General features: G+C 42.7%; 4 protein-coding genes and 1 long non-coding RNA gene across 8 annotated transcripts; 1 reads left to right on the forward strand and 4 right to left on the reverse strand.

The window, feature by feature from the left end:
• Positions 1-18391: 18391 nt before the first annotated feature.
• Positions 18392-33960, reverse strand: LOC117049984 (transmembrane protein 68-like). Of its 3 annotated transcripts, none has more exons than XM_033155222.1 (8): positions 33847-33960; positions 30990-31362; positions 27257-27418; positions 22234-22424; positions 20485-20545; positions 20036-20175; positions 19292-19369; positions 18392-18581 (listed from the first exon to the last, which is right to left on the reverse strand). In XM_033155222.1, the coding sequence occupies exons 2-8, from the start codon at positions 31264-31266 to the stop codon at positions 18477-18479; spliced, it is 1014 nt and encodes a 337-aa protein (XP_033011113.1). In that variant the 5' UTR covers positions 31267-31362; positions 33847-33960; the 3' UTR covers positions 18392-18476. The 3 variants fall into 3 exon arrangements, with proteins under 3 accessions (XP_033011113.1, XP_033011112.1, XP_033011114.1); XM_033155221.1 differs by having other exon boundaries at positions 19283-19369; XM_033155223.1 differs by lacking the exon at positions 19292-19369.
• A 23992-nt stretch (positions 33961-57952) lies between these two features.
• LOC117049990 (transmembrane protein 68-like) lies at positions 57953-81919 on the reverse strand. 2 transcript variants are annotated; one of them, XM_033155229.1, is made up of 7 exons: positions 81765-81919; positions 79001-79373; positions 71832-71996; positions 61372-61562; positions 59616-59676; positions 59167-59306; positions 57953-58142 (listed from the first exon to the last, which is right to left on the reverse strand). In XM_033155229.1, exons 2-7 carry the CDS (start codon positions 79275-79277, stop codon positions 58038-58040), a joined length of 939 nt encoding a protein of 312 aa, XP_033011120.1. In that variant the 5' UTR covers positions 79278-79373; positions 81765-81919; the 3' UTR covers positions 57953-58037. The 2 variants fall into 2 exon arrangements, with proteins under 2 accessions (XP_033011120.1, XP_033011121.1); XM_033155230.1 differs by lacking the exon at positions 79001-79373.
• A 10472-nt stretch (positions 81920-92391) lies between these two features.
• On the forward strand, positions 92392-100497 carry LOC117049991 (transmembrane protein 68-like). Its single transcript, XM_033155231.1, has 7 exons — positions 92392-92513; positions 93988-94364; positions 96203-96367; positions 97984-98174; positions 98579-98639; positions 99121-99260; positions 100307-100497. The coding sequence occupies exons 2-7, from the start codon at positions 94085-94087 to the stop codon at positions 100409-100411; spliced, it is 942 nt and encodes a 313-aa protein (XP_033011122.1). The 5' UTR covers positions 92392-92513; positions 93988-94084; the 3' UTR covers positions 100412-100497.
• A 14541-nt stretch (positions 100498-115038) lies between these two features.
• Positions 115039-125786, reverse strand: LOC117049383. The gene is made up of 3 exons (XR_004426981.1): positions 125355-125786; positions 124636-124755; positions 115039-115195 (listed from the first exon to the last, which is right to left on the reverse strand). It is a non-coding gene; the product is annotated as an uncharacterized LOC117049383 (long non-coding RNA).
• A 4565-nt stretch (positions 125787-130351) lies between these two features.
• Positions 130352-142125, reverse strand: LOC117049384 (transmembrane protein 68-like). The gene is made up of 7 exons (XM_033154049.1): positions 141880-142125; positions 140927-141304; positions 139351-139515; positions 135613-135803; positions 135106-135166; positions 134502-134641; positions 130352-130547 (listed from the first exon to the last, which is right to left on the reverse strand). Exons 2-7 carry the CDS (start codon positions 141204-141206, stop codon positions 130434-130436), a joined length of 951 nt encoding a protein of 316 aa, XP_033009940.1. The 5' UTR covers positions 141207-141304; positions 141880-142125; the 3' UTR covers positions 130352-130433.
• Between the last annotated feature and the right edge of the window lie 2054 nt (positions 142126-144179).

Here is a 144179-nt window from a genome sequence, read left to right on the forward strand (position 1 = left end):
CCAGAATTTGAGAAAACCAGCTCATGGTTTCCTGATCTGAAGCACCACGTGTATGCCAATGAAAGAAATATATGAAGTGAAAATTTCCTCAGTTGTGATGGTATTTTTTTCAACTGTTTACCTGGAAAACAGAAAATGCAGTACATTAGTCTGAACTGTATTATTTTTCCATCATCCACCATGGGGATGTACAACATTACAAATGTATGACTCCATCATTTATTTGATGTAAAGCAAGCTGGTTTCATTCCACTGCTGAAGTGGAAAGTGGAGGACTTTGTGAAGATCTTGTCTGAAGGAGTTTGGACACATTTCAAGACTTTTGACTGAGAGAACTCTGGCAAATGCAGGTCTTCATGAACAACTGGACTTTGCTCTTACTGTGTCGACTTTGCCTCAGCAAGGACTTTGTAAGTCAAAACACTCTCTGGGCTCAGAGAGTGGTGACATCTTGCAGCAACTGTAGAGTGTGTTTTTTCTGTGTCTTTCTGCCCCCAAAGTAGAAATTTTATTTGCTACACAGTTGTTCCCTATCCTGTGCCAAACTGCTTGATTTAAATTGTGTGGTGCAAACACAACACTGAACAAGAGGGAGGGTGGGGAGAAAAGTGAGCTGAAGGGTAGCAGCATTTGGGGATACACTACAAAGTGCCTCTTTCTGGGGATGTGAGGTGGAATAGCAGCTCTGCTGCCAGATAAGAACAGATGCCAATAGCCAAACCCTATTATCACTACCTCTAGAACTTCTTTCCAGTTGGGTTATTGGAGATCTGGCCACAATACACAGCCATTGCATTTTTGACTACAAATTACTAAGTCATCTTAAAATCCATTAGCTTTACATAGTTGAATTGTATATTTTTGATTCTACTCTATCTTCACTACATCTTTCAACTAAATAGTATGAGAAAATAGACAAGATTGATGGGGGGGGGGGTTGTGCCTATAATAGCTGTGTGATAGGGATAAATTAATATATGAAAAAGCCATAAGTGCTGCAGTTCCTCCCTTTTTCGTGTTAGTGGGAAACATCTTTTGGCTGATTCTACAACGATCTGAGACAATAATTTGGGAAATATCCCAAAATAAATCTGTTTGCAGGTCTTTCTTCTTTATGGGAGAGAGAGAAGGTGAAACAGGTGTCTAGCAACTACCCTCTCCGGAGGGGAGACTTGCATGGTCCCCAGAAAAGCTGATCAATCACCAAATGATTTATATCGGTGGAATATATTTCATTTTAATTGCAACATATATTTCCAAGCAGTATGCTTAACAACTCAACAACTTGGGAATTTACTGCATCATAAAACTTAAATGGCAGGCTTGGACAACAGCCTGGACTGGAAGATAAGAGTGAGCCAAGGAAAGCTGCACTGGCTAACCAACAAATAAAATTACACACACACACACACACACACACACACACACTAAACTGTACCCGACAGATGAAAGGATATATGATTGTTTAACATGATTGAGAATTGATTAGCCAGTGACTGAAGACTTTGAGAGTTTAAGATCAGAATGTGGAAAATATGAGAACAAGAAGAGGGCAGAAATATAATTATGTGAGATGAGTTCTTCAGAGGTCCAGAATATGGGAAGTCCATGTGAAATTTAATAATTAATAATTCAGATTGTAATTTGGTGGGTGTTTTTTTAAAAATTGGATTATGATTTTATTTGATTTGAATTGGATGTTCTTAATGGAATTAATAAATTATGATTATTATTATTATTATTATTATTATTATTATTCTTAAAACAAAATAGAAAATTCTTTCCAGTAGCACCTTAGAGACCAACTGAGTTTGGTCTTGGTATGAGCTTTCGTGTACAGTGGGGAAAACGAGGAAAACATTAAATCGCATGAGATTTCATGTAATCATTAATGCTTCTGGAATGACAGTTCAGACTAATGTACTGCATTTTCTGTTTTCCAGGTAAACAGTTGAAAAAAATACCATCACAACCGAGGAAATTTTCACTTCATATATTTCTTTCATTGGCATACACGCGGTGCTTCAGATCAGGAAACCATGAGCTGGTTTTCTCAAATTCTGGAAAACTGGATCAGTTTCCCTTATTTGGAAGAATATCTGACCTCAGTGGTTCACCCTTGGTGGTTACTGAAACAGTTTATCTGAAGTGTATCTGAAGAAGTGTGTATGCACACGAAAGCTCATACCAAGAACAAACTCAGTTGGTCTCTAAGGTGCTACTGGAAAGAATTTTCTATTTTGTTTCGACTATGGCAGACCAACATGGCTACCCACCTGTAACTATTATTATTAAAAAATATCTTTTCCACCCACCCTTGCTAGGAATGGGGAACCCCCTCATCACTGGTATTTGAGGAAGTATGAATTCCAGAAGGGAACTGTTTCAACTAAAACAAAATGTTTTTATCTCACATATATTTGAGTCTGCATGCAATTCTTTCCCACTGTTGGTTTGGACAGTTGTGTACACTTGAAATTAGCTACCATCCATATCTATCCCAGCTTCAACTCAACCCTGACTGAAAGAAATGAACATCCTAGCTGTGTTTTAAATTGACAGTGTGGAAATAGACTAAGATGTTCATACAACTAGTTTTTACACACACACAAACACAGAGAGAGAGACAGACAGCATTTCCTCTCTCTCTGTTGACTCCTGCACAGGAAGCGACAAATAACAGAACTACTGAACTAGGACATTTGCAAATTAAGCAGGTCTAGTATGGTTTCAAATTTCTGAGAGACTTTGATGAGATTCCTGCATTGAAGAGGGTTCACTAGATCACCCTTGGAATCCCTTCCAGTTCTACACTTTATGATTCTATGAACAATTTTTCTTTACTTACATTCCTGGTAAGTCTAAATTGCCTTTGCTTCAGTCACCTTTCTGTGGATGCAGCAGAAGTCCTGTCTGGTGCACTTTTTCGTAGGCTAATTTCCACCCCTATGGAGACACGTCCCTTTCTGTGGTGCTTTAAATAGACTGCGATGAGTGTGCCATTCGTATGAAGAAACCAGGTATTGTGAAAAGACAGCCTATGGATCCTGTGCCCATTTGTATTTAAAGATTATGAAGTCATAACTAAAATAGAAGCCAAACAAAATAACAATATATTGGGTCACAGAAAACCAGTTATTGACCAAGGGCTAAAAGTAGGTATTGTGACAAGTGTACTTCCTCCATTTTCTGGTGACTTCTCCCACTATAAGATGTGTATGAGATAGGAACATGATGTAATACACAAACCTTAATAACATCAGTCAGTTTCAGTCAGTTTTATTACAGCAAAAGCCAGCAGTACAAAAAATCATAAATCCAAACAGAGGAAAATCGGCAACAACATCACCAGAGATAAAACAATTACACAAAGGAACTTTACAGTGTGTTATTCAATACAAGAGATTTACGCTTCTCAATAGCTAAAGTGCAGAATTTAGCCACATCATATGATACTAGAGTTGAAGAATCCTCCAGAAGATATTTTCGTAAAATTTCGGGGAAGGATTCCAAATAGTGTTGTAAGGGCGTAAACTTTGTTAAAAGGGGTAAAATAAATCGAGCACGTTCTTCACTATAGAATTCGCAAAATAAAAGGATGTGAGTAACGGATTCTACCTTGTTAGACATGCAGGGGCAGAGACGCGCATGCATTGGAACCTTCATAAATTTGCCATACAGCACTGCTGAAGGCATTGTCTCGAAAGGGCTCTAGAGAAGGCCCATCTATAGGCTTCATTAGTGATATTAGTTAAATAAGGAGCCGCTGCAAAATTAGGCCAAGATTTTAAACATCTATACTTCTCCGGGAGTAAGGCAACTTCTTGTTGTAATTCGACATCTTGAAGTCTGTGAGTAATAGTATTTTTTGCCTTATTTATAGTTCCGTTAAGGAGATATTCTGGGTTTAGGCCAATTTGTTTGATCTTATTAGTTATTTGCATAAGCCGGGGGGGGGGGTAGGGGACTGAGGCCAGGAAGTGAGGTAACAATCCCTTTGGGTTGTAATGGATTTTCAATCAGAGGGATATTGCTTGTTCCCATACCTTTAATTCCACTCTGGAAAGTCCTGCCTCGTGCCTTAATACTGAATTAGCTGTACTCTTTGGGGTACCAACTAAATATCTTAAGAATTTTGATTCTATGATTTCGAGGATTTTGAAATTAGCAGAAAGGTTAATTTGAGAGCCATACAAGAGTTGGGCTTGGGATTTTGCCTGGAAGACTTTTAGGGCCATCGGGAGGAAGCCAGCGCCTTTCCTTCTGAAAAGCCTAAGGATGGCATTTGCGCTTCTCTCTGCTGAGATAGCTGATGTAGTCAGGATGATGTAAATGCAAAAGACCAAATCAGTTCGATGAGCAAGGGTGTCAGCATATCTCTGTCAAGTGTGGAGAGCAATTTCTGTGAGAGGCAAAGGCGTGGAGAGCAATTTCTGTGAGAGGGTAAGGAGTGCCGCTTTTATGGGCATAATGTGTATGTCATGAGGCAAAACTTGTGCAACAATTGCATTAATCTTGTAAACCTTTTCATATGAAACATTATACAAACATAAACTTTATATAAAACCCTATGTAAACATTGCATCAAACATTGAAACAATTTCAACAATAGCAGCAATAAGAATATTTTTTAGTCTCTCAGAAAGCGAGGGCTCAATAGCTTAATGTCTGTGTCAAATGTTCAACAAAATAAACTTGTTCCTCAACGGAGGGGTGGTGTCTTCTATAAACGTGTTGACACATTAATGATGTACATAGTTATGTTCATGTGTCTGCAACGAGTTAGTGGTAAGACAAGTAAAAGCTGCCATCAACAAATTCTCTGGTGTTGGTGCAATGTTCTGCCTTCTCAGTAATTCAACAGCTTGTGATGAGAGAGCCTTGATTTGTCCCCAAGTGATATGATGATGCTGTAGTGGCTCTCTGTGGGTCTTGAATCTGGAATGCTGTACCGGCACGCGATTCTGTTCCCTCTGGGGGTCATGGATTTGTAGTGCGGCCAGGTTGAGCATCGGGTCTGAGTGCGAGTCCTGGATCTGCAGTGATGCTAGGTCGGGCATCAGGTGGAACATTGGATCCTGATGCCAATCCATCTTTCTAAGGTTTCACGCAGCGAGCTGTTCACACACAGTGAGCTGGAACCAAACTGAATCTGAAAAAGTAAGCACAAAAACGTAGCCCCACCCATTCCCCTGTGGTTTGGGATTGGCCAAAATGATTTCCAATTGGAGCTAATAAATTTGAATTAATGTTTAAATAAATTTGGACTTTAGGAACTTCCAACTACCATTCCTGATTTGCAGGGAAACCATTTCCACTTTTTTCCTTTTAGTTTTGAGAAAAGCAGCCTTTAAGGTGCCGTGAAATCTCTCAATAAGTATTCCAATAAATTTCCAATTGTTGACAAAACTCTGCAAAATTATGACTACAGTAAGCAGGTTTTGAGAACTTGCCTTGTGGCTTCTCCTTTCTTGAGGAGTTATCCAAATATAATGAGAATGTGTCCAAAAAAAAACAAAGGAAAAATATTGTGTTGCCAAATTACATTTGCTTTTAAACCCTCTGGGATTTAAACCAGTAGAAGATGGTGGTGCATTCTGAGAACATTGAAGACACTGCTGTAAGATAGCTGTTGCATGTTCTAAAGGAAACTTTTTCCAGCTCTTTTGCATGTTGGTGAAACATAGCATGACTGTCCCATGGTGTGATAGCACAAATCTGTTCTTTTGTGGCCACATCAGCCTTAGCATTGCCTTGTGATAAAAGTCCAGGAAAGGACTGATGCGATCTAATATGAGCAATTATAAGAACATCTTGCAAAGGATTATAAAGAACATTATAAGAACATCTTGCAAAGGATTATAAATAACATTATAAGAACATCTTGCAAAGGACGCTGTGCAATTATAGAATAAACTTAATTAGATCAAAAGCAAACAGATGAGGATCTGATGGAATATGATAATAAATCTTTCCCCCACATAATCTGTTAAAGCTGTTTGCAACTGCATAAACCATTCTCTCCTATTCCCTCAGTGGCAGAGGGATCACTATATCAACTAAATCTAAATATCAAAACTTTACTTCTCTCTCTAATTTTAAATATACTACAATATTAGCAATAAAACTTAGCATATGTGCTAGAGAAATCTGTTCTAAATTAGAAAAAACTTTCTCTTTAGCTGCCTGTGCTTCTGAATTTCCTGTTGTTGGCCAGCTATGGAGATGAGGTTAAAGACAAAGAGATTCCTTCCTGGCATTAACCCTTTAAAATATTGTCTGTGTTACTGATGTTAACCAGTTCTGCTAAAAACCAGTTCTTCTGGATTCCTTTTAAATCTCAGAGCTTCAAACAAAAGAATAGAATAACTGAAATTAAGAAAAGAGAATCTGCCACCTTAATTTGTAGTATCTGTGAATGAGAATATGTTTATAGTCCAAATATAAGAATGACTTCTGCAGCTGAACTTTTTCAGGAGTAATTTGCAAACTAAAATTAAGCCAAATTGTTCAAAATTTATTCCAGCCATCCAGGTGCAAAACACTTGTAATGTGCCAGATAAACCTCTAGATGGCGTTTCCTAAATAGCTTCAAAGCCTGTGCCATATCATGCCTCGTGGTAAAACTTTTTTTACACAATGCAATGGTGAAAAACAATACTCAAATTACCTGGAAGCTTGCTTGTAATCAAATCAGGATTAGGAAAAATCACATTGTAACAATCTTTACTTGCCTGATATTTACAAAAAATTGGTGAAAGGCTAAATGATTAATTGCTAATGCTTTAAGAATTAATTACTTCTCCTGAGTAAATGCTGTAATTTTTTTCCCCTCAAATAGGGTCTGTGAAACATCACACTAAAGGTAGGCAGTGAGCTTAGAAAGACTTATGATTGTTCTCTAATCTATATATATATAAAATGCAAGTGTCTCTGCATCCAGTCCCTGTGTCTCTGGGTTTGCGCTACTGAGCATGTGCCCCACGGACACAGGGATTGGAGCAGAGAGATTGGGCCGGGAGCAGCGGCGGCAGTTGAAGTGGCGGTTGAAATGGAACGCTGGCGCGCTAGAGGCTGAAGGGAGGCCGAGAAGGGAGGACACGCTGCCACTTTCACCGCTGGGCAGAAGGAGGAGGAGAACCAGGTGGAGGGGGCGAAGCCTCCCGGGAGATGATGCCGCCGCCTCCACCGCCGCCGCCTCACCCCCTCACTTCCCCACCTACCGCCCCACACTCCGAAAGGGGCTGGGAGCCCCACACATCCGGAAGGAAACCTGTTCTACTGTCCCCCAGCCCCACACCACTCCAGGGAAAAATGCCCCCTCCTGTCGCCGCTCTCCCTCGCCCGCCCCTTCCCCCGGCCAGAAGACCTCACCACAACGGTGGTGGGAGCTCCGCAGGAACCTACCATCATGGCTGCTCCCAGCCCTTAACTCCGTTCCCTCAGCATCAAGCGCAGGCCTAGCCCGCCAGGCAGCCCAGACCGGAGGGGCGGGATTAAGGCGGGGTTCTGCTGAGCTCGAGCTCGGCGTCGGCCGTGGGTGTCTGCGGCAGCGTGTTATTTCTGGGCGAGTGACAGGCATGTGGAGAGCATTGCGCGCGCGGAAAGTGAGGGGAGGAGGAGGCAGCAAGCCATGCTTCGTGCAGTAAGTATGTTTAGGACAGGAACAATAAAAGGAAACACGCCGTCATTTCTCCCTCAGGAATCTTAACGCCGTGTAGGGAGCGCATGATTTGCCCTGCTCCCTGCACTTCAGGACCTTGGGTTTTGTGTCAGAAATGTTCTAGCGCCCGTTATTTTAACGGGTTTAAACCACTAGTTATCTATAAAGCATTCTCGAAGCGACTGGCATGAGTTTGGCCAACTGCGGGAGGCAGTGGAGGATAGAGGTGCCTGGCGTGCTCTGGTCCATGGGGTCATGAACAGTCGGACACGACTGAACGACAACAATTATCTATAAATAACAAGAAGATCAAACCTATCCATTCTCAAGGAAATCGGCCCAGACTGCTCACTAGAAGGACAGATCCTCAAGTTGAGGCTCCAGTACTTTGGCCACCTCATGAGAAGAGAAGACTCCCTGGAAAAGACCCTGAGGTTGGGAAAGATGGAGGGCACAAGTAGAAGGGGACGACAAAGGATGAGATGGTTGGACAGTGTTCTCGAAGCTACTAACATGAGTTTGGCCAAACTGCGGGAGGCAGTGAAGGACAGGCGTGCCTGGCGTGCTCTGGTCCATGGGGTCACGAAGAGTCGGACACGACTGAACGACTGAACAACAACAAAACTTTTTACTAAACTCTAGTCACCTATAACTAACTTTTTGTGAGGATGGACCCACACGTCTGATAGACATTTGCAATACCATCTTTATCATTATATTGAACATTATATGGCACTTTGAATATTGCACTTTGAATATTGCACTTTGTAGATTGCACTTTGTACCTGCACTTTGATGATTTAAAGCATATATAGGCTTTGCCTCTGATGAAATATCTATGAATGCCTTTTGTATTATGATATTGTCAGTTTAGTTTCATATTTATACAATTCTTCCAGTGATTTACATGGTTTTGTATTTTATCTGAGGTACAGATACCGTGACTGTCTGTTGTTGTTTCTACTGAGAATCTTTCTGAGGCTTTGGCAACGTTACAGCCTGCAAACCTGAACATAAAAAGTTAAAATCCTTCCGTTCTGAAAACAGAGGATCGGATAGGGAAGGAGGTGCCTTGACTTCTAAAAATCCCATTTCTACAGCTTCCAGAGCCCCCTTTAAGGGGGGCAATGAAGCGATGGCTTCCTTGGACTCTGGTAAAGCAGAAACCCTTGGAGCTGGTAACTGGGGGGCGAAAGCCTCCTGATCTGGGAGTGAGAAATCTGATGGGGGTGCCTTGAAATCTACTGAATGAATGACCCAGATTCTCAGTAACATCCCTGCATGAAAACATCCCATAACAAAAGATTTAGCTATGAGAACCGTTTCCTGAATTCCTGCCTGACTAAAAATCTTAATGACTAAACTTTCTGCATGCTTCTATACCTGATTTCCTAATGATGTCTGCATACTCACCGGGAGCTCTTGAGCTGTGGATCCAAAAGGCTTTACCCTGCCTTTGAGCAAGTGTTCAGCATATCGCGTCAGGGTCACCAGATGTTACGGTGAAATATTAGATATTAAAACTAATATTAGATGTTGTTGATTGTGGGAAATTAACTGACACGATGAACAGGATGATGTGAAGGGAAGGCCACCACGAGGCATTCTCGGGGGGGGGGCTCTTTTTATTGACAACTCACAGCTAGGTTAAACATTAACATACAGAGAGAACTCCAAAGACCAAATAAGGAATGGTGTGCCTTCTAATACCAAATATGGAAGTTGCTCCTTTGGCTACACCCATATGACATCTTCATTGTGTACGTGCTCTCCTCTGACACTTACTCACCCCCTCCCGCTGAACACCTCATGATCCCTCAGTACTTTCCCAGCTATTCCTTTGTTCTCCTGCTCTGCCTAAACATGTGTTTCCCAACTTGGTGCCCACAAAGCCATATGGCGTGCCAATTGAGGGCTCTGTAGCTTGGTTAATTAAGTGTGGTATCTTGGTTAATTAGTGTGGCATGCCAACACTGTATATATTAATTATCCTATCTTGATAAAAGGGCGTGGCATGCCAGAGCCTCGCTAAAGTATAATTCCCACAAGCGATAGAAATGTACAATTTTGGTTTTTGGCAAAGTTAATTGTTAACAATTCAGTGTTACATTGGTCACTAAACTTCCCTAAGGCGCGTTTCAAGCCCACTTTAGTTTGTGCGAGAAGGACAGCATCATCCGCATACATTAAAACTGGTACTTTTCTACCACTGGAAAACACAGGGGGATGGGTGTCAATTTCATGGCAACATGTGACTAGGGAATTAACATAGATGTTGAACAAAAATGGGGCTAATAAGCATCCTTGTCTAACTCCTCTTTGCACTGGGATTTCTCTGGAGAGTCTGCCATCCTGTGCGAGTCTTACCTGGAGGGTATTGTTTTCATGGAGTTTAATCATCAGAAGTTAATACCCATATTGGCCAATTTGGCTCAGAGCCTACCCCTAGATACAGAATCAAATGCTGCCTTTAAGTCCACAAAGGCCGCATACAATGATTTTTTTCTAATATTTCACATATTTGTAAACAAAATAATCTAACACTAGGCAGTGATCAATGGTGGAACGTCCGGGTGTAAATCCTGCTTGTTCAATTTCTAGTAAGTCATTGAGGTCTAACCATTCACACAGTTTTAGACATAGATGTTTTGTGTAAAGTTTTCAGATCACATTCAGCAGGCTAATTGGTCTATAGTTAGATGGATCAGAGGGATTGCCCTTTTTAAATATAGGAACGATTATGGCCAGGCCCCAATCTTTAGGGATTTGCATTGTTGTATCTATATATGAAAATAGATTTGCAAGAATCGGGGCCCACCAATTTATTTGCGCTTTCAAAAGTTCAACCACAATGAAAGCACTTCCTGGGGCTTTACCAGATTTCATTTGTAGAATTAGCGAAGTGATTTTAGCTTTAGATATAGGGGACCATGGTGCATCATTATCTAAAGAAATGTCAAGGGGTGCGGGATACCATTGGTCCCTGAACAACCCATTATAATGCTCTTCCCATATATCTGCAGGGATTGTTGTGCCCTTGTTAGGTGCTTTGGTTTGACTGGAAATAATTTTCCAGAAGTTGGTATTATCTTTTCAATCGAGGCTTTAATGAGGGCTTGCCAGATAAGAGAATCTTCATGTCTTTTTTTGGTTTTTAGTAGCTCTTTATAATTCTTTTTTTAAAGTTGCAAATCTAATTTGGTAATTGGATTAGGATTTTGTTGGAAGATCTTAAAGCATTCCCTGAGTATGAGTTTACCCTGAACGCATTCGCAATCAAACCATTTTTTGTTGGTAGGGTACTCATTATGGTTAACGCTCCTAAGCCTTGACAATAACGGTTGGAGTTTCCGTGTTAGTGAGTTATATTGATCAACTGGGGAGATCACTTTGGTGTTGTTAGAAGTCAGATTGGCCCAGAGAAGCTGACCTTCTACTGATTGTGTCCAGAGGTTAAAACTGTTATTGACATGTGGGGACCATTTAATTCTGGATCTACCTCTTTGTTGTAGATCATTGGAGTCAAGTGCCTGTGGGGCAAGCCTACACCCAGTGGGTTCCCAGAATTCAATCCTTTTAAGGGATAGGGGTAAATGGTCACTTTCGGTTCTTATATCTATGATAAATTCAATATGTTCATTAAAGAGCTCTTGAGAGACAAGTATATAGTCAATAATAGAATGCCTTAAGCCTGACCATTAGGTGAATTGACCAGGACGATCACCCGGTGAGAGGCCATTTAAGATAACAAGGTTTAATCTAAATGCCATTTGGAAGAGGCATGCGCCAGCGAAATTCGTAACTGGGTCAAGTGAGTGACGCCTAAATAGGGGCCAAGATTCGTCATTTGCATTTAAAGGCCCTATTTTGCTTTCATTCAGCTGTTCATCTGAATGTCCTAGCCTTGCATTGAAGTCCCCACCAATAATTAGAGAGGCTGGGGGGAATTTATCTGTGACAAGGAGGATGCAATCTTCTAGCTCGTTCCAAGCATTTTTGAGATTGAGATAAATTTGAGATAAATTAAAGGTTGTTTAATTTATGTGTTCCGGCAACCCCAGTAATTTGCACCAACTCTTTTAAGTATAGATAAAAGATTATTGTTCTTGATTAAATGTCTATATAAAAACACTGTGCTGAAGCTGTGTTGCTCTACAAATGGGCAGCTCACAGGATCCGTACCAGCCACAAAGGGAGTTAAGCAAGGTTGCATCCTAGCTCAGGCATTGCTTAATTTATATACAAATGATATTGTCCAGAGTTTAACATCTCCAGAGTATCATGCCCCTAAATTGGCCACAAAAGCCATCTCCATATTATTATGCACAGATGATGCGGTGCTTCTATCTCAAACAAAAGTGGGCCTAAAAAGATTGATGAGGGTATTCTCAGGTTCCTACCAAAGAGAACACCTGGCTGTGAATTACAAGAAAACAAAAGTCATTGTGTTTTCAGGAAAGTATAGGACCCATAGATGGCATATGAATAATCAGTTGATCGAACAAGTTAACGTCTTTAAATACCTTTGCCCTATTTTTCAGTCAGTAGGGTCACGAGGAGCACATCAGAAATAGGCAAAGGAAAAAGCATCTCAAAGCGCCAAAATTCTAACATGCTTTTGACATACAAAAGGTGGCAATCACATACCCTCAGCACTTAAACTGTTTAAAGCTAAACTGCTACCACAGTTATTATATGGGTTCAGATTTGGACATGTACTCACCTTCAATCTGCAGAAACTGTTCAACCTACGTTCCTAAGGCATTTTTTTTTCTGTTCCAAATGCTTCATTGCTCTTAGACGCTAGTCTCCCCTCAGCTGAATTAGAGATTTGGTGTATGACATTTAATTATTGGCTTTGCCTAAATTTAAACCCCACTTAGTATTGCAAAATTGTCATGAGAGTGCTTGGACTAAAATTGTCAACCAAAAGCTTTACTTTTCTGGTTTATCATCACAACAGTTATTAGCACTGGGCTTCAGTAAAGTAAATAATTAAATTAGACAGCACCTAATTGAGCAACAGAATAATTTGGCCACAATAAGGAAATTTGTCCATGGTATGATTATTTTCCACATAGTCATTTTGACACTTGGGCACCCTATTTGTGAAATTTAACAATTCCAAAATACAGATGTGCTTTCACTTTCACAAGTTTGAATAAACTTCCTTCAGCTGTACTTGAGCATCAATTTCAGGAAATCCCACTGGGAAAAAAATGATGTGGGATTTCTGCCTTCCCACTCCCTTGCAGGAACCTGAACCAGGGTATGCCCTGCCTAATGGGCCTTTAATTTACTGAGACAGTCTCATGATTGCCACAGAAGCCATGATTCATGAGCTGCCCCAGACCTATAGGTTTTATGATCAAGAGCCATGAATTACTTCCCTCCCTTGGGACAGTGAATTCTCAAACTTATTGTGGAAGTGAGCAGAGAGGGAGAGATTTCTTGGCAGTGATGGGAGACTGAGAATTGGAGTTATTGTTCTGTGGTATTATGGCAGCGGATAAAGGTGTAGTGTAACTTTTGATTTTGTTTGAAATGTATTGTTATGAATAGATTGTTTTTTACCGCCATGGTGAACTAAGGGCATGCAGCCAATTAAGGATAATTTGAAAGTAATTAACATTGCAATCCCCCCCCCCCCGGGTCGCAGATCGCCCGGTACCTGCCTTCCGCTCCTACCGAATGCACTGCATGCATCAGAAACTCTCCACCGTGGTCACCACGCGCAGATATCCTTTTGTTTTTTAAGATATATCAGAATTCGGACTTAAGAAACAGGCATAATCTGGAAGAAGGAGACAATTTAACCTGCTGCTGAATGAACCAGGTACTGAGTGCCAAGGTCTCGATCTGGAGATGATTAACATAATTGGATTGGAATGTGGTAGAGAGAAGCCTTTGTTTTCTCTTTCTCTTTATATATTCACTATGCTGTTTTGTAATGTGGCATATATTCACCAAAGAAAAATTTTAGTTGTTAGTGGTGTCTGAGAACGCTCTCCAGGAGTCTCCAAAGATCCAAAGGGGGCCGCAGAAGCTCCAATATTGAACGCAGAGACACTGTGTTATCGAGATCTCCCAGCAAAACGCCTCAAGTGCCACCATTGAAGCAGCAACTTCTCTAAAAGTAAAAGGAAATCGGACCAAGAATAACTGGCATACCCCTTCCACCCCATTGTAAATTGACAATTATAATGCTACCTCTAGATGTTCGATCAGCTTTAACCCAGTAACCTTAAACATACTTTGCCCCCCCAAAAATGCACATTTTTACAGCCCCACTGCATGTGAACAGAATTCCGTTTCCTGGCATCCCTTCCAACATAACACCCAATATTCCTTGTTTATTTAATTTAATCTGACTGGTGTTAAATACCATCTCCAAACTAATTTATAATAATTTTCTTTTATTTTTATGGACAGCATTTTCAATGTACGTTTCTCCCTGGCTGTGACTTTCTATCTGCCCTGTTGTCTCCTTTCCCCACATCACTTTTAATTGATCTTCTTTGTCAGAGAACTGGACTTTCTGACAGGCAGAGAAGAGACAGATGCAGCAGGGGAAGAAGCAATTAGCCACAGGAATTTGACCTTTGTACACAGAGAGAGAGAGGAGAGACACAGAGAGCAGGAATTCAGCTGCAAAGCTCAGATAGTGACACAGACACAGAAATGGTGTGTGTGTTTGTGTGTGCATGCGCAACCCCCCCCCATCTCGTAGACTCACAAGATTAGCCGAGAAGCGTGAAACTGACAGGAAAAGAAGGTGGTGGTTTTCCTGTTAGGGGGAAAGGGGGCGGAGCTCATTTCCAGCAACTGTGTCATCGGAGGAAGACTGAAATTAACGGAGCTCCAACCGGGCTTTTGTTGAACCAATAAAACTTAAATACTGTTATTAACTGCTGGAATCATCTAGTGTGGGGTAGAGACCCAAGCCTTACACTCCTGATCCTCCATTTCTACTACTTTCCCCCTTTATAGCTGTATTTTCTTCTTTATCTCCTCTTTTTATAATCATTTTTTTCAAATTTTGTATATTCTTTGCAGTTCTTGTTTTCCCTTAACCACTTCTTTGTCCATTGCTCCAGCTGTATACAGTTAAACCAAGTTATTTTTGTTAGAGCTTCTCTTATTGGTTCTTTGCTTCTCATTTTCTCTACCCCAGTGTTTTTCAACCTTTTTTGGGCAAAGGCACACTTGTTTCATGAAAAAAATCACGAGGCACACCACCATTAGAAAATGTTTAAAAAAATTAACTCTGTGCCTATATTGATTATATATAAAGTATTTTTTCAATTTTTCCCACGGCACACCAGGCAACATCTCGCGGCACACTAGTGTGCCGCGGAACAGTGGTTGAAAAACACTGCTCTACCCAATCCTTTATTTTAAGTATTTTCTTCTCTTTTGCTTCTTTTACAATTTCCCTTCTAAAATTTACTGGGAAGTCTTCTATCATCACCACTGGGGTTAGTGGGGAATTTGCTCGTATCAATTTTCCTTTATATTTCACCCATATCTCAATGATATTTCTTAATAAGGGATTTTCAATATTCTGCCACCATTGTCTACTTGGTTTGATAAAAAAATATATTCACTAACTTCTCTCTCATTTCCTGTGTAACACTCTCTAACCATTCTCCTTGTTCTGTTATCTCCTTGTTCTGTTATCCCATCTATGATAAATCTCAACTGATTTGCTATATAATATAACTTTATGTTGGGGAGACCCATTCCACTGGTTTTCTGGGGTTTATAGCATATTCTTTTATTTATTCCAGTTTTCTTAGCCCCATTACAAAATTTATTGGTCATACTTTGCCAACCCTTTATTTCTGTCTTCGATATATAATTTGTAACATTCTAAATAAAAGAGTTAATCTAGACAAAATTTTCATTTTAATTATCGCTATTCTTCCAAACCATGAAAGCTTAATTGCTTATATTCATCCAGCTTTTTCTTAATTTCCTTCTTTAATTTGTTAAAATTCTCTTGTTCAAATTTGTTAGAAAATTCTATTTTCTAAATTTCTTGTTATATTTATTTGCAAGTGGTTTATTACATTTCTTAATTTTATATCTATTTTTATTTCCTTCAAAAAATCATTTTTCATCTTCATCATAGTTAAATATCATCATCTCTGATTGGACCAATTATTTTGCAACCCTGTTATTTCTCCAAATTTTTTCAAATGTGCCTCTATTACCTGCATATTTTTGCAGGCAATGAAGGAATTGCTCACAAATTTATTGACAGCTGCACAATTTATTATAGCAAGGAAGTGGAAGGGGCAAGCAGAATATAAAATGGAAGCTATAAAGAGGTGTGGGGTATCGCTATTAATGATACATTAACATGTGCCATTGAGGTAATTTTGGAAATATGCAGGAGAAATGATTTTGAGGAGATATGGAGGGTGTATGTAGAATTTGTACTGTTAGCCAGTTAGCCACTTGTTTCTCCAATATGGAAGTAAGATAGTAGTGAAGGGAACAGAAAGAACATGGGAAATAACTGCTTTAAGATTTTACAACAGGAATAAGTAATTCCTGGTATTTGACTTGGTTGCTTTAAGTCAGGATCAAAGTACTCATCATGTTGCAACAGATATCTGATTGGGGCAGAGGTGGTTAATTTCTGTAATCCAATAACTCAGGGTTTCGCGGGGAGCACCGCCCACCTGATCTCCATTGCATCACGGCTATTTATGTGGAGGTAGAGGGAGAACTGGGAAGATGGTGGCAAGGTGGGTGTGATAAACGATTGAAAAATTAAGAAACATACTGTGACTAAACTTGCACCAAATTATTATTATTTCCATGGCACAATCTATGTCCATGGCACATTGCAAATAACTCTAATACTGGCAGATGTCATAAAGAATATTGACCACACAGCTCTGTAATAGCACCCCCCCCCAATGATTTCTAGATCAAAAACTTGGGTCTTTGTATACAGTGCATACATCATTTTCAGAAACAAATGCCCAACCAATTCTTACCTACTCTGCCTACTCTGGTTTATATTTGAGGATATGGCAAAAAGAAACCAGCTAAGATGGTAACTTCAGTCTTTCAGGAGCTATAGGTTAAAAAAGATAGCAAGTACAGTGAGTACCTGGACAACCTGAATATCATCAGGTGGCTTACAATATGATGGTGATCATATCTATATCTATATCCAAAACTTATACTCAGACCAGCCACTCTGAGCGGCTTTCAGCATAATAAAAACAGAACAAAACATCACATATTAAAAACTAGCTGGTACATGACTTCAGATATTTTCAGAATGTTGTTTAGTTGTTTATATGTTTGACATCTGATGAGAAGACATTCCACATGGTGGGCACAACTACTGAGAAGGCAACCTGCCTGGTTCCCTGTAACAGCACTTCTTGCAGTGAGGGAACTGCCAGAAGGCCCTCAGAACTGGACCTTAGTTCCCGGGCTGAATGATGAGGGTGGAGACGCTCCTCAGGTATACAGTGGCAGGGCCATTTAGGGCTTTAAAGGTCAACACCAACATTTTGAATTGTGCTCAGAAATGTACAGGGGGACAGGCTGGGTGTTAGATGTTGCCAGCGGCCACTCCTTATCACCAGTCTAGCTACCAGAATTAACAAAGAATTAACCTGTGCATCCATGGACAGCTGTGAGTTCAAAACGACCCCAAGGTTGTGCACCTGATCCTGATTATTCAATACCTTCTGAATAATCCTATTATCCAATACAGTACATGGCAGCATGACTTAGGTTTGCAAAGTTGCATCTGAACAAACCACAAGACTTCTGGAACAATGTCCTTTGGAGAGATGAGACCTATGTGCAGATGTCTGGCTCTAATGCACAGCACCACCTTTGGCGAAAACTAAACAGCATATCAGCACAAGCACTTGGGGTGATGATTTGGGCTTGTTTTGCAGGCACAGGAGCTGGGAACCTTGTAGTCATTGAGTCAACCATGAACTCCTCTGTATACCAAAGTATTCTAAAGTCAAATGTGAGGCAATTTGCTCGACAGCTGAAGCTTGGCCAAAATTGAGTTGTGCTGTTAACAGGACAAGGATCTCAAGCATACCAGCAAATCTATCACAGAATTGCTGGAAAAGAACAGAATCAATGACCTAGTCAAAGTCCAGACCTCAGCCTAATTGAAATGCTCCGCAAGACCTTAAGATAGCTGTGCATAACAAATGCCAGCAAACTTCAGTGAACTGATGTGAGAGACTGATAAAGTCCTACAGAAAATGAAAGCTTCTTATTGTTGCGAAATGTGGTTCTACAAGCTGTTTAACTGCACTTGGATTGCCCAGATCTGGATTCATTGCTGAGTTGGCTGTTTTCATTAGGTCAGACACTTTCCCCAGCAATTCTGGCTACTTTTTTCTCTCTCTACTTTTTGCAATATGTTTGCAATATGGTTGAGCCATTATAGGGCTCAAATCTTGGAGCGAACTGTTATAAACATAAAAGAGGTGTCAGTGTTTTAATACAAGTGAATTATAGACATTACTCTTTTACTTGTAATATTATTTCATGTTTGAGTTAAGAACTCGCCTTTCCATTATAAAAGGGGCATTCTGGGAGTATTGCAGGATAGGGCAAGACTTGTATGTCTTCGAAAACCTAGGACCTTCTGTATGCCCAGCAGGTGCTGAGTTATTGAGCTAGGGTCCCTTTCAGATAATTAATAAACAATCCAGCACAATTCTGTGCATATCAATTTAGCTTTAATAACATAATTATTAATGCTTCCTATTACAGACATCTCGTCAGAAACACTGCAACGGTTTTATATGGACTAATTAGTTTTGTAATGCTTATCAAATCGTTCTGAAAGAGCTCTTAATATACTTCCTGGCCTTTTTTGATATTTATCCCGAAGATTTTCAATTGCAGTCTTTGTCTGTTGAAAGAAGAACAAAGGAATACATTGTGTTATATCAATATATTGCAAAATGGATATTCACAGTTATTCATATATGTGAGGAAAAAGCTGAAGGGATCAGAACCAGTAAAATAAAGAATCCCATTTTTTCCAGTTACAGATGCACAATATGACAGTCCTTGTCCCGCAATCCTCAAGAGTGACTTTTTCAGCATGGGGGGTTGGGCAAGAGCAGCCAGGGCCAGGAAACTCCACTAGGAAACTGTTCATCTCTCAGTGAATCCAGCCAACTGCCTTTATGGGGTTTTTTTGTTTTTTGTTTTTTACCAAGAGCACTCTATGAGAATGGCAGAGATAAGTGCCTTGGGCTGCTTGGTACGTATTAGTCTTCCTGCATGGTTTTTACCTCCAGTTATGTGAGGTAAACTGCAGAAATGCTGTTGAGTTATATTTCACTATGCTCAGTGCTATTTTTCCAGAACAAGAGGTGACTGAACTCACTATGAACACCTCCCTCATTCTCTTAGAATGGCAATGGCTGACAGGGCTAGTGACAAAAAAAACACTCACCCCCTAGTTCCATGCCTGAAAACAGCGCTGCAGGGCATGGGTAAAAATAGCAGAGTAGCATGGAGTCACATTCACTTGCGGAGTTGCAATAAATCACACAAACATCAGAAGTTCTTCAGTAATAGTGTTACTGAGGCTTAAGAGCGTACAGTGCTTACTGAGTCCCCCACTGGGGGAGTGGCCTTGGAGGGACCCTCTGGGGCAAATTCTGGGGCACATGGTGGGGAGAAGAAGTCCTATTGGATGAGCAGATCTTTGTGAAACACAACATAAAATGCATACGTTTTTCGTGGTCTCAACAAGTTACGGAGAGGGAAAGCTGAGTGATGAACATAATCAGGCCCGTCTTAGAGGGATCGGCCGCCCTGGCGCGACGATCCCTCGGCGCCCCCAGCCTGCCGCCTCTCCGCCCGCCTCCCTCCCGCGCTGGCCGCCCCTCGGGAGGGGGGGTGGGCGAGCGGGGGATGAGAGGCGTGGCGTTGGAGCGGGCGCCCGCGCTCCGGCGGGCGGAGGATGAGGGGGGGCGGGCGGGCACTCACGCACCGGCGGGAGGGCGGGATGCAAGCCGGCCGCCCTCGCTTCCCAGAGCCCCAGCTGGAGTGCTGGAAGGTCGCGCAAAGCCCCATGGGGGCGGGGGCTGGTTGGGGAGGGGGAGCCCGGTATGCCGGCGGGCTCACGGGGGCGCCCCTGGGGTGCCCTGCGCCCTGGCGCGCCGCGCCACCGGCCTCTATGGATGAGACGGCTCTGAACATAATGCACAAAAGTCTATATAATGAACCCTCACTCTGGTTGTATAGAATGAGGAAGTCAGTAGGCAGAGTGCAATTTATAGAACTGAAAGAGAGAAACCAACAGGAAAGAAATATTCTGCTTTTATACTTCCAAGTGTAGAGTTAACTTACCTTTTCGGCCAGCTCTGTAGCTGTTATATTTGGATCGTATGGGATGGGTTCTCCAATATATGTTCTTAGTTTCACTGGAAATCCTCCATATATGGGAAGGTAGAGAAGTCGTGTTTTCTCATATAACCATCTTGTCAACCCTATGTACGAAAGGGAAAAGAGTCTAAAAGAGAGCGACCCCATATCAAATTTGAAATTAGTTGGCATTCTGAGTTTTTAGCAATTCCGATCAATCCATCCCAGAGATGATGTTAAATAATTTGAATGCATTTTTTTAAAGAGACAGCGCAACTTTTGCAGATAAGTGTACATAAGTTTGCATTAAATAAACTGCTAGTAGATACGAAATAGATTTTTTTATTTAAAAAAATCATTGCATATTATTATAATGTTTATTTCCTGATATCAGATCTCTGGATCAACGCAGAAATATAAGATATTTAGCTCACTTGTCTTTCCAATGTTCCTGAATATTTCACAACAGTTTTGTGTAAAAATAGGGATGATGGGCTGAAAGAATAAAAGAAGAAATAAAAAATCAAAAGAAAGGTGAGAACTGGAGATTTACTTTACCCCAACCACCCCACCTTTATTTTGGTTAAGGATTAGGAAGAATGCTTTGCATCTGGCAATATAATGATCAGCCAGGCATTCCAGACATATCTATTCAAATATCGCAAATGAAAAGACTGCTCTTCAGGTTTTCAGGAATATAAAAGGAAAAGGAAAAAAAAGACATTTTTCTTTTAGAATGCCATTGATTTCAGCACTTAATTTTAAAGTAGGGGTGGGAAACCTGTGGCACTCCAGATATCATTTGACCCCAAAACAGGATATTTGCCATCCTCTGCTTTTTAGGCTACTTATGTGTTGCGGATCATTCCATATCAAGCACCCAACATTACACATGAAACAAGTCTGAAAACATTTATTCTTCCATTATTTATACTTCACACCTAACGCTTTTCAAGAGCATTTGTTGCACAAGTTTCATTTTTTGTCAAAGTATATGTGCATCCAGTTGAAATCCTGTGTTTGAGCCTTATTAGAACTTGTGCTCGCCCCACCTTAAGTACATGCCAACTAGATGGGCAAAAAAATGATGATGCTGGGCCTGGCAGGTGTATGCAGGTCATAGTTGCTTCTTCACTTTCATAGTCCATTGGCAGCTCGTAGGTCAGCCACCATGTTTTATTGTATTCACAGGTCACATACCCAATTATCTCAGCCATATCCAGAGATCTTGTACCTCCTTCAGTGTAGAACTTCTCACTCTCATTGCTAATGGTGTACACTTTGGTCAATGAAATGCTTGTGTTCCCTTGATCACTTTCACTCTTTCAAAGAGTCGTTTTAGGAACATTTCTTCTTTTCTGTACTCCTCATTTGTTGAAAATAAGATCTGGATAGAAGGGATGCTATCTTGGCACCAGTTAAACAGTTCCAGCAGTGCCATAATTTTGTTTGATATGTATTTTGCTTCAATGTTCATGAAATGAAGTACTAACAATAATTCTTTTAAAGTGTTTTTGTGTAGTACGGCAACACCAAAATGGTCATTAAAAAAAAAATTCAAAGCCTCATAACTCACGAATGGGATGAGAAATTTTAGATTTAAACCTAGTTTTGATAATTCAACAAATGTACAAAATATTGGGAAATTGGATGGCATTAGGTAAAAACGTTGGATCACTTGGTATAGAATGACCGTTATCTAGGAAAACCGTGAGGACAATGCAATGTTCCTGTATGCTTCACAAATGTTTTCTGTAAATATAGGGATGGTGGGCTAAAAGAATAAAATCAAAAATCAAAAGGAAGCTGATAACTGTAGAATTACTTCACCCCAACCGCCCCACCTTTATTTTGGTTAAGGACTCAGAATAATGCTCCACATGTGGCATTACAATGACAAGCCAGACATAACTGACTTCAAATTGCACATGCTATTCCCCAGATTGTTAATAATTGAAGAGGGGGAAAGCTATTTTTCTTTTTAAATGTAATTGAGATCAATAGGTTTTAAAAAAACAAAACAGGAGGGAAATACTTGGAACTCCAGATATCATTTGACCCCCCCCCCCATGCAGAATATTTGCCATCATCAACTATTTAGGATGCTAAATCAGGGGTGTCAACACAGATGTCATATCCAGGATAATTGTGAGGGCAATGCAAATTGCCCAAAGATCACTCACCACTTTTGCCTCCAAAGCTATCCGAGCGAAACCTGTGCGTTTACCCCACATTATGTTGTAGTCATTACTAAAGTTTGCTTCTCTACCTCCACCAGGTGCAAGGCCCAGAAAATGGCCTTTCTTCAAAATTTCCACACATTCATCTTTACTGAAATCTTTCAGCCCGATCACATCACAAAACGTTCTCAACCCTGAAAAAATAAGCCCCAAATAGAAAAAAATGCATTATTTATAACTCTTATTTAGGAAATATTGTGGACGCTATACAGGTGTCATTATTCCCGGATCACAATCATAGTTCTTTGCCAATCCTTTTCATGTAGGATTTCGTGGAAGTGCTGAGGTGGCCACCTTTTCAGACATGTGTTCCACAAGTCAAGTCAGAATGGCATTTAAGTTTGCATTATGATAAAAACACAGACCACAGTGTCTTGCTGCATGCACAGAGAGACAGATACAAACATGGCACAGATGAGCCCATGCTGGTTGAGACCTGCCGACACCCACAGAAGTCTATATTTTCATGCACAGATAAGTGGGTGGAGATTATATGCTGCATTAATTCTCCCTATGGAATGCCCCCCAGACAGTGCTACTGGACATTTTTGGGCTCTGTACTTCCTTCCTTCTTTATTTAAATGACCCTTTGTTGGGTCATAGTTCCTTGCTGTGGCTGCTGTGTGCATGCAGAGGAAGATGATGTGGGGACAGTGGCAGTGGAGGGCCATGAACACTACAGCCATGGGGCCACATGTGTTTGATTGCAGTGTCACATGGGGGCTTGATTGTGTGTGGAAGTGCTTGATTGGCCATGTGTTTGGGTGGGGCCATGTTTTCTGGTATCCTTGTAGCTGAAGAAGTCATTGAGTTGGAGACCCAATTTCCTACAGCTTGTCCTATTCTGGCATTAAAGTCAGCAGCAATTATATTCAGTTACAGCACAGAAATCAGATGTCACATTATCCAGATGGCCCCATTTTTAGATACCCTGTGGAAGAATATAGACAGTTGTACAATTAAACACCAAATTTCTGCATCGTAGCACAGGAATTGCCTTGTAATTCTGGAAACATAGCCTGATTCAAATAAGATGCCTGAAACATTATTGGAAGAAGAGGTTGAGGCTGTAAATCGCCAAAAGCAAGTCTGCAGTTTCCAACTTCCTTTTTTGTGTGAACACTCCATTTCATTCTGGGCTCATCCATTCATGTAACTCAGATGGGAATCAGTCAGGACAGCTTGTCACTGGGAAATGAAGTGAGGCATGCTTTGAGAGGATTGCCCCAACAGCATAGGTAGGGTACAACGAAATATTAACACTTGGTTAAGAGTTTTATTTTGGCTTATATTCCCCATAGTCACATCCATCATGATTTTCCTCATTTTTATCGCTATAAAATTGTTGGGCTTTGGGGTTTAACTGGAATAATAATAATAATAATAATAATAATAATAATAATAATAATAATTTATTTGTACCCCACCCATCTGGCTGGGTCTCCCCAGCCACTCTGGGCGGCTTCCACCAAACATTAAAATATATTTAAAAACTTCCCTAAACAGGGCTGCCTTCAGGTATTTTCTGAATGTCAGGTGGTTGTTTATTCCCTTGACTTCTGATGGGAGGGCGTTCCACAGGGCGGGCACCACTACCGAGAAGGCCCTCTGCCTGGTTCCCTGTAGTTTTGCTTCTTGCAGTGAGGGAACCGACAGAAGGCCCTTGGTGCTGGATCTCAGTGTCCGGGCTGAATGATGGGGGTGGAGACGCTCCTTCAGGTATACAGGACTGAGGCTGTTTGGGGCTTTAAAGGTCAGCACCAACACTTTGAATTGTGCTCAGAAACGTACTGGGAGCCAATGTAGATCTCTCAGGACCGGTGTTATGTGGTACCGGCGGCCACTCCCAGTCACCAGTCTAGCTGCCTCAGTCACACAGGATTCTGCCTGTACACCCTCGACGCCAGGCATCTGTCCTACTGACGTGCTGCGCCTTTGCACCCTAGCTGAACTACCTAAGGATGATGTTGGCACACCTTTGGGTTATTGATTCACTACAGAAGAACCCCCCTCTTGCTCCGGGACGAGTCCTGAGTCAGGCTCCCCTGGAGAAGATTTGCCACGCATGGCCTGCCTCCCAGTCCTAGACACTGGAGTTGTGGGTGCACTCCTAGGCTCCTGCCTTGGAGTTGCCCCTAGCTGTGCTGCACCCTGGTCATGGCCGGGAACTCGGCCCGAGCCACCAGCAGGTTCTAAAACCACAGCAATACCCCCACCCGGGGTTGGTCCACCTGGACCACCGCCACCAGCAGGTGGCGCATCTGCCTGTCCAGCATTGACAGGACCATCCAGAACATCTGGAAGAACATCAGGAATTCTAGAGATGCATTCCCATCCATTCTGCTCACAGAATTCAGCACTCCTGCTGACTAGATCCCGTGTTTGATCACCATCTAGGTACGCAAACCTCCAGCTATGCAAGCTGGGCTCGTACCCACAGAAAATCATCTTCTGCACCTTGGGACCACCTTCTTTGCCTTCAGCACGTGGTACAGAGACCATCGCCTGAGAACCAAAAATGCGAAAGAAGTGTACCTTTGGCTTCTTGCCATGCAACAGAAAATAGGGTGTGTCCCCTACTTCAGGACAAAGAACCTTGTTAAAAACAAAACAGGCATTCCGGAGTGACTCCTCCCAGAACTCAGCCGTTTGCTGCAACGTTCTGTTTTGACGTTCAGCCAAACCACATACCTGTGAAGAAAGTGGGTTAATCATTCTGTGCTTAATCCCCCTCTCATGGAGGAAAGCCTCCAGCGAGGATCCAGGGAACTCCTCACATCTGTCAAACTGAACACAGCCTACCCTTTCGGACCTGGGGTAGCTGGACGTCTTCCCTTTGACTTTGCACACCTTGCAGTCAAGAAAGTTGTCACATGCCCTTAACTTGCATGCAGATACAAGGCTGCTTCAGCACACTGTCCCTTTTGTGCCACAGATGTGCGCACATGTGGCATGTGGGCACAGTGGTGCACTGAACCTGTACTGCATCAGTGATACTTCCACCTGTACCTACTAGAGGCGTCTCAACAGCAAACACCCCGTCTTCGCTGCATTCCACTCGAACCAGCAACTTTCCACTCCAGGAAATAAAACAGCTGTTAGATTCAAAACAAACATCAAAACCATCGGACAGAAGTGTTGGTACAGACAACAAACATATTCCCATGCCAGGAAACACAAAATCTTCTAGATATGTCACTAGGAAGCTTGGATAAACAGTCCACTTTAAGTCAAGCCTTTTCTTGCTTCCACTAGTCAGTTCCACAAACTGTTCTGTAGATAAGGACCTGCAGTTCCTCACATGTCCACCAGGAGGAATGATGTGGTGGGATGCTGTACTGTTGATCACGAATCTCAGCTGACCAGTGTTGGCCTTCATCGTTGCCACGGCAACTGAACGACAATAGCAGGTGTTATCTTCCTTCCGGCCTCTGGTAGAACTGTTTGGAGTCCCACGGTCCCAGGCCCTGCCTTATCTTCAGCCATGCACATCAGCAGCACATTGTCAGGAGATCCTCCAAAACAATGCTTTGCAGCATTTGCCTTCACAGGGACTGCAGACTTGAAAACATAGCCCACGGCTATCTGGCCCCCCTGCTTTGACGTGGCTCTTCAACACCAGCCATACGACCTGACAGGAAATTAAGCTGAGCTGGGGGCAGGCTTTCCAAAGCCTCTTCTTCAGTCAGTCCCTCTGCCCCAGGAAACTGGGCTAGGGTCTTCCAGGTCTCACAAGCGCTGGCAAAACCTTCCATGTGGTGGCATTGGGCTGCATCTCTGCGTTGAGCAGCAGCTGCGACCTCCTGTGCTCCTGAAACTGAGCCAGGAAACAGTGATGGTGGTGGTGCAGCTTCCTCCTGAAGTATTAGTCCCATCCTAATGGCCCACTCTCGGTGGATGGTGGCCTTCCTCTGGTGAATGGAGCTGCTATAACTCCCTCCATTATGCCCTGGGGATGTGTACTCACGATTCTGTAGCTCTTCACCCAGGCAATGAAGATGGGGTTCACCAGCAAGGTAAAACTGCCTTCTGCAGACCTCAATCTGGGATTTGCTGCCTTTCAAACTCTGGCAGCAAGTTGCAGGCAGCTTAGCCATTCAGCAGACTGCTGAATGCTCCTGCCGGCACAGAAAGCATTCCCTGGACACTGCAACAGTCCCAGTCCAGGGAGGCACTTCTCAGCTTGGCACACATGTTCTGGACCTTCAGAACTGCTTCAGAACCAGTCCAGAACTGTAAGACTCGATCCATAACCTGTTGGGCTTTTGGATTTAACTGGAAAAAGCCTCAAAACCAGTTTAGCACTTGGAGTGGTGTCCAGCTACACTTCCTCTGCGTTTTCCTGCTTCTCCAGTGCTTTTGCAGAGTTTTTTCAAACTTCTTACTTCTTCCTTCTTCTTGCGCAACGGTATGTGTGCCTTGTGCCAGCAATAAATTCCACAACGTCTGGGTTGTTTCACAGTAAGCACGCTTTATTTACAAGCATATAAATCACAGAGCTTTCCAGGAGATTTGGACGACATCTCCGCTCCGGTCAGAACCGAAAGTAAGACTGACCAGGAAATAAACAGCGCGTCACATAAATCACATAGGCATTCACATAGAGCAGATATCCCGGATGTTTGTGACATATCCTCCCTGTGGGAGGGGCGTACTGTTGAGCTTCTTTAACCCTGAAAGCTCCAAACCTCACAAAAATGAAGCCTGCAATCTTTTCCTGCTTGATCTGCAAAGAGTTCTTTTTGAGCTCATGATTGTTCTTGGGAGGAGGTGAACTAGCTGGTATCTCCTCCAGTGGCTGTTAACTTAACTCCATCTTACTTTTTTCACCTCTTGCTGATATTTTATTTGTCTGTTATTTTTCACCTGTTACATGATACATGGTTTTATATATTATAGCATTGTTTTATGTCATATTTTACATATTTTTTTGTAAAAAAAGCAGGATTTAAATTTAATAATTTACCTGGTATCCGATATAGGGCATGATCAATTACTGAATAGCACTGTCTCTGTTGCTTAAAAAGTTTCGCCACAAGAAAGTTATATTCAGTAGTAGTGACTGAGTGATAAAAAATAATAACCCCTGGTCCTTTAGGGAGATGTTCCATGCCAATAACTTCATAACCTGGAAATAATACAGAATGCAACAAATAAATATTACTTTGTTGAAAAATAAATGCAATGTTGCTATCTTTTATTGGAAGAAAACTGAAATTTAAGATCAGGTAAAAAACTCTCCTATATGTTGTAGCGTTCTGGATGCTAGATTGTCATCCACATGGATTAAGACTTTCTCTGTTGTGATACCAGAATAAATGGTATTTCTCCTCTGCTGGAATATTCCTTCCTTGCCTACTTTTGGGTGCAGGTGGAAACATTTTTGCCTAGTCTTTGAGTAAGCCAAAACTGTGACACGATTTCAATCTCCTTTAAGCATTTATGTCAGGGTTTCTGGTCATCACAGAGTTAACTGTTCACCAGGAAGCGTTCTGATCCTTAGTGCCTCACCTACAGCTATATGGGCATTTCCCTTTGTCTGGAAAAAGGGGATTTTTGGTTTCGCTTTCCCCTCGATGCTATGTTCTATGCTGTTGTTTTTGATGTATGAGTGAGAACGCTGCAGACATGCAGCTCGAGTCTTTAGGACCTTTGTGTGTGCTACTTAAAATAAAGTTCTATTAGTCAAGTAGCACTGGTGTCCAGCTGATTTATTTTAAGACACCGCTGAAGAAGCAGACCTAAAGAAGCCATCGTTGCCCTATGCTAACTCTGCTACTGAAGACAGTTTTTAAATGTGCAGCCTGAGAGAGAAGCATGACTGGACGGCAATTAGATGTCGGGGTGGATCGTAGAGCTGATTGATTACAGCTCCGGGCAGCAGCACTACTTGGGTCAAAGGTTTTATGTGCCAAATACTTCAAGAATTTATATGAGTTATAATACTCATATCTTCAGACCATTCTCTGAATCACTTTATACAAAGTGAGAAAACAGTTTCCCAGACAGATGCACCCTTGCCCCGACTTCCGGCGCGAGCACCATTGCTGGTGGTTGGGAGCTGTCTCAGCTCCGAGACAGCTCCGGTTCCCCCGGGGGTAGGAGTCCCGCAACCGCCCTGCGGGCTCCGGGCTCCGGGCTCCAGTAACCCATTGGAAGAGCGTCCCATGGACAGGGCTTTCCTGCGGGCTCCTTTGTGTCGTCCCGTTCTTGAGCTTCCCTTGTAAAAGGGAGGCTCGAGTGAACGGGCTCCGGCGCGGAGCTGAGGAAGCTGTCCCCAACTGGGGGTAACCAAGCGGCAGCCGGCCGCCAGCAGTGAGCGCTCCGTTCTTCCCAATTTGGCTGGAAAAAGAAGAAAACTGTGAGTAAGGACTGTAATTTGGACCTAATTTGGACTAATTGGCTTACGGAGAGAGACTTAAAAAGAGGAAGTCCGTTTCTCTCCTTTGCAGTAAGATCAAAGTAACACCGGATTTAGCTGTTGCTATTTTGGATTGCTTTGAAGTTTTACGTTGATTCTGATTCTGACTGCTTAAGAAACCCCCTTTGTGGGGCGAGACTAAGAAATTTGAATTATCTCTTCCGATTGACAGAGGATTATAGTGAAAGAAAGTTTACCCTCTGATGGAAGGGGGCAAATGGTGGCTGAAATTTGATCAGTGAGGATGGAAAAGTACTGAGACTGTTGTTTCCTGCCCACTCCTGCCTACTTCTGTCTGGTTCCCACGGCTCCTCCAGACCCAGCAATGTCATCAGACCAGGAAAAAATTCTATTGCAATTGGAACTTTTGCAACAGAGTGTCACCGAAACGTTTTCTGGGATTCGAAGTGCTTTTAAGAACTTTGCTAAGGAACTTAAAGTAACAACTAGAGAACTTATAGATACATTCAGAGATACAAATAGAGAGAACTTTCTCCCAGAGATATCATTTGTAGTAGAGAAGACACAGGCTAAACAAAAAGAAGGGTCTCATGGATGTGAGAGGTCTGAGGCTGGTGGAAATGACTTTATAACGGCTTTCTAGGGTGAGACCCCAGAAATGCAGGAACATCAACTCTGGGATTTAAAATTGGATTCGAAGAATGGACTAGAGTCATTTGGAGACAATGTAAAAGTTGTTTGGAGGAGTTCAGCAAAGATACTTGGTAACAATGGTTTGGTCTTTAGGTATCAAGGAAAAGGTGACACTCTGGAACAAGGAAAATGTGAAGAAACTGGTGTGAGGGAAGAAGGATTTGGACTGGGAATAAGCTGGGGGTAAGACTGGTGGGAGATTGAGATGGGAAGAGGGAGGATGGTGAGGAGGGGGGTGGGGTAAAGGAATTTATGAGATTTATCAGGAAGGCTGACCATGGTACTCCGATGCCAGGGGGAAATAAGTGATTTGGAGAAGGGAAGAAATATTTAGGTGTTTTTTTTAAGATAATGTTTTGATTATAATATTTTTAAGGTAAGAATTAGAAGTAATAACAGCAATAGTTTTACTAAGCTAAGAGAAAAAAGGATATAAGAAGTTAAGATTTGAAATATGATTTTATGTGACAATAACAAGTTGAATGATATAAGATGTTTATTTGAAGATTAAGAAATATGGTGAATGATTGTTAAACTAGTTACAAAGTTACTAAAGTAAATTACAAATCGAACGCAGAAGAGAGAATGGGGGAAGTCCCACTAATTAAGATTTGAAATAAGATTATAATTAATAGATTCCTGTGTTTCTGTGTTGTTGAGGTATGTATTAGTTTTTAATTTTTATTGTTATTAGTATTATTTGTTGTATTTGTTTTATATGTTGAATGAATGTTCTTATTTGATGTGTTTTTATGTGGAAATATCAATAAATTCTTATTAAAAAAAATAAAAAAGATGCACCCTTGCCCCTGTCATAAGTAGTCACAGGGTCTCATCTTTATGACCGAAATTTGGTTTTAGTAATGTATTTCTGATTTATGCTTCAACATCTAAAGCAGGGGTCAGCAAACTTTTTCAGCAGGGGGCCGGTCCCCTATCCCTCAGACCTTGTGGGGGGCCGAACTATATTTGGGGGGGGGGAAATGAATGAATTCCTATGCCCCACTAATAACCAAGAGATCCATTTTAAAAAAAGCACACATTCTACTCATGTAAAAACATGCTGATTCCAGGACCATCTGCAGGCCGGATTTAGTAGGCGATTGCACGAAAATTGCACGTAAGGTCTCACTGCATGATGACATACTCATTACATTTGCTGCGTACTCACTAGACACTTAAACCCAACCCCCTTCTATTGCCACAATCCATGAAACTATTTTTAAAGAGCTTTGCTAATTATAGCTCTGTGAGGTGTAAGCAACATTCTCCAGGTTTCTCTCGGAGAGGAGGCATGCTTTAAATGTGATTAAATGTATGGTGGTTATGCAGCCACCAGCTGACCCTTTCTTCTGTAATATATCTTAATTTCATTACTTATAAAATGTTTTTCTTTTTGATTGCTTATTACCTAAATAAATGTCCCTGCCATCGTTTTGATCCTTATGGAGCCAACCGGTACTTGTAGCTGTTGTGACTCTGAGGTGGGTTTAGAGGTCCACTCCTGATGCATTGTGGCAACTATTGTTCCAGTGCCTCAAGCCTGAAATTCTCATGCTCAGTCCTATGAAAGTATAGGAGCTGATAAGACTGAATTATTAGAATGAAACAATCCTTTACTCACCATTCCATATCTTTCCAAATATATGAACAACTTGAGCAACAAGTTTCCTTGGTTTCTCCCAAATTTTGCTAACATCACTTTCTTGCTGGTTATTCATCTTCCTGTAAATATGTAACAGAAATGATAAAGCCCAGCAAAACAAAAGCGAACATATCAGTGGTGAATAAAGTAAAATCAGAAGCATAAGTAACCACCAAGGGTGAACCACTGAGGTCAGATATTCTTCTAAATAAGGGTAACTGATCCAGTTTTCCAGAATTTGAGAAAACCAGCTCATGGTTTCCTGATCTGAAGCACCACGTGTATGCCAATGAAAGAAATATATGAAGTGAAAATTTCCTCAGTTGTGATGGTATTTTTTTCAACTGTTTACCTGGAAAACAGAAAATGCAGTACATTAGTCTTGAACTGTTATTCCAGAAGCATTAACGATTACATGAAATCTCATGCGATTTAATGTTTTCCTGGTTTTCCCCACCATAACTTGCCAAGTAGACATATTGTTTTTCCAACATCCATCATGGAGATGTACAACATTACAAATGTATGACTCCTTCATTTATTTGATGTAAAGAAAGCTGGTTTCATTCCACTGCTGAAGTATTGAGGAAGTATTAAGTATTAAGGAAAGTGAGAAAGCGTTACTTCTCTATGAGTCAGCATAAATGGTTACCCGCCTCCTAAAAATACAGTTGCATACATCTTGTTACTGTCTTATTTGTGTTACTGGGCAAACTGGCACATAGCCCAGGATAGTTAAGAGCTCAAGTTACAGAATTAGGTGGCTCATATTTTACCAGATCCTTTCGGACTTCCTGTTTCCTGCCGAGGGAAATGGCTGCCTCCCATGAGATTGGACCCCCAGAAATTCAGGACTAATATGGGAGTAATTAGCCCTGCTGACCTCTTCAGGGTAGGAGAGGGCTGTCTCACCCTTGGAGTCCATTATATGGCCCCCACAACAAGGTGCCATGTCTTGGCACTTTGGGTGCCAAGCCTGGCATGGAAACTGGGCACTCTTTAGAGTCATTCTCTTGAGCAGGGACACCCGTTTTTTAAAAATTTAATAAGATTGGGCAGAAAACAGGTGTATTCTGGACAGATGGAGATAAGGGAAACAATCTGCGGAACTGCACAGTTGCTGGTGTCTAAGTTTGGACTTCAAAGAGATTATCACCATGGTGCTTGCATTTACGGAGATGATCAGTATGTTCTCTCTTTTATATCTACCTTTGTTTTATATGCCGAGCCTCATTAAGAAATACTTTAAAAAATTAAACAGAGTACAGATGGACTTCTATTTGCAATTGATTATTAAGCTGCACAGTTTTAATCAGACTTGAAAAAGATAAATGAGCGGAAGAATATGGCCCTTGATAGCTATGACACAGGATGGAAAAAGTGAATTCCTCCCTTTTTCGTGGGACTGGGAAACATCTTTTGGCTGATTCTACAATGATCTGAGACAATAATTTGGGAAATATCCCACAACATATACTGCATCTGTGTGCAGATTTTTCTTCTTTATGGGTGAGAGAGAAGGTAAAACGGGTGTCTAGCAACCCCCCTCACCGGAGGGGAGACTGCGTGGTCCCCGGAAAAGCTGATCAATCACCAAATGATTTATATCTGTGGAATATATTTCATTTTAATTGCTACATATATTTGCAAATAGTATGCTTAACAACTCAATAACTGTGTCATAAAACTTCAAATGGTAGGCTTCAACAACAGCCTGGACTGGAAGATAAGAGTGACCCAGGAAATGCTGTGCTGGCAAACCAACAAGGGAATACACACACTCACACACACACACACACACACTAAACTGTACCGGACAGATGAAAGGATACATTATTGTTTAACATGATTGAGAACCGATTAGCCAGTGACTGAGGACTTTGAGAGTTTAAGATCAGAATGTGTTGAATAGGAGAACAACAAGAACAGAAAGATAATTATGTGTGATGAGTTCTTCAGAGGTCCAGAATATGGGAAGTCCATGTGAAATTTAATAATTTATAATTTGGATTGTCAAATCAATCAAATCATTATTTATTACGGTCAAAGACCAGCTCTTAAAAAGGAGGTAAAGTAAAAATAAAAATAAATACAGCGGATCCCTTTGACGAAACACTTTCTGGGATGTTACATATATGAAACTCTAATTTGGATTGTTATTTGGTGGGTGTGTTTTTTAAAAAAATGGATTCTGATTTGATTTGTTATTAATTGGATGTTCTTAATGGAATAATAATAATAATAATTATTATTATTATTATTATTATTATTATTATTATTATTATTAGAAAGATCCTTTCCACCCACCCTTGCTAAGAATGGGGAACCCCTCATCACTGGTATTTGAGGGATGATGAATTCCAGAGGGGCAATTTTTGAACTAAAACAAAATGTTTTTATCTCACATATATTTGAGTCTGCATGCAATTCTTTCCCACTGTTGGTTTGGACAGTCGTGTACACTTGACATTAGCTACCATCCATATCTATCCCAGCTTCATATCAACCCTGACTGAAAGAAAGGAACATCCTAGCTGTGTTTTAAATTGACAGTATGGAAATAGACTAAGATGTTCATACAACTAGTTTTTACACGCACACAGACACAGAGAGAGACACAGACAGCATTTCCTCTCTCTCTCTGCTGACTCCTGCACAAGAAGTGACAAATAACACAACTACTAGGACATTTGCAAATGAAGCAGGTCTAGTATGGTTTCAAATTGCTGAGAGACTTTCATGAGATTCCTGCATTGAAGAGGGTTCACTAGATCACCCTTGGAATCCCTTCCAGCTCTACACTTTATGATTCTATGAACAATTTTTCTTTACTTACATTTCTGGTGAGTCTAAATTGCCTTTGCTTCAGTCACCTTTCTGTGGATGCAGCAGAAGTCCTGTCTGGTGCACTTTTTCGTAGGCTAATTTCCACCCTATGGAGACACGTCCCTTTCTGTGGTGCTTTAAAAAGACTGCAATGAGTGTGCCATTTGTATGAAGAAACCAGGTATTGTGAAAAAGACAGCTTAGGGATCCTGTGCCCATTTGTAATTAAAGATTATGTAGTGACACCTACAATAGAAGCTAAATCAAATAACAACATATTGGGTCACAGAAAACCAGTTATTGACTAAGGAGTAAAGGTAGGTATTGTGACAAGTGAGTTACCTCCCTTTCCTAGTAGCCTCTCCCCTTTCAAGTAAGGTACAAGATATGTATGCAATAGGATCACCCTGCAATACATAAGCCTTAATAACATATTCTGGTTACAATATTCAATCTTAGCGCTGCACCAGTAAAATCTCTTCCATTGGCACCATGCTGCATTTAATTCTGCAGCATGAATTGCTTACTTAGGAGCCCCAGAAATTCCAGGTTGACATGCTTTGATATCAAAGTGTCTCTGGCATTCGGCACATGTTCAACACTGTCAGGTGGAGGTGAAGGATCCAAGTCCAGCATGCGTTCATCAGTTAAGTCAGAGATATACTCACATACATATACATTGGTCCATTTTACTCTGTCATGCAGTATCTGCAATTCAGTCACAGACTCATTAAAAACTGAAATTCATCAGGCGGTTTACAATATGATGATGATCATATCTATCTATATCTACATCTATATCTCTATATCTAATGACAGGCTTTGGGGGATTCTATCCCTCCCCCTCCCCCAGTGGCAGCAAGAAGCAGAGAAAAACAAGAAGAGTTCTTACGAATGAGTTTATTCAATCATCACAGGGAGAGACAAATGAATGCAATCAGTCTCTCATTAATGGCATTGCTCCAACTGAGATCCTCTCCACTCCCTTCCTCCCAACAGCACTTCCCCTTACAGTGGCCACCGGGGGCTAATTGTCTCTGAGTCCTTGGCTCTTGCACTCTCAATGAACGGCGGGTTCTGGGAGAAGGGGGGGTCAGAAATACTCGCCAGTGATAACATGCCAGCTGGCTGCTCTGGCTCTGTCTCCTCACCATGCCATATCTTTCTAAACATATCTGTAACTTGCCTTGGATTGCCCCAAAATTTGCTTCAACATCAGTTTCTTGCTGGTTATTCATCTTCTTGTAAACATAGAGCAAAAATGAGGAAGCACAGAGAACCAAATACACTATTCTCAATATTGGATAAAGCAAAATCAGAAGCATAAATAACCACCCTGAGTGATCCACTGAGCTCAGGTACTGCTGTGAGTCGTGAAGGCCTCTGCCTGCAAGGCCCTTTCCACCTGGCCTAGTGGGTGGAGCCCAGACTGACCAGCTCTACTAAAGAGGTGCCTGGTTGGACCAGAGGGACATTGCCTGACAACAAACCTGAACTATTGGATTATTTTGCTGCATCTTTTTGTGCCTGCCAAACAGCCGTGTTTATTTATTATTATTAATAATAAATAAATAAATAAATAAATAAATAAAATCATAATTATTATCATAATGTTTTATTCTCTTGTTAGTTATGCTGTTTTAAATGTGCATTTTATATGGGACTTCATTTAGCAGTGGGTTTTAAAAAAAAAGTTTAAGATTTTTTTTTGTTAACTTTGTTTGTGGAGTGTGCATTCTGTAGTTGACCTCCTTTGTAATGTTTTATTTTGAAATGTTATTTTGACTGTATACTCTATATGTGACTTTCTGCAGAATGTTTTATTCATGTTTTAATGTACTTTAAACCGCTTTGAGATTTTTCTTAAAATATAAAGCGGGGGGGGGGGTGTATACAGGTGAAACTCGAAAAATTAGAATATCATGGAATTTCTTTCAGTAATTCAACTTAAAAGGTGAAACTAATATATGAGATAGACTTATGACATGCAAAACGAGATATGTCAAGCCTTTGTTTGTTATAATTGTAATGATTATGGCGTACAGCTGATGAGAAAAACATATTAACAATTTCAACTTTGGGTTTTTCATTAGCTGCATGCCAATTATAACAAGCAAAGGCTTGGCTTTTGCATGTCATGAGTTTATCTCATATATTAAACTCCAGTAGCTAATGACAACAATTGCTTACATAAATGGACTTTTCCACGATATTCTAATTTTTCGAGTTTCACGTGTGTGTGTGTATGTGTGTGTGTGTATTTTTTTCCAAATAAGGAAAATTAATCCAGTTTTCCAGCATTTGAGAGACTTTCCACCCCTATGGAGACATGTCCCTTTATACAGCACCGGCCTCGGTCCTGTATACCTGAAGGAGCGTCTCCACCCCCATCGTTCAGCCCGGACACTGAGATCCAGCGCCGAGGGCCTTCTGGCGGTTCCCTCACTGCGAGAAGCAAAGCTACAGGGAACCAGGCAGAGGGCCTTCTCGGTAGTGGCGCCCGCCCTGTGGAACACCCTCCCAGCAGAGGTCAAAGAGATAAATAACTATCTGACATTCAGAAAATACCTGAAGGCAGCCCTGTTTAGGGAAGTTTTTAACCTGTGATATTTTAAATGTATTTTAATATCTGTTAGAGGATGCCCAGAGTGGCTGGGGGGACCCAGCCAGTTGGGCGGGGTACAAATAAATTATTATTATTATTATTATTATTATTATTATTATTATTATTATTATTATTCTGGGGTTGAAAGAGACTCTGATAGGTGTGCCATCTGTATGAAGAAACAAAGCAATGTGAAAAAGAGGGAAGGCATAGAGAGCCTGTTGCTTGGAAGTCGTGGCCATCAGTAATCTAACAGAAGGTATGGACACACACCTACAAAAGCATTCATATCAAGGGAAAGGACCTCTGGACGGTTAAGTCAAGTCAAAGGCCAATAGGGGGTGCAATTGGACACCGTGATGAGTGCCAGAGCGCATGGAAGCTGTTATGTATTGAAGTTCTCACCTTGGCCACCAGGGGTGTGTGTATATAGTTTATTCTGCTGCGGTTTTCACTCAGGTCAGCTTATGCAAATGAAGGATTAGAAACTGACACTCAGGGATTGGTTAGCTGCAGAATGTTGTTACTGTTACATTGTAGCTGAGCTCTATATAAGCTGGTGGCTGAGGCCTCCAGCTCAGTTCTGTTCCAGCCTGCAATAAAACAAGAGCTGTTTTGGAAATCGCTGTGTCGTCTGTTGTGTCCACCCACAACTTAACACTGGCGACGAGGATGGGATCATGGACATCAGAACACAGACAGCACACAGCCAGTCAGCGCAAGGGCAAATCACTGAGCTGAATCACTGAGCTGAAACGCTGAGCGAAATCACTGAACAGAACCAACTCAGAGCTGCCCGTTCTGGCTAGAGCACTGTGTTCCATCCATCGCCCACCACGTCGGCATCGGAGTCATGGCTACACTAGTGCCTCTACCACCGTTTGCCCCGACCTCTGAATCATGGGACTCATATCTCGCTCGGTTTGAATGCTACCTTCAAGCAAACGAGCTAACAGAGGTATCAGAGGAGCGGAAGCGAGGCCTTTTCCTCAGCCTCTGCGGGCCCGAGGTGTTTGAGACGGCCAGAGTTTTAGTCGCTCCACTCGCAGTTCACAGAGCACCGTGGGACGCGCTACAAGAAAAGCTACGCGGCCACTACGCGCCCAAGCCGTCCAAAATTGCGGCCCGCCACGCCTTTTACCACCGGAACCAGGCAGAGGGGGAGTCGATCAACGACTACGTCGCCGCTCTCCGAAAGGCCGCATTAACCTGCGAGTTCCGAGACTTAGACGATGCCATGATGGATCGGATCGTCTGCGGGGTCTGGGACAACCGTCTGCAACGGCGCCTCCTTGCCAAGCCAGACCTCACGCTACAGAAGGCCATCGAGGAGGCTGCGGCCTCAGAAGCGGCTGAACTCTCCGCCCAGGAGATCCGCAAGGCCAGCAGCCCACGACCTACAAAAAAGCCAATCGCCGTACACCATGAAGAGGCTAGCAGCGACGAGGCATCAACCAGCGAAGACGATGACGTGCACCAGACGAAGCGGGAACGCGGGAAGTTCAAACAGAAGTCCAAGGGCCAATCAGAATGCGCCGGCTGTGGAGGCGACCACCCCCGCGTCAAATGCCGATTCAGAGACGCCATCTGCCGGCAGTGCTCCAGAAAGGGTCACATCGCCAAGGTCTGCCGATCTACGCCATCAAACACAGCCTCTTCACCATCTCGCAAGTCCAAGTCGTCAACCCGGTCCGCAAACAGTAACTGTTTCGCTCTCACCAACTGTTGCTGCTCATCCGGAACCACGATTGGACAAACCGACTCGCCTACGCGACGCAAACTACACATCACGGTGCTCATCGAAGGAGCTCCGTGTGACATGGAGATCGACACCGGGTCTGCCCTGTCCGTTGTGTCCTGGAGCACTATCAAAAGACTTGTGCCCAAGCTGTCTAAGAGGCAGCTTGACCGACATCGTGTACACCTGAGGGACTACCAGGGGAACGACATTCCCGTGACGGGCGTCGGCCAGTTCCAGGTCAAGTTCAAAAACTTCTCGGGCCCACTCCGACTCGTGGTAGTTGAAGACCCGCGGCCCAGCCTCCTAGGGCTAGAATGGTTTGGCGCCCTCGGTCTGGAAGTCACCGGCATCAACTGCATCTCCAACGCGGAAGTGGAAAAGTTAACTAAAGAATTTGCCGAGGTTTTCGATGGCACCTTGGGCCAATATACAGGCACACCCATCTCCTTTAGCCTTGATCCACAAGTAGCTCCAATCAAGCTAAAGCCACGCCGGGTTCCGTTCGCCCTCAAGGCTAAGGTGGACGAACAACTGGACAAATTAATCGCGCAAGGGGTTTTAGAGCCGGTCGACCATGCCAAGTGGGAAACGCCTATCGTCACACCTGTCAAGCCGGATGGGTCGGTGAGGATATGCGCAGACTACAAGTGCACGATCAACAAGGCGCTTCAGCAGCACGCGTATCCAGTTCCCGTCATCCAACACCTGCTGCATTCTTTGGGCGAAGGCAAGGTCTTTGCTAAGCTGGACCTTGCCCAAGCCTATCAACAACTGCCTGTTGACGACGCCACCGCTGAAGCTCAGACGATCGTCACCCACCGCGGAGCGTTCCGATGCCGCCGACTACAGTTCGGGGTGAGCGTGGCTCCCGGCATATTTCAAAGCCTCATGGAGCGCCTTCTGCAGGGACTGCCAGGCGTGGTACCATATTTCGATGATGTACTGGTATCCGCAGACTCAAATCAGCAGCTGTTCGAGCGCCTCCGCGCTGTGCTGACCAGGTTCCAGGAGGCCGGACTCAAGGTGAAGAAGGAAAAGTGTCTGATTGCCGTTCCACAGGTGGAGTTCCTGGGCTACCTCATCAACGCCTCTGGCCTTCACCCAACGGCATCCAAAATCCGGGCCATTCAGGAGGCCCCGATTCCAAAGAACAAGACTGAATTGCAGGCGTTCCTGGGGCTGCTGAACTTCTACAATATGTTCCTGCCCCACAAGGCAACGCTAGCTGAGCCTCTCCACCGCCTGCTCAGCACAAAGGCGCCATGGTCCTGGGGTCATCGGGAGACAGCGGCCTTCAACGCAGTCAAGTCCCTCCTCTCCTCAGACAGTGTGCTGGTACAGTACAGTGAAGCCAGACCACTGGTCCTCGCCTGTGACGCCTCGCCCTTTGGCATCGGTGCAGTCCTCAGTCACCGGTTCCCGGATGGGAGGGAAGCACCACTTGCTTACTTCTCTCGAACGCTGTCTCCGGCGGAACGGAATTACAGCCAGCTCGACAAGGAGGCACTGGCGCTTGTGGCTGGAGTGAAGAGGTTCCACGAATATCTCTACGGGAGAACCTTTGACCTCATCACTGACCACAAGCCGCTCCTGGGCCTCCTTGCAGGAGACAGACCTACTCCGCCGATCCTCTCGCCACGCATGCTGCGATGGACTGTTTTTCTGGCAGCATACAGCTATCGGCTCATTCATCGCCCGGGAAAGTCGCTGGGCCATGCTGATGCCCTCAGTCGTTGCCCCCTTCCGGCGTTGGTGGAAGATCCAGCTCCTGCTTCATCGGTACTCCTGCTTGAGGACCTCCCAGCTGCACCAGTGTCGGCTACCGATGTGGCCTCCGCATCTTCCCAGGACCGCACCATCAGACGTGTGCTCAACTGGGTGTGGAGGGGGTGGCCAGAAGGGCCATTCACATCTGAGTTCCAGCCATTTGCGACCAGACAGCATGAGCTCTCGGCTCATCGCGGCTGCCTACTGTGGGGAGACCGAGTCGTGGTTCCCCAAAGACTCCGCCAACGCATCCTTGAGGCTCTGCACATCGGCCACCCAGGGATCGTTAAAATGAAGGCGTTGGCTCGGTGTTACGTCTGGTGGCCTAACATGGACGAGGCCATCACCTCCTGGGTTGCCTCCTGTCAAGCGTGTCAAGAATCGAGACCTGCACCACCGGCAGCTAAGGGCAACACCTGGGAGACGCCAAAGGCACCCTGGTCGAGGGTGCACATTGACCTTGCTGGCCCTTTTCACGGCCGGACCTTTATGGTAGTGGTGGACGCTTATTCGAAATGGCTGGAGGTGGCTCTGATGCCCTCCACCACTACCGAAGCCATAGTCCGGGTGCTGCGGGGCCTATTCGCAACACATGGATGTCCTGATGTCCTCGTCTCCGACAACGGGCCACAGTTCACATCGGGCGCTTTTGAAAGGTACCTCTTGGGGCTGGGCATCCGCCACGCCCTAACAGCTCCATTCCACCCGGCCAGCAACGGACAGGCAGAACGAATGGTGCGCTCAGCGAAAGAGGCACTGGCACGCCTGGACCAGAAGGACTGGCATGAGCGAGTTACGGAATACTTGCTCGTGCAACACATTACCCCGCATGCAGCCACAGGGCGGAGTCCAGCTGAACTGCTTATGGGCCGTCGCCTCAGATCTCCGCTCAACCGGTTGCATCCAGACTTCGGGGTAGCCGAGCCCCCGGGCGGTGCTAACGCACCAAGGTCTTTTATTCCCGGGGATAAGGTTTTTGCCAGAAACTACGTGGGGGACGTTCCTTGGGTGCCGGCCACGATAGTGGGAGTCACTGGGCCCCGCTCATATCAGGTGGCACTTGAGGACGGGCGTTTGTGGCGCCGGCACATAGACCAACTGAGGCGCCGGGTTGGAACTTTGGACGATACCGCAGTACCCTCAACGGCAGCCTCAGCTCTAGAACCGACACCATTGGAAGGCGAGGCTCCATCTACACCCCCTTCACAAACTGCGGACATGGGGCCAAGCCGAGCCACTGCAGGGGTTTTGCCTGACTCCCTTGAGACGCCGACCACCGCCTTGCCTGAGTGTCCACCAAGTCCGATCGTGACAGGCCTTCCAACAGCAGCGGAGCCGGAGACCTCAGGCCCAACGACACCAGTGGTAGCACAGCAGTCGCAACGGGACTCGGGCAGCCAACCGGGCTCTGATACTGGCCCACGGCGGTCAGGTAGGGTTCCCAAACGCCCAGCATATCTAAAAGACTATGTTACACACAATTTGCACACATAATGCTGCATCGTAAATTGAACTGTTATGCTATGTGTTTTAATGAATATTGCTGTATATAATGGAACCACTATGCTTGTAACCTAATGCCTTATCTCGGTGGGGAGGGGTGTTATGTATTGAAGTTCTCACCTTGGCCACCAGGGGTGTGTGTATATAGTTTATTCTGCTGAGGTTTTCACTCAGGTCAGCTTATGCAAATGAAGGATTAGAAACTGACACTCAGGGATTGGTTAGCTGCAGAATGTTGTTACTGTTACATTGTAGCTGAGCTCTATATAAGCTGGTGGCTGAGGCCTCCAGCTCAGTTCTGTTCCAGCCTGCAATAAAACAAGAGCTGTTTTGGAAATCGCTGTGTCGTCTGTTGTGTCCACCCACAACTTAACAGAAGCACTGCTTACCTTCCTGCCACAGCGGTACTATTTATCTACTTGCACTGGTGTGTTTTCGAACTGCTAGGTTGGTAGAAGCTGAGACAGTGCAACGGCAGCTCATCCCGTTGTGTGGATTCGAACTGCTGACCTTCAGATCAGCAAGCCCAAGAGGTTCAGTGGTTTGGAGCACACAATAATATATTGGCAAGACGGGCGTATCAGAGCTCCACATATTCCCTTTCAATTACATGACGGAAGTAGCTTTGCTTGCTTCTCTCCCTCTCTTTTGTTCTTTTTTTTTAATTAAATATGAACTTTATTTAGATTTAACAATTTCACAACAAATTTAAAAACCTTTCGTAGGTACAAATACGAAGGAATAACAACAACCGCAAAAGATAAAAAACAAACAAACAAACAAACAAAAACAAAAATAACAAAAATAGAAACCACAAAAAGTTGAAAAGGAGAAAGGGAAAAAAATAAAGAAAAAAGAGAAGGAAAAAAAGGGTAAGACTAAGTGTATAGTCACGTAAGTAGCTTCTTCCAATGCAAGAGAGACACAAGCAGAGGAAACAAAAAACAATAGTTAATTCTAATTATACATTATTCAACTTTTTTCCTTTCCTATATTCCTCCCTGCATTGCTGCAGTTCTACACAAATAGTCTATACAGTGACTTCCACCTTCCATACAGTACTTTGCTTCAGATTCATCCTTCCGTCTGTTTTAAATCTTTTTCCTATCTTTCATCTTTCTTAATTTTAATTCAAAATAAATCTTCCTACTTTCTTTCCTTTCTTCACAAATTTCTTCCACTCTAAACTTAACCAGATTGTCGATTTTGATCCTTGTTTTTTAAGGTATTTGTTCAAACATTCCCACTCATTTTTAACTAAACTTCTGGGTTTACCTCTTACTGTATCTGTTAATTTTGCCAGTTCTAAATATTCACATACTTTACAGAGCCATTCTTCCCAGGAGGGTACAAGTTTCTCTTTCCAATATCTTGCCAGCACTGTTCTTGCCGCGGCCGTGGCGTATAAATAGACAGTGGTTTTATCCTTCGGTATCTCCTCATTTAATATCCCTAGTAAATATGCTTCAGGGGTCATATTAATATTGATCTTAAATATTTTTTTCAATTCTTCATGCACCCTGTTCCAGTATTTTACAATTTCTGGGCATACCCACCACATATGATAGAAGGATCCTTTTTCTTTTTGACATTTCCAACATTTGTTTTGATTGTTTTTGTTTATTTTAGCTAACCTTTCTGGAGATAGGTACCATCTATGGAGCATTTTCATCAGATTTTCTTTGATTAAATAACATGCTGTAAAGTTGATCGTTTTAGCCCATACTTTTTCCCATTTCGCATATTCTATTTCATGTCCTAGATCTTGTTCCCATCTCTTTATAGCTTTACTTTTTTCTTCATTCCTTGCATAACCTCCTGTTCCCAATTTGTATATTTTAGAAATATTTCTATGGTTGCTAAATAATATTTCTTTCTCCCAGATCGATGCTTCTTCTTCAAAACCCCTCATTTTTTATCTGTATCAAATGTTGTTTTGATTTGATAATATTCAAGCCAGCTCATACCTCTTTGTCTTAACTCCTCAAAATTTTTAATTTCGGGATGTCCATTTTTCCTTTCCACCAGGTCTTTCTTTGTAACCAGTTATTTCCCATATTCCCCCTATGTCCAGACTGGGATTCTAATGGTGACAACCACCAAGGAGTTTTATTCATAATATAGGCCTTATTTCTTTTGTTCTTCTTAAAATTCCTCTTACCAAAGGCAAGGTTGTTTAATTTATGTGTTCCGGCAACCACAGGAATTTGCACCAACTCTTTTAAATATAGATACAGTGGTACCTGGCAAAACGAATGCCTCGCAAAATGAAAAACCCGCTAGATGAAAGGGTTTGCGATTTTTTAGGTGACTCACAAAATGAAATTTTCTATGGCTGTGACTCGCAAAACGAAGCATTCGTCTTGCGCGGTACCACTGTAAGAAGAAGCCGGAACCTGCTGCTGCAAGGAGAGCGGCAGCGGCAGCGGGAACCTAAAGCGGCAGCTCGCCTCCTCCCACCGCCGAGGCTCACAAGTGCCAAGGTGGAGCAGCCAAGCCTGCCCTCGGCTCCCCGCAAACCCCAAACACTCACCGCTCTGGGAGGGAGGAGGTAGGTCCGGCGCCAATTTTTGCCTCGGCTTCTCCCTGACTGCGGCCCCTGCTCCCCACACCCAGCTTCATCCTGCTGCTGCCACTCACTCACCGCTCTCGCCGCCCTTCTTGGCTGTGGCTCGGTCTTGAGATGGGTCCGTGGCGAGGGGGCGCTCTCCCCGCTCGCCAATCGCTCTCACCGCTTGCTCTCCCTGCTCGCTCGGTGCAGGCGGCAGGAGGCTCCAGCTGGGCCCAGCCAGGCCCAACCCCCCCCTGCTGCTGCTGGCAACAAGCCCCAACTTTTTTCCCATAGGAACACATTAATTAAATTTCAATGCATTCCTATGGGAAACCGTGCTTCGCAAGACGAAATTTCCACAAAACGAAAAGACTTGCGGAATGAATTAATTTAGTCTTGCGAGGTACCACTGTAAAAGATTATTGTTCTTGATTAAATGTCTATATAAAAACACGGTTCTGAAGGTGTGTTGCTCTATAAATGGGCAGCTCACAGGATCCGTACCAGCCACAAAGGGAGTTAAGCAAGGTTGCATCCTAGCTCAGGCATTGCTTAATTTATATACAAATGATATTGTCCAGAGTTTAACATCTCCAGAGTTATCATGCCCCTAAATTGGCCACAAAAGCCATCTCCATATTATTATGCACAGATGAAGCGGTGCTTCTATCTCAAACAAAAGTGGGCCTAAAAAGATTGATGAGGGCATTCTCAGGTTCCTACCAAAGAGAACACCTGGCTGTGAAATACAAGAAAACAAAAGTCATTGTGTTTTCAGGAAAGTATAGGACCCATAGATGGTATATCAATAATGAGTTGATTGAACAAGTTAAAGTCTTTAAATACCTTTGCCCTATTTTTCAGTCAGCAGGGTCATGAGGAGCACATCAGAAATATGCAAAGGAAAAAGCATCTCAAAGCGCCAAAATTCTAACATGCTTTTGACATACAAAAGGTGGCAATCACATACCCTCAGCACTTAAACTGTTTAAAGCTAAACTGCTACCACAGTTATGATATGGGTTCAGATTTGGACAGGCACTCACCTTCGATCTACAGAAACTGTTCAACCTACGTTCCTAAGGCAATTTTTTTTCTGTTCCATCCTGTGTTCCAAATGCTTCATTGCGCTTAGACGCTAGTCTCCCCTCAGCTGAATTACAGATTTGGTGTATGACATTTAATTATTGGCTTTGCCTAAATTTAAACCCCACTTAGTATTGCAAAATTGTCATGAGAGTGCTTGGACTAAAATTGTCAACCAAAAGCTTTCCTTTTCTGGTTTATCATCACAACAGTTATTAGCACTGGGCTTCAGTAAAGTAAATAATTAAATTAGACAGCACCTAATTGAGCAACAGAATAATTTGGCCACAATAAGGAAATTTGTCCATGGTATGATTATTTTCCACCTAGTCATTTTGGCACCCTATTTGCGAAATTTAACAATTCCAAAATACAGATGCGCTTACACTTTCGCGAGTTTGAATAAACTTCCTTCAGCTGTACTTGAGCATCAATTTCAGGAAATTCCACTGGGAAAACAATGATGTGGGATTTCTGCCTTCCCACTCCCTTGCAGGAATCTGAACCAGGGTATGCCCTGCCTAATGGGCCCTTAATTTACTGAGACAGTCTCATGATTGCCACAGAAGCCATGATTCATGAGCTGCCCCAGACCTATAGGTTTTATGATCAAGAGCCATGAATTACTTCCCTCCCTTGGGACAGTGAATTCTCAAACTTATTGTGGAAGTGAGCAGAGAGGGAGAGATTTCTTGGCAGTGATGGGAGACTGAGAATTGGAGTGATTGTTCTGTGGTATTATGGCAGCGGATAAAGGTGTAGTGCGGGGGTCGGCAACCTGCGGCTCTGGAGCTGCATGCGGCTCTCTGACAGGTTTCCCGCGGCTCCAGCATGCCCCCTTTCAATGCCCTTTCAATAATAATTAAATGGTTATCGGCAGGGGGTCAAGAACCGGCCCACGTGCCAGGCGCTTCCAGCAACCCTGCGGGAAGCTTTCCGGGCAGCTTTCCTGCACTCGAGGTGAGCCGCGCTGACGGGAGAAAGGCATCGCCGACCTTTTCATCTCTCTTCTCCCACCTCCGGCGCGGCGGCGAAGTTTGTTTTGGCCTGGCAGGATGAGACTTCCTCCCTCCTTCGCGCCCTGAGGGCAGGGGCTCCCTTCGCCAACTTCCCCAGGCTCAGTCACCCGCTTTCACCCCATGGAGAACCCGGCAGGCGGCAGCACCATCCCAGCTGTAGCGCCCGCAGAGCAACAGCCCCAGCTGCCCCCTGCAGCGGGAGTGAACGGCGGGGATTCGTCGGAGCAGCCTTAGGTCTGCTTAGGTCGCCTATATATCCACAGAAGTCCCGATTTTCTTTTTTTAACTGCCTGCCGGGCGTGCGCTTGGCTTTTCTGCAGGAGGTTTTCTGCAGCGTGCCGGGCGGAGTGGGAGGGTCTACGCAGGCGTGCGAGGCAAGGCGAGTGGCAGCTGCTGGGTTTCTTGGAGGTTTGTTTGCCCGTACTTCTCCCCCCCCGTGCAGTCTCCTTTTACACACAGCAACAGGGGGTGGGGTGGGGGGCAAAGATGGTTCCCCTTCAGGCTGGGTGGTGTGGGTGGATGCTGGTGGGGTTTCCCCTCCCTCCTCTTTCTCTGCTTATTGGGGGAGCAAAGCATGTAGTAAGGGGGGTGGCTTGGCTGGGGGGGAGGGGGCAATAACCCCTCAGACATGGGCATTTGACGGGGGGAGACCGATTTATAGGAAACAGCTACTACCAATTGTGTGAGGCTTGCGCTGTAGTTATTTGTAGGTCCTGCTAATTTATGAATCAATACTGCTGCTCATCATACCCGTTTCCTGTGTTTCTAATACTGAAACTGAAAACATCAATAGCCTGTGTTCTTAAGACTGTGCACCTTTAAGACAGGCAAACAAGCCCTTATATGCAAATTATATATAGGAAGGGTTACCTCAACAGTTGCAGCTGATTCCTATACATTCATAGCCACCCCCAACCTCCCTGCGAACATCCAACATTCCACATTCTACACTATTCATAACTCATCCAACCCAAAAGCTAAGGTACTTAATGTTTAACCTCTGGTAACCAACTATATCCATCCACCATATTCCAACTTAAACAGCCTAATATACAGCCCACTCACCATAAATCACAGCCACCATCTACAAACTGCCAAATGAAACACAAAGGTCAATCTTCTTATTTCAGGGATGTGTCCTATCCCCTTTCAAGCATAAGTGACACAGTGGGGGCTCCAGCATGATAGAAAATCCCATGTATGCTTACCTGCAGTTAAGTCCCATTGTTTACTCCTGAGTAAGCATGCATGTTTACCACATATGTTCAAGCGCCCATTATTTTAATGGGCTTAAACCACTAGTTTATTATTATTGCATTAAGGTAAGAAACAATATATGCAGCGTTATATTTGTTTTAAATGTCGCAATGGTTTTGCGGCTCCCAGTTGTTGTTTTTCCCTTTGGAAACGGATCCAAGTGGCTCTTTTTGTCTTAAAGGTTGCAGACCCCTGGTGTAGTGTAACTTTTGATTTTGTTTGAAATGTATTGTTATGAATAGATTGTGGACTTCCAGTTTTTTACCGCCATGGTGAACAATGGTTTTCACCAGAGCGGACTAAGGGCATGCAGCCAATTAAGGATAATTTGAGAGTAATTAACATTGCAATCCCCCCCCGGGTCCCAGATCGCTCAGTACCTGCCTTCCGCTCCTACAGAATGCACTGCATGCATCAGAAACTCTCCACTGTGGTCACCATGCGCAGATATCCTTTTGTTTTTTAAGATATATCAGAATTCGGACTTAAGAAACAGGCATAATCTGGAAGAAGGAGACAAGTTAACCTGCTGCTGAATGAACCAGGTACTGAGTGCCAAGGTCTCAATCTGGAGATGATTTTAATCGTAATTGGATTGGAATGTGGTAGAGAGAAGCCTTTGTTTTCTCTTTCTCTTTATATATTCACTATGCTGTTTTGTAATGTGACATATATTCACCAAAGAAAATTTTTAGTTGCTAGTGGTGTCTGAGAACGCTCTCCAGGAGTCTCCAAAGCTCCGAAGGGGGCCGCAGAAGCTCCAATATTGAACGCAGAGACACTGTGTGTGGAGAACTAGCCCTATGCCAGGTAGGGGTTAATTTTTTCTGACAGTTAGAACCCTCAGGGGCGGGCTTAGCCTGGGTATAAAACACCCCTCCCAGTGGACAGTAAGGCAGTTGAAGTATGGGCAGGAGGAGTTAGAGTTGAGTGCGGGGAGTTGAAGTTGAAGTGTGAGTCAAGAGATAGAGCTGGGAGTTTAGAGTCTTAGGTGGATGTTAGCAGAGAGGATAAAGAGATTGTGAAACGCGTTGTTATTGATATTTAGTTAACTATTAGAGGTATTAGGCCGGTAACATTTAGAGGTATTAGGCCGGTATAGGACAACTGTTATAAGCTTATTGAACAACCTTTTATTTATCAGCAACCACAAGCTTTGTACGCAATAAACATCTTTTTAGTTCACAATATCCTCGTCTGTGGTGAATGAAGTAAGCAGGATCCAGCTAGTAGTCTGAAGGGCTGCAGCTGGGGACTGTTTGTCGTTGGTGCAGCACTCATAGACCGTAAAACGTCCGGGGGTGGGCTGTACAGGGCGAAGGGCCCGCAACATTAAAGTGGTGGCAGCGTCGGGACGAAAGATTGTCATAAAGTGGTGGTCACATTGAGATCAAAGATCTAAAGTGTTGGCAAGAAGTGCCAAGGTACAAGAAGGATTTAAGGGTGACGCATTGTGTGAAGTGTGAGGCTTAAAGAGGATTTAAGCAAACTTCTGTGAGACTCTACAATCTAGTCAGGAAGGGGGATCGCATACACCTGGAAAGGGAGAAGGGGAATTCAGAGAGGAATTACCTGGCCCTAGGGTGTGGTGTGATAGCGCCTAAGACTGTGAGATTGTGAGAGAGTTACAAAGATACTTTGCGTTTGAAACTATTTCAGGCAGAAAGGTTTATAGTGAGAGGTCGGAAAAGTACGCTGGACAAAGTGCACTGAGGTAACTTTAGGCGTGACTTTGGACCTAAACTGTGGAAACTGAGCCTGAAGAAATAGTTTAACTGAAACATCCTTGATTTAAGTACAGAAATAATACCACCAAATAAATAGAAAATGCCACCTAGAAAGACTAAAACAGCTCTTAGGGACTCACAAGTAGAAAGCTCTGAAGAAGAAAATGGGGTTTCCCAGATTGAGGAAACCAGTACTGAAACAGTTAACAAAAATCCTACTGAGGGGACGAGTTTTAAAGCCTCAGAGGAATTTGAGAAATGGAAACTTGAGAAGGAATATAATTTAAAAATCGAACTAGCGAAGCTACAAGCTGAGGCAAAGGAGAAAGAAATGACCTTAAATATTGAAAGAGAGAGAGAGGCAAGAGCACTAAAAGAGAAGGAAATGATATTAACTATTGAGGCAAAAGAGAGAGAATTAAAGTTACAAGCTGAGGCAAAAGAGAGAGAATTAAAGTTACAAGCTGAGGCAAAAGAGAGAGAACTGAAAGAGAAAGAAATGACCTTAGCTATTGAGAGAGAAAGAGAACGGGAGGAAAGAGAATATTTATTAGAAATGAAAAGACTTGAATTATCAGCTGTAGATAATAGAAACATCAACAATAGTTCCACACAAAATCCTAGCAGGGTGGATTTAAAAAGATTCCCTGACTTCAGAGATAAAGACGATCCTGAAGCGTTCATCATTTCTTTTGAGAGGGCTTGCGAAGATTTTGAAGTAAAAGATGAGGAGAAAATGCAAATACTGAGAGCGCGTATTAGTGGAACATTAACAGAGATTTATTCTCAAATGCCATCTGATCAATCTAAAGATTTTGAAGCATTTAAACAGTTGGTTTATGTCAGATTCGGAATTACTGCAGAGCAACTGAGACAAAAGTTTAGAACAATAAAAAAGGTGCGTGAGGAAACATTCGCTCAATTAGGAGCTAAAACAACAAATTATTTAAACAAGTGGCTAGAACAGGAGGGTGCCGATTCTGTGGCAAAAATAAAAGAGGTGATCGCATTAGAACAATTTTATGACACGATTAATAGTCATCTGAAGTATTTAATTAAAGAAAGACGACCTAAAACCATCCTGGAAGCTGCTAATCTGGCAGATGAAATAAATGAAATCCGAGAACACGCTTATGATGCCCCAAAATATAAGGACAAACAGTGGGAAACAAATAAGTTTAAGAGAATGCAACAGCCCACAAAGTTTACCACAGAAACTGCCAAGAAAATTTTTCCCGCCAATGCAAATGTTCCCCATAACACGCCTATGACAACGGGGGGGACTGAGGGAAAAGTAAATAAATATAGTGAGGGTAAAAGACCTGAATTAACCTGTTGGCAATGTGGGAGAAAAGGCCATAGACAATTGGACTGTAGAACTGAACTCAGAACTAAGAGTGCAAATAATATCCCTCAGAAGCAGACATATTGTGTCCAAACTGTGGAGACAGAGCCAACTGCCAACGTGGTTGCCACGGCAACCGAGGCCCAGTCAGAGGCTCAGCAGATACCAGAGGCCCAAGTTGTGAGGTGCTATATAATTCAACAAGATGACATGCTATTACACAAAACAGGAGAAGAAATTTGGGTGAATGGTAAACCATATAAAGGCTTAAAAGACACCGGGTCTCAGATTAGTATTGTACATCCTGATTTATTAAAGCCAGAAGACTTTATTAAAGGCAAAACAATCAGTTTAAAAGGAATATCAAAACAGCCAGAAATCTTGCCAGTCGCATTAGTTAATCTGACATATAAACAATGGTCTGGAAAATGGCAAGTAGCAGTTTCACCAGAAATCCCAGCTCCAATGTTAATTGGGTGGGATCTACTTGACCATGTACAGAGTGCATTTGTGATAACTAGGGCACAAAAACTGCGACAGTTACCTCAGGAGGAAAGGCCTGATACAATTGTGGAACTGACACAAGATACAAGTATAATGCCAGTTACAAATAGTCAAGCAGCTAGTTTTGCAGCCAAGCAGAAACTAGATACAGATTTACAGAAATATTTTCAAGCCACAGCCTTGAATACAGTATTAACCCCGGAAAGCCCGGAGCGGTTTATAGTCAACAATGGGTTGCTATACAGAGAGATTCTTTTAAAGCCTAATAGAGGGGGTAATGAAATCCACAGGCAACTGATAGTACCTACTGAATTTAGAACCAAGATAATACAACATGCACATGGCAGTATCTTTGGAGGTCACTTGGGAATCACCAGAACCAAACAAAGGGTGTCCCAAAATTTCTTTTGGCCTGGGATGGGCAAGCAACTAAAGTTATTTTGTCGAACGTGCCATACTTGCCAATTACAAGGACATGGGCAAGATAAAACGAAAGCACGTGTGAGATCTTTTGAGCCAGGACAGGATATTTTATTAATCAGACCAGTAAAAGGGGACAAGTTACAACTGACCTGGGAAGGTCCTTTTAAGATCATTTCAAAAATGAATGATGTAAACGATATAATTCAATACGGTGAAGGGAGGCGGGTCATGCATGTGAATATGATAAACCCAATCAAGTCCCTAAACCATGAACCCAATCTAGACTACAGTAGTCACGTTATTGAAAAAGCCTGTGATATTGGTAAAGGAGTGTCTACCTGCAATGTGACCAGTGACCTATCTGTGAGATCAGTTAGAACAACTAGTCAAATTTATAATAAACCATTCATCAGTTGGAAAGAAAGAAAGAAAGACGTACTGGAAGTTATAACTGGCATGGGGTCCCATCGACTTTCTATGAAAGTGAAAGTGTTTCCTACACTAGAGATTGTGTGGTGGGAGGATGGGTACCCTGCTGCTCATGCAACACAAATAAATGTCCAAAATGAATGTGGTTACACAGCATTAACAGGACTTCCACGTCAAAGGCATACAAAAGTAGTCTTAAAATTGCTCGAAGTGGGAACTGATAAATCAATACAGACCAAAGATGAACTGACAACAAGGGAGATTGCTATGAGCAATAAGCAATCAGAGCTTTTTAGCCTACTTTCATTAAGTGATCACGCTTGTCTAGAAAGCTTCAGCAAGCTGACTAAAAAAGAAGATATCCACAAACTTCTGAAAATAGTTCCCAGTGCATTTAAAAGCCAGACAACCAGTTTATATGCAGCTTATGATGACATGGAGATGTGTGTACAAGTCCGCGAGCTTAAACATTTAACAGAGATCCTGAAGGAGGGAGAGGTTGAACTAAGAGAGCTTTTGGCCCTGAGAAACAAGGACTCTACCCAGCTTGGGATCCACAATCGTTACAGACGCCTCGAGTGCAGGGATCGGCATGGGATTGTGTCATCTGGCCGAGGAAGACAGCTTACATCCCATCACGTATGGCAGAGAAAAGACTGGTGCCCAGAGAAAGATACTTCTTGCGACGGGTAAGGACGATAAGGAGCGTGAAAGGATCCTAAACATCATCGCAGACGCCTTATCACGAAGACCCAAAGACAAAGGTTAAAATGGACAGTTACGACTTTTCTTGCAATAAAGGCCTAATGCTGCATGAACTAGTGTATATAATGTTCACAACTATATGTACTTTTACTGAAGATGTAATATTATGCCATAGTTAGGTAATATAGGTAAGAGTTATAAAATATTTGTTTATGTAATGTCTATATTAATGTTTAAAAATGTTGTTTGTATCAGAGGGATACTTTGGCTAGTAACTCCTCTGATACAAACCTAAAAAGGAGGGAGGTATGTGGAGAACTAGCCCTATGCCAGGTAGGGGTTAATTTTTTCTGACAGTTAGAACCCTCAGGGGCGGGCTTAGCCTGGGTATAAAACACCCCTCCCAGTGGACAGTAAGGCAGTTGAAGTATGGGCAGGAGGAGTTAGAGTTGAGTGCGGGGAGTTGAAGTTGAAGTGTGAGTCAAGAGATAGAGCTGGGAGTTTAGAGTCTTAGGTGGATGTTAGCAGAGAGGATAAAGAGATTGTGAAACGCGTTGTTATTGATATTTAGTTAACTATTAGAGGTATTAGGCCGGTAACATTTAGAGGTATTAGGCCGGTATAGGACAACTGTTATAAGCTTATTGAACAACCTTTTATTTATCAGCAACCACAAGCTTTGTACGCAATAAACATCTTTTTAGTTCACAATATCCTCGTCTGTGGTGAATGAAGTAAGCAGGATCCAGCTAGTAGTCTGAAGGGCTGCAGCTGGGGACTGTTTGTCGTTGGTGCAGCACTCATAGACCGTAAAACGTCCGGGGGTGGGCTGTACAGGGCGAAGGGCCCGCGACACTGTGTTATCGAGATCTCCCAGCAAAACGCCTCAAGTGCCACCATTGAAGCAGCAACTTCTCTAAAAGTAAAAGGAAATCAGACCAATTTGGACAAGGTAATTTAAATATATATATATATATATATTTATGAAGAATATATCAATTGGATCCACAACAGGGAGGTAAAGAGAAGCCCCCGCCAAAAGCGGGTATTGATCTGCATGGAATAAAATCTGCAGGGACTAAGAAAAGAATAACTGGCATACCCCTTCCACCCCATTGTAAATTGACAATTATAATGCTACCTCTAGACGTTCGATCAGCTTTAACCCAGTAACCTTAAACATACTTTGCCCCCCCCAAAATGCACATTTTTACAGCCCCACTGCATGTGAACAGAATTCCGTTTCCTGGCATCCCTTCCAACATAACACCCAATATTCCTTGTTTATTTAATTTAATCTGACTGGTGTTAAATACCATCTCCAAACTAATTTATAATAATTTTCTTTTATTTTTATGGACAGCATTTTCAATGTACGTTTCTCCCTGGCTGTGACTTTCTATCTGCCCTGTTGTCTCCTTTCCCCACATCACTTTTAATTGATCTTCTTTGTCAGAGAACTGGACTTTCTGACAGGCAGAGAAGAGACAGATGCAGCAGGGGAAGAAGCAGTTAGCCACAGGAATTTGACCTTTGTACACAGAGAGAAAGAGGAGAGACACAGAGAGCAGGAATTCAGCTGCAAAGCTCAGATAGTGACACAGACACAGAAATGGTGTGTGTGTTTGTGTGTTTGTGTGTGCATGCGCAACCCCCCCCCCATCTCGTAGACTCACAAGATTAGCCGAGAAGCGTGAAACTGACAGGAAAAGAAGGTGGTGGTTTTCCTGTTAGGGGGAAAGGAGGCGGAGCTCATTTCCAGCAACTGTGTCATCTGAGGGAGACTGAAATTAACGGAGCTCCAACCGGGCTTTTGTTGAACCAATAAAACTTAAATACTGTTATTAACTGCCGGAATCATCTAGTGTGGGGTAGAGACCCAAGCCTTACACTCCTGATCCTCCATTTCTACTAATTTCCCCCTTTATAGCTGTATTTTCTTCTTTATCTCCTCTTTTTATAATCATTTTTTTCAAATTTTGTATATTCTTTGCAGTTCTTGTTTTCCCTTAACCACTTCTTTGTCCGTTGCTCCAGCTGTATACAGTTAAACCAAGTTGTTTTTGTTAGAGCTTCTCTTATTGGTTCTTTGCTTCTCATTTTCTCCACCCAATCCTTTATTTTAAGTATTTTCTTCTCTTTTGCTTCTTTTACAATTTCCCTTTTAAAATTTACTGGGAAGTCTTCTATCATCACCACTGGGGTTAGTGGGGAATTTGCTGGTATCAATTTTCCTTTATATTTCACCCATATCTCAGTGATATTTCTTAATAAGGGATTTTCAATATTCTGCCACCATTGTCTACTTGGTTTGATAAAAAAAATATATTCACTAACTTCTCTCTCATTTCCTGTGTACCACTCTCTAACCATTCTAACTCTCCTTGTTCTGTTATCCCATCTATGATAAATCTTAACTGATTTGCTATATAATATAACTTTATGTTGGGGAGACCCATTCCACTGGTTTTCTGAGGTTTATAGCATATTCTTTTATTTATTCCAGTTTTCTTAGCCCCATTACAAAATTTATTGGTCATACTTTGCCAACCCTTTCTTTCTGTCTTCGATATATAATTTGTAACATTCTGAATAAAAAAGTTAATCTAGACAAAAAATTTCATTTTAATTATCGCTATTCTTCCAAACCATGAAAGCTTAATTGCTTATATTCCTGCAGCTTTTTCTTAATTTCCTTCTTTAATTTGTTAAAATTCTCTTGTTCAAATTTGTTAGAAAATTCTATTTTCTAAATTTCTTGTTATATTTATTTGCAAGTGGTTTATTACATTTCTTAATTTTATATCTATTTTTATTTCCTTCAAAAATCATTTTTCATCTTCATCATAGTTAAATATCATCATCTTTGATTGGACCAATTATTTTGCAACCCTGTTATTTCTCCAATTTTTTTCAAATGTGCCTCTATTACCTGCATATTTTTGCAGGCAGTGAAGGAATTGCTCACAAATTTATTGACAGCTGCACAATTTATTATAGCAAGGAAGTGGAAGGGGCAAGCAGAATATAAAATGGAAGCTATAAAGAGGTGTGGGGTATCACTATTAATGATACATTAACATGTGCCATTAAGGTAATTTTGGGAATATGCAGGAGAAGTGATTTTGAGGAGATATGGAGGGTGTATGTAGAATTTGTACTGTTAGCCAGTTAGCCACTTGTTTCTCCAATATGGAAGTAAAATAGTAGTGAAGGGAACAGAAAGAATATGGGAAATAACTGCTTTAAGATTTTACAACAGGAATGAGTAATTCCTGGTATTTGACTTGGTTGCTTTAAGTCAGGATCAAAGTACTCATCATGTTGCAACAGATATCTGATTGGGGCAGAGGTGGTTAATTTCTGTAATCCAATAACTCAGGGTTTCGCGGGGAGCACCGCTCACCTGATCTCCATTGCATCACAGCTATTTATGTGGAGGTAGAGGGAGAACTGGGAAGATGGTGGCAAGGTGGGTGTGATAAACGATTGAAAAATTAAGAAACATACTGTGACTAAACTTGCACCAAATTATTATTATTTCCATGGCACAATCTATGTCCATGGCACATTGCAAATAACTCTAATACTGGCAGATGTCATAAAGAATATTGACCACACAGCTCTGTAATAGCATCCCCCCCAATGATTTCTAGATCGAAAACTTGGGTCTTTGTTTACAGTGCCCACATCATTTTCAGAAACAAATGCCCAACCAATTCTTACCTACTCTGCCTACTCTGGTTTATATTTGAGGATATGGCAAAAAGAAACCAGCTAAGATGGTAACTTCAGTCTTTCAGGAGCTATAGGTTTAAAAAGATAGCAAGTACAGTGAGTACCTGGACAACCTGAAGATCATCAGGTGGTTTACAATATGATGGTGATCATATCTATATCTACTGGTATATCCAAAACTTATACTCAGACCAGCCACTCTGAGCGGCTTTCAGCATAATAAAAACAGAACAAAACATCACATATTAAAAACTAGCTGGTACATGACTTCAGATATTTTCAGAATGTTGTTTAGTTGTTTATCTGTTTGACATCTGATGAGAAGACATTCCACATGGTGGGCACAACTACTGAGAAGGCAGCCTGCCTGGTTCCCTGTAACAGCACTTCTTGCAGTGAGGGAACTGCCAGAAGGCCCTCAGAACTGGACCTTAGTGTCCGGGCTGAATGATGAGGGTGGAGACACTTCTCAGGTATACAGTGGCAGGGCCATTTAGGGCTTTAAAGGTCAACACCAACACTTTGAATTGTGCTCAGAAATGTACAGGGGGACAGGCTGGGTGTTAGATGTTGCCAGCGGCCACTCCTTATCACCAGTCTAGCTACCAGAATTAACAAAGAATTAACCTGTGCATCCATGGACAGCTGTGAGTTCAAAACGACCCCAAAGTTGTGCACCTGATCCCTGATTATTCAATACCTTCTGAATAATCCTATTATCCAATACAGTACATGGCAGCACGGCTTAGGTTTGCAAAGTTGCATCTGAACAAACCACAAGACTTCTGGAACAATGTCCTTTGGAGAGATGAGACCTATGTGGAGATGTCTGGCTCTAATGCACAGCACCACCTTTGGTGAAAACCAAACAGCATATCAGCAGAAGCAGCTTGGGGTGATGATTTGGGCTTGTTTTGCAGGCACAGGAGCTGGGAACCTTGTAGTCATTGAGTCAACCATGAACTCCTCTGTATACCAAAGTATTCTAAAGTCAAATGTGAGGCAATTTGCTTGACAGCTGAAGCTTGGCCAAAATTGAGTCGTGCTGTTAACAGGACAAGGATCTCAAGCATACCAGCAAATCTATCACAGAATTGCTGGAAAAGAACAGAATCAATGACTTAGTCAAAGTCCAGACCTCAGCCCAATTGAAATGCTCCACAAGACCTTAAGATAGTTGTGCATAAACAAATGCCAGCAAACTTCAATGAACTGATGTGAGAGACTGATAAAGTCCTACAGAAAATGAAAACTACTTATTGTTGTGAAATGTGGTTCTACAAGCTGTTTACCTGCACTTGGATTGCCCAGATCCGGATTCATTGCTGAGTTGCCTGTTTTCGTTAGGTCAGACACTTTCCCCAGCAATTCTGGCTACTTTTTTGTTTCTCTACTTTTTTTGCAATATGTTTGCAATATGGTTGAGCCATTATAGGGCTCAAATCTTGGAGCGAACTTTTATAAACATAAAAGAGGTGTCACTGTTTTAATACAAGTGAATTATAGACATTACTCTTTTACTTGTAATATTATTTCATGTTTGAGTTAAGAACTCGCCTTTCCATTATAAAAGGGGCATTCTGGGAGTATTGCAGGATAGGGCAAGACTTGTATGTCTTCGAAAACCTAGAACCTTCTGTATGCCCAGCAAGTGCTGAGTTATTGAGCTAGGGTCCCTTTCAGATAATTAATAAACAATCCAGCACAATTCTGTGCATATCAATTTAGCTTTAATAACATAATTATTAATGCTTCCTATTACAGACATCTCGTCAGAAACACTGCAACGGTTTTATATGGACTAGTTAGTTTTGTAATGCTTATCAAATCGTTCTGAAATAGCTCTTAATATACTTCCTGGCCTTTTTTGGTATTTATCCCGAAGATTTTCAATTGCAGTCTTTGTCTGTTGAAAGAAGAACAATGGAATACATTGTGTTATATCAATATATTGCAAAATGGATATTCACAGTTATTCATATATGTGAGGAAAAAGCTGAAGGGATCAGAACCAGCAGAATAAAGAATCCCATTTTTTCCAGTTACAGATGCACAATATGACAATCTTTGTCCCACAATCCTCAAGAGTGACTTTTTCAGCATGGAGGGTTGGGCAAGAGCAGCCAGGGGCAGGAAACTCTACTAGGAAACCGTTCATCTCTCAGTGAATCCAGCCAACTGTCTTTATTATTATTATTTTACCAAGAGCATTATTTGAGAATGGCAGAGATACAACCAAACGTAAGTGCATTGGGCTGCTTGGTACGTAATAGTTTTCCTGTATGGTTGTTACCACCAGTTATGTGAGGAAAATTGCAGAAATGTTATTGAGTTATATTTCACTATGCTCAGTGCTATTTTTCCAGGAAAAGAAGTGCCTGAACACCTCCCTCGTTCTCTTTGAATGGCAATGTCTGACAGGGCTAGTTACAAAAAGAACCACTCACCCCCTGGTTCCATGCCTGAAACAGCGCAGCAGGGCATGGGTAAAAATAGCAGAGTAGCATGGAGTCGCATTCACTTGCGGAGTTGCAATAAATCACACAAACATCAGAAGTTCTTCAGTAATAGTTTTACTGAGGCTTAAGAGCGTACAGTGCTTACTGAGTCCCCCACTGGGGGAGTGGCCTTGGAGGGACCCTCTGGGGCAAATTCTGGGGCACATGGTGGGGAGAAGAAGTCCTATTGGATGAGCAGATCTTTGTGAAACACAACATAAAATGCATACGTTTTTCGTGGTCTCAACAAGTTACGGAGAGGGAAAGCTGAGTGATGAACATAATGCACAAAAGTCTATATAATGAACCCTCACTCTGGTTGTATAGAATGAGGAAGTCAGTAGGCAGAATGCAATTTATAGAACTGAAAGAGAGAAACCAACAGGAAAGAAATATTCTGCTTTTATACTTCCAAGTGTAGAGTTAACTTACCTTTTCAGCCAGCTCTGCAGCTGTTATATTTGGATCATATGGGATGGGTTCTCCGATATATGTTCTCAGTTTCACTGGAAATCCTCCATACATGGGAAGATAGAGAAGTCGTGTTTTCTCATATAACCATCTTGTCAACCCTATGTACGAAAGGGAAAAGAGTCTGAAATAGAGCGACCCCATATCAAATTTGAAATTAGTTGGCATTCTGAGTTTTTAGCAATTCCGATCAATCCATCCCAGAGATGATATTAAATAATTTGAGTGCATTTTTTTAAAGAGACAGCACAACTTTTGCAGATAAGTGTACATAAGTTTGCATTAAATAAACTGCTAGTAGATACGAAATAGATTTTTTTATTTAAAAAAATCATTGCATATTATTATAATGTTTATTTCCTGATATCAGATCTCTGGATCAACGCAGAAATATAAGATATTTAGCTCACTTGTCTTTCCAATGTTCCTGAATATTTCACCACAGTTTTGTGTAAAAATAGGGATGATGGGCTGAAAGAATAAAAGAAGAAATAAAAAATCAAAAGAAAGGTGAGAACTGGAGAATTACTGCACCCCAACCACCCCACCTTTATTTTGGTTAAGGATTAGGAAGAATGCTTTGCATTTGGCAATATAATGATTAGCCAGACACACTTCAGAATTCCTGACATATCTATTCAAATATCGCACATGAAAAAACTGCTCTTCAGGTTTTCAGGAATATAAAAGGAAAAGAAAAAAAAAGACATTTTTCTTTTAGAATTCCATTGATTTCAGCACTTACTTTTAAAGTAGGGGTGGGAAACCTGTGGCACTCCAGATATCATTTGACCCCAAAACTGGATATTTGCCATCCTCTGCTTTTTAGGCTGCTTATGTCTTGTGGATCATTCCATATCAAGCATCCAACATTACACATGAAACGAGTCTGAAAACATTTATTCTTCCATTATTTATACTTCACACCTAACGATTTTTAAGAGCATTTGTTGCACAAGTTTCATTTTTTGTCAAAGTATAAGTGCGGCCAGTTGCAGTCCTTTGTTTGAGCCGTATTAGAACTTGTGCTCGCCCCACCTTAAGTACATGCCAACTAGATGGTTAAACGAATGATGATGCTGGGCCTGGCAGGTGTATGCAGGTCATAGTTGCTTCTTCACTTTCATAGTCCATTGGCAGCACGTAGGTCAGCCACCATGTTTTATTGTATTCACAGGTCACATACCCAATTATCTCAGCCATATCCAGAGATCTTGTACCTCCTTCAGTGTAGCACTTCTCACTCTCATTGCTAATGGTGTACACTTTGGTCAATGAAATGCTTGTGTTCCCTTGATCACTTTCACTCTTTCAAAGAGTCATTTTAGGAACATTTCTTCTTTTCTGTACTCCTCATTTGTTGAAAATAAGATCTGGATAGAAGGGATGCTATCTTGGCACCAGTTAAACAGTTCCAGCAGTGGCATAATTTTGTTTGATATGTATTTTGCTTCAATGTTCATGAAATGAAGTACTAACAATAATTCTTTTAAAGTGTTTTTGTGTAGTACGGCAACACCAAAATGGTCATTAAAAAAAAGAAATTCAAAGCCTCATAACTCACGAATGGGATAAGAAATTTTAGATTTAAACCTAGTTTTGATAATTCAACAAATGTACAAAATATTGGGAAATTGGATGGCATTAGGTAAAAACGTTGGATCACTTGGTATAGAATGACCGTTATCTAGGAAAACCGTGAGGACAATGCAATGTTCCTGTATGCTTCACAAATGTTCTCTGTAAATATAGGGATGGTGGGCTAAAAGAATAAAATCAAAAATCAAAAGGAAGCTGATAACTGGAGAATTACTTCACCCCAACCGCCCCACCTTTATTTTGGTTAAGGACTCGGAATAATGCTCCACATGTGGCATTACAATGACAAGCCAGACATAACTGACTTCAAATTGCACATGCTATTCCCCAGATTGTTAATAATTGAAGAGGGGGAAAGCTATTTTTCTTTTTAAATGTAATTGAGATCAATAGCTTAAAAAAAAAAAAACAGGAAGGAAATACTTGGAACTCCAGATATCATTTGACCCCCCCATGCAGGATATTTGCCACCATCAACTATTTAGGATGCTAAATCAGGGGTGTCAACACAGACGTCATATCCAGGATAATTGTGAGGGCAATGCAAATTGCCCAAAGATCACTCACCACTTTTGCTTCCAAAGCTATCCGAGCGAAACCTGTGCGTTTACCCCACATTATGTTGTAGTCATTACTAAAGTTTGCTTCTCTACCTCCACCAGGTGCAAGGCCCAGTAAATTGCCTTTCTTCAAAATTTCCACACATTCATCTTTACTGAAATCTTTCAACCTGATCGCATCAAAAAATGTTTTCCACCCTGAAAAAATAAGCCAAAAATAGTAAAAAAAAACACAACCCCACATCTTATATACCTCTTATTTAGGAAATATTGTGGATGGTATACAGGTGTCATTATTCCCGGATCACAATCATAGTTCTTTGCCAATCCTTTTCAAGTAGGATTTCGTGGAAGTGCTGAGGTGGCCACCTTTTTAGACATGTGTTGCACAAGTCAAGTCAGAATGGCATTTAAGTTTGCATTATGATAAAAATACAGACCACAGTGTCTTGCTGCATGCACAGAGAGACAGATACAAACATGGCACAGATGAGCCCATGCTGGTTGAGACCTGCCTACACCCACAGAAGTCCATCTTTTCATGCACAGATAAGTGGGTGGAGATTATATGCTGCATTAATTCTCCCTATGGAATGCCCCCCAGACAGTGCTACTGGACATTTTTGGGCTCTGTACTTCCTTCCTTCTTTATTTAAATGACCCTTTGTTGGGTCATAGTTCCTTGCTGTGGCTGCTGTGTGCATGCAGAGGAAGATGATATGGGGACAGTGGCAGTGGAGGGCCATGAACACTACAGCCATGGGGCCACATGTGTTTGATTGCAGTGTCACATGGGGGCTTGATTGTGTGTGGAAGTGCTTGATTGACCATGTGTTTGGGTGGGGCCATGTTTTCTGGTATCTTTGTAGCTGAAGAAATCATCAAGTTGGAGACCCAATTTCCTACAGCTTGTCCTATTCTGGCATTAAAGTCAGCAGCAATTATATGCAGTTACAGCACAGAAATCAGATGTCACATTATCCAGATGGCCCCATTTTTAGATCCTGAAGAAGAATGTAGACAGTTGTACAACTAAACACCAAATTTCTGCATCGTAGCACAGGAATTGCCTTGTGATTACTAGAGTAAAAAAAAAAGAAAAGTTCTCTCATAGCTGTTTTGAGGTCAGATAAGGTAATCCTGCAATCTGTGATCATGGGCCAAAAGATCCAGGTTGACATGCTTTACTGGAAACATAGCCTGATTCAAATAAGATGCCTGAAACATTATTGGAAGAGGAGGTTGAGGCTGTAAATGGCCAAAAGCAAGTCTGCAGTTTCCAACTTCCTTTTGTGTGAACACTCCATTTCATTCTGGGCTCATCCATTCATGTAACTCAGATGGGAATCAGTCAGGACAGCTTGTCACTGGGAAATGAAGTGAGGCATGCTTTGAGAGGATTGCCCCAACAGCATAGGTAGGGTACAACGAAATATTAACACTTGGTTAAGAGATTTATTTTGGCTTATATTCCCCATAGTCACATCCATCATGATTTTCCTCATTTTTATCGCTATAAAATTGTTGGGCTTTTGGTTTTAACTGGAATAATAATAATAATAATAATAATAATAATAATAATAATAATAATTTATTATTTGTACCCCACCCATCTGGCTGGGTCTCCCCAGCCACTCTGGGCGGCTTCCACCAAACATTAAAATATATTTAAAATATCACAGTTTAAAAACTTCCCTAAACAGGGCTGTCTTCAGGTATTTTCTGAATGTCAGGTGGTTGTTTATTCCCTTGACTTCTGATGGGAGGGCGTTCCACAGGGCGGGCGCCACTACCGAGAAGGCCCTCTGCCTGGTTCCCTGTAGCTTTGCTTCTTGCAGTGAGGGAACCGACAGAAGGCCCTTGGTGCTGGATCTCAGTGTCCGGGCTGAATGATGGGGGTGGAGACGCTCCTTCAGGTATACAGGACCGAGGCCGATTGGGGCTTTAAAGGTCAGCACCAACACTTTGAATTGTGCTCAGAAACGTACTGGGAGCCAATGTAGATCTCTCTCAGGACCGGTGTTATGTGGTCCCGGCGGCCACTCCCAGTCACCAGTCTAGCTGCCGCATTCTGGATTAATTGCAGTTTCCAGGTCACCTTCAAAGGTAGCCCCAGATAGAGCGCATTGTTGTTGTTGTTATTCAGTCGTTCAGTCGTGTCCGACTCTTCGTGACCCCATGGACCAGAGCACGCCAGGCACGCCTATCATTCACTGCCTCCCGCAGTTTGGCCAAACTCATGTTAGTAGCTTCGAGAACACTGTCCAACCATCTCATCCTCTGTCGTCCCCTTCTCCTCGTTCCCTCCATCTTTCCCAACATCAGGGTCTTTTCCAGGGAGTCTTCTCTTCTCATGAGGTGGCCAAAGTACTGGAGCCTCAGCCTCAGGATCTGTCCTTCCAGTGAGCACTCAGGGCCGATTTCCTTGAGAATGGATAGGTTTGATCTTCTTGCAGTCCATGGGACTCTCAAGAGTCTCCTCCAGCACCATAATTCAAAAGCATCAATTCTTCGGCGATCAGCCTTCTTGATGGTCCAGCTCTCACTTCCGTACATTACTACTGGGAAAACCATAGCTTTAACTATACGGACCTTTGTTGGCAAGGTGATGTCTTTGCTTTTTAAGATGCTGTCTAGGTTTGTCATTGCTTTTCTCCCAAGAAGCAGGCGTCTTCTAATTTCGTGACTGCTGTCACCATCTGCAGTGATCATGGAACCCAAGAAAGTGAAATCTCTCACTGCCTCCATTTCTTCCCCTTCTATTTGCCAGGAGGTGATGGGACCAGTGGCCATGATCTTAGTTTTTTTGATGTTGAGCTTCAGACCATATTTTGCGCTTTCCTCTTTCACCCTCATTAAAAGGTTTTAATGCGCATTGCAGTAGTCCAAACGGGAGATAACCAGAGCATGTACCACTCTGGCTAGACAGTCTGCGGGCAGGTAGGGTCTCAGCCTGCGTACCAGATGGAGCTGGTAGACAGCCGCCCTGGACACAGAATTAACCTGTGCCTCCATGGACAGCTGTGAGTCCAAAATGACTCCCAGGCTGCGCACCTGGTCCTTCAGGGGCACAGTTACCCCATTCAGGACCAGGGAGTCCCCCACACCCACCCGCCCCCTATCCCCCCAAAACAGTACTTCTGTCTTGTCAGGATTCAACCTCAATCCGTTAACCGCCATCCATCCTCCAACCGCCTCCAGGCACTCACACAGGACCTTCACCGCCTTCACTGGTTCTGATTTGAAAGAAAGGTAGAGCTGGGTATCATCTGCATACTGATGAACACCCAGCCCAAACCCCCTGATGATCTCTCCCAGCAGCATCATATAGATATTAAAAAGCATGGGGGAGAGGACGGAACCCTGAGGCACCCCACAAGTGAGAGCCCAGGGGTCTGAACACTCATCCTCCACCACCACTTTCTGAACACGGCACAGGAAGAAGGAGCGGAACCACTGTATAACAGTGCCAACAGCTCCTAACCCCTCTAGCCGGTCCAGAAGGATGTTATGGTTGATGGTGTCAAAGGCCGCTGAGAGATCCAGCAGAACTAGGAAACAGCTCTCACCTTTGTCCCTAGCCCTCCGGAGATCATCGACCAGCGTGACCAAGGCAGTTTCAGTCCCTTGATGAGGGCTGAATCCCGATTGGAAGGGATCCAAATGGTCTGCATCCTCCAGGCATGGCTGGAGTTGTTCAGCAACCACCCGCTCAATCACCTTGCCCAAGAATTGTAGATTTGAGACTGGGCGATAGTTGGCCATATTGGCCGGGTCTAAAGATTTTTTTTAAGAAGCGGTTTAATCACCGCCTCTTTCAGTGGGTATGGGAAGACTCCCTCACAGAGGGAAGCGTTCACCACCCCGCGGAGCCCATCGCCCAGTCCTTCCCGGCTCGCTTTTGGATCCATTAAGTAGTGGGGGCGGACCATCCTAATTGGTCCTACCTCCCGGCAGAGGGGAAGGGTCGCGGAGAAGTCCAGTTGCACCAGGATGTGATCTGACCATGGCACTTCTTTTGTTTCGCTTTTACTTAATGTCAGATCACCAACATCCATAGAGGTGAATACCAGGTCAAAGGCATGTCCATGGCTATGAGTTGGGCCAAACTTATTCAGGGACAACCCCATGGAGGCCATGCTTTCCACGAAGTCCCGAGCGCCTCTTGTAAGGTCGTGTTGGCATGGATGTTAAAGTCCCCTAAGACAACCAAGCTAGTTGTCTCCAGGAGCACATCCGCCACTACCTGAAGCAGCTCGGGCAGGGAATCCTTGGTGCAGTGGGGAGGTCGGTACACCAAAAGGAATCCTGTCCTGCCCCTATTGCCCAACTTCCAGAACATGCACTCAGAAAACTCGGTCTTCCCAATAGGATGCCTGGTGCAAACTAATGACTTCCTAAAAATCACTGCAACCCCCCCTCCCCGCCCAGATGGCCTGGGTTGCTGTGCGTAAGAGAAACCTGGTGGGCAAGCAGTGGCAAGGACTGGCCCATCTGCTTCATCCAACCAAGTCTCTGTTACACATGCCAAGTCAAATCCTCCATCCACAATCAGGTCGTGGATGGCAGTAGTTTTATTCATCATTGACCTGGCATTACACAGCAACACTTTCAGGTCATTTGGGTATCCATTGTTGATTCCAGTATCCGTCCGGTCAGGACCAGACCCGGAGGCAGGGATAGTCCTCAAACAACGACTAAGCCTGCCTCCTCGGTAATGACATGGTCTGGTCTTAGCATGACTCCTCCTCCTGCCCATGATCACTGAGATCGGGTGTACCAGTGCACACACACCCCGTGGAACATTCCCCAGCCATTCTGTTGGCTGGGGCCCACTCCCAGGCAGCCCTGATCCCACCCCTTAAAACAAAACAAAACAAAACTATACAACAACCAATAAAACAAAAAACAAAAACAGAACAATTATACTAAAATTAATCCCCAACAAAATATCCACCCCACCCAGCCATCCCCCCCAACAACCCAAAAAGAAGAAGAAAAAGGAGGGGGAAAATTGAAATGCCATTGACAGTTTAAGGACATTTTCTAGCCCCACTCTCTAAGCACTAGAGTGTCATTTTAATGGCTGGGAGTGTGAGATTTGGGCCCCACCCCCTAGGCCAGCTGGAAAAGGCCTTGGAAGGGAGCAGGCCCTGCAGTCCTCACCACAGCCGATGATGGTCCCAGGTCTCACTGCAGCAGGAGTCCTTTTTATAGCTGGAGTGTGAGGCTTGGGCCCTGCCCCCTAGGCCAGCTGGAAAAGGCCTTGCAATGGAGCAGGCCTTGCAGTCCTCACCACAGCCGATGATGGTCCCCGATGATGGAAAAAGCCTCAAAAACAGTTTAGCACTTGGAGTGGTGCCCAGCTACGCTTCCTCTGCGTTTTTCTGCTTCTCCAGTGGTTTTGCAGAGTTTTTTCAAAATTCTTACTTCTTCTTGTGCAACGGTATGTGTGCCTTGTGCCAGCAATAAATTCCACAACGTCTGGGTTGTTTCAAAGTAAGCACGCTTTATTTACAAGCATATAAATCACGGAGCTTCTCCAGGAGATTTGGACAACATCTCCGCTCTGGTCAGAACCAAAAGTAAGACTGACCAGGAAATAAACCGTGCGTCACATAAATCACATAGGCATTCGCATACAGCAGATACCCCAGATGTTTGTGACACATCCTCCCTGTGGGAGGGGCGAACTGTTGAGCTTCTTTAACCCTGAAAGCTCCAAGCCTCACACCCCCTCTCGTGCCTCTCCATAGGGGTATGGTAATCCTACACACAAACCTTCACAGAACTCCCTATGACATTGGATGCTAAGTGGTTTTGTGAACCCAACCACCAGGTTCACCTGACTAGGACAGTACTTCAGCTTCTCCAAGCTGGTCTGACTACCTTGACACATGTCTCGGAAGAGAACATCCAGGTGTTTGGGTCTGTCTTTGACCTGTCCAGACTCTGCTAACATCAAACAAGATTTGTTGTCCTCCCATACCGCGACGGGTAGGCAACTCTCACTGCAGATCTCTTGAACCAAACACCTATCATACTCCAGTTCCCTAGCAAGCTCTGACAACGCATTGTACCTGGCTTCTGCAGAGGAACGAGCAATGAGGCTCTGGTTCCGGTTCTTCCCCCTGACTAGAGCTCCTCCAAACTTCACAACCATTCCAGACACAGATTTCCTGCCCTCAGAATTTGCCCAACTGCTGTCACACCAGCACGCAAGCTGGGGCTCACCGGCAGTCGACAACTTCAGGCAAAACTCTTCTGTCTTCTGCAAACATCTCAGCACTCTCTGGATGCCATTCCAGGCATGCACACTGGGCTTTGTAGCTTCCCTGCTGAGCAGATTCACAGCAACTGCTATGTCAGTTCTGCTCCACTGGGAAAGAAACAACAGCTTCCCTGGAGCCGACTTGAACACCTCGGGGCTCTCGAACTCAGAGCGTTCCCTGGTCTGACTGCCCTGAACAGAACAAGTCTCCATGGGTGTTCTGACACTAGCACACTCAGACATCTTGACCTTCTTCAACAACTGCACTATCTCACCTGTCTGACTGAGCAAAACACTACTGTCTTCAGCTCTGTTTACCAGTACACCTAGGTAAGCACTAACAGGGCCTAGGTTCTTGACTTGGAAATACTGGCCACGCTCCTCTGTGAACCGTTGCACCTGTTCCCTGGTCTTTGCCAGGTAAAGTATGTCCACACCGGACTGAAGAACTAGCTCCTGTTCTGGGCCTTCTCCTGCCAGAAGCAGGCAGCCATCAGCATAACTCTGGCTGAAACCTAGCTTTCTCAAAGCTTCTTGCATGCATGAGGACCAACCTCTGGCCGACTCCTTCAAGCCATTGATTGCCTTGTGCAACTTCCACACTTGATTTGGCCTGTTGCCTTCGAACCCTGGCGGAGGTACCTCGTAGCTCTCCTCATCCAGGTCGGAATCCAAACAGGTATCCAAACCAAAGTATTTTACCTCAAAACCTCTTTGAGTCGTGACCGCTAAAAGCATGCGTGTGGTTTTGCTTCTGAGAGAGGGCGCGTCCAGTACCTCGGAACAATGGACCCGCTCCTCCTGAGTGAAACCTGTGACTACTAACCTAGCCTTGTGCTGCAACTCTCGAGTTGCTGCCGTCTTGGGTCTGTACATACCCAAAGAGTTCATTGAGCGCACCTGCTCTCCTATGGCATCATGCCATTTCTGGGCTTCCTCTTGAGGCTGAACCTTCTCAAGGCTCTCCGGTTCACACTGAACCAAACAAGCACTCATGCTAGTGGCCGTGAACCTTTCAGGTAGAATCCCTTCAGTGGATTGTGCAGACTGCTGTGATTCCACCATAGGTTTCCCCTTTGCCTCAGTTACACAGGATTCTGCCTGTACACCCTCGACGCCAGGCATCTCTCCTACTGACGTGCTGCGCCTTTGCACCCTAGCTGAACTACCTAAGGATGATGTTGCCACACCTTTGGGTTTCTGATTCACTACAGAAGAACCCCCCTCTTGCTCCGGGACGAGTCCTGAGTCAGGCTCCCCTGGAGAAGATTTGCCACGCATGGCCTGCCTCCCAGTCCTAGACACTGGAGTTGTGGGTGCACTCCTAGGCTCCTGCCTTGGAGTTGCCCCTAGCTGTGCTGCACCCTGGTCATGGCCGGGAACTCGGCCCGAGCCACCAGCAGGTTCTAAAACCACAGCAATACCCCCACCTGGGGTTGGTCCACCTGGACCACCGCCACCAGCAGGTGGCGCATCTGCCTGTCCAGCATTGACAGGACCATCCAGAACATCTGGAAGAACACCAGGAATTCTAGAGATGCATTCCCATCCATTCTGCTCACAGAATTCAGCACTCCTGCTGACTAGATCCCGTGTTTGATCACCATCTAGGTACGCAAACCTCCAGCTATGCAAGCTGGGCTCGTACCCACAGAAAATCATCTTCTGCACCTTGGGACCACCTTCTTTGCCTTCAGCACGTGGTACAGAGACCATCGCCTGAGAACCAAAAATGCGAAAGAAGTGTACCTTTGGCTTCTTGCCATGCAACAGAAAATAGGGTGTGTCCCCTACTTCAGGACAAAGAACCTTGTTAAAAACAAAACAGGCATTCCGGAGTGACTCCTCCCAGAACTCAGCCGTTTGCTGCAACGTTCTGTTTTGACGTTCAGCCAAACCACATACCTGTGAAGAAAGTGGGTTAATCATTCTGTGCTTAATCCCCCTCTCATGGAGGAAAGCCTCCAGCGAGGATCCAGGGAACTCCTCACATCTGTCAAACTGAACACAGCCTACCCTTTCAGACCTGGGGTAGCTGGACGTCTTCCCTTTGACTTTGCACACCTTGCAATCAAAAAAGTCGTCACATGCCCTTAACTTGCACCCTTCAGAGAACTCAGGCTGCTTCAGCACACTGTCCCTTTTGTGCCACAGATGTGTGCACATGTGGCATGTGGGCACAGTGGTGCACTGAACCTGTACTGCATCAGTGATACTTCCACCTGTACCTACTAGAGGCGTCTCAACAGCAAACACCCCGTCTTCGCTGCATTCCACTCGAACCAGCAACTTTCCACTCCAGGAAATAAAACAGCTGTTAGATTCAAAACAAACATCAAAACCATCGGACAGAAGTGTTGGTACAGACAACAAACATATTCCCATGCCAGGAAACACAAAAACTTCTAGATATGTCACTAGGAAGCTTGGATAAACAGTCCACTTTAAGTCAAGCCTTTTCTTGCTTCCACTAGTCAGTTCCACGAACTGCTCTGTAGATAAGGACCTGCAGTTCCTCACATGTCCACCAGGAGGAACGATGTGGTGGGATGCTGTACTGTTGATCACGAATCTCAGCTGACCAGTGTTGGCCTTCATCGTTGCCACGGCAACTGAACGACAATAGCAGGTGTTATCTTCCTTCCGGCCTCTGGTAGAACTGTTTGGAGTCCCACGGTCCCAGGCCCTGCCTTATCTTCAGCCATGCACATCAGCAGCACATTGTCAGGCGATCCTCCAAAACAATGCTTTGCAGCATTTGCCTTCACAGGGACTGCAGACTTGAAAACATAGCCCACGGCCATCTGGCCCCCCTGCTTTCCCTGTTGACATGGCTCTTCAACACCAGCCATACGACCTGACAGGAAATTAAGCTGAGCTGGGGGCAGGCTTTCCAAAGCCTCTTCTTCAGTCAGTCCCTCTGCCCCAGGAAACTGGGCTAGGGTCTTCCAGGTCTCACAAGCGCTAGCAAAACCTTCCATGTGGTGGCATTGGGCTGCATCTCTGCGTTGAGCAGCAGCTGCGACCTCCTGTGCTCCTGAAACTGAGCCAGGAAACAGTGATGGTGGTGGTGCAGCTTCCTCCTGAAGTATTAGTCCCATCCTAATGGCCCACTCTCGGTGGATGGTGGCCTTCCTCTGGTGAATGGAGCTGCTATAACTCCCTCCATTATGCCCTGGGGATGCGTACTCACGATTCTGTAGCTCTTCACCCAGGCAATGAAGATGGGGTTCACCAGCAAGGTAAAACTGCCTTCTGCAGACCTCAATCTGGGATTTGCTGCCTTTCAAACTCTGGCAGCAAGTTGCAGACAGCTTAGCCATTCAGCAGACTGCTGAATGCTCCTGCCGGCACAGAAAGCATTCCCTGGACACTGCAACAGTCCCAGCCCAGGGAGGCACTTCTCAGCTTGGCACACATGTTCTGGACCTTCAGAACTGCTTCAGAACCAGTCCAGAACTGTAAGACTCGATCCATAACATGTTGGGCTTTTGGATTTAACTGGAAAAAGCCTCAAAACCAGTTTAGCACTTGGAGTGGTGTCCAGCTACACTTCCTCTGTGTTTTCCTGCTTCTCCAGTGCTTTTGCAGAGTTTTTTCAAACTTCTTACTTCTTCCTTCTTCTTCTTGCGCAACGGTATGTGTGCCTTGTGCCAGCAATAAATTCCACAACGTCTGGGTTGTTTCACAGTAAGCATGCTTGATTTACAAGCATATAAATCACAGAGCTTCTCCAGGAGATTTGGATGACATCTCCGCTCCGGTCAGAACCGAAAGTAAGACTCACCAGGAAATAAACAGCACGTCACATAAATCACATAGGCATTCACATAGAGCAGATATCCCGGATGTTTGTGACATATCCTCCCTGTGGGAGGGGCGTACTGTTGAGCTTCTTTAACCCTGAAAGCTCCAAACCTCACAAAAATGAAGCCTGCAATCTTTTCCTGCTTGATCTGCAAAGAGCTCTTTTTGAGCTCATGATTGTTCTTGGGAGGAGGTGAACTAGCTGGTATCTCCTCCAGTGGCTGTTAACTTAACTCCATCTTACTTTTTTCACCTCTTGCTGATATTTTATTTGTCTGTTGTTTTTCACCTGTTACATGATACATGGTTTTATATATTATAGCATTGTTTTATGTCATATTTTACATATTTTTTGTAAAAAAAAGCAGGATTTAAATTTAATAATTTACCTGGTATCCGATATAGGGCATGATCAATTACTGAATAGCACAGTCTCTGTTGTTCCTTTAAAATTTTAGCCACAAGAAAGTTATAGTCAGTAGTAGTGACTGAGTGATAAAAAATAATAACCCCTGGTCCTTTAGGGAGATGTTCCATGCCAATAACTTCATAACCTGGAAATAATACAGAATGCAACAAATAAATATTACTTTGTTGAAAAATAAATGCAATGTTGCTATCTTTTATTGGAAGAAAACTGAAATTTAAGATCAGGTAAAAAGCTCTCCTATATGTTGTAGCGTTCTGGATGCTAGATTGTCATCCACACAGATTAAGACTTTCTCTGTTGCGATACCAGAATAAATGGTATTTCTCCTCTGCTGGAATATCCCTTCCTTGCTTACTTTTGGGTGCAGGTGGAAACATTTTTGCCTAGTCTTTGAGTAAGCCAAAACTGTGACACAATTTCAATCTCCACACACACACACACACACACACACACACACACACACATATATATATATATATATATATATCCCCTCCCCCTCCCCCCCCACCCTCCCCTCTGGACATTCTTCAGATCTTTAACCATGTACACAGCTTGTATGTTTGGGTTGGCTTCACCCCTTTCTATCCAATTCCTGTAAATTGCCCATTTATTTGTAATTCTTTGGCATTTATTTTCCCAACTGTCCTCTGCCGCTATCTGTGCAAATATTTCAGACTGTACGTATTCAAAAACATAATCATTCCATTTTCCCATTTCCCATTTAGCCTTTTCTTTCCATCCCAGTGCAATAACTGCCATTCTGGCTAGAATCATAATCTTATACAGCTCTTGCATATTACTTTTTACTTTGTAATTTCCCAGTATTCCCGAAAATAATAAATCCCTATTCACTTCTATATTTATTTGAAATAATCCAGAAATTACCTTTGCCAATATTCCTTAACCAGACTGCATTCCCACCACATGTGGGAATAAAATCCTTTTTCCTGACCACAATGCCAACATTTGGGACTTTCTATACCCTTTTAATAAAAAATTTCTACTTAGTTCTTTAAACTTTTCTATTTTAATATTGTTTATATTCCTCATCAGTTCTTGGACCGTATTTTGATGGATCATACCTTCCTGCTCCCATTTAATCTGGATTATCCTTATCATTCTTTCTTTGTCACTTATCATCAATTTATATAACATCCCTGCTATCCCTTTCTCCATTATTTGTCTTTAGTTCAGCACCATATCTATTTTCATTTTTGTCCTCATCATCTCCTCTGCTCTTTCTGTTTTTATCAAATCATAAAGTCCTTCCACTTTCAAGCAATATTGTTTTCCTATTTTTTCCAAAAAAACATTTTTTTTAAATTAAACTCCCTTCTTCATCATACATATTCCCCAATCTAACAAATCCCCAATCCTACAATCTCCTCCACCAGCCAGGTTCCCCCTGACTCTCCTGCATATATTCTAACGGCATCCATCTTGAGAGAGTTGGCATCCATTTCGTATTCCATTTCTTCCAGATTCCTAGCGCAGTTTTCCTTGGTCCTATTGTCTTCTTACAAGCCATGTTAATATCTCTAATAAATATCCCCTTTCTTCCTATTCCTTCATTTATTTCATTTTCCAGCCTAATCCATTTAGTTCTATCCTTATATCCGATATCTATTAAATTTTTCAGTTGGAACGTTTCATAATAAAATTCTAAGTTCGGTATTCCCCATCCCATCTCTTCTTGTGGTGAGTAATTTACTATGTCTGGTGTTCTAACTCTTTTGCTTCCAAAAATCCATTTTTTAAATACCTTATTCCATGTTTTAAACCATATTTTCCTAATGGGTAGTGAAATTACTTGAAATAAATATAATAATTTTGGTACCAGAAACATTTTAACTGCTCTGATCCTACCTAGAATGGATAAATTCTTATTTTTCCATGATTTTATATCCTTCTTGATCTTCCTCCATGCTTCTTTGTAATTTACATCTGGAATCCTAGCAATATTTTTAATGATATTTACCCCCAAATATTTAATTTTTTTCTTGTTAATATCCATCCTTGTCATTTTTGCAATTTCCTTCTTCTCTTTATTTACGTCCCAAAACACAATTTCAGACTTTTCCAAATTTACTCCCAATCCCAACTCCTCTTTAAAGTCCTTCAGGATTATCATAAGTTCTCTTACGCCGTCAAGGGGGTTTGTAAATATTAATAGGATATCATCTGCATACATGTTCAACTTGATTTCCTCCTTTCCTTTCTTATATCCTTTTATCCTTACTGAATTTCGTATCCTGTCTGCCAAGTACTCCATACCCAACACAAATAGTAGTGGTGAGAGTGAGCATCCTTGCTTAACTCCTCTTTGTATATTGAATTGATCTGAAACCCCCTCGTTCACTCTGACCACAGCCTTCCCTTCTCTATACACTTCTCGGATTGCTTCCACAAAGTTTTCTCCTAATCCTACCTCCCGCATGATATTCCATAATAACTTATGTCTAATCGTGTCAAAGGCCTTATACACATCCAATTTTAAGACCACCAGTTTACCTTTTACCCTGCTTGTTAGTATGTTTAATACGTTTCTTATAGGATGGCCTATGTATCTTCCCTTAACAAATCCATATTGATCTTCCTTAATTATTTTAGGTAGTACCTTTTCCAATCGTCTTGCCAGGATCTTTGTAAATATCATAGTCTTGATTTAATAGACTGATTGGTCTGTATGACCCCACCTCTGTAGGGTCCTTTGTGGTTTTTCAATCACTACTATTTCCGCTAGTTTCCAAGTATCTGGGGCTTTCCCCCCTTCTAGGATATTATTAAATACTTTTTTTAGTTCTGCGCCCAGGATATGAATTGTTTCTTTATAAAAGTCTGCAGTAATTCCATCTAATCCTGGTGATTTCTTACTCTTAAATGATTTAACTACATTCTCTATTTCTTCCAGAGAGATTTCCTCCTTCAGTCTCAATCTGTCACTTTCTTCAATTTTAAACCCTAAGCTTTCCCTACTGATATTTTTATTTTCTTCTGTATATAAAGATTGATAGAATTCTGCAAATTCTTTCCTTATTTCTTTAGAGCTTTGTGTGAGTGTTTTCCTTCTGGTCTTAATGGCCTTCACCCTCTGTTTGTCCCTTCTTTTCTTTAAATAGTTTGCAAGTCTCTTATATGATCCTATTGAGGTTCTCTGAAAATTGTTTTTGATCATATTATCTCTCTTCCACACCACAACTATATCCAACTCGTCCAATTCCTGTTTTAACTTTCTTAACTGCTCCTTCCTACTCCTTAGATATTTAACCTGTTGCTGTTGTTGCAAAATTTAAATCTCTTTATTTTTTTCCTGTCTCCCCGAGTACCACTCCTTCTTAATAGCATTCTCTTTCAATATACAATGTCCTCTTATAACAGCTTTGAAAGTGTCCCACACTACCGGGATCTTGGCTGAGCCATTATTCTCTTTAAAGTACCAGTCAATTTGATTTCTGATATATTCCCTATCAATCCCTTTTGCCATTATTAGGTTATTATACCGCCATCTCCTACTTTTCCCATCTTCTTCCAGCCCCAGCTCCACAAATAGTGGAGCATGGTCTGATATCCATATTCCCATAGTCTTTGCCGTTTTAACACTAATTTCATTCCCATCTTTAATTAACACGTAATCGATATAAGAAAAACTCTTGTGTCTGTTGGAAAAAAAGTAGGTTTAGTGCTGTGGTTTCCCATCTCAAACACATCCTTTAATCCCCATTTAGATAATCTAAATGTGTTATCGTTTTTTTTTTATATATTCCAGTTAAAATCTGCTGTAATGATAACTTTCCCTTCAGTGTAAAGCTGCAGTTTATTCAATATTTTCTTTATAAATTTTTTCTGTCTTGTGTTTGGACTATATATATTAGCTATTGTAAAGATTTTTTGTGACACTTTGATTTTTAAGAATATAAATCTACCATCATTATCTTTTTTCCGGCTCAGAACCTCTGGCCTGAGATGTGCATTACATAGTATAGCGACCACTCTAGCTTTGTTCGTCGCTTTTGATTCTTCTATTAAGTCCCATTGCTGAGAGCATAACAATGGTCTATTATTTGCTTTAGCTCTATGTGTCTCCTGAAGGCATAATATATCCACTTTCATTTTCTTTGCCAATGTCAGTACCCTATATCTTTTAATATTTGAGGCCAACCCGTTAACATTAAGAGATAAAACCTTTAAGGATCTATCCATTGTCCCGACTACCATTTATTTTTTGAACCCTTCTGTGTACATATTTTGTATTTCCAATTCTGTCCCATTCAATCCCCCTCTCCCTTCCCCCCTGAGACTCAGATAGGGATCTCCATGATCCCTGTCTCATGGTATCTTAGAGGACTGCACTCCTCTCCCTTCACTCCTGGAAAGTTTATGTCCTTAAATATATTTACAAAAGCCCATTTTAAATGTCTCTAGTATTTATTATTTCTTGCTGTTTCCTTCATCTCCCGACTGCCGTCTTCTTTTACTCTCTTGTCTCTGCACTGGAGATTCTTCACTCAGCTCTCCCTGTTGGTCTTCCTGTAGTTCTTCCGAACTTGAGAGTTCTTGCTCTATCCGTCCTTGTATTCCAACTTCTAGGTCAGTTAACATTTTTTTTTTTGCTTCGTCAGGGTTCTTAGCCGAGTATTTCCTGCCATCTTTATAGACCACCAATGTAGCAGGATAGGCCCAGGAAAAGAGGATTTTATGGTTGTATAAAGCTTGTGCATACTGCTGCATTTGTTTCCTTTCTTGCAGTGTTTCTGGAGAGAAGTCTTGTCTCACTATGACCTTTCGCTGTTTGAACTGCAGGTCTGCTTTCTGTCGAAGAGATTTATAAATTTGATCTCTTAACTTCTCCCTTGTAAATGCCATTATTACATCCCTGGGAAGTCCGGAGCCTTCTTGTGGTGTAAATAAACGATGCACTCTCCCGATTTCATATTGCTCAATTACAATTCCTTGTTCTTTGAGCCATTCTAACATCCTCTTTTCCACGTCCTTATTTCCAATGTCCTCAGAAATGCCAGAGAACTTCAAATTCCTTCTACGCTGTCTATCATTCATTTGCGAAATTCTTTTTGTCAAGGATTCTATTTTATTTGCATTTGCTTCTGCTACCTCTTTTGCATGCTGTGCTATTTTTGCGACTTTTTCTAATGTAGCAGTCATTCTTCTCATTTCTGCTTTCAGTTCTTGCATATCAGCACGGACATTTATCTCCGAACGCTGGATCATCTCCCCCAGCTCCTTAATAGACTTGGCCATCTTGTTAAGGCCTTCTCAAGTCTTTGCCAAATAGGTGAATTTACAACCGTTTTAAACTCTGACTCACCCCAGTCCAGGACTTAGACGTAAACACAGTTCTCGGTGAGTTGTCTCTGCTATCAGTTTGCCATGAATTATTTGTTTTTCAGGCTTTTAATTCAGTGAGTTCCAGGAGCGATACGGGCGAGCGTCTACCCACGCCGACGCATGCGCACTCCTCACACAATTTCAATCTCCTTTAAGCATTTATGTCAGGTTTTCTGGTTATCACAGAGTTAACTGTTCACCAGGAAGCGTTCTGATCCTTAGTACCTCGCCTACAGCCATATGGGCATTTCCCTTTGTCTGGAAAAAGGCGTTTTTTGGTTTTGCTTTCCCCTTGATGCTGTGTTCTGTGCTGTTGTTTTTTATGTATGAGTGAGAACGCTGCAGACATGCAGCTTGAGTCTTTAGGACATTTGTGTGTGCTACTTAAAATAAAGTTCTATTAGTCAAGTAGCACTGGTGTCCAGCTGATTTATTTTAAGACACCACTGAAGAAGCAGACCTAAAGAAGCCATCGTTACCCTGTTCTAACTCTGCTACTGAAGAAAGTTTTTAAATGCACAGCCTGAGAGAGGAGCGTGACTGGACAGCAATTAGATGTCGGGGTGGATCGTAGAGTTGATTGATTACAGCTCCGAGCAGCAGCACTACTTGGGTCAAAGGTTTTATGTGCCAAATACTTCAAGAATTTATATGAGTTATAATACTCATATCTTCAGACCATTCCCTGAATCACTTTATACAAAGTGAGAAAACAGTTTGCCAGACAGATGCACCCTTGCCCCTGTCATAAGTAGTCACAGGGTTTCATCCTTATGACCCAAACTTGGTTTTAGTAATGTATTTCTGATTTATGCTTCAACATCTAAAGCAGGGGTCAGCAAACCTTTTCAGCAGGGGACCGGTCCCCTATCCCTCAGACCTTGTGGGGGGCCAAATTATATTTTGGAAAAAAAATGAATGAATTCCTATGCCCCACTAATAACCAAGAGATCCATTTTTTTTTTTAAAAAAAAGCACACGTTCTACTCATGTAAAAACATGCTGATTCCAGGACCATCTGCAGGCCGGATTTAGTAGGCGATTGTGCCTGATCTGGCCCCCATGATCTAAAGCAACATCAAACTCTGGGAAGCAATGAAAACATAAGATGGATTCTGCTGATCAAGCCAAATCTCCCTGTATTCCGTCATCCTGTTTCCCGCAGTGTCCATCCAAATTAGCAGCCATCACCACATCCTGTGCTGGGAAATTCCATGGTTTGTGTCCAGAGTTTATGTTTCAGAGTTACTTAGTGCTTCACCATGTTCAGGAAAATTGCACGTAAGGTCTCACTGCATGATGGTATACTCATTACATTTGCTGCGTACTCACTAGACACTTAAACCCAACCCCCTTCTTTTGCCACAATCCATGAAACTATTTTTAAAGAGCTTTGCTAATTATAGCTCTGTGAGGTGTAAGCAACATTCTCCAGGTTTCTCTCGGAGAGGAGGCATGGTTTAAATGTGATTAAATGTATGGTGGTTATGCAGCCACCAGCTGACCCTTTCTTCTGCAATATATCTTAATTTCATTACTCATAAAATGTTTTTCATTTTGATTGCTTATTTCCTAAATAAATTTCCATGCCTTTGTTTTGATCCTAATGGAGCCAACCGGAATTTGTAGCTGTTGTGACTCTGAGGTGGGCTTAGAGGTCCACTCCTGATGCACTGTGGCAACTATTGTTCCAGTGCCTCAAGCCTGAAATTCTCATGCTCAGTCCTATGAAAGTATAGGAGCTGATAAGACTGAATTATTGGAATGAAAGAAACCTTTACTCACCATACCATATCTTTCCAGCTATATGTAAAACTTGAGCAATAAGTTTCCTTGGTTTCTCCCAAATTTTGCTATCATCACTTTCTTGCTGGTTATTCATCTTCCTGTAAATTTGTAACAGAAATGATAAAGCCCAGAAAAATGAAAGCGAACATATCAGTGGTGAATAAAGTAAAATCAGTAGCTTAAGTATCCACCAAGGGTGAACCAATGAGGTCAGATATTCTTCCAAATAAGGGTAACTGATCCAATTTTCCAGAATTTGAGAAAACCAGCTCATGGTTTCCTGATCTGAAGCACCACGTGTATGCCAATGAAAGAAATATATGAAGTGAAAATTTCCTCAGTTGTGATGGTATTTTTTTCAACTGTTTACCTGGAAAACAGAAAATGCAGTACATTAGTCTGAACTGTTATTCCAGAAGCATTAACGATTACATGAACTCTCATGTGTTTTAATGTTTTCCTGGTTTCCCCCACTGTAACTTGCCAAGTAGATGTATTATTTTTCCAACATCCATCATGGTGATGTACAACATTACAAATGTATGACTCCATCATTTATTTGATGTAAAGCAAGCTGGTTTTGTAAGACCATAATGGGCTCTTGAGCTCTTAAGCGATGGATTCATGAACACGAAGAGGCAAACACCATGCAGATACAACAGGATTTATTTTGGGTTGCATAAGCTTAGAAAGCAATTAAGGCATTTAAGATTAAAGAGCATTTAAACATTAATTAGCTATATGAACCTGTCCCCTTCAGTTTCATTCCACTGCTGAAGTATTAAGGAAGTATTAAGTATTAAGGAAAGTGAGAAAGCGTTACTTCTCTTTGAGTCAGCATAAATGGTTACCCGCCTCCTAAAAATACAGCTGCATACATCTTGTGACTGTCTTATTTGTGTTACTGGGCAAACTGGCACATAGCCCAGGATAGTTAAGAGCTCAAGTTACAGAATTAGGTGGCTCATATTTTACCAGATCCTTTCGGACTTCCTGTTTCCTGCCGAGGGAAATGGCTGCCTCCCATGAGATTGGACCCCCAGAAATTCAGGACTAATATGGGAGTAATTAGCCCTGCTGACCTCTTCAGGGTAGGAGAGGGCTGTCTCACCCTTGGAGTCCATTATATGGCCCCCACAACAAGGTGCTAGGCCTTGGCACTTTGGGTGCCAAGCCTGGCATGGAAACTGGGCATTCTTTAGAGTCATTCTCTTGAGCAGGGACACCCGTTTTTTAAAAATTTAATAAGATTGGGCGGAAAACAGGTGTATTCTGGACAGATGGAGATAAGGGAAACAATCTGCAGAACTGCACAGTTGCTGGTGTCTAAGTTTGGACTTCAAAGAGATTATCACCATGGTGCTTGCATTTACGGAGATGATCAGTATGTTCTCTCTTTTATATCTACATTTGTTTTATATGCCGAGCGTCATTAAGAAATACCTTAAAAAATTAAACAGAGTACAGGTGGACTTCTATTTGCAATTGATTATTCAGCTGCGCAGTTTTAATCAGACTTGAAAAAGATAAATGAGCGGAAGAATATGGCCCTTGATAGCTATGACACAGGATGGAAAAAGTGAATTCCTCCCTTTTTCGTGGGACTGGGAAACATCTTTTGGCTGATTCTACAATGATCTGAGACAATAATTTGGGAAATATATTTGCAAACAGTATGCTTAACAACTCAATAACTTGGGAATTTACTGCGTCATAAAACTTCAAATGGTAGGCTTTGACAACAGCCTGGACTGGAAGATAAGAGTGACCCAGGAAATGCTGTGCTGGCAAACCAACAAGTAAAATTACACACACACACACACACAAACACACACACACACACACACACACTAAACTGTACCCGACAGATGAAAGGATACATGATTGTTTAACATGATTGAGAACCGATTAGCCAGTGACTGAGGATTTTGAGAGTTTAAGATCAGAATGTGTTGAATAGGAGAACAACAAGGACAGAAAGATAATTATGTGTGATGAGTTCTTCAGAGGTCCAGAATATGGGAAGTCCATGTGAAATTTAATAATTAATAATTTGGATTGTTATTTGGTGGGTGTTTTTTTTTAAAAAAATTGATTATGATTTCATTTCATTTGTGATTAATTGGATGTTCTTAATGGAAAAATAATAAAAATTATTATTATTATTATTATTATTATTATTATTATTATTATTATTATTATTATTATAAAAAATATCCTTTCCACCCACCCTTGCTAGGAATGGGGAACGCCTCATCACTGGTATTTGAGGAATGATGAATTCCAGAGGGGCAATTTTTGAACTAAAACAAAATGTTTTTATCTCACATATATTTGAGTCTGCATGCAATTCTTTCCCACTGTTGGTTTGGACAGTTGTGTACACTTGACATTAGCTACTATCCATATCTATCCCAGCTTCAAATCAACCCTAACTGAAAGAAATGAACATCCTAGCTGTGTTTTAAATTGACAGTGTGGAAATAGACTAAGATGTTCATACAACTAGTTTTTACACGCACACAAACACAGAGAGAGACACAGACAACATTTCCTCTCTCTCTCTCTGCTGACTCCTGCACAGGAAGTGACAAATAACACAACTACTAGGACATTTGCAAATGAAGCAGGTCTAGTATGGTTTCAAATTGCTCAGAGACTTTGATGAGATTCCTGCATTGAAGAGGGTTCACTAGATCACCCTTGGAATCCCTTCCAGCTCTACACTTTATGATTCTATGAACAATTTTTCTTTACTTACATTTCTGGTAAGTCTAAATTGCCTTTGCTTCAGTCACCTTTCTGTGGATGCAGCAGAAGTCCTGTCTGGTGCACTTTTTCATAGGCTGATTTCCACCCCTATGGAGACACGTCCCTTTCTGTGGTGCTTTAAAAAGACTGCAATGAGTGTGCCATTTGTATGAAGAAACCAGGTATTGTGAAAAGACAGCCTATGGATCCTGTGCCCATTTGTAATTAAAGATTATGAAGTCACACCTACAATAGAAGCCAAATCAAATAACAACATATTGGGTCATAGAAAACCAGTTATTGACTAAGGAGTAAAGGTAGGTATTGTGACAAGTGAGTTACCTCCCTTTCCTAGTAGCCTCTCCCCTTTCAAGTAAGGTACAAGATATGTATGCAATAGGATCACCCTGCAATACATAAGCCTTAATAACATATTCTGGTTACAATATTCAATCTTAGCGCTGCACCAGTAAAATCTCTTCCATTGGCACCATGCTGCATTTAATTCTGCAGCATGAATTGCTTACTTAGGAGCCCCAGAAATTCCAGGTTGACATGCTTTGATATCAAAGTGTCTCTGGCATTCGGCACATGTTCAGTACTGTCAGGTGGAGGTGAAGGATCCAAGTCCAGCATGCGTTCATCAGTTAAGTCAGAGAAATACTCACATACATATACATTGGTCCATTTTACTCTGTCATGCAGTATCTGCAATTCAGTCACAGACTCATTAAAAACTGAAATTCATCAGGCGGTTTACAATATGATGATGATCATATCTATCTATATCTACATCTATATCTCTATATCTAATGACAGGCTTTGGGGGATTCTATCCCTCCCCCTCCCCCAGTGGCAGCAAGAAGCAGAGAAAAACAAGAAGAGTTCTTACGAATGAGTTTATTCAATCATCACTGGGAGAGACAAATGAATGCAATCAGTCGCTCATTAATGGCATTGCTCCAACTGAGATCCTCTCCACTCCCTTCCTCCCAACAGCACTTCCCCTTACAGTGGCCACCGGGGGCTAATTGTCTCTGAGTCCTTGGCTCTTGCACTCTCAATGAACGGCGGGTTCTGGGAGAAGGGGGGTCAGAAATATTCTCCAATGATAACCTGTCAGCTGGCTGCTCTGGCTCTGTCTCCTCACCATGCCATATCTTTCTAAACATATCTGTAACTTGCCTTGGATTGCCCCCAAAATTTGCTATCAACATCAGTTTCTTGCTGGTTATTCATCTTCTTGTAAACATAGAGCAAAAATGAGGAAGCACAGAGAACCAAATACACTATTCTCAATATTGGATAAAGCAAAATCAGAAGCATAAATAACCACCCTGGGTGATCCACTGAGCTCAGGTACTGCTGTGAGTCGTGAAGGCCTCTGCCTGCAAGGCCCTTTCCACCTGGCCTAGTGGGTGGAGCCCAGACTGACCAGCTCTACTAAAGAGGTGCCTGGTTGGACCAGAGGGACATTGCCTGACAACAAACCTGAACTATTGGATTATTTTGCCCCATCTTTTTGTGCCTGCCAAACAGCCGTGTTTATTTATTATTAATAATAAATAAATAATAATAAATAATAAATAAATAAATAATACCATAATTATTATGATAATGTTTTATTCTCTTGTTAGTTATGCTGTTTTAAATGTGCATTTTATATGGGACTTCATTTAGCAGTGGGTTTTTTTAAAAAAATGTTTAAGATTTTTTTGTGTTAACTTTGTTTGTGGAGTGTGCATTCTGTAGTTGACCTCCTTTGTAATGTTTTATTTTGAAATGTTACTTTGACTGTATACTCTATATGTGACTTTCTGCAGAATGTTTTATTCATGTTTTAATGTACTTTAAACTGCTTTGAGATTTTTCTTAAAATATAAAGCAGGGGGGGTGTATACAGGTGAAACTCGAAAAATTAGAATACCATGGAATTTCTTTCAGTAATTCAACTTAAAAGGTGAAACTTATATATGAGATAGACTTATGACATGCAAAATGAGATATGTCAAGCCTTTGTTTGTTATAATTGTAATGATTATGGCGTACAGCTGATGAGAAAAACATATAACAATTTCAACTTTGGGTTTTTCATTAGCTGCATGCCATAATCATCACAATTATAACAAGCAAAGGCTTGGCTTTTCTCGCTTTGCATGTCATGAGTCTATCTCATATATTAAACTCCAGTAGCTAATGACAACAATTGCTTACATAAATGGACTTTTCCACGATATTCTAATTTTTCGAGTTTCACGTGTGTGTGTGTGTGTGTGTGTGTGTGTATTTTTTTCCAAATAAGGAAAATTAATCCAGTTTTCCAGCATTTGAGAGACTTTCCACCCCTATGGAGACATGTCCCTTTATACAGCACCGGCCTCGGTCCTGTATACCTGAAGGAGCGTCTCCACCCCCATCATTCAGCCCGGACACTGAGATCCAGCGCCGAGGGCCTTCTGGCGGTTCCCTCACTGCGAGAAGCAAAGCTACAGGGAACCAGGCAGAGGGCCTTCTCGGTAGTGGCGCCCGCCCTGTGGAACACCCTCCCAGCAGAGGTCAAAGAGATAAATAACTATCTGACATTCAGAAAATACCTGAAGGCAGCCCTGTTTAGGGAAGTTTTTAACCTGTGATATTTTAAATGTATTTTAATATCTGTTGGAGGATGCCCAGAGTGGCTGGGGGGACCCAGCCAGTTGGGCGGGGTACAAATAATAAATTATTATTATTATTATTAGTAGTAGTAGTAGTAGTAGTAGTAGTAGTATTCTGGGGTTGAAAGAGACTCTGATAGGTGTGCCATCTGTATGAAGAAACAAAGCAATGTGAAAAAGAGGGAAGGCATAGAGAGCCTGTTGCTTGGAAGTCGTGGCCATCATCCTAGCTCAGGCATTGCTTAATTTATATACAAATGATATTGTCCAGAGTTTAACATCTCCAGAGTTATCATGCCCCTGAATTGGCCACAAAAGCCATCTCCATATTATTATGCACAGATGAAGCGGTGCTTCTATCTCAAACAAAAGTGGGCCTAAAAAGATTGATGAGGGCATTCTCAGGTTCCTACCAAAGAGAACACCTGGCTGTGAATTACAAGAAAACAAAAGTCATTGTGTTTTCAGGCAAGTATAGGACCCATAGATGGTATATCAATAATCAGTTGATCGAACAAGTTAACGTCTTTAAATACCTTTGCCCTATTTTTCAGTTAGCAGGGTCACAGGGAACACATCAGAATTATGCAAAGGAAAATGCATCTCAAAGCGCCAAAATTCTGACACACTTTTTACATACAAAAGGTGTCAATCATATACCAACAGCACTTAAACTGTTATTATATGGGCTCAGATTTGGACATGCACTCGCCTTCGATCTGCAGAAGCTGTTCAACCTAAGTTCCTAAGGAAAAAAATTTCTGTTCCATCCTGTGTGCCAAATGCTTCATTGTGCTTAGAGACTAATCTCCCCTCAGCTGAATTACAGATTTGGTGTAGGACATTTAATTATTGGCTTTGCCTAAATTTAAAACCCACTGGTCTAAATAATTAAATTAGACAGCACCTAATTGAGCAACAGAATAATTTGACCACAATAAGGAAATTTTGTCCATGGTGTGATTATTTTCCACCTAGTCATTTTGACACTTGGGCACACTGTTTGCAAAATTTAACGATTCCAAAATACAGACACACTTTCACTTTCGCAAGCCTGAATAACTGCCTTCAGATGTACTTGAGTGTCAATTTTAGAAAATTCCACTGGAAAAACGATGGTGTCCTTGAGGAGATGGCAGTATTGAGTCAGTGGCTCATGAGCTTCTGGCTTGCACTCTTTATAAAGATTAAGTCAGGATCAAAGTACTAATCATGATGCAACAGTTATCTGATTGGGGCAGAGGTGGCTAATTTCTGTAATCCAATAGTTTCATGGGGAGCACCGCTCACCTGATCTCCATTGCATCACTGCTACTTATGTGGACAGGAGGGAGAGCTGGGAAGATGGTGGCAAGGTAAACAACTGAAAAATTAAGAAACATGCTGTGACTTAACTTGCACCAAATTATTATTATTTCCATGGCACAATCTATGTCCATGGCACATTGCAAATAATTCTAATACTGTCAGATGTCGTAAAGAATATCGACCACACAGCTCTGTAATAGCATCCCCCCCCCCAATGATTTCTAGATCAAAAACTTGGGTCTTTGTTTACAGTGCATACATCATCTTCGGAAACAAATGCCCAACCAATTCTTACCAACTCTGCCTACTCTGGTTTATAATTGAGGATATGGCAGAAAGAAATCAGCTAAGATGGTAACTTCAGTCTTGCAGGAGCTATAGGTTAAAAAAGATAGCAAGTACAGTGAGTGCCTGGACAACCTGAATATCATCAGGTGGCTTACAATATGATGGTGATCATATCTATATTCAAAACTTATACTCAGCCCAGCCACTTTGAGTGGCTTACAACATAATAAAAACAGAACAAAACATCACCTATTAAAAACTTGCTGATACATGACTTCTGATACCTTCTGTTTGACATCTCATGGGAAGGCTGTTTGACATCTTCTGTTGGATATCTTCTGTTTGACATCTCATGGGAAGGCTGTTTGACATTTCTGTTTGATATATTCTGTTTGACATCTCGTGGGAAGGCGTGGTTGGGCACGACTACCGAGAAGGCAGCCTGCCTGCACTTCTTGAAGTGAGGGAAATGCCAGAAGGCCCTCGGAACTGAACCTCAGTGTCCTGGCAGAACAATGAGATGCTCCTTCAGGTATACAGGGGCCATTTAGAGCTTTAAAAGCACTTTGAATTGTGCTCAGAAATGTACAGGGAACCAACGTAGATCTTCTAGGCTGGGTGTTATATGGTGCCAGCGGCTGCTCCCTTTCACCAGTCTAGCAGCTTCATTTTGGATTAATTGTAGTTTCTGAGTCACCACGCAAAAATCTTAACCGGCTGATAAAGTAGTCTCAACTTTGCATCATTTTTGCATATAAACAGATATAATATAGAACTAAAACACAATAATACATGGGTACAACTCTTCAACTGAAAATATGTGACATCAAATGTAAATACATATCACGAGATCCACATAATACAGGTAAAGGTCCCAAGGCACATAAAAGTCAAGCGTAAATGTGATTAATATAGTCTTGCCAGTCTGCAACATGAGAGTTTCCACAGGGGGTATGATAGATGTTGTGGAGCATGACAAAGGTTGTAGAGGCTGGCGATGGCACTGTAGTCTCGCCGCTCCAAAAGATACAGGTGAAGTTGCCACGAAGAAACAACGCAAACCAACGAAGGACAAGGTTACCCGGAATACAGTTTGTTTCTCCAAAATTGGCTTCATCAGCAACAAGTATACTGTATGTTATAAAGAAGTACAAAATCAGTTTTATAACCCAAATACATGTTTTCAACCAGCAAGATAAATACTGTTATACATGCCACTCGAAGAGAATGTACAAACAGAGACCAACAGGAGTATAGAGGGTAGAACAAACATACCATGTGAAGATAGCTATCTATAGGTATTCATACCAAGAGTCACAGGTGTTACCAATTTAGATCTCTCTGGAAAACCCTTAAAGGGACTAACAAAAATACTGTTAGTTAAATTAAAAAGTAAATATGTTTCAGATTTAAAGATAAAGAATGTACATTGAACATATGTCAGACTCAAAAGAGCAAAAGGGGAGAAGAGACAAGATCTTGATGAAAGTATCTTTTTTACATACAGATGTAGATGACATGTTATTATAAAAAAACAGTTATAGTCTATATCTGTATTAAGTCCAGCAGAATGTAATGTATTAAGTAAGAAAATAAACCTGGCTTCTTTTTGCAATAGTCTTGTCTTCACTAGTTCCATAGGGCCAGAATAAGTCCAAATAACAAAAAAGTGAGATCTTCATCTGTGTGGGATGCTTCTAAAAAATGCGCAGCGAGAGGAGCATTGGTCACACAGTTTCTTATTCTAGATCTATGTTCAGAGATTCTAATTTTTTATGGGTCTAAGTGTATAGCCCACATATAGCAGGTCACACGGGCATCTGATAACATACACCACTCGGGAAGTGGCACACGTAGCAAAGGAATGTATAACAAACTTGTATCCTTCCACATTAGTGAATTCTTTTACCTGTAATGCATACTTGCATGCGCTGCAGTGTCCACATTTATAAAAGCCCCGCGGAGGGCCTGAAAATAATTGTTGGGTTGATATAGGTTTTATATCTGTATGAACCAAAGAATCTTTAAGGGATTTACCGTATATACGTGAGTATAAGCCGACGCAAATATAAGCCGAGGCACCTAATTTGACCACAAAAAACTGGGAAAACTTATTGACTTAAGCATAAGCCGAGGGTGGGAAATGCAGCAGCTACTGGTAAATTTCAAAAATAAAAATAAATACCAATAAAAGGCTTGGAAAGAAAGGGTCTCTTACAGGGAGGGCTCAGGGGGTAAGGGGGCATATTGTGGGTACATTTCAGGGGGCAAGGGGAATATTTTGGGAAGGTTTCGGGGGGAGGGGGCAGATTCTAGGATGGATTAAGGGGTGTGGGGGCATATTTAGGAAGGGCATCAGGGGCAAGGGGGCATATTCTGGGAAAGTTTCAGAGTGGGCAGTTTCTAGGGTGGGTAGAGCTGGGATGGGGGCAGTTTCTAGGGTGGGCAGAGCTGGGATGGGCAGGGGTTAAGAGGGAAGGCTTGGAAAGAAAGGGTCTCTTTACAGGGAGGGCTCAGGGGGAGGGTGCATATTCAGGGAGGAATTAAGGGGGGAGATTCTGGAATGGATTAAGGGGGAAGGGGGCAGATTCTGGGAAGGTTTCAGGGTGGGTAGTTTCTAGGGTGGGCAGAGCTGGGATGGGGGAAGGGGTTAAGAGGGAAGGCTTGGAAAGAAAGGATCTCTTTACAGGGAGGGCTCAGGAGGAGGGGGCATATTCAGGGAGGAATTAAGGGGGCAGATTCTGGGAAGGTTTCAGGGGTGGACAGTTTCTATGGCAGACTGAGCTGGGATAGGATGGGGGCAAAAGCAACAGGCTCTCTGGGGCTGAGCCGGCTTGCGTGCCTGCTCGATGCTCGTCCTCCTCCTGCTCCCACTGCCACCGTCGCTACCTCTGTTCCCCTTCGGGGAGAAGGGACGGGAGGAGGAGGAGGAGGAGGCGATCCTCGCACAGAGCAGTGACTGCTCTGTGCAAGGCATCAGAGAGGAAAAAGCATCTAGGAGCACAGGGTCGTCTTAAGAAGATCGGCCGCCCTGGCGCGGCTATTCCTCCGGCGCCCCCACCATGCCGCCTCTGGCGCGGCTGGCCAGCTCTGCTCCCACACTCTGCCGCACTCCTGTGCCCTGCCCTTCCAGCGCTTCCGGGACGGGAGGCGAGGGTGGCCGGCTCGCGCTCCGCGGGGCAGCCGGATGGCGCAGCGCAGCCAGGCAGCTCGCGCTGCGCCGGGCAGCTGGAGGGCGTGGCGTGGCCGGCCAGCTCCCTTGCTCCGCTGGGCAGTCGGAGGGCGCTGCCAGTGGGGCTGGAGGGCGGAGGCGCCCTCCAGGCCATTGCGCCCTGGTGCGCCGCGCCACCAGCCCCAATGGATGAGACAGCTCTGGAGGAGCACTTTCTCCCCGCTTTTCCTTCCCCAATGCCTTGCGTAGAGCAGGCACAGGATCATAGAGTCTCAGTGCAGCGGTTCTCCAATCCCCCGGTGCTGTGCCTGCTCTGCGCAAGGCATGGGGAGACAAAAGCGGCCAGGAGCGCTTTCTCGACGGTTTTCCCTCCCCGATGCCTTGCGCAGAGCAGGCACAGCACCGGGGGATCTGAGAGCAGGCACAGATGGGGGATCGGCAGGGCAGGGGAGACAAGCAGCAAGAAAGGATCCCTCTGCAGCCGCCCGCTTCACCTGAGTATAAGTCGAGGGCGGCTTTTTCAGCCCAAAAAATGGGCTGAAAAAGTCGGCTTATACTCACGTATATACGGTAGTTCGCCGTTTTGCAAATAAAGGTACAGTATTACATCCTGGAATGTCTTCCACAATGTGCCAGTGCCGTCTAATGATTTTTTCAATGTCAAACGTTAAACGGTTAAACTTAAGAGAGATAACCATACGGGAGGAATTTGCCTCATTAGTTACATGATCTGTTAAAAGTGAAGACCTATCTCTTAATTGGACTTTTTGAAGTGCCGAATTAATAACCGGTGTAGGATACCCTCGTTGCATAACCTTTGTCATGCTCCACAACATCTATCTCTACAACCTTTGTCATGCTCCACAACATCTATCATACCCCCTCTGGCAACTCTCATGTTGCAGACTGGCAAGACTATATTACTCACATTTACGCTAGACTTTTATGTGCCTTGGAACCTTTACCTGTATTATGTGGATCTTGTGATACGTATTGACATTTGATGTCCCATATTTTCAGTTGAAGAGTTGTACCCATGTATTATTATGTTTTAGTTCTATATTACATCTGTTTATATGTAAAAATGATGCAAAATTGAGACTACTTTATCAGCCGGTTATGATTTTTGTGTGGTTTGCATAGCATTGTTCGTGACCTTGGTTCTTTTGGGTGTTAGTTTCTGAGTCACCTTCAAAGGTAGCTCCACATAGTGTGTGTTGCAGTAATCCAAGTGGGAGATGACCAGGACATGCCCTACTCTGGTGAAACAGTTTGCCGGCAGGTAGGGTCTCAGCTAGCGTACCAGATGGAGCTAGTGGGCAGCCACCCTGGACATAGAATTAACCTGTGCCTCCATGGACAGCTGTGAATCCAAAATGACCCCAAGGCTATGCACCTGGCCCTTTAGGGGCACAGTTGCCCCATTCAGAAGCATGCTGTTCCCCACACCTTTTCCTTTCTTACCTTGTGAAATTGGTAAGAATCTCCTTTGTTTGGAGAAGTTGCTGCTTCAATGGAAGTAATAGAGGCAGTTTGCTGTGGGTCTTGATCGCACTCTGTCTCTGCTCAATCTCGGATCTCCCTCGGCTCCCTCCGTTGCTAAGCAAACAGGGCTCCCTCATATTCTCAGAGTGTCAGGCGATGAAGTAGCACAGAACAAAGTGGTTTTAATGAGTTTTAATTGGCTTTAACTCTTCTTCAAGTGATTCATGAAGTGACAATGAAGATAAGATACCTGTTTTTGTTTTCTGGTTCTGCTTGGCTTTTACCAAACAGAATATGGATTGTGGATATTTGTTTTTAATGAGTCTATGATTGAACCGCAGAGTGTTTCAAGTACAATTCCTACCTTTATTCCTTAGTCAAGAACTGGTTTTCTGTGACCCAATATGTTATTGTGCATTATGAATGATCTTGCAGGTGTGACTCCATACTTCATGTTTGATTACAAATGCCCACAACTTCCAAAAAGCAGCCTCCCCAAGCCTTCTCTCTTTTTCACAATGCTTCGTTTCTTCTTCTTCTTTTTTTTTAAAAAAATTCTTAGCAAAGTTTCAATCCATACAAATCAAACAATACCATCATATACATTCCCTCCCCTTTTCCCCCTCCCCCTCCCCCTCCCACCATCCAGGTCTTCCCCCAGCTCCCTTAACTGTTTTTTCCCGATATTCATATTGTTTCTACATATTGTACTATTGTAAATATTATCTTTCTATTGTTCAAATTTATATTCTGCCAATAAAATTTGTGTATGTTTATTCAAATCCTGCCAATGATTCTGTCTCTTTGTTGTTTTTTCAAATAATTCATTAAAAAATTCCCATTCTTCCTTAAGTCCTGATTGTCCTTTGCAGTTTATTTGTTAATTTTGCCAACTCCGCATAGTTCATCAATTTTTCTTGCTATTGTACCTTCGTTGGTGTTTCTTCTTTCTTCCATCGCTGTGCCAGAAAAAACTCTCGCAGCAGTTGTAGCATACATGAATAAGTTCCTTGTATTCTTTGGTATATCTTGTCCTAAAATTCCTAATAGAAAAGCTTCTGGCTTTTTAACAAAAGTCCGTTTGAACATTTTTTTTCAATTCATTGTAGATAATTTCCCAATATTTTTTAACTTCTCTACACTCCAACCACATATGAAAAAATGTCCCTTCTCAAATGTCATCCTCAACACTCTGAAGTCCCTTCCTCAACACTGAAGCAAACGGGGCTCCCTCAAATTCTCAGGAGTGTCAGGCGACGAAGTAGGACACTGCCTGGAATGGACTCAGCGGCTTGCAAGGCAACATCTCTCTCTGGAAGGCCTGTGGTTTTTATCTGCCTTTTAGTCTGTTTTAAGTGGTTTGAATAGGTTTTAATTGGTTTTAATTCTTCTTCACGTGATTCATGAAGTGGCTAGTGAAGATATGTGTGCTTTTTATTTTTTGCAGTTCTGTTTGGCTTTTAAAAGCCATGAATATTTGTTTTTAATGAGTCTATGATTGAATCACAGACAGAGTACAAAACCTGCCTTTAATCCTTAGTCAAGAACTGGTTTTCTGTGACCCAGAATGTCATTGTGCATTATGAATGATCTTGTAGGTGTGACTCCATACAGATTACAAATGGCCAAAATGTCCAAGAAGCAGCCTGCCTAAGCCTTCTCTCTTTTTCACAATGCTTGGTTTCTTCATACGAATGGCACACCCATCACAGTCTCTTTAAACCTCCACATAAAGGGACGTGTCTCCATAGGGGTGGAAATTAGCCTACAAAAAGGTAGAGCACCAGACAAGACTTTTGCTGCTGTCAGAGAGAAGTGACCAAAGTGAAGGCAATTTAGGCTTACCAGGAATGTAAGTAAAAGTTTTTGTTCATAGAATCATAAAGTGAAGAGTTGGAAGGGGCCCCAAGGGTCGTCTAGTCAACCCCCTGCAATCTCAAAAAACGATCCTTGCTTAGTTTTGCAAATGTGCTAGTAGTTGTGTTATTTGTCAGTTCCTGTGCATGGGTCAGCAGAGAGACAGAGAAATGCTGTCTTGTCTGTATGTGTGTGTAAAAACCAGTTGTATGAAAATCTTAGCCTGTTTCCACATTGTCATCTTAAAACACAGCTAGGATGTTCGCTACTCGCAGAGATGAAATTAAGCACTTACATCTTTTCAGATATTATAACACTGAGAAGCAGAAATTCAATTCCTCCCTATAACACAGCTATTATTGGAATCAAAACAGCTGTGATTTAAAGCCCCACCCTGATAATTTTTGTCTCTTTTCTCATACTTTTTTGTTGAAAGATGTAGTGAAGATAGAGTAAAATAAAAAAATATGCAATTCAACTATGTAAAGCTAATGGGTTTTCAGCTGACTTAGTAATTTGTAGACAAAAATGCAATGGCTGTGTATTGTGGCATAGTCCCCAATAACCCAAATGGAATGACGTTCTAGAGGCAGTGATAACAGGGTTTGGCCATCGGCCTTATCTGGCAACAGTGCTGCTATTCCACTTCACTTCCCCAGAAAGAGGGACTTTGCAGTGAATCCCAAAATGCTGCCACCCATCAGCTCATTTTTCTCCCCACTCTCCCTCTTGTTCAGTGTTGTGTTCGCACCACAGAATTTAAGTTGAGTGGTTAGTCTCAGTACAGGAAACAACTGCGTAGCAGAGATCGCTTTTACTTTGGGTGCACAAAGACACACACTCTCTCTGTAATTGCTACAAGAAGTCTTCACTCTCTGAGCCCAGAGAGCTTTTCGAGGTATAAAGTTTTTGCTGAGGAAAAGTGCACACAGCAAGTGCAAAGTCCAGTTGCTCAAAAAAGTCCTGCAACTGCCAGAGTTGCCTCAGTCTAGAAGTCTTGCAATGTGTTTGACTTCCTCCAGGCAAGCTCTTCACAAATTAGACACATTTTTCCCAGATCATTCCAACAAGTCTCCATGTCTCCAACGCTCCCCAACAGTGAATGCTGTAACTTGAGTTCTTTATCTGTCCTGAGCTATGTGTCAGTTTGCCCAGTAACACAAATAAGACAGTCACAAGAGGCATGCAGCTGCCTGGGGGTGGGGGGAGGGCAGGGAACCATTTCTGCTGATTCAAAGAGAAGTAACACTTTCTCACTTTCCTTAATACTTCAGCAGTGGAATGAAACCAGCTTGCTTTACAACAAATAAATGGAGTCATGCACTTGTCATTTTGTATCTACTTGTATCTACTTGGCAAGTTACAGAGGGGAATACTAGGAAAATATTAAATAACATGAGATTTCATGTAATCATGAACGCCTCTGGGACGGCAGTTCAAACTGATATACTGCATTTTCTGTTTTCCAGGTAAACAGTGGGGGGGAAATACCATCAAAACCAAAGAAGGTTTAACTGGATTTGTTTCCTTCATTGGCATACACGTGGTGCTTCGGATCAGGAAACCATGAGGAGCTTTACTCAAATGCTGGGAAACTGGATTAGTTTTCCTTACTTGGAAGAATACCTGAGCTCAGTGGCTCTCTCTTGGTGGTTTTGTAATCTTCTGATTTTGCCTTGTTCAATATTTATAATAATATATTTGTTTGTCTGTGCTATCTCATTTGTGATGTATGTCCACAAGAAGATGAATAATCAGCAAGAAACTGATTTTGATTCCAAATGTTGGAAAAAGCCAAAGCAAGTTGCTTGTCAGATTTTAGATATATATGGAAAGATATGGCATGGTGAGTAAATGTTTCTTTCATACCAATAATTCAGCTACTATACTTTCATAGGACTGAGCATCAGAATTTCAGACAAGAGGCACTGGAACAATAGTTACCACTATTGGCTTTATCTGTGTACTGGGTACACAGCGAATTTAATGAGTATATCATCGTGTAGTGAGACTTTGAGGGTGCAATTTTATTGAGTGTGGTAAACCACTAGGTAACCCTGAAGTATAAACTCTAGACATGGAATTTGTCAGCACAGGATGTGGCGATGGCTGCTAATTTGGATGGACACTGCGTGAAACAGGATGATGGAATACAGAGAGCTCTGGCTTGATCAACAGGATCCATTTTACCATATGTTCTCATTGCATCCCAGAGTGTGATGTTGCTTTAGATGTTGAAGCATAAATCAGAAATACATTACTAAAACCCAAGTTTGGGTCATAAGGATGAAACCCTGTGACTACCTATGACATGGTCAAGGGTGCATCTGTCTGGGAAACCTTTTTCTCACATTGTATACAGTGATTCAGAGAATGGCCTGAAGATGCTCTTAGGAATGGGGAAAGAATGTGCAACACTCTGTACAGAAGGGTAATACTGTTCTTCAAATTAAAAAAAAGGCTCAGGAGAATATAATATTATAACCCATATGAATGTCAGGGACATCTTAACCATTGGCACTAGGGAACCTGGCTCTCAGGGGCGCCAGGCTGAGAGTCTGGGGCCAAGCATTGGAGTTCAGAGAAAAGCAACCTACAGTCAAGCGGAACAGAGCCCATCGGAGCACCGCAGGCTCTTCTGCTGCGGGCGGCTCTTCCCCGGACTCCAATGCTCACTCCCGAACTCACGCCAAGCCGCCCGCAGCAGAAGAGCCTGTGGCATTCTGATGGCTTCTGCTCCAATCGGCTGTCGGCTCTTGCCCCAGCTGTATGGGAGCTAACTGTAACATGGCAGCGCCATGTAACATTGTGGGTGCTGCACGACGCATCCTGTTGCATGTGCCAAGCTGCGGGTTCCTTTGCTTGCTTTTCCGCTGTCGGAGCACCCTCCCAGCACCACCCAATGTGGGGTGCCAGTGCAGAACAATGGGGAATGCAAGCAGCAGAAGAGGAAACATCTCCAGATGGGATACGCCGCGTGCTAACAGTGCAGACGGCAGCAACAAATCCTGACTAATAGGAGTGCGCGGATCCCAGCCGAAACAGTTATTCGCCATGCAGTGGGGTGTGTGGAGGCAGCGAATGGACAGTACGGTGACTGTGCCACCCAATATTTTGTCCCCCCCCCAGCATGGAACCCGCAACCCACCTTCGTGTGCGTGGGGCGCTAGCACCCCCGTTAGTTGGCACTGTGAGTCCCTGTGCCCCGCAACAATTCTAAAGGTAAACAACTATCTCCTAAAAAAAAGTCAACAACTTTGGGGTTGCCACTAAAAAAGGTAGACAACTCTTGGCAACCTAGGGGAGGATCTTTGCACCCTAGCACCGCATATGCTTAAAATGGCCCTGATGAAAGTTTAAAGGAGATTGAAACAATAAGTCACAGTTTAAGCTTACTCAAAGACTAGGCAATTTCTTTTCCACCTGCGCCCAAAAGTAAGCAATGAATGAAGATTCCAGCAGAGGAGAAATACCATTTATTATGTGACCACAACAGAGCAAATCCTGGCCTGTGTGGATGACAACCTAGTATCCAGAATGCTGGAACATATAGGAGGAGCTTTGTACCTGATCTTAAATTTCAGTTTTCTGAACCACAGTGTTTTATTCCAATAAAAGATTACAATATTTCATTTATTTTTCAACAAAATAACATTTATTTATTGCATTTTATATTATTTCCAGGTTATGAAGTTTTTGGCATGGAACATCTCCCTAAAGGACCAGGGATTGTTATCTTTTATCACCCAGTTTGTACTATTGACTATTTCTTGTTTGTCGCTAGACTTAATAAGGAGACAGAGAGAGAGTGCTTTACAGTAGTTGATCATTTCATATATCGGTTTCCAGGTAAGTTATTAAGTTTAAATCATGCTTTTTTACATAAAATATGTGAAATATGATATAAAACAAAGCTATAAGATATAAAACAATGCTATAATATAAAACAGTGTATCAGGCAAGCAGGTGAAAAACAACACATGAAATATCAGCAAGTGTCCACACAAAAAATGAAGTGGGAAAGGGGAGACTTGCTTTTGGCCATTTACAACTTCAACCTCTTCTCCCAATAATGTTTCAGGCATCATATCTGAATCAGGCTGTTTCCAATAAAGCATGTCTACCTGGGTCTTTTGGCCCATGATCACAGATTGCAGGAAAACCTTATGTTACCTAAAAAACAAACAAACAAACAAACAAACAAACAAAGCTCCCCCCCCCAGTAATTGCAAGACAATTCCTGTGCTTCCATGCAGAAATTTCATGCTTTCTTGTACAACTTGTCTACATTCTTCCTCAGGGATCTAAGAACTGAAGGAATCTGGATAATGTGACATCTGATTTCTATGCTGTAACTGCAGGCTCTCATATAATAATTGCTGCTGACTTTAATACTAGAATAGGACAAGGTTTAGGAAAATGCATCTCTAAGTTGATGATTTCCTCAAGTACAAAGAGTTTTGCAAAATTCAGTCATTAGTAAAGATGGATATTCCTTACTGGAAAGAACAACACAAAGTATGGGATTCTGCTTGGGAGCACCTGTACTAGCAAACCACTTGTGCAAAATCCTCTGTATTCAAACACCACTGGGTGGCAGCTGGGATGGGGTGGGAGCTACGGCTAAGGAAAAGGGCAGAAGCTCAAGTGAAGCTCCAAAGACATGTCCGTGGCTTTCATAGCAAATCCAACCTATCACCAAATCTGCACACAGATCCAGAAAACATGGCCCCACCCAAACACATGCTCAATCAAGCATTCCCACACACAGCTTTTATGCCCCCATGTGACACTGCAATCAAACACATGCGGCACCATTGCTGTAGTGTTCATGGTCCTCCACTGCCACTCCCCCCACATCACACATCATCTTCCTCTGATGACACCACAGAAAGGTCAAGGAAGGAAGGACAGGGCCCAAAGTGGCCCAGTAGCACAGAGTGCTCTTTGGGGATATTCCACTAGTTAATTAATGCATCATATAACCTCCACCCATATATCTGTGGATGAATCTCTGCTGGTGGAGACAGTTTTACACCAGCATAACCTCCTCTGTGCCATATGTGTATCTGTCTCTCTCTGTGTGCATCTACTTTATCCAAAAGCTCTCATCCAAAGGTTTGGATGGTGCAGCAAGCACTATGGACTCTATTTTTTTTAATCATAATGTAAACTTGAATGTATTACAAACTTGACTTGAGGAACACATGTCTAAAAAGGTGGCCACCTCAGCACTCAATGTGCTTTTTTTTAAAAAAAGGCTACTGTCAGAACATCTGAGCAAAAGAGGAATTAGCATAAAGTCCCCCCTTTCATGAAATCCTACTTGAAAAGGATTGGCAGAGAGCTATGCTTGTGATCCATAATAGTGCAATATCTTTGGAATAACGACACTTGTATTGACACTATTTCCTAAATAAGTTTCACATAAACTGCTTTCTTCTATTTGGGGCTTATTTTGTCAGGATGGAAGACGACTTGTGATGCCTGTGGGATGAAAGATTTCAATAAAGCTGAATCTGTGGAAATTTTGAAGAAAGGCCATTTACTGGGCATTTCCCCTGGTGGAGCTAGAGAAGGAAACTTTAGTAAGGACTACAACATAATGTGGGGTAAACGCACAGGTTTCGCTCGGGTAGCTTTGGAGGCAAAAGTGGTAAGTGATCTTTGGGCAATTTGCATTGCCCTCACAATTATCCTAGATAAGACATGATGTACTCACATCCTTGATCAAGCACCCTAAATAGTTGACAATGGCAAATATCCTCTTTGGGGGTCAAATGATATTTGGAGTTCCAAGTCTTCCCCATCCCTACTTAAAAAAAAAGCTGTTGAAATCAATTACATTTAAAAAGAAAAATAGTTTTTTCCCCCTTTTCAATTCTTGAAAATCTGGGGGACAGCATGTGCAATTTGAAGTCAATTACGTCTGGCATGTCATTGTAATGTCAGATGCAGAGAATTATTCATAGTCCTTAACCAAAATAAAGGTGGGGCAGTTGGGGTGAAGCAATTCTCCAGTTCTCAGCTTCCTTTTGATTTTTGATTTTATTCTTTTAGCCCATCATCCCTATATTTACACAAAACAGTTGTGAAACATACAGGAACATTGGAAACACAAGTGAGTACCTTGGTTGATCAAGAGATCTGCTTTCAGGCAATAAACATATTAATGATATACAATTTTTTAAAAACAGAGTATCTTTTTACTACCTTCTAGTAGAGTTTATTCAGTCTGCACTGATCTGCAAAAGCTGTGCTGCCTGTCCCAGGACTGGGTGAACATGTCCATGCTTAGTTTTTTATTAGATTTAAAAGATAGCTATAATCTATAAAAGTGGTAGGAACCCCAACATGGAGGGGAACTGAGCAGGAAAAAAGCCATATTCTGCAGTCTATTGTACAACTTATGACCTTCATTTTTAAAGAACAGAGAAGAGCTGACAGAATATGTTGCTTTTTCTTTTCCAAAGGACTCATACTATTTAACTCTTCCTCTCGGGGATGGATTGACTGGAATTGCTAAAAACTCAGAATGCCAGCTAATTTCAAATTTGATATGGGGTCGCTCTCTTTCAGACTATTTTCCCTTTCATACATAGGGTTGACAAGATGGTTATATGAGAAAACACGAAATATCTACCTTCCCATGTATGGAGGATTTCCAGTGAAACTGAGAACATATATTGGAGAACCCATCCCATATGATCCAAATATAACAGCTGCAGAGCTGGCTGAAAAAGTAAGTTAACTCTACACTTGGAAGTATAAAAGCAGAATATTGTTTTCCTGTTGATTTCTCTCTCTTTCAGTTCTAAATTGTATTTGGCCTATTGAATTGCTCATTCTATACGACCAGAGATAGGGTTCATTATATAGACTTTTGTGCATTATGCTCATCACTCAGCTTTCCCTCTCCATAACTTGTTGAAACCATTAAAAACCTATGCATTTTATGTAGTGCTGCACAAAGATGTGCTCATCCAATAGGACTTCTTCTCCCCACCATGTGCCCCAGAATCTGCCCCAGAGGGTCCCTCCAAGCCCCCTCCCCCGGTGGGGGACCCAGTAAGCACTGTATGCTCCTAATCCTCAGTAAAACTATTACTGAAGAACTTCTGATGTTTGTGTGATTTATTGCAACTCCGCAAGTGAATGCGACTCCATGCTACTCTGCTATTTTTACCCATGCCCTGCTGCGCTGTTTTCAGGCATGGAACCAGAGGGTGAGTGTTGTTGTTTTTTTGTCACTAGCCCTGTCAGCCATTGCCATTCTAAGAGAACGAGGGAGGTGTTCATAGTGAGTTCAGGCATCTCTTTTTCTAGAAAAATAGCACTGAGCATAGTGAAAATATAACTCAATAGCATTTCTGCAGTTTTCCTCACATAGCTGGAGGTAACAACTGTGCAGGAAAACTAAAATGTACCAAGCACCCCAAGGCACTCACGATTGGTTGTATCTCTGCCATTCTAAAAGAATGTTCTTGGTAAAAAAAAAATATAATTATAAAGACAGTTGGCTGGATTCACTGAGAGATGAACGGTTTCCTAGTGGAGTTTCCTGCCCCTGACTGCTCTTGCCCAACCCTCCATTCTGAAAAAGTCACTCTTGAGGATTGAGGGACAAGGACTGTCATATTGTGCATCTGTAACTGGAAAAAATGGGATTCTTTATTCTGCTGGTTCTGATCCCTTCAGCTTTTTCCTCACAGATATGAATAACTGTGAATATCCATTTTGCAATATATTGCTATAACACAATGTATTCCTTTGTTCTTCTCTCAACAGACAAAGACTGCAATTGAAAATCTTCGGGATAAATACCAAAAAAGGCCAGGAAGTATATTAAGAGCTCTTTCAGAACGATTTGATAAGCATTACAAAGCTAACTAGTCCATATAAAACAGTTGCCATGTTTCTGACAAGATTTCTGTAATAGGAACATTAATAATTATGGTATTAAAGCTAAATACACAGAATTGTGCCGGATTGTTTATTAATTATCTGGAAGGGACCCTAGCTCATTAGCTCAGCCCCTGGTGTACATGCTGAAGGGCCTAGATGCCTACTCCCATAGTGCCCCTTTTGGAGACTTACACTGGTAGCACCAGAATCAAAGAGTGTAACGTAAAGGCGAGTGTTTAATTGAAACTTGAAATAATGCTATATCCGAAAGAGTAATGTCTATAAATCTTCTGTATCAAAACAGTGACACTTCTTCTATGTTTGTAAAAGGCTGTTCCAAGATCTGAGCCCTGTAACACAAATCTTTCTGCAGAAGCTCTTGTGTATGCTCCTAGACAGCATAATGATGATACTAAAATACTCGCTGGATCATTAACTTGTCGTGGGCTTGCACATTCCTAGGACCCTTGTGAGTGAAGCCGTCAGGAGTCTCGTACTCCCACTAGGGTCATCCAAGGCAGTAAGGTCAAAGGGGAGGAGCTACACAAAGAATGATCCAAGAAGTCCTCAACAGCAGAACAGGTGGAAGATAACCAAGAGGCATGTTACAACGGCTGTGAAGGCGGATGAAGGCTGCAGCAGATAATAATCTACCAGTCGTCGTGATACTCATGCCATCAGAATAGAGCCTTACTGCGAAGACTGTGCATTGATTAGCATGCACTGATGTACACACATAAAACAAATTCACGCACAGGCATCTTCAAACAATCATCCCAAACCCAAACCCCCCAAAGTTCCATGGCAATCGGCAAATTGTAATGGGGGCAGGAAGCCCCTAGTTATAAGCCAGCACATAGGCAGTGGATACAAATTCATTCGCTCTGACTCAAGGAATGACGCAGTTGAGCAGTTTGACAGCTGTATCCATGACTGAGCAGCCCTATTGAGGATCCACTCTGCTGACACCGAAAAGGGGGAGGGGCTAGAAAAGGTGTCTGCCTCCCTCTTTTCCTGATTGGATTACCGCGCCCAGTGGGTGTCATCATCCAGCGGTCGTAAAAGACAATTGAACTTTGAAACATGGACTATGTGGACTTTGTTGGATAACAAAGATAATGAGTGTCCGAACGCAGAACTGCCAACATTGCAATAGAGCTGTGATGTTTTAACATCGATATTGCAGCACTTCAAGAATTTTACTCTCAGCTGGATATCACCCTATCAGAGACACCTAAGGAAGATAATATTATCCTTCTGGGTGATTTTAATGCAAGAGTTGGGCAAGATTTCAATCTGTGGCCTGGGACTATTGGAAAAGTAGGAATTGGCAACAGCAACCAGAACAGAATCTTACTTTTGACTATATGTGCAGTGCACAACCTTGTTATTACCAACACACACTTTCAACATATATATCCAACAACGGCGCAAACCCGAAAGTGATTGTTCCGGTTTGTGAACGTTCTTTTGGAACCCGAACATCTGACAGGGCTTCCATGGCTTCTGATTGGCAGCAGTAGCTTCATGCAGCCAATTAGAAGCCACGATTTGGTTTTCAAAATTTTGGAACTTGAACGGACATCCGGAACAGATTCTGTTTGACTTCCAAGGTACGACCGTAAATTTAAATCATGGAGGCACCCTTAGTCAAACCACTGGCACATCTTAGACTATGTAATTGTCCAAGCTGAAGATTGCCATGATGTGCTCCTTACCAGAGTTATGACGAGTGCCGACGACTACTGGCCAGATCACTGATTAATACGGTCTGCAGTGGCTATCATGATTATACTTCAATGCAGGCTTCAGGGAGGGAACCAAGGATCAAAATAAACACTGAAACCTTCAAGATCCCATTAAGTGGGATTGCTTCCAAACTACTCTTAAGGGCCATCTACTTTCAGAGTTCCCTGATAACATCAAGGAACACTAGACCAAAATAAAAACATCCATTGTTGCAGCCCATGAACACCTGGTAGATAAAAAAATGCTCAAGAGATCCAGCACTTAGCCAACACTCATGATGCACAGAGTTTCTTTAAAGCCACAAAGACCATCTATGGGCCAATACGTCATGGCATATGCCCCCTATGCTCAACATACAGTATCACACTTCTAAAAGATGAAGAAGCTATTGCACTGTGATGGAAAGAACATTACCAGCATCTCCTTAACCACAACTCTCTGTCGCCGCTGAAGTCCTCTCACAAATTCCGCAAAAACAAATTAGAGATGAGCTTGCAGTATCTCCAAATCGAGGAGAGTTGTGTACAGCTATTAACCAAATGAAAAACAACAAAGTCAGTGGACCTGATGGGATACCTGCCTGTATATGGTGTTTATTGACCTGACTAAGGCCTTCGACACTGTAAATAGTAATGCCCTGTGGACTGTCCTTCTGAAAATTAGTTGCTCATTCGGTTCCTCCATGATAATATGACAGCAACAGTCGCAGATAACAATGGCTCTCAAAGTGAACCATTCACAGTGTGATCAGGTGTTAAACAGTGTTGTGTTATCGCCCCAACTCTATTCATTATTTTCATTGCCATGATCCTACACTTTGTGGAAGGGAAACTCCCCACCAGAGTAGAAATTATATATCTAACAGATGGAAAGCTCTTTAATCTGAGTAGGCTGAAAGGAAAGAGTAAGGTTACCATAACTTCCATCAAGGAGCTTCAGTATGCTGATGACAACATAATGTGTGCACGCTCAGAGGATGACCTCCAAACCATCCTAGATATTTCGCAGAAGCTTATGAAATGCTTGGCCTATCATGCAACATCCAAAAAATCAAAGTGGTGCATCAACAAGCACAAAACAACCACTCTAGAGTGCCACAAGTCCAACTCAACGGTGTAATATTGGAAAGTGTTGATCACTTCTACCTGGGCAGTTACCTTTCCACAAGGGCTGACATTCAGCATCGACCTGAGCTCTGCAAGTGCAGCTTACTCCCATGCAGAATGTTTGAGGACCTTCACAGGGAAACCAAAATACCTTGCTGTATGCTTGTGAAACATGAACCACTTATAAACACCATCTCCAGCTCCTCAAAAGATTCCATCAACGGTGTCTTCCTCCTCAGCCGGATGTTGGGCATTTAGTGTCACCACTCCCATACTGTGGAACACTTTTGCAGCAGAGATTTGGCAGGGGTCCATGCTTTTCTCTTTCAGGCATCTCTTGGAGACTTTTATGACAATAGCCTAATGCAGTTAAAAAAAAATTAATGGCCACTGTGAGAACAGCATGTTGGACTAGATGGGTCACTGGCTGGATACAGAAGGTTCTTATTATGCTCTTAAGAGGCCCCTGCTCCTTGGTTTAATAATATAATATGCTTTTTTCATGAATATTGAAGACTAGACAATGCTTCCTGAAGCATTGGCCTGATCCAGCAAGCTCTTCTTACACTCTTTAGAGGCGTCAAAAGAAAAGAAACTTTCAATCTCCCTCCGCTTCTTAGTTTAATAACAGAATTTTTTTTCCCATGACTATTGAAGACTGCTTCCTGAAATGAGCAGAGGAAACTTTTGATGGCTGGTAGTTATCAACCTAATAACTAGTGACTTCCAGGTCGACTGTGGGTAATGGTGGAGGATGGAGACCGCTCGTCCTGAAAAACCCACTTGCTGTGAGGAGATAGGAAAGGAGCACGGATAAAGCACCTCCTCAAAAAAAAGTCTGAAAGAAAAGGTTGGGTTCCGAAGGGTCCAGCAGTGTCAAAGGATGCTTCTCTGGGAGCTCCCAAAGCTTTGCAGGGAGCCATGGGAGCTCCAAGATTGAGCACAGACACATGGCACAATCCACAGCAAACTGTCTGAATAGCCGCCATTGAAGCAGCGACTTCTTCAAAATAAATCAAATTTGGAACAATCTGACAAGGTAAAAACATTTAAATTATCAAGAATAAATTAATTGGATCCACACTAGGGTGGTAAAGAGGAGGTCCGTCTCCGTCCCCATCCCCCCCCCCCCCGGACGCAGGTATTGAACTGCATGGAAAAAATCTGCAGGGACTGAAAAAAGAACGGGAAAAAATACTGCTAATAGTTATTTTTAGAAACATTCCAGTTTATGAACTAAGCTAAAACTGTGATTTGCTTAATATACTGGGTGCATATTTTCCAACAAGCGAGCCAAACTGCAAAGAACTTGAAATGTCGGGGAGGGAAAGAGAAGAAAGCGGGACGTGGACTTTGTGGATTGCTGTTTTTGATATCTTAAGGATTGTTTTTTATTTCCTTTGTTCCTTTTTATGAACTAAAAGAGACAGGGCTTGGATTTAATTTGGTTTTAAAATGTTAAAATAAGATCAGGAAAGGCTCTGGCTTTTTTTAAAAAAAAAACTCATCAAAACCGATGGTTATTTTCTTTCTTATTATTATTTGGGTCTGACGGAGACTAAACATAGTCTCGAGGCAATGTAATTATATATATATATCAGAATCAGAATCATACAGTAAATTAATTCTACCTTACATAATTTCTTTCTTTATCCCACCACCAAAATCCCCTCACCACACCCCCCTGACTTCCCTCCGTCACCAATTTGACTTCCATTAAAAAGAATGTTGTAAACTTATTCTTGCATTCCAAATTTTCCTTTATATTAATTTATATATTGATTCACCTGATTCATTTCTAAATTTTCTATCTTATTTACTTCATATCTCTTAATCAAGGCATGATAGTATATTAGTTTTTGAGCAATATTTTACCATGTAATGCTCATAGCATTTCCATTCATCTTTTAGCTTTTGTTTGGATTGATTTCTTATTGCGGCCATTAATTTTGCCAATGATAAATACTCACTTAATTTGCAGATCCATTCCTCCTTTGTTGGGACCCTCTGTGCTTTCCAATTTGCCGCTATGACTACCCTCGCGGCAGTGCTTGCATACAGGAATAATTTTTTCTTTCTCTGTGGTATTTCTTCGTCTAATAGCCCTAGTAAATATACTTCAGGTCTTTTAGTAATCGATTTTTTAAGCATCTTTTCATTTCATCATGTACCATTATCCCCCCAAAAATTAATTTGTCCACATGTCCACATGTGCATTGTTGTTCCTGTTTCTTTCTTACATCTCCAGCACAGATTCGACCTCAGTTTATACATCATAGCTAATTTTACCGGTGTTAGATACCACCTATAAAACATCGTAATAAAATTCTCCTTAATCGTATACGAGGCGGTAAATTTTATATCCTCTTTCCAGAAATTTTCCCATTGCTAAACATAAATTGTATGTCTGAGATCTTTAGACCATTTTACCATTGTTTCCTTGATTTCTTCATCCATTAAATCCCAATTTAATAGTAAATTATATGTCTTAGATAATAATTTCGTATTATTTTTGGATTACTTCACTATCAAATTTGGAATCTTCTTTGGGAGAAGATTCTTTGGAAAAACCTTTTCATCTGCAATGAAAGCACTTCTTAATTGTATATACTGCCACCTATCTATTCCAAACATTCTTACTTCTTCAAAAGCCTTTAATCTACATTTCCCTTGTTCTTCCTTTATTAACTGTTTAAAGTTGGCCACTTTGACTTCTTTAATGCAAAGGCTTTTATTTTTCTTTTCTTGTATCCTGTGAAATCTTGTGAATAATTTGTAGTGAATGAGGGAAAACAGGAAATAAGAAATCAAAATAACAGATAAGAGGGGAAGCACAGTGTGAGAAAGCAGAGTAAGAGAACAAGAATGGAAACATAGTAGCACAGTGCGGTTGGAAAAATGATAACAGGGGTTTTTCTACTTTGTTTTTCATTTTTTAAATGAACATTTTCCCATAAGAAAGTAGAGATCACCATCTTGTGGCATTCTGATATAATTACAAGTATTGAAAAAGTAAGTTTTTTTCTTTTCTTTCTTCTACTTATTTTTCCCCCCTCTCTCTTTTCATATAGAAATTGAGAATTAAAGTTTAAAATGTTAGTGTAATTATTTAAAATGATTTAGTTATTTCAAATTATAACTGAAAAAATATTTTATTTTATTTTGAACCTTTAAAAGGAGGAGGGGAAGAGGAGGAAGGAGGGGGAAAGATATTTTTTTCCTTTCCTTTTCCCCCCTTTGCTGATAAAATCATGGCCAATAGAAGTTTCGACCCTCCCACAGCAGGAAGGACACCAAACTCCTGCCTTTCCCCTTTGGCCCTTCCGTTGCCCTCTGATTTTATCCAGTCGCTTAGAACGGGGACTGAGAGGCTGAGCTCAACTCTCTGCACTCTCACTCAACACAAACTCAGACCTCTGCTTATCTGCTGATTGCCTAGCAATGCCTGGATGCCTTCCAACTCTTGTCATATGTGTGAAGGGGCTGGCAGAGGGCAGATTGCTGTTTTATCAGTTTTAATTGCACAGCCTGAATTTGCCACATCCACCCTAATGCCTTGGGAGACCCTGTTGAGAGTACAAGACTCCCGAGGGCTTCACTCCCGAGGGTCCTAGAATCATGCAACCCCATTCACCACAACAAGGTGATGATATGGCAAGTGAGTGTTTTAGTATCATCATTATGCTGTCTAGGTCCTTGGTATGTATTAGTTTTCCTGTATGGTTGTTACCTCCAGTTATGTGAGGAAAATTGCAGAAATGTTATTCAGTTATATTTCACTATGCTCAGTGCTATTTTTCCAGGAAAAGAAGTGCCTGAACTTACTATGAACACCTCCCTCGTTCTCTTTGAATGGCAATGTCTGACAGGGCTAGTTACAAAAAGAACCACTCACCCCCTGGTTCCATGCCTGAAACAGCGCAGCAGGGCATGGGTAAAAATAGCAGAGTAGCACGGAGTCGCATTCACTTGCAGAGTTGCAATAAATCACACAAACATCAGAAGTTCTTCAGTAATAGTGTTACTGAGGCTTAAGAGCGTACAGTGCTTACTGGATACCCGGTAAAGCTAAAAATTTGCTCAAAAAGCACCAGGGGAGGGGGCTTGGAGGGACAGATTCTGGGGCACATGGTGGGGAGAAGAAGTCCTATTGGATGAGCACATCTTTGTGCAGCACTACATAAAATGAATAGGTTTTTTGTGGTCTCAACAAGTTTCAGAGAGGGAAAGCGGAGTGATGAACATAATGCATAAAAGTCTATCTAATAAACCCTATCTCTGGTCGTATAGAATGAGCAAGTCAGTAGACAGAATACAATTTATAGAACTGAAAGAGAGTTTCAACCAACAGGAAAACAATATTCTGCTTTTATACCTCCAAGTGTAAAATTAACAACTTTGGACAGTAGTGTACACTTGACATTAGCTACCATCCATATCTGTCCCATTCCTTCTTATGAAATACTGTGTGTTTATTAGTTTCCCCATAATCCAGCTTCAAATCAACCCTGACTGGAAGAAACGAACATCCTAGCTGTGTTTTCAGTTGACAATGTGGAAACTGGCTAAGACAGGGGTCCTCAAACTACGGGGCCATGGGCCAGATCCAGCCTACCAGGGTTCTAAACCCAGCTCGCCTGGGGTCGGGAGGGGATTGCGGAGGAGAGAGGTGCCAGCGCACCTTGAACCCGTGCCCCCCGTCTCCCGCACACAGCCTCCTCACCCACCTGTGAGCATGCCACTGGGGCAGCCCAGGCCTCTCCCTACCTGCCCGCCCGTCTCCCCACCCTAGAGGCCGGCGGTGTGTATTCGGCGGCTGCCCTTGCCTCCCTCGGCCGCCCCCACCCCCTGCTGTGCTGGGTAGATGGCTGCAGCCACTGGCGAGGACAGGCCCAATGCGAGGGCCTTGCTAGCGCTGCAGCGCACTGTGCCCTCACCACCAACTCCTGGGGCACCCACTTCACCTCCCCAGGGCCTGGTGCCAGCCCTGATCCCCTGATCTGGTGCCCATGCAGGGCTGCAACGTGGAGTTTGTGATGCGCCAGGTGACGTGGCAATCGGGCACAACTCGTCACTGGGCGCCGTGGACATCAACATGGGCCACTCCAGTCCCCGCAGTGAGTCAGGAGTCGTGGGGACGGGCGACACGCGAGTAGGCCACGCTGAGGGGATCGTGGGTAGGGATACGCGTGGGCAGGCTGGCGTGTGGGGATTTGAAGTTGGAGGACAGGCATGCAAGCTGGGAGGGGTGGCGGTTAGGGAGACAAGCGGGCAAGTTGGGTCGTGAGGATGGGGCTTAAGGAGACATGGGTGCGGGCTGGGTTGTGGGGATCTGGGTTAGGGAAGCAAATGCATAGGCTGGGTCATGAAAAAGGGGGTTAGGGACATGTGTACAAGCTGGAGTGTGGGGATGGGTGTGTGCAGGCAGACATGTATATAGGCTGGGTTGTGGTGATGGGGGGCATGGAATGCCTGCATGTAGGCTGGGCCATGGGGTTGAGGGAGATCTATGTGTAGGCTGGGTTGTAGGGACGAGCATTAGCAACATTGACCATCTCATTAGCCAAATGCAGGCCCATACCTGCCATTGAAATACTTAAAAGTATGTTGATTAATCATTCTTAATTTTAAATATTGTATTGTTTTTCTTGTTTTTGTGCACTACAAATAAAATATGTGCAGTGTGCATAGGAATTCATTCATTTTTTTTTCAAACTAGACTGGGCCCAGCAATGTCTGAGGGACAGTGAACCAGCCCCCTGTTTAAAAAGTTTGAGGACCCCTGGGCTAAGATGTTCATACAACTGGTTTTTACACATGCACACAGACAAGATGGCATTTCTCTCTCTCTGATGACCCCTGCACAGGAACTGACAAACAACACAACTACTAGCACATTTGCAAAAATAAGCAGGGATCTTTTGTTGGGATTCCTGCATTGCAGGGGGGTGACTAGATGACCCTTGGGACCCTTTCAAACTCTACACTTTATGATTCTATGAACAAAAACTTTTACTTACATTCCTAGTAAGCCTAAACTGCCTTTACTTCAGTCACCTCTCCGTGGGAGCAGCAGAAGTCCTGTCTGGTGCTCTACTTTTTCGTAGGCTAATTCCACTGCTATGGAGACACATCCCTTTATGAGGAGGTTTAAAGAGACTGTGATGGGTGTGCCATCTGTATGAAGAAACCAAGCATTGTGAAAAAGAGAGAAGGCTTGGGGAGGCTGCTTCTTGTTAGTTGTGGCCATTTGTAATCAGTATGGAGTCACACCTACAAGTTCATTCATAATGCACAATAACATATTGGGTCACAGAAAACCAGTTCTTGACTAAGGAGTAAAGGTAGGAATTGTACTCGAAGTACTATGTCTGTGATTCAGTCATAGACTCATTAAAAACAAATATTCATGGCTTGTAAAAGCCAAACAGAACCGCAAAACATAAAAAGCACAAGTATCTTATCTTCACCAGCTGCTTCATGAATCACTTGAAGAAGAGTTAAAACCAATTAAAACCATTTAAAACCATTTAAAACCTACCAAAAGGCAGATAAAAACCACAGGCCTTCCAGAGAGAGATGTTGCCTTGCATGCTGCTGAGTCCCTTCCAGGCACTGTCCTACTTCATCGCCTGACACTCCTGAGAATATGAGGGAGCCCCGTTTGCTTCAGTGTTGAGGAAGGCACTTGAGAGTGTTGAGGATGACACTTGAGAGCCAACCTGTCATGTGCCTACCTTATTTCACGATTCTATAGCAAGACTTTGACAGAAGTGGTGAGCATGCCAACTTGAAAATTCCAGAGTATTCAGGAATGCATTAGATATGATGTCTCTGGGAACAGACCACCTTAATGGTCCCCCAGCATTATAGAGGGGCATTGCATCACCACTTCAAATTTCACCATCTAATTATCCATCTCAGACAATGGGCTCAGCACAAACCTCCCTACCAATGGATTTCTGCCTTCCCACTCCCTTGGAGAGACCTGAACTAGGGTATGTTCTGTCCCATGTGTTGGGCCTTTAACTTACTGAGATGGTCTCGTGGTTGCCATGGAGACCAGGACCTAGAGGTGTTATAGTCAAGAGCAGCATTTCTGGTCTGTGAGCAGATAATGTAGGAGGATAGAGACTGCTTGCTCTGATCAGCCTGATTGCTATCAGGAACTGGGAAGGGTCCTTGGGCAAAGGAAGGGTACAAGGCACAGCATTTTGAAAACTGGTTAAATTTCAAACTTCAGTTCTGGAGATCTCTACCCATTGATTAAACTTTTTGAGTAAGTGTTATGCATTTTGCAAAGATAATTTATGCATTTTATAACTGGTACAGTATAGGGAAGCCATGGCCCTACAGTTGTTTTGTTGATTTCAAACTTCTACAAGCCTCGCCCTGCATGGTCAGAGGTCAGGATTGATGCGAGTTGGAGACCACCAACACCTGGAAGGCCACATCTTCCAGTTCCTACACACAGCTATTCTGTAAATTTGAGAGTTAAACAGTAGCACACTAGAATTTCAAATAAAATCAACACACATGGAAATTAAGCAATATTTTTTTTTTGAAAAATCCTTCCGCTTCAAGAAGCGCTTTGAGAAGTGAGAAATAACTGTTTAAAACCTACCAGTTTGGAATACTGTAAAAGTTATTGCATAATCTACCAGAAGTTCAACCCTTTGGAATCCAATTCATTCAAACGTAGTTCCATTCTTCTCACTTGGAAAGCAGCATCAATTCCTTCTGAAGTTGTCACTTTGGTTTTCTCACCTAACTGCTGCCCACATACCTGTAGTGAGAGTTTCCACAATCAAGGGCAGAGATCTCCTTACTGGGGTGTGCCACCCCCATTTCAAAACCATGCCAGGTTAGTTGGAGGTGTGGGTGTACCTAGCCATTACGGAGGCACAGCAGCTGCAGGACACATTTTTTTACATGCCACTGTATTGCACAATGATGGGTTGCAGCAGTGGCAGAGTGTGGTGGGGCACTGCTGCTCACCTGACCACTGACTGGTCACATTCCTGCTGCTTAACAGGAGGTAGAGGAGGAAAAGCAAGTTGGGAGTGAGGCAGTGCTGTCAAGTATCCTGGATTGGCCGGGATTTCCCTGTATTTAAACACGTTTCCCGCTCCTGTCCCGGATGACTCAAAAACCCGTATATTCCCGGGTTGTGTGAGAAAGTGGATGGGGTGCTTTGGGGCAGCAGCTTGTTTCACTCCCCTCCGGCCGTGCGCCTTGCAGGCCTGCCGAGCAATGCGCTGCCCGCCCCCCGCCCCCCGTGGGGCGGGGGGGGCACTGGCCGGGCCCTTGGGCGTTCCCGCCCAGCAGAGCCAGCCCCTTCTCAGCACACAAACTTCTTGCCAGGGGAACAAAAGGCTGTGCGGCGAGGCTCGCTCGTATGGAGGAATGCAGAGCGCGCGAAGGCTGGCTCGCTGGCAAGCCGCTCCTCTTCCTCGCCCTTGGAGGAGGGCCGGCGGGGCGAGACCAAGCAGCAGTCCACCCCCTGCCTGGGAAGCCCAACTCCGGCAGGAGAGCTCCGGCCCTCAGCACCAACGGCTGTGAGATTCCTGCTGGGCCAACGAGCTGCCAACTCCGAGGGGAGGGGACGCACCTAGTGGCGGGGGGAGGGAGAGAGGGAAGGGAGGAGGAAAGCAGACGGCAAAGAGGCAGGTGAAGGGGCCGGTTCAGTTGCTGCTGCTGCTGCTGCTGCTGCTGCTGCTGCTCCTCCTCCTCCTCCTCCTCCTCCTCCTTGCTTTTTCCCCTTTGAGGAGAACGAGGAGTCTGCTCGCGACCCCCACCCCTCAAACCTTGGCGTTAAAGCGCGCGCACACAAACACGCAGAATCCACCCCTTTCTCTGGTTCCTTCTCAGCAATGCAAACATTTCTTTCTGTCTGTAAAAAAGCAGAGCGAGGAGCATGGAAAGAAATGGTGGAAGAGCGCGGATGCTGCGTTCTAGCTGCTCCGCCCACTTTTGCTTCTGGCTCCGCCCACCACTGCTATGTGACTGTCATAGGTGAGGCTGCTGATCCCTTATTTTCAAATCCGAAAGTTGACAGCTATGGAGTGAGGTCAGCATGGTATAAACAAACAAGCAGGATCACTGGAGTAGCTCCATTGATGTGTTTAAATCACACCCACCTTGCCACCATCTTCCCCACTCTCCCTATACCTCCAGATAAGTAGCAGAGATGTGATGTACCAGAGGTCAGATGAGTGGTGCACCCCTCAAACTCCTCAGCTATTGAGTTACAATAAGTAAATCCCTGTGCCTCAATCAGGTATCATGATGAGTACTTTGATCCTGAATTCAAACTACATAGTCAAATACCAGAATGATTTATTCCTGTATTAAAACATTGAAGTAGTTATTTCCTATGTTCTTTCTGTTCCCTTAACTACCGTCTTACTTCCATATTGGAGAAGCAGCTGGCTTCTCCTGAATAGGAGGAACTAAGGAAAGGAAGGAATAGCAAAAAGAGACGTAATCCTCTTAGTCCTTTTGCAATCTCTCATTTTCTCAGTTGTTTGCGTATCCAAAGCCACTAAGCATTCAGATAGAGACAATTTGGCCAGTGGCTGCTGTTGCATTAGGGTGGATGTGCAAATTCAGGCTGTGCAATTAAAACTGATAAAATGGCAATTGGCCTTCTGCCAGGCCCTTCCTGTCTGCCTTCACACATATGACAAGGGGATGCCACTGCCTGCCAGTTTCCTCCTCCTCAGTTTCTGTTGTCATTGTAGTACTCAGCATGGACGGGGACTGGGGGCATCACTAGAATCAGTGGCTCTGTGTTTTCTTCCTGTTGGCATTCCTGCCTTCTTCACTACCAGATAGCACTGGTTTCTTGCATCCTGGTCCCTTAAAAAACAGGTGCCTTTTTTATTTCCTACAGCAACGTGCCTAAAAGAACCTTTACCTAGTCGGCCTTTGTAAGTGTTGGTGGGCTTCTGTGTCTTGACTACTTTCTTATTACTTTCATGTTTTTTTGAGAAATGAATGTTAATAGCTTCTTCCAGTGACATTGTCTTCTTGTTTCTTTAAAGGTGTAAGGAAATCATTATGTGAGGGGAATCAATGCTACTGTCAGCAAGGGTTGCTTGGCCATATTACCACAATGAATTACAGCAATGCAGCCTCAAGGTTACCAGTTTCATCCAGAAACACCTGCAGCTGCTCCACAACCACCCTCTCCACCTACTTTGGCAAAAAAGAGGTGTTGATGACCAGTCTATAGTTGTTGTTCTCTGTTAGGTCTAGAGAGGGCTTCTTGAGGAGTCAAAACATTCTCTCTTTAAGGGCTGTATCCAGCACTACATAATGCAAAGACCCATTTACCTTACTTCTGGACCATTCATTCACCCCATCCTGACTAGCTTTCATAAGCCAGGATGGTTTATAAATATAACCCATATATTTCAAGCAATGCAATATTACTTTAAGCTGCCATTGCTTCTTCTAGAGAATTCTGGGAGCTGTAGTATAAGGGTGCTGAGAATTGTTAGGAGACCCCCTATTCCCCTCACAGAGCTATAATTCCCAGAGATCCCTGTGGAGAGGGATTTGTTCATTTTTTGCACATTTAATTAATATTCCCAAAGAAAGAGAAGCAACAGATGGCTCTTAAAATAAAAAATAAAAATATGATTTCCAGGTTTATACATTTCAATAATTTTACAGTCATTCCAGATTTAGGTAGGTAGCTGTGTTGGTCTGACACAGTAGAAATATTTTTTAAAAAAAAATTTAAAAAATTGTTCAGTAGCACCTTAGAGACCAACTAAGTTTGTTCTTGGTATGACCTTCAAAACTTGACTTCCTTCCCCCTCTTTCTGTGGTTCCTTAATTAAATAATAATAATTTCTGCATATCTAAATTAACTTCATTTGTTCATTTATTCATCTACTCTACTTTAAATATATACTCTTATGAAACTGCAGGTTATTACAATATTCCTGCCAATGTTCTTATCTGTTTACTCTTTGTCTGTTTACACTCAGTGCCAGCCGCCGCAGCTGCAGCATCCACAACCCGCTTCTCCGCCTTCTGATGTCCTGCCGTGGCCGGCACTGAGTGACGGAAGGCTGTGCAGCCGCAGCAACCACCACCTCCTCCCGTACCAGGTGTCGCCCGCAGCCACTGCTCTGGGCACCAGAGCAATGCCATGCAGCTCGGCCCCAGAAGTAACTGCTGCGGCATCCCCTCACAGGGTGCAGGACAGCGTGGGAAGGATGCTGGAGCTGCTGCTATAGTGAGAGTTCTTCGGCAAGGAGAATGCACCCAATTGGCGGGGGCTGCTTGTGCCAGTCCTGAAGGTGAGGAAGGGGCGCTGGGTGTGTGAGAGAGGGGGGAGGGATCCAGAAAGGCTGGCCTGGGGGGGGGGGGAGAGAAAGGCCAACTGGCTCCTCAGAGAGAGAACTTTTGCCTTCCTCGAACTCCCCCTTCACTCACCCCATGCACTCCTCCCTCCAATGGCAATGGGTAGATCACTGCCAGTTTTTTATTATACTCGGTAGCAGATTGCAGCCTGGTCTATTACTTTCATTTTGTGAATCACTGATCTCGTTAGATAGTAAGATTCATGTTAAATTGCTATTTTAGGTGTTGTTTTTAATTGTCTGGAAAGAATTAATCCATTTTGCATTACTTTCTATGGGAAACCACCACTTGGTTTTTGAACGCTTTGGTTTTGGAACAGACTTCCGAAACGGATTAAGTTTGAGAACCAAGGGACCGCTGTATGTTTATTTGGTTTTTAATTAATTAATTATTAAATTTTCCTATTACAGAACTATGGTTTGTTTTATATGGACTAGTTAGCTTTGTCATCCTTATCAATTCTTTCTGAAAGAGCTCCTAATATATTTCCTGGCATTTTTTGGTGTCTATTCCAAAGATTTTCAAGTGCAGTCTTCGTCTGTTGAAAAAACAAAAACAAAGGAATACATTATGTTATAGCTAAAGGAATAGGAAAAAGCTAAAGGAGTCAGACCCAGTAGCATTAAGAATCCCATTTTTTGCAGCTACAGAAGCACAATATGTAATTTCTTTCTGGGATCAGAAGTAAAGGCAGATAAGGATTTTTAGCTAATTGTGGTAGGAAACTGTGGCGTTTGCCCCTTCCTGGGGAATATATGAATGTGCAGGTGTAAGTAAATGGTTAAGTGGCTGACCCTAGGTGGACCAATAAACAGAGGGAGGAGGAGCTGGGGCAGTTGAAAAAAGGCAGTTGGTGTTGGGCAGTTGGTTAAGAGCAGTTGGTTGGTTGGTGGTTGGTGATTGTGAGGGTTGGTGGTGAGGTAGAGTGGTGAGTGTAGGATCAAGACAGGGTTGAGATAAGAATATATGCCAATGTAACTACCATATTTTTCACTCCATAAGACACACTTTTTTTCCTCCTAAAAAGTAAGGGGAAATTTCTGTGCATCTTATGGAGCGAATGGTGGTCCCTGGAGCTGAATTGCCCAGGGGCCAAAAGAGGATCATGCTTTTTATTTTACAAAGAGAAAAAGGGGTGTTGAAAGGACCCCGCTCAGCAGCTGATCAGCAAGAGATCAGGAGAGAGATAAGAGTCCCCGGCACCCTTTCAGCCCCGCCCTCCTTTGTTGAATGTGCTGCAGAGGGAGGCTGTTTGCTTCCCCATGTGACTGGCTGAATAGATTATCTGTCTGGAAACTGTAGAAAAGGCTCCCTTTCCTTTAGAAGCTGCAGAAATGTGAGTTGAACCCCATAAAAACAGAGCTTTGCAAAAAAAACTGCAAAACTTTTAGCTGATCTTCAAAAAACAGGGTTTTTCCCTTTGCAAAAAAAGCTGCAAAACTTTTAGCTGATTCTCAAAAAAACAGGGCTTTTAGAGGAGGAAAACCAGAAAAATATTTTTCCCTTGTTTCATCCTCTAAAAACGAGGTGCGCCCTATGGTCCGGTGCGCCCTATGGTGTGAAAAATACGGTAATACCTTACTTTTGTTGATGTTTAAAATAAACACAATTTCTTTGTTCAAATCAAAACCCTGACTGTGACAATGATTACCGGGGGGGGGGGATCCTGGTTGGTGGCAGCAAAGCACTGTGGTGGCACAGGGATCAATAGACTGTGAAAGGTCTGGGGACCCTGTGCGATCGCCACAGAAACCATCTCTCCAGATCCCAAGGCATATTCTGCTGGCTCCCCTGCAAAGGATAGGGAGGAAATTACCGGTACTGTCTCCTTGCTTACTGAACCTTGAGCATGAACCCATAATTCTCACTCAGACCCTGCTTTGCAGTGTTCAGCCAAAATGCATGTACCAGGGGACCCATAATGCAATAATGCCTCAGTATAACTCGTCTTTCTCTCTGCAACTTTCTCATCTGTACAGATTTAATGCAGTAGGAGCAAACAAACCACACCACTGTCAAATGACAATGACTGCATCCCAACAATGTGAAATAAAAGGAAGGAATCAGAAGAAAAAATGAAAAAAATGAAATTTAAAACCAAGGAAAAAGCATTCTGGATGCCAGGAGAGCACCCAAGAGAAACAGGACTTTCTCCCTGGTGGTTGCAGAACTAATAGGGGTGGGGGGGTGCTTCTCTCCTGGAATATTCCTTCCTTGTTTCCTTTTAGACACAGGTGGAAACATTTTTGCCCAGTCTTTGAGTTATTTTGCTCTTTTAATCTGCTTTATGTGTGTTTGGCCCTTTGAGATGGTTTAACATGATATCAAACTAAATGTTTTGGAGACTTTATTTATTTGAAGGGCAGTATTACCCTTCCGTACAGAGCGCTACTTTGGGAAAGAGCTATCTTGGGCCAGGAGCACATCTCTTCCCCATCCCTAAGAGCTCCAACCAGACATCTTCAGACCATCTTCTGAATCACTATATACCAAGTAAGAAAGGTGTTTTCCAGACAGCTGCACCATTGACCATGTCATAAGTAGCTACAGGGTTTCATCATTGAGGCCCAGGCTTGGTTTTAATAGTGTATTTCTGATATATGCTTCATCTCCTAAAGCAACATCAACATATACCCTCCAACATTTCTCAAATGAAAATAAGCACATCAATTAATAATAATAATATAACAATAATAATTGTATTATTTATACCCCACCCATCAGACTGGGTTGCCCCAGCCACTCTGGGTGGCTTACAACATATATAAAAACATAAACATTAAAAAAAACTTCCGTATGCATGGCTGCCTTCAGATGTCTTCTAAAGGTTGTATAGTTACTTAACTCCTTTGCTCATGAGTCGCTTAACTCCCTATCCTCCAACATTTTTCCGTGGAAATAGGAACATCCTAAGGAAAAGCGGGGCATTCCAGGATCAAATCAGAAACCCTACCAGGATGGCATCTGTAAATTCAGGACTGTCCCTGGAGAACAGGAATACTTGGAGGGTTTTTAGCAGTCTTCTGGGAGGAATTGAGAATATAAGAAGAATCCTGTTGATGAGACCAAAGGCCTCTATAGTCCACCGTCCTGTTTCCCGCAGTGTCCATCTAAAGTAGTAGCCATCACCACATCTTGTGCTGGCAAATTCCATAGTTTATGTTTCAGAGCTACCTTGTGGTCTATCATGCTCAGGAAAATTGCACGCTCAAGGTCTCACTATACAATGTTATATTAATCACATTGGCTGTGTTGCCCACTACACATTTACAGACAATCCCCTTCTCTTGCCACAATCCATGAAGCTATTTTTAAAGGCTTTGCTAATTGTAGCTCTGTGAGGTGTAAGCTACATTCTCCAGGTTTGGGGGGGGTTAAATGTGATTAACATGTATGGTGTTTAAGCAGCCACCAACTGACCCTTTCTTCTGTAACATGTCTTGATTTTGTACATACCTCATAAAATATTTTGCTTTTCCTTAGTATGGCTTACAGTATTACATATATGAATATCCATGCCTTTGTTTTGATCCTTACGAAGCCAACCAAAACTTGTAGCTCTTGTGACCCTGAGCTGGGTTCAGAGCTACACTCCTGATGCATTGTGGCAACTATTGTTCCAGTGTTTCAAGTCTGAAATTCTGATGCTCAGTCCTATGAAGGTATAGGAGCTGTTAATACTGAATTATTGGTATGAAAGAAACTTTTACTCGCCATGCCATATCTTTTCAAATATATCAAAACCTTGAGCCATAACTTGCCTTGGCTTGTCCCATAATTTGCTATAAAAATCATTTTCTTGGTGGTTATTCATCTTCTTGTAAATATATAACAGAAATGAGACAGCACAGCAATATATATATGCAAATAACCATAAAGAATAAAGCAAAATCGGAAACAGGAATAACTACCGAAGGTGAACCACTGAGTTCAGGTATTCTTCCAAATAAGTAACACTAATCCAGTTTTCCAAAATTTGAATAAACCAGCTCATTGTTTTCTGATCTGAAGCACAAAGTGTATGCCAATGAAATAAATCAAGTGAAATTTACCTCAGTTGTGATGGTATCTTTCCCCCCAGTTTACCCGTAAAACAGAAAATGCAGTAAATCAGTTTGAGCTGCCACCCCAGAGCATTCATGATTGCAGGAAATCTCATGCTATTTGATTTTTTCCTTTTTTGTAGATAATTTTTATTGGTTTTTTCCCTTTTTTCAAAACAATTAAAGTAATAAAAAGTAATCTAGAAACAAGTATAACCCGAACTTAAATATCCAAAAATTTAAGCCACTCTTTTCATTTACATTTAAAGATTTGAATCCCCTCCCTTCTTCCTTCTTATGTCTTCTCTAACTCAAATATCAATATATCGCACATCAGTTCTTCTTACTCCAATTTAAACAATAAAGATAAAAGATGAAAAATAAACATTCCCTTGTCAAGTTTCACCTTATTCTTATACTCCTATTCCAAACTTAAGTCTTTCCTTATTTCTTATATATACATTTTTCCATGGTAATCAACGCCAAGAGTTGTATGTCATTCTTTACGTCTTACACACCTTGTCCAGATAGTCCATAAATTTTCCCCATTCATTTCTAAATGTTTCTTCCCCCTGCTGTCTGACTCTCATTGTAATTTTTGCGATTTCCATATATTCTGTAACTTTCTGTTGCCATTGCTGCACAGTTGGTACGGTTTTTTTCTTCCAGACCTGCGCTAGTAAGAGTCTCGCCCCTGTGGTCGCATATAAGAAAAACTTTTGGTCGCATTTCTTTATCTCTGACCCCACCATTCCTAGAAGGAATGCCTCCGGTGTCTTTATGAAAGTGTATTTGAGTATTTTTTTTAGTTCATTATATATGTCTTTCCCGTGTTTTCCCCACTGTAACCAGCCAAGCGGTCATATTTTTTCCAACATTCATCGTGGAGATGTACAAAATTATTAATGTACTAGTGGTTTAAGCCCATTAAAATAATGGGCGCTAGAACATATGTGGTAAACATACATGCTTACTCAGGAGTAAACAATGGGACTTAACTGCAGGTAAGCATACATGGGATTTACTATCACGCAGTGCCTGCAAACCTATGCACACTTACAAAGGAGTAAGCCTCATTTGAACGCACTGGGATTTCCAATGAAGCCTGCATATGAGCAGACTGCAGCGCTATGAAATTTTGTATTTAATTATCAGCTGAGCAATATGCCTCCCTTGACGGCGCAGCGACCCACCTAAACCACCTTTGAGTGCAAAAAGGGGCTCCCCATATGCCTTTCAATTCGAGAACTACAGCCCCCACAACCCTCCACTCCCATGGCTTTCCCACCGCGGCTGCCCGTGGTGCCGCCTGCTTCCCTTTCCCTTCATGTCCTCTCCGAAACAGCCTCCAGCGCGGGAAGGCGGTGTGCACAGCCCCGGTGACGCGCCGCACGAAGCCCAGGTAGAAGAGCAAGGGGGGTGGGGTGTCGAAAAGATAGATCTGGCTGCTCCGTTTCTTTTTAGCGTTAGGAGAATTTCCGGGAGAGACACTTCGGTGGTGTTTGGCTTTGGAGGGGAGGGATGGAGATGGGCTTACCCAGGTGTCAGCGGAGAAGCCCTCGTTCGTGATTGTGCCAGTGCATCCCAACAATATTGTTCCTGATTTAAATGATTTAAGGGGTACAGAAACCCTTCATCCCATATACAACTCCCAGGAAGCACTACTTTATGTCTGTGCACCTGTGTGCATACAATCACACTCTTTGACATCATATTTCATCTAGTTACACTGACTGTAACAGTATCCCTACTAAGCAGTGACAAAATGGATTATTTAAAACCCAAGGGGGATTTTAGGATGACAGGACAGATAATGTTTTAACACCAAATATTTTATGAAGGCTAAACATTGTGGAATAAAGCAGAGAGAAATTGTTACTTGCTGCAAATCTGCATGCTAACGTCTTGCTGCTCTTTTGGTTTTACTTTGGATACTGGGAGTTCCAAGCCTGCCCATAACATGGGCTCAGCTTTCCTCATCGTGAGCTCAATCTTTGTAGCCCTCATGTTTACGTAACTCCTTTTCACATCAATCACACCCCATAGATTCAGATTCTCATTAAATTCCTTATCACCTTCAAAGTCTTATCACCTCGGGCTCCTCCGCTGCTGGTGCTGCTACCTCAGGAAGAAACATCACGGGAAAAGGGGTTGGGGAAACACGGCAGCCCTGCCCTGAGTGGCTCCGAGGGGGGGGGGAGAGATCCAGCCAGGGACCCCTGTCGCTCGCCGTGGGAGACGGAGGAACAGGAAAAGGAGCCGCGTTTCCCCCGGAGGAAGCGTGGGAGGGGGCTTCGAAGCGGCACCGGAGAGCGCGCGGGATCGCGGGCTGAAGGGGAGAGGGAGAGAGTTAAAGCTCGCGGGGGAAGAAGAAAGGGCGCATTGTCGTTGCCGAGCTGCTGCTGCGTGGCTTTGGCGCCTTCTTCCCACCCACCCCCCAGCCTCCCTCTCCCAGCGGGGCAAACAATTGGCCCTCCCCCGCGCTCCCGCTCTTTGCAAGGCCTCGGGGCTCTGTAGCGGCGGCAGCAGCAGCGTGGCTTTCCTCCTCGGCGTCCCCTCTCTTCTGCAGCATCGACGTTCCATTTCAACCGCCCCGCTTGAACTGCCGACGCTGCTCGTGGCCCGATGTCTCTCTGCGCCAATCCCTGTGTCCCTGGGGCACATGCGCAGTAGCACAAACCCAGAGACACACGGACTGGACGCAGAGACACTTGCATTTTATATATATAGATTATCATCATGGATTCATTTCAGGGCTGAAGTGTTAAGGAAAGTAGAAAAGGAGTTACTTCTCCATGAGTCAGCAGAAATGGCAGTTGCAGGACTTTGTTAGCCACTGGACTTTGCACTTGCTGTGTGGAGTTTGTCTCAGCAATTACTTTATAAGCTGAAATGCCCTTTTGTCTTCAGAGAGTGAAGACTTCTTGTAACAACTTCAAAGAATGTGTGTATATAGTGTGTGTCTTTTTGCCCCCGAAATAAAAGCTCTCTCTGGTGCACAGTTGTTTCCTATACTGAGCCTAACCGCTTGACTGAACTGGGGACAAACGGAAGAAGACACCTTCACCCCGGTATGGTCCCCCTTCATCACACACACAGCCAAACAAGACAATGACAAAAATCTACCAACAGCATACAAATCAATATGGCTAACCTGACCAAAAACACCCACCCACCCCACTCACACAGGAGACCAAAGAACACCACAGCCAACCGCAAAAGAACAATCACGCCTCACGCCAACCCCGACCTCTCTCACCACTAAAGGAGCACAAGCGAACAACAGAGAACCTGCACAGACAACGCTGACACCAAACCTGTATATACTTGAGTATAAGCCTAGTTTTTCAGCACACTTTTTGTGCTTTAAAAGCTGCCCTCGGCTTATACTCAAGTCAACAATTCCTTAAGAAGTGTGCAAGAACGGTGGTTCTTTATTCTCCCCAGGCAGCTTGTTCCATTCCTGAACTGCTCACATAAATGCAAACTTTAGACCCCAGAAGGCAGAAAGCCTATCAGTTAAGGAAGTATTAAAACCCCACAGGTGCTCACTTTCCCTGGCTCCTGCTTAAACAGGACAGGATCCCAGCCTTCTCTGTATAACACAAGGGAACATTGCGCTGTGGGTTAAACCACAGAGCCCTAGGGCTTGCTGATCAGAAGAATGGCGGTTCGAAACCCTGCGACGGGGTGAGCTCCACAGCAGCAAAGGAGGAAGAGGAAGGAGCAGCCCAAAGGGCTGCTTTGGGCTGCTCGTTCCTCCTCTACCACAGTGGCAAAGGTGAACCGGCTTATACCTGAGTCAATAAGCTTTCCCACATTTTTGTAGGGGAATTAGGTGCCTTGGCTTATATTTGGGTCGACTTATACTCGAGTATATGCGGTAAGTAAAACAGAAACATCGTCACCCTACCCCACCCATCCCACCCACCTTCTCTCCCTAATGTCTCAACAACAACAACCAATTTGTAAAAATGTTATATGGAAAAATACGAGAGAGACATTGCATTACTGCTGTAAATCAAGAAAATCTTTAATAAAAAGAAAAGGGGGGGGGAACACAACACCCAACAAGGCAGGTGGTGAGAACAGTGAGCTGAAGCCTGGAAGCATTTTGGAATACACTACAAAGTGCCTCTTTCTGGGGATGTGATGTGGGATTGCAGCTCTACTGCCAGGTAATAGCAGATGCAGAAGGCCAAGCCCTGTTATCACTGCCTCTAGACATTCTTTCCACTTTGGTTATTGAAGAACCATTCCACAACACCCAGCCATCACATTTTTGAAGACCCATTAGCTTTACATAGCTGAATTGCATATTTCTGATTCTACTCTATTTTCACTACATCTTTCAATTAAATAGAATAGTCCAAAAAAACATGGTTGGTTTTTTTTTGGGGGGGGGGTACGGGGACTTGAAATCACAGCTGTTTTGATTCCAATAAGACTTTTGTGCCTATAATAGCCACATGATACGGAATAATTAGATTTCTGCTTCTCAGAGTTGTAATATCTGAAAAAGCTGTAAGTGATTAATTTCCTCTTTCCACATAGCTATGAAAAGATAAGTTTCACTGCTGGGGTTTACCTTAGATATCTCACTGTTTCCACCAAGATTTTGGTGAGTCTTACATCAGACTGGATCCTTTCCACACACCCTTGCCAGGAATGAGGAAGACCTCATCCCTGGTATTAGAAGAATGATAAATTGCAGATGGGGTACCATTCTGACTAAAACAAAATGTTTTTATCTTGTGTATATTTGAGGCTACATCCAATGCTCTCCCACTGCTTGTTTGGGAGAGCAGTGTACATATGGCATTATCCACCATCCACATCTATCCTGTTCTGTCTTCTGAAATACTTTGTTGATTAGTTTCTCCCTAAACCAGCCTCAATCCTGGTTGAGATTTTCATACAACTCCTAAAATGTGACTTCCTAAAAAACCCTGGTGAGGCCAGGCAAGCTTGGTGAATCTCCAGCAGTGCCTTAAACAAGCTCCCCTTTGGGGCACTGTGAGCCCTGAAGAGTTTGGGCTGTCACAATTTGGATAATGAGCCAGGGCACTAGAGGGAGAAATCAGCTCAACGGCACACAGCCTCTAAGACTTTCACCAGAGTGACAAAACTTCCCAAATTAAATCCAAAGAAGAAGAGAGAATTCAAAGAATTAGTGGGGAATCTTTGGAAAAAAGTCCGGGAGTGAAAAAAGGGAGTCCACTCCAGATCTGGTAAAATCTGGTGGGGAAAATCAGACTAGAAAGAAATGCGTACAGTTAAAGATCTGCTGAGAGACTATGGAAGAGAAAGGGGGAGAGTTTAAACAACTCAAATTACAACTGTGGAATTTAAACAATGATATTCTCCTTCTAGTATTAGAAACACAACCTCCAAATGAAAGATAACAGTGGATCCAAACCAGGGGTAGGCAACCTAAGACCCATGGGCTGGATGTGGCCCAATCGCCTTCTCAATTCGGCCCACGGATGGTCCGGGAATCAGCGTGTTTTTACATGAGTAGAATGTGTCCTTTTATTTAAAATGCATCTCTGGGTTATTTGTGGGGCCTGCCTCATGTTTTTACATAGGTAGAATGTGTGCTTTTATATAAAATGCATCTCTGGGTTATTTGTGGGGCATAGGAATTCATTCATTTTTTTTTTTTCAAAATATAGTCCGGCCCACCACATAGTCTGAGGGACGGTGGACTGGCCCACAGCTGGAAAAAGGTTGCTGACCCCTGATCTAAACAGACTGTCTTTAAGTATACAAATTAAAAACCAGTTAAACAAGACGAAAAGAAACAGCAACCTCATACTAGCAAACAGGTGGGGAAGGAAGGAGAAAGAAAACAAGGTCTTTTGAATTACAGTTCTTGCAGCGGGGGCTTTTGAAAACTTGGGTGCCAAAGGAAATAAGATTTTATATCACAAACCAGACTTGTGAATGTGGCCAGGAGGACTGGATAATCGGTTTCCTGTGTCCTGTTCTGTTTCTCCGTATGGGAAGATATTTTGCATGTGGTTGTGTTTTCCAAAGTCGTCCTTAGGCAAAGCTGTGTTAATAGAGCGGTTTAGGGATTAATTCTGGGGCTTTGTTGCCCAATAATTGAACTAACAAGACTTCCAGATACGAGCAAGGGGAGATGGTAAACCTTCTTCCCAGATATTTACAAAAGTGAGTGGCTAAGGATTTTAGCAGGTCTCAAGTAAATCCAGCAGAGTTGAAATAGTATATTTAATTGATAACAAATTGGGTTATTAAAAAGATGCGGATTACACAGAGTAGTAGAAAAGCAAAGGAACTAGGAAAAGTGTGGAAGGGAAGTCATATGGTATACGTATACAGGCTGTAGTTGTATGTGGGACGGGGGAGGGAGGGGGAGGGGATGGGTGAAACATGCTCTCTGTTCCTGTTTTTGGAAATGCAATTTTAAAAAAATCATACATGGTTTTTATGCATGCACACACAAACAAACACGTACAAAGGGAGAGATGCTATCACAGAAATTGACAAATAACACAAAGCACATTTGCCAAACTAAACAGGAATCATTTTTTGAGATTCCTGCATTGCAGGGGGTTGACTAGATGACCCCTGCGTCCCCTCCCAACTCTATACTTTATGATTCTATGAACAAAAGTTTTTACTTACATTCCCGGTAAGCCTGAATTGCCTTTAATTCAGTCACCTCTCTGGAGAAGCACCAGAAATCCTATCTGGTGCACTTTTCCGTAGCCTAATTTCCAGCTGTACTGAGACACCTCTCTTTACATGACGGTTTCAAAAAACTGTGATAAGTGTGCCATCTGTATGAAGAGACCAAGCACCGTGAAAAAGACAGAAGGTTTAAAGAGCCGGCTGCTTGGAAGTTGTGGTCATTTGTAATCAAACATGAAATATGGAGCCACACCTACAATAGCATTCATATGGCACAGTAACATATTGGGTCACAGAGTATAGGTAGGAATTGTGGCAAGTGTGTGATCTCCCTTTGATTGTAGCTCCTATCCAAGCCAGGTACAATAAGTATTGTTATATAGTGAGTCCAGCCAGTGATAGAAGATTAACATTCACTGCAGCAAGCAAGTAAAAAGACACACACAGTGCAACCCTGCTGCTATATATAGGCACTTGGGCTAGCATATCCAACCCAGGTGAAGCTAATTAAAAGCAATCACTACCTCCCTTAACTATTTCCTGGCTGCTTTGTTGCTGTGCTGTGCCTGCAATTCAATACACAACATGTATGTTGTGTAATACATACAGTGCCGTCTTTCTCTTTGGGTTTACTGTACTGGTGGGTTGCACCACAGAGCAAGCCTCTCACAGGCGCCCCAGCGAGTCCCGCCAGCTCCCTGCAAAGCGGCTTCCCCGCCCCCTCCCAAGGCAGCAGCTGGAGTCGCGAGCAGCAGCCTCGGCAAAGCTGCTCCTCTCCCTTCGGCTCCTTCCCTGTCTCGCAGCCCCAACGTGGCTCCTTCCCTCCCAGCAAAGCGGCTCCCCCGGGCCCCTCCCCCTCCCCCTCCCCCTCCCTCCCCGGCTGACTCTCCGGCAAAGCAGCGGCTCTCGAGCAGCAGCCTCAGCGAAGCTGCTCCTCTCCCCCCCCCCCGACTCGCTGTCAACCCGCAAAGCAGCTCCGCTTGCAGCTCGCTCCTTTCCCCCCTGGTTGACAGGGAAGGAGGCGCTTCCCTGCCAGCGGGGGTCGGATGCCTGTGTGGCTCCTTGATTTTCTCTTTCTTTCTTTCTTTCTCCATTTCCTCAAAGGAAATGATAAAACGATCCTGGAGGGAGCGGGATTCTGAGCCAAAAAGAAAAGGGGGGGTGGAGAGAAGGCAGCATTGGCATGAAGCTAAGCAGTTCTCCGCATAGACGCTGATAGAGAGGAAAGGAATCCTCGCTTTACACAGCCTAATCCTGGCTGACCCCCGCCCCCTTCTGGCAAGGGATGAGGTCAGTCTCCGTCCTGCAACTTTGGGAAAGAACTTGCAGGACGTGCTTCCCTCACGCGCACACTTTCTGCCTCTTTGCCCCTCTCTCTCTCTCTCTCTCTCTCTCTCTCTCTCTCTCTCACACACACACACACACACACACACACACACACACACACCACCTCCCCCAGCGGCTAGCTGGCCATGCTCTCTGGATCTCTTTCCTCCGTTTAAGAGGCTACACTAGTAACCCCCCCCCACAATAGTACAAAATGCTGGGCGTGTACGTGCAGGATAGGTTTGCCTTGAAGTCATCTAACATTCAAGACGGGGTGGGGCTCTTTATGGCCCAGAGAGTAAAAAAAGGTGGGTGATCCTTGCTGTTGTCCCATTAAGGTGAGGGATCGATAGGACGGGTGGGGAACAGATCTGCCAGGCTTTTCCTAACCCAATCTTCCTCTTGTGGCTCTATTTAGTTCACTTCCGTCTGGCAAGTTGCAAAAATTATTATGATAAATGGCCTCAAAAGTTTTGCTTTTTAATACTGTATATCTTTTTAGCAGCACCTCCTCCTGTGCCCATTGTTGTTTGTTTGAGCTCTCCTTGGCACAGTAAGAATCCCCACCAGTTGGACTACAGCCACATAAAAGAAGGAGCTGTGAGCTCAATTCCAATTTGCACCCCAAGTAGATTTGCCTGGGCGCAGGGATTCAATTTGCATCTTGCAAATTCTTTGGTTTCAAAGGAAAAGCCTGTGTATTTCACTTCTTCACCTCAATAGCAAAGGGAACAAGAATAAACAACAGGTGCCTTTTGTAAGCTGCTCTCTTGAGCTGGTTTAGGAAGCCAAAGCTTGCCAAATTATAGCAAACTGTTATTGTCCTTTCTTACTGTAATTGCTCCTCTGGTTCCTGGTTTATGCTTTCTGGGCTGTAGCTCAGTATATATCACCTGCCTTGCATTGCCCCAGGTTCAGTTGCTTGCAGGCATGTCCAGGTAGAGTCAGAAACTCTGGAAAGCTGCTGCCAGTCAGTGTGGACAATACTAAACAAGATTGACAAATGGACTTAGTATAAGGCAACTCCCTTGTTCCTATAAACAAGCAGCTAGGCAGTTTACCGGTACATTAAATAATAGGATGAATGGTTGACTCTGTGGATCATGTACCTGTGCGTACCATATTTGCAGTTTATTTGCACGGCAGAGGACATTGTGTCGTCCCCCCGCCCCGGACCCTGGTAATTGACAGCATGTACACTGAACAAAACTGACAGGCTACTTTGCTGAAGGTTGGGTCTCTTGACAGCATACCTATTGCCATGGCAGAGAATCACATGGGGGAGGGGGGAGAGAGTAACCAGTATGATCCAGGGATTGGAGCAATTCCCCTATGAGGAAATGTTACAAAATCTGGGGCATTATAACTTTTAGGGAAAGGGCAAGTAATTGGGCATGGGAATGAGCTCCGGAGGCCAGAGGGGCCAAAGCCCCAAGAAGGGGCCAAAGCCCCTTAAAAGGAAGGTGAAGGCAAGGGACGTGGGGAAAATCAAAGAGGGAACTAAAGGGTAAACCAGGGGAAATAAGGGAAATCGAAACAGATCACCGTAACGTTGAAGGTAGATCGCGGTCTCTTTCGGCTTGCAGAGGACACGTTGCTGGTGTTCCGATGCACTGGCCCAAAGAGGAAGCTCAGGGACACGTGCATAGGCTTATGTAGGTCCCTCAATAGACTTAGCTAGCATCCCATTGGTCAGATTACACCCATCATTGAGGGACCTACCAATAGGGTGTTGTGGCTTGTCCAAACATTCCCACCCACAACACAGGGTTTGGCTGCCAGGTCGCGCCACAACACTCTTTGAGGGAGGACATGATTTCCCCCAATTATTTTTTATTAATTTTCCAAATTACCAATCAAACCAAATTACTTTAATACAATTTCTTAAAATCAGGTTTCCCACTCCTCTTGCAAATATGTTGTTCATTTTCTCACATAGCCACATCATCTCTTGTTTATTGTCCAGTTGTCATCCTTCACTAGTCCTTAGCCCATTCATACAGCTGACCATATTTTTTCCTCCCTACAAACAGTACCTCTGTTATATCTTATAAATATAAAATCCATTTCACGTGTGTAGTCTTTCATATACATGGTTATTTCAGGCCTGGTGTGCTGAGAGAATTAATTGCTATCTTCCCTTGTTCAGTTCTTTGCAGTGTTTATCTGGATGGGACAAGGTCACATTCCATTCCTTCCGGTGTTTACCGACTAGCGTATGAGCTGTGGCCATAAATAACTCACAGAGTACATGTCCAGTCTCTGCCATTAAAATTCCACTCTGGTGTTCTACCTTGACACACAGTTAAAAGCTAAATTTTTTCACAAGTTTGGCCTCTTGCCAGATCTATTCATCATATTGCTCTGCATTGTTCCCTCACACTCCTGGTCTAATACAAAGATAATTTTAAATAAAGTCCATTGAACCTCGAACAAGGGGGGAACACATAATAAAACCTTGTTAAATTCCTTGTTGAGCATAAATCAAAAGCCTCCCCCTTTTCCACAGTAACAGACAGAATAAAATAGCTGCAGCTACACATATCTCTTTCATTTTACCGGGGAGGACAAGAAAAAAATGAGACATTTTGAAAACCATATGAAAGCACAAAGCACTTTGTCTCCCCCTTCCTTCTCCGGTTGTTTTGAGGATTCTCAAACTTCAGAAAAATCATTCAGATACCTTCAAAGAGCCAAGCCGAGTCCTTTTGGCAGCTTATTGATTACAGCCCATTGTCATATGTCGGTCCAGGAGCACCTATTGATTAACGCCAATATTCCACATAAAGGAGGAACCAACCAAAAATCATGCTGAAGATGGAGGCCTGTCCATGGCAGGGACACACTCCCAGCAGCAGTGGTGGAGGTAAATCCTACCTATTTTAATCTGATTTTTTTGAAAATTTTCCCCAAGAATCTTTCACTTACCAGTTTCTGTTTTGACAATTCTTCTCAGTTACATAGAGAATGAAATATATGGTTGTAACAGAGGATGTCTTTCACTTAACTATACAGCCCCGCACCCTTTTGCAATTCCGTAACTACTAAAAATTAAGCAGCTGGGACTCATTTGTGGAGGTGGAAGGGCATGAGGATGAAGATTGGAAGACATCAGGTCCAGTCACTTCAGACACTAGAAAGGTAGTAAAGATTGTGGTCCAAACAAACATCAATGGTAATAAAAACTGGAAGTTCAAACATTAAATCCCCCTTTTGAGAAGTGCCCCTCGCATGGAGAAACATGAGAACTGCACCCAGCCACAGGAGCTTAGGGGGAGACAGGAATCCAGACTCCATTGCTGGATTCACTCCCCCATGGGACTTAATAACCTAGTATAAAGTCCTGTTTGGAAATAAGAACAGATAAGAAGCAGAACATGCCTTTTGCAAACATAAAAGAAATGTCACTGTTTTAATACAGCTGATTTATAGGCATTACTCTTTCAGGTGTAACATTATTTTGTGTTTCAGTTAAACATCCATCCTCCCATTATACTCTTTGGTTCTGGCTCTACAAGTGTAATTCCCCCAAAGGGGCATTCTGGGAGCCCTGCAAGATAGGGCAAGACAGGACCTGTACGTCTTCCAGTCCTAGGACCTTCTGCATGCACAGCAGGTGCTGAACTAGCCACCCTTCCAAAAAAAATCATACACAACCCAGCACAATTCTATGTACATTACCTTAGTTTTAATTGCACAATTATTAGTTTTTGTTGTGGACACATAGTCAAAAATGCTGCAACAGTTTTACATAGACTTGTTAGTTTTGTATTGCTTATCAAATCGTTCTAAAAGAGCTCTTAATGTATTTCCTGGCAGTTTTTGGTGCCTATCCCGAAGATTTTCAAGTGCAGTCTTGGCCTGTTCAAAAGAAAAAAAAAAGGAATACATTATATTGTAGAAATATATTGCAAAATAGATACTAGCCTACAGGATGTACTTTGGGATGCTTTGTACACAGTAGTTTGCCTACATGGTTGTTACTTTCACCCATGTGAGGAAACCTGCAGAAATGCTATTAGGTTATGTTTCAACAGTGCTTTTTTCTGGGGGGGGGGACAAAGGAGGACACATACCACTAAACATTTTGTGAATCTTTTCACTTTTGTCAATTTACTCTATTTATATAGTGCAGGCTACTCCCCATTTACATGGGAGTTACATTCTGAGGAACCACACATTTGAGAGAAATCATGTATATTTGAAACACCATTGAAAGAGCCTGCAAACTCCCCCCTCTGCACCCACTCCAAAAATGTGACATTTTTGGGTCATTTCAGTTGCTGTTGTTGTTCAGTCGTTCAGTCGTGTCCGACTCTTCGTGACCCCATGGACCAGAGCACGCCAGGCACGCCTATCCCTCACTGCCTCTCGCAGTTTGGCCAAACTGATGTTAGTAGCTTCGAGAACACTGTCCAACCATCTCATCCTCTGTCGTCCCCTTCTCCTTGTGCCCTCCATCTTTCCCAACATCAGGGTCTTTTCCAGGGAGTCTTCTCTTCTCATGAGGTGGCCAAAGTACTGGAGCCTCAACTTCAGGATCTGTCCTTCTAGTGAGCACTCAGGGCTGATTTCTTTGAGAATGGATAGGTTTGATCTTCTTGCAGTCCATGGGACTCTCAAGAGTCTCCTCCAGCACCATAATTCAAAAGCATCAATTCTACGGCGATCAGCCTTCTTTATGGTCCAGCTCTCACTTCCGTACATTACTACTGGGAAAACCATAGCTTTAACTATACGGACCTTTGTCAGCAAGGTGATGTCTTTGCTTTTTAAGATGCTGTCTAGGTTTGTCATTGCTTTTCTCCCAAGAAGCAGGCGTCTTCTAATTTCGTGACTGCTGTCACCATCTGCAGTGATCATGGAACCCAAGAAAGTGAAATCTCTCACTGCCTCCATTTCTTCCCCTTCTATTTGCCAGGAGGTGATGGGACCAGTGGCCATGATCTTGGTTTTTTTGATGTTGAGCTTCAGACCATATTTTGCGCTCTCTTCTTTCACCCTCATTAAAAGGTTCTTTAATTCTTCCTCACTTTCTGCCATCAAGGTAGTATCCTCAGCATATCTGAGGTTGTTGATATTTTTTCCGGCAATCTTAATTCCGGTTTGGGATTCATCCAGTCCAGCCTTTCGCATGATGAATTCTGCATATAAGTTAAATAAGCAGGGAGACAATATACAGCCTTGTCGTACTCCTTTCCCAATTTTGAACCAGTCAGTTGTTCCATATCCAGTTCTAACTGTAGCTTCTTGTCCCACATAGAGATTTCTCAGGAGACAAATGAGGTGATCCGGCACTCCCATTTCTTTAAGAACTTGCCATAGTTTGCTGTGGTCAACACAGTCAAATGCTTTTGCATAGTCAATGAAGCAGAAATAGATGTTTTTCTGGAACTCTCTAGCTTTCTCCATAATCCAGCGCATGTTTGCAATTTGGTCTCTGGTTCCTCTGCCCCTTCGAAATCCAGCTTGCACTTCTGGGAGTTCTCGGTCCACATACTGCTTAAGCCTGCCTTGTAGAATTTTAAGCATAACCTTGCTAGCGTGTGAAATGAGTGCAATTGTGCGGTAGTTGGAGCATTCTTTGGCACTGCCCTTCTTTGGGATTGGGATGTAGACTGATCTTCTCCAATCCTCTGGCCACTGCTGAGTTTTCCAAACTTGCTGGCATATTGAGTGTAGCACCTTAACAGCATCCTCTTTTAAAATTTTAAATAGTTCAGCTGGAATATCATCACTTCCACTGGCCTTGTTGTTAGCAAGGCTTTCTAAGGCCCATTTGACTTCACTCTCCAGGATGTCTGGCTCAAGGTTAGCAACCACATTACCTGGGGTGTATGAGACCTCCATATCTTTCTGGTACAATTCCTCTGTGTATTCTTGCCACCTCTTCTTGATGTCTTCTGCTTCTGTTAGGTCCTTTCCACTTTTGTCCTTAATTGTGGTAATCTTTGTACGAAATGTTCCTTTCATATCTCCAATTTTCTTGAACAAATCTCTGGTTTTTCCCATTCTGTTATTTTCCTCTATTTCTTTGCATTGCTTGTTTAGAAAGGCCCTCTTGTCTCTCCTTGCTATTCTTTGGAAATCTGCATTCAATTTCCTGTATCTTTCACGATCTCCCTCGCATTTTGCTTGTCTTCTCTCCCCCGCTATTTGTAAGGCCTCATTGGACAGCCACTTTGCTTTCTTGCATTTCTTTTTCATTGGGATGGTTTTCGTTGCTGTCTCCTGTATAATGTTACAAGCCTCCATCCACAGTTCTTCAGGTACTCTATCCACCAAATCTAAATCCTTGAATCTGTTCTTCACTTCAACTGTGTATTCATAAGGAATTTGATTTAGATTGAATCTTACTGGCCCAGTGGTTTTTCCTACTTTCTTCCGTTTAAGCTGGAATTTTGCTATAAGAAGCTGATGATCTGAGCCACAGTCAGCTCCAGGTCTTGTTTTTGCTGAGTGTATAGAGCTTCTCCATCTTTGGCTGCAGAGAATATAATCAATCTGATTTCGATGTTGCCCATCTGGTGATGTCCATGTGTAGAGTCGTCTCTTGTGTTGTTGGAAAAGAGTGTTTGTGATGACCAGCTTGTTCTCTTGACAGAACTCAATTAGCCTTTGCCCTGCTTCATTTTGATCTCCAAGGCCAAACCTGCCAGTTGTTCCTTTTATCTCTTGACTCCCTACTTTAGCATTCCAATCCCCTATAATGAGAAGAACATCCTTCTTTGGTGTCATTTCTATAAGGTGTTGTAAGTCTTCATAGAATTGGTCAATTTCAGTTTCTTCAGCACTGGTAGTTGGTGTATAAACTTGGATTACTGTGATGTTAAAAGGTCTGCCTTGGATTCGTATCGAGATCATTCTATCATTTTTGAAATTGCATCCCAGTACAGCTTTCGCCACTCTTTTGTTGACTATGAGGGCCACTCCATTTCTTTTACAGGATTCCTGCCCACAGTAGTAGATATGATAGTCATCCGAACTGAATTCGCCCATTCCTGTCCATTTTAGTTCACTGATGCCTAGGATGTCAATGTTTATTATTGCCATCTCATTTTTTACCACATCCAGCTTACCAAGGTTCATGGTTCTTACATTCCAGGTTCCTATGCAATACTTTTCTTTACAGCATTGGACTTTCCTTTCGCTTCCAGGCATATCCGCAACTGAGCGTCCTTTCGGCTTTGGCCCAGCCGCTTCATCAGCTCTGGATCTACTTGTACTTGTCCTCCGCTCTTCCCCAGTAGCATGTTGGACGCCTTCCGACCTGAGGGGCTCATCTTCCAGCGTCATATCTTTTATATGCCTGTTGTCTTTGTCCATGGAGTTTTCTTGGCAGGGATACTGGAGCGGCTTGCCAGTTCCTTCTCCAGGTGGATCACGTTTGGTCCAAACTCTCCACTATGACCTGTCCATCTTGACCTGTCCATAGCTTCCCTGAGTAATTCAAGCCCCTTCGCCACGACAAGGCAGTGATCCAAGGCAGTGAAACACCATTGAAAGAGCCTGCAAACTCCCCCCTCTGCACCCACTCCAAAAATGTGACATTTTTGGGTCATTTCTGGGCTTGGTGCAATGCATGGTTGCACACATATTGAAACTCTGCCTCAAAAAGTTTAAACATCAATAAGTTAAGGAGAGGGAATGCTGAGTGAAGAACATAATGCACAAAAGTATATATAATGAAGCCTAGCTCTGGTTGTATAGATTGAGGAAGTCAGTGTGCAGAATACAATTTAGAACTGAAAGAGGAGAAAAACAATAGGAAAAAATTCTTATGTTTTTGTATTTCCAAGTATAGAGTTCACTTACTTTTTCAGCCAGCTCTGTCGCAGAAATATTTGGATCATATGGGATTGGTTCTCCAATATATGTCCTCAATTTCACTGGAAACCCTCCATATATGGGAAGGAGAAAACCTGGAAATTTCTTTTGCAGCCATTTTGTCAGCCCTGTAAAAGAAAGCGACCGCATATCAAATTTGACCTTAGTTAGCATTCTGTTAAGCAATTGCAATCAATCCACCCCAAGAAGGAAAAGTTAAATAATATGAGTGCTTGGGAAAAGTTATGCAACATTCAATCGGCTCTTCTTAGCTCTTATCAATTGGGGCCATAAGATGTACAATAGACTGCAGAATATGGTTTATTTCCTGCTCTGTTAGTGTCCATGTTGGGCTTCCTACCACTTTTATAGATTATAGTTTTGTTTTAAATCTAACAGAAAACTAAACAAAGGCATTTTTACACACTACTGGGGAAGGCAGCACAGATAAGTGTCCACGGAATAAACTCCGCTAGTAGGTAGGCAATAGATAATTTTATGGTTTAAAAAAAATCATAGTCTATTATTAAAACATATATTGCCTGAAACTGCATGTCTTGCTCCACCAAGAAACATCAGATATTTAACTCACTTGTCTTTCCAAAGGTCCTGTATGCTTCACAACTGTTTTGTGTAAATATTGGGATGATGGGCTAGAAGAATGAAAGATGAAACAAAAATGAAAGAAAGGCGAGAAGTGGATAATTACCTCGTCCTGACCACCCCACCTTTATTTATTTTTTAAGGACAAAGAAGAATGCTTCACACCTGGGATTATTATGAGAAGCAAGTCACAAATTACGCAATTGCTTCAAAATATCTATTCAAATATCTCAGATGAAGAAACTTCACAAGCTGTCCCCCAGATTTTCAGGAATTGAAGAGAAAAAAGGGGGCAAAGGCTGTTTTTCTTATTAAACATTATTGATTTCAGTAGCTTTTTTAAAAAGCAGGGATGGGAAAGCAGGGATATCATTTGACCCCAAAACAGGATATTTGCCATCCTCGGCTATGGAGGATGCTAAATCAAGGATGTCAACCAATACGTCATATCCAGGATAATTGTGAAGACAATGCAAATTGCCCAAAGATCACTCACCACTTTCGCCTCCAAAGCGAGCCGAGCGAAACCTGTGCGGTTATTCCACATTAAGGTGTAGTCATTGCTAAAGTTTGCTTCTAAAGCTCCACCAGGTGTAATGCCCAATAAATGGCCTTTCTTCAGAATTTCCACACATTCAGCTTTCTTGAAATCTCTCAAAAAGATCACATCCCAAAACATATTCAGCCCTGAAAAAGTAAGCCCCAAATAGAAAAATGCATTTTACATAATTCTTATTTAGGCAATAGTGTGTATACTATACAATTGTTATTATTCCAAAGATATTGCTCTATTATGGATCAACTAGGGTTTCATGGAAGGGGGACTTTATGCTAGTTCCCCTTTTGCACACATGTTCTGGAATTGCCTCCCCCCCCCCCTTTCTTTAAAAACGCAGAATGAGGTTGAGTGCTGAGGTGAGCACCTTTTGGAGAAGTGTTCCTCCAGTCAAGTCTGCAGTACAACAGACTGATGTTCAAGTTTGCATCATGATAAAAATACAGCCCATAGTGCCTTGCTGGACAATCCAAGTCCTCAATTCCTATATGCTGCTTGGGTTTTGGATACAGCAGACACTCACACATAGACAGTTACACACACAGAGAGAGAGAACAGAGAGGAACCCATGCTGTTGGAAACCTGCCTCCACCAGCAGAAGCCCATCTTTTCAGCCAGACAGGAGGTTAGGTGCTCCATTATTTTACCCAATGGAATGCCCCCCAACAGAGCTCTCTGTGCTACTGGGCCTGTTTGGGCTCTGACCTCACCTGTTTTGCTTTATTTTTTAAAATTGACCTATATGTGGTGCATTGTTTCCTGGTGTGGCTGCTGTTTGATGATGGGGTGGGGCAGTGGAGGGCCATGAACACTGTGCAACAAGGATACCACATGCGTTTGCTTGCAGTGTCACTTGGGGCATAAAAGGTGTGTGTGGGAGTGCTTGATTGACGATTGTTTAATGGGTTGGTTTTGCTATGAAAGCCGTGGACCTGTATGTGGACTTCTGCTCTTTTCCTTAGCTGTAGCTCCCACCCCATCCCAAGTGGTGTATGAATACAGTGAACTTTTTCACAGGTGGTTTACTAGTGAACATGCTCCCAAACAGGATTCCATTCTTTGCATTGTTCTTCCCAGTAAGACATATCCATCTTTATTAGTAACTGATTTTTGCTAAACTCTTTCTACCTGAGGGTATCATCAAGTTGCGGACCCGGTTTTGTTTTACACCTTGTTCTATTCTGGCATTAAAGGCAGCAGCAATTATTATATGAGAACCTGTAGATATAGTGTAGAAATCCAATGAAACATTATCCAGATTCCCACCATTTTTTTATCCTTGAGGAAGAATGTAGACAATTGTACAAGTAAGCACAAAATTTCTTTATGGAAGCCTTGAGATTACTGGGGTAAAAAAATTGCATTCTTGTAGACGTTTTGAGGTCAGTTAATGTTCACCTGCAACCTATGATCAAGGACCAGAAGACCGGGGTCTACATGCTTTACTGGAAACATAGCCTGATTCAAATAAGATGCCTAAAACATTATTGGGAGAAGAGGTTGAGGCTCTAAATGACCCAAAACAAGTCTGTAGTTTTCCGTTTCCTATTAAAATTGACACAGCCCATTTGGATTCTCTGCTGCCAATGTCCAGATTACCTCTGAAACCATGAGAAACAAAGATCTCAAAGTATGATAGGTATATGAATGGACTTCAAAACAAATCCACTCCACAATTGTAGAATGCATCTTCTTGCTGGGAATTATGGATATGTGGGGGTAGCCTGCGGATGGGACGGCCGGTAATGCTGGAGTCCTGCTCCCACCACGCCGTGAAAAGGGTCTGTTGGCCACGATCTGAAGGTTTTAGCTTGTGAGTTCGGATTGTTGTTGCCTCGGAAGTTCTCTGCGAGCGTCTGTGAGTTCCAAAATGTTCCGGAAAATAAGAAGAACTAAACTAAAAGGTGGCCAAAAACTACACGGCCAAATAAAAGGTTTCTCAAAATGAAAATGAAATACCGGTAAATACAACTGAGACTGCAGTCTGGTGAAGAAGCCTACCGCTACCCTGTGTGGTTAGTTTCATTTTCTCTTTCTCTCTGTGCTTGCCACGCAACGATGTTCTTACTCGGATGCCTCGCACTTTCTCCACACTACAAACAGGGAGTGGCCACTATTTATTAAAGGGTCAACCAACGTCATAACAAGCATAACAACCAATTACAGTCCTGTTACCGTGCTAACTTTAGGCGGGAAGAAGACTAACGACCGTTACCTTATTTAAAGTTAGAGCGCCTTTTTTTACCCACGGAAGGATCCATGCAGTGAGCTGCTCGTCGGATCCTTTTTCTACTTTTCCTTCCAAGGCGGAAGGATATAATAAAGCAAACATAACTAACCATAAATAAACATAAATAACCACAGGTGCGAAAACACCTGCGAAACGCTGTCAGTAAGTGAGGAGGCGGCAAGCCAGCCAGGGAATGCCCAGACGTGAGAGCGGGAAGGGGCGGGGGCAGGGACAAGAGCGAGGGGGCGTGTCTGCGAGGCTGGGCACGCGCGCGGAAGAGACCGGGCTGATAGCATCGACGTCGCCTTCCCCTCCCCAGCAACAGCGCCGCTCGCTTCTTGCAGCCCCGCCCGTGGATCGAGATCGTGCAGCCGAGCGTGACGTGGTGTCCTAGCGCCCGTTAATTTAATGGGCATAATACCCACGAATATGGAAGAATAATGTAGAATTGTGGTGGTTTGTGATACCAGCCCTCAGGAATGATTGTGTATTTGGAATGTGCTCATATACAGTTGCAATTGAAATTATTCAACCCCCATTGTAAATTCATTTGGATGGTGTAGCCCTTTGGAGTGTCAGGTTTAGAGGGCAATATTGTTGTGTATTAATTAAGACATTCTGTCAGCCGGGTGGAGTAATGCCATTGGTCAATTTCACAAGTACAAGCACAATCCACAGCCTGATTGGGTCCCGCCGGAAAGTTTGAAAATTATTGGTTCCCGCTTAAATGTATCTTTCCTCTCTGTACCAGTGTGTCTATAAATAGAGATTCCCCTGCCCCCCTTTCCCCAGTCTTGTCCTATCCTTACAATAAAGAGCTGTTCACAAAGAAGTGTCACTGGACTTATTGCTCCCAGAAACCAAGACACAACAAATATAATATTGACAGAGCCATGCTCGGCCTTGCATTGGGTCATTGGGCTTCACATGCACATTGGTTTGTCAAGTCACATGCCAAGGATTCTTGGAACAAGGAGGACATATTCATTCCAGTCCTTTACTCTGAGGCAATGTTAACTGTAAACATGGCCAGGAAAGTGGAGTGACTTGTTTCCTCCTGCCTAACTGTATTTTGAGTTGGCTAAATTTAATTTGCTTTAGAGATCCTTTAGGCCATTATACTTAATAAGTAAGACCTTTCCTTCATAATACTGTGACCCGAGTCTTCCTTATGGTGTGTTTTCTGTTGAAAAACACCCTGAAGAAAGAAATGAATTGGAAATAATTATTCATCCTTGCAGGGGCTTGGTGAGAAATAACCTTCCCCACGACTAACTTACTTTTTCACCTGCTGCTGCCATTTTAGTTATCTGTGGTTTTTTACCTGCTTGCCTGATACACTGTTTTATATATTAGAGCATTGTTTTATATCTTAGGGAGCATTGTTTTATGTCAGATTTAACACATGTTTAATGTAAAAATACATAATTTAAATATAAATAAATTACCTGGAACCCTATACAGGGCATGATGAATTACTGTATGGAACAGTCTCCCTGTCTCTTTATAAAATTTTGCCACAAAAAAGGCATACCCGGCAACAATAATTGGGTGATGAAGAATAACAATCCCTGGTCCTTTAGGGAGATGTTCCATGCCAACAATTTCATGACCTAAAATAATACAAAATGAGACAAATTAACATTACTTTGTTGAAACGTTAATAAAATATCAAAATGTTTTACTGGAGATAATCAGTGTGGTTCAAAAAACTGAAATTTAGGCAAAAAGCTCTGCTATATCCTCCAGCTTTCTGGATATTGGGCCTACAACTCTCATGATGCCTAGCTAACAGGACCAGTGGTCAGGGATTATGGGAACTGTAGACCAAAACATCTGGAGGGCCGGACGTTGGGGGTGCCTATACTATGTTGTCATCCACACCTAACAGGACTTTCTCTGTGTTCGTCCCAGAATTAATGGCGGGAAGGGGAATTTCTCCTCTCATGGAGAAATTCCTTCCTTGCTTTCTTCGAGGCGCAGATGGAAACAGTTTTGCCCAGTCTTTGATTGAGCAATTTTCTGTTTTAATCTACTTTTAGCTTTATGTATTATTATGATAAATGTTTTGGAGATTTTAAAATGTTATTTTAAGTGCAGTATTACCCTTCTGCACAGGGTTGCTTTGGGAAAGAGCTATCCAGGGCCTGGAGTACATTTATCCCCTCTCCCTAAGAGCTCCAACTTCAGGCATCTTCAGAACATTTTCTGAATCACTTTATACCAAGCTGTTTCCACCACAGATGCACCCCTAAGTAGTTACAGGTTCTCATGCTTATTGCCCAGATTTGGGTTTAGCAGTGTATTTTTGATTTTTATATCAACTCCTAAAGAAATATGAGTCCTCTAGGAAGCATTCAGAATATAGGAAGAATCCTGCTGATCAGGCCTAAGGCCTGTATAGTCCACTGTCCTGTTTCCCCCCAGTGTCCATCTAAAGCAGTACTGCCATCACCACATCCTGTGCTGGCAAATTCCATCGTTTATGTTTCACAGCTACCTTGTGGTTTATCATGCTCAGGAAAATTGCACCCTCAAAGTCTCACTATACAATTAATCACATTGGCTATGTACCCACTACACACTTAAAACCAATCTATCTCCCTTTCCACAATCCATGAAACCATTTTAAAAGGGCTTTGCTAATTGCATCTCTGCGAGGTGTAAACAACATTCTCCAGGTTTGTTTTGGAGAGGAGGCATGTTTTAATGGTGTTTATGCAGCCATCAACTGACCCTTTCTTCTGTTACTTCTCTTGATTTCATACCTTATAAAAAGTTTTTTTCTTTATCATTATTTATTACATATATAAATATTCATGCCTTTGTTTTGATCCTTATGGAGTCAACCGGAACATGTAGCTGTTGGGAACCTGAGGTGGGTTTGGAGGTCCAGTCCTGATGCACTGTGGCAACTATTGTTCCAGTTCTTCATACCTGAAATTCTGATGCTCAGTCCTATGAAATTATACTGGCTCATAAGGTGGAATTACTGGTATGAAAGGAACATGTACCGGTACTCACCATGCCATATCTTTCCAAGTAGCTCAACAAGTAGAGCCACAAATTGCCTTGCCTTGTCCCAAAATTTGCTATAAAAATCAGTTTCTTGGTGGTTATTCATCTTCTTGTAAGCAAAGAGCAAAAATGAGATAGCACAGCCAACAAAATATAAATATAACCATAATGAATAAATCAAAATCGGAAGCAGGAATAACCATCGAGGGTGAACCACATAGTTCAGGAATTCTTCCAAATAAGTAACACTAATCCAGTTTTCCAAAATTTGAATAAACCAGCTCATTGTTTCCTGATCTGAAGCACAAAGTTTATGCAAATGAAATAAATGAATCAAGTGAAATTCACCTCAGTTGTGATGGTATCATTCCCCCCACTGTTTACCTGGAAAAGAGAAAATGCTGGAATGTAAATGAGCTTAGCAGCAATGCCAAGAGAAATAGAATTGAGCATGTAATTCTCAAACAGAATTTTGACATAATTTGTTTACAGGAGACACACATTGGAAAATAATAATAAAAGAATCCTAACTAACAAAAAAATTAAGTTTGGTCAAACATCATTTAGATGGAGACTAAATGAAGACATATTAGAGGACCAATCTTTTGTGGATAAAGCAAGGAAAGCTCTGGGAGACTATTTTGATCTAAATCTGAAAAAGGAGGTTTCATTGCAGATAGTGTGGGATGCCAGCAAGGCAGTTATGATAGGGCTGTTTGTCCAACAAAATTCAATAAAAAAGCAAGGAAAGGGGGGGGGAAGAAAAATTTTAGATGAAATTTTAGAAATAGAGAAAAAATATTTCGAGCATGCCAATAAGTCAGGAAAATTATTGGCATGGCATATAAGGAAAAATGAGTCAAAAAATTATATCAACAAAATAAAGGCGAATGGCAAGATAACAGAAAACCAAAAGAAATTAGGGATGAATCTATAAACAATTTTTTTTTTTTACTTACATTCCTGGTGAGTCTAAATTGCCTTGGCTTCAGTCACCACTCTGTATAAGCACCAGAAGTCCTGTTGGGTGCACTTTTTCATGGGCTAATTTCCAGCTGTATTGAGACACGTCCGTTTCTGTGGTGGTTTAAAGAGACTGTGATGGGTGTCCCATTTGTATGAAGAGATGAGGCATTATGAAAATGAGGGAAGGATTAGGGAGCCTTCTATTTGGAAGTTGTGGCCATTTGTAATTAAACATGAAATATGGAGTCACACCTACAATAGCATTCATATGGCAAAATAATATATCAGGTCACAGAGTAAAGGTAGAAATTGTGGCAAGTGTGTTATCTCCCTTTATTTGTAGTCTCTCCCTCCCAGTCAGGTACAATATGTATGTTGTGTAATACATAAGCTTCAAAACATGTTCTGTTGCAGTATTTAATCCTATTGCATAAGTAAAAGGTCTTTCATTGGCACTTGACTCTTTAATTCTACAGCAAATGAGGATTTCATTAACACCTTCTGAGTTTGAATACTGAATCTCAAGTAATCATCCTCAGTAATCAATAAACCTGACCAGTCTGTTGTGCTCCAGGCATTTTCCTGAGATCTCCAATACCATCTGTTTGATCACTGAAATTAAATTCTCCCATTCTGATTTTACTGCAGGCAGCTGGTTGAAAAGCTTCTTCACTAGTTGCCCCTGCAGTCTGCATTGCTTGATCAGGAGCAAAAAAGTTCCAGGTTGACATGCTTTGACATCAAAGGGTCTCTGGTATTTGGTACATGTTCAATATTGTCAGGTGGAGGCGAAGGAAGTCAGTTAAGTTGCATACACATATGGTGGTCTGTTTAACTCTCTTTTCGCAGAGAAGAGGTATTCCTTTTAACAGAGGAGTAGCATTTTCCTGCCTTAAGAAAGATTTGTCAACAGGGGAGAAGTAATTTGATAGCTTGCCTTGTTTAATTTGTTTGACATGATTAGTTTGTTCTAACTTTCTCTTTTGCAATCTTCTAATGACCATTATAGTCATACCTCGGGTTGCGAATGTGATCCGTGTGGGAGGCACGTTCGCAACCTGCAGCATTCGCAACCCACGTGCGTGACACGATTTGGCGCTTCTGTGCATGCCCATGACGTCATTTTGTGCTTCTGCGCATGCATGAGTGTGGGGATAGCCAGCAGATGGGACGACCAGTAATCCCGGAGTTCCTGCTCCCACTGGCCGTGAAAGGGTCCGCTGGCTATGATCTGAAGGTAGTTGTCGTGAGTTCTGGAGGTTTCCGAAGGTTTTTGGAGATTCCGGAGGTTTCCGGATAGGAAAGATAGGCTAAGCTAAATAGTGGCCAAAACTTAGAAGGCCAAATAAACGTTTTTGAAATAAAAGAAATAAAAACTAAGAGACTGCAGTCAATGGTGAAGAAGCTCTCAACTACTCTGTGTGGCTTGGTTTCTCTTTCGGTTTCTCTCTGGCTTGTCTCGCACTGATGTTCTCTCTGGCTTGTCTCGTGTGTTCTCCACACACGCTACAGAGAGCAGAGACTATTTATTAGGAAGTTAAACATCGTCACAACATTAACAACAACAAATTGGCGTGCTTTGCTCCCAGCGCGGAGGGATCCAGGCAGCAAACCTTCTGCCGGATCCTTTACCTTCCTTGGGATGTGCGGAAGGTTACCTTAAAGAAAACATAAAGCAAACAGGTGCAGGAGCACCTTAAAATGTATTCCCACATGTGAGCACCAAAACCCAGAAGTAACCCATTCTGGTATTTCCGGGTTTGACACAGTCCACAACCTGAAAACGCACAACTCACAGCGTTCGCAACCCGAGGTAAGTAAGTAAGTACTTTATTACGGTCAACGACCAGCACACACACACACAAAAAGACACATACAGAATCAATAATAAATGCAATTTAAAATTGATCTGAGATTTGATCTAAAAGGGGTTGGCCGTATTAAAATTAAAGTACATTAAAATTAATAATTATTGCTTTAAAAGAATAAATTTAGAAATTAATTTAAAAATCAACAATTCAGATTATTATAATACTTAAATCAAAAGAAGGATCAGGAGCCACCTAATTGTGCAGACCGAAGCTTAATAGCGACAGCACAGAACTTTGCCACCGCAGCAGTGACCTTAGGGTTGGCATCTGAGAGGAGCCAATGGGCGTAGTGTTCTTCGGGATATCCAGGAGACTCACATAATAGCGGAGAGATAAGTTCATTCCGTAAAGCCCTATAAAAGCAGCAACGGAGAAGTACATGGTCTGTAGTCTCTACTTCTCCAGAGTCGTAAGTTGTAAGT

Source organism: Lacerta agilis, chromosome 7 (assembly GCF_009819535.1).
Source record: "Lacerta agilis isolate rLacAgi1 chromosome 7, rLacAgi1.pri, whole genome shotgun sequence".
NCBI lineage: Eukaryota > Metazoa > Chordata > Lepidosauria > Squamata > Lacertidae > Lacerta > Lacerta agilis.

What these genes read in the sequence shown, in the direction of transcription:
- LOC117049991 (XM_033155231.1), top strand. Translation starts at nt 94,085, where the DNA reads ATGAGGAGCTTTACTCAAATGCTGGGAAACTGGATTAGTTTTCCTTAC. An exon ending in TTTCATATATCGGTTTCCAG is followed by an intron (nt 96,368 to 97,983) that starts GTAAGTTATTAA and finishes TTATTTTGTCAG; the next exon opens with GATGGAAGACGACTTGTGAT. An exon ending in TAGCTTTGGAGGCAAAAGTG is followed by an intron (nt 98,175 to 98,578) that starts GTAAGTGATCTT and finishes TTATTCTTTTAG; the next exon opens with CCCATCATCCCTATATTTAC.
- LOC117049984 (XM_033155221.1), bottom strand. Translation starts at nt 31,266, where the DNA reads ATGAGCTGGTTTTCTCAAATTCTGGAAAACTGGATCAGTTACCCTTAT. An exon ending in TGCCCTATATCGGATACCAG is followed by an intron (nt 22,425 to 27,256) that starts GTAAATTATTAA and finishes TTATTTTTTCAG; the next exon opens with GGTTGAGAACGTTTTGTGAT. An exon ending in TAGCTTTGGAGGCAAAAGTG is followed by an intron (nt 20,546 to 22,233) that starts GTGAGTGATCTT and finishes TTATTCTTTCAG; the next exon opens with CCCATCATCCCTATTTTTAC.
- LOC117049384 (XM_033154049.1), bottom strand. Translation starts at nt 141,206, where the DNA reads ATGAGCTGGTTTATTCAAATTTTGGAAAACTGGATTAGTGTTACTTAT. An exon ending in ACTTGGAAAGATATGGCATG is followed by an intron (nt 139,516 to 140,926) that starts GTGAGTACCGGT and finishes GTATTATTTTAG; the next exon opens with GTCATGAAATTGTTGGCATG. An exon ending in TCGCTTTGGAGGCGAAAGTG is followed by an intron (nt 135,167 to 135,612) that starts GTGAGTGATCTT and finishes TCATTCTTCTAG; the next exon opens with CCCATCATCCCAATATTTAC.
- LOC117049990 (XM_033155229.1), bottom strand. Translation starts at nt 79,277, where the DNA reads ATGAGCTGGTTTTCTCAAATTCTGGAAAATTGGATCAGTTACCCTTAT. An exon ending in AGCTGGAAAGATATGGTATG is followed by an intron (nt 71,997 to 79,000) that starts GTGAGTAAAGGT and finishes TATTATTTCCAG; the next exon opens with GTTATGAAGTTATTGGCATG. An exon ending in TGCCCTATATCGGATACCAG is followed by an intron (nt 61,563 to 71,831) that starts GTAAATTATTAA and finishes TTATTTTTTCAG; the next exon opens with GGTGGAAAACATTTTTTGAT.